Raw genomic sequence first — 125,783 nt, forward strand, 5'->3', positions numbered from 1 at the left:
TTCTCCTCAGAACTACTCTGAAGTCCTCCTCAGAATTACATTGAACTTCTCCTAAGAACTACTCTGAAGCTCTCTTCAAAATTAGTTACTTTGAGCTTCTCCTCAGAACTAAGTTCTCGTCAGAACTATTCTAGATCTTCGATGATGTTTTCAACATTTTCCTGAAATGTACGAAGTTGTCTGAATATTCTCTTGAAGATATTTTGACTATCCCAATAGTCGGGATTTACCTAAAGATATGATTACTCCCCAGAAGTTCTGAATATATTAGAGTTTTCTGAACTACCCTAGAATCCTGATCAGTGTTGGAAAAATATCAAAAAATCAAAACTCACCAAAGAACAACATCACGCTTGATTTTCTTAGACAAAAATCAACAAGCAAACAAGTGCCGTTGATTTTGCACGCCGTGATAATTGCAGCTCGGAAAAATCAATCTAGCAAAACTCAACAAACTGTGGTGCGACTGAGTTTCATGATTTTTGCTTTACACCCGAACGCAACCTAAACTTCCATAACGGCTGGCAGAAGGTGAAGAGTAAAAAGAGATAGCAAACTATACTTTCTCTTTCTAAGAAACCATGTGAAACGTAACGCGGTCGATTATGTTTTTTTTTTTAATTGCACCCCCAATATATTGCCGAAAGACGTTATCCTCCCGTATGCGTGATAATGTTTGCACCATCGTACAAATAAGGTTCCCGTTTCACCTGTGCATACAATGCCTTGGTTTTCTTTCCATGCACGTAACCTATAGCTCATACCGTAGTAGGCTGTGTATAAAAGAAAATGATTTACTTAGTTTGACAGTTGCACCATGACGATGTGGCAGCGTATTCGTGATTTGTCTCACGCGCAAATGTCGCAAAAAGTCATTTTAATCGCCGTGGGAGTGTCCCGGTGGACCGTCAAAAGGGTTTTAGACCGAGAAAAAAAAGAACAACTATCCGCGAAGGTGGCCACAGGTCGTCCGAGGGTTATCGCTGCTATCTAAACGAAGATTCAGGTGAATCCAGTGCGTCCAATAAGGAAAATGGCAAAGGAACACGGGAACAGTGACTTTACGACACGAAAGATCGTAAAGGAAGATTGCGGGGCGAAGTCGAGGGCACGGATTTTGACATTGCTCAATGGTGCAAACATTATCACTGATACGGTATATCTCGATATGTGACCACTTTTTCTATATGTCGATGTTTATTCTGGTCCCATCAAACGGTCTAGTAGCCTATTCATGTTCTATATCTTGATGTCTCCATTTCTCGATGTTCCCTTTAATATCGATAAATGAAGAGTTGACTGTATTACTAGCCGTTACTGACACTGCGTTATCATTTGGCTCGTTTATCGCATGCCATTTTGTTATTATGTGATATTATTGATTAAATGCTCAAAATTAATTAATACTACTTATTTTCCTATACACTGAAAATAAAATTTCGTTTATATAACGAAATCGCTCGTTTGTTCTACGAAGTTATTCGTTGTTATCTGCAACGAAATTGATTTGTACATTGTATGAAGCTAGTTTCGTTAGAACTGTCACACTCGCTATCGCTACACCCAACCAGCGGGCCACAAGTGTTGGTTGTGGAAACCGAAAAATGTGGTGTGTGTTAGTGAGGATGGGTAAAAATAACTTCATCATTGGAAGGAATAAACATGACAAAAAAAATAAAAATTGGCTTAAGACCGGACACGATTTATGAACATTGCGATCGTCAGATCTGTGCTTTATCCATCGCTCTATCTGTTCTACGAGAAATGGCGAAGCTAAAGGCAAATAAGAAGCACTTATAGAACGGTAATTCGATTTCACTTGCTTTTTCTGCTGCTTGCATGTATTTTTTTTTCTCTGACATAAAACCAGCGCGACCAGTAATTTCATTTATTGTGGTCAGTGCTGCAAAATTTCGACAATACACGGTGATACTCAAAATTCTGCTTTGGTCACTCGTTTGAACTAACAGTCATCGTCAAGGCAAACCATGTCGATTGTCAGTAGCATTTCGGTCAGTGACGAACATGTGCTGATTTGTTTATTAGCTAAATTTGAAATGAAATTAAATGGCTTGAGCAAAACAATTACATGGAGCCATTAAAGTGAATAAGCATCTACGTCCTGAACCGCTTGGATAACAATAATGTGTCTCAGAATGCATGAAATTACACTTTCTGTTACCAGGTGAATCTTTGTCATTGACGAAAAAATGAATGAGATTTTGACAAAGATTTTTATGAGGATCAAGTCTATCATTGACTATGTGAAAAACAATTTTGTCAATATCGCGCAAAAGTCTGTCAATGACAATGACAAATCTCAGCACTGATTGTGGTAGCTTACATGTATTGGTCAAACCGACAATATTTAAAAAAAAAAGTATACCATCTCCAACACACAATCAGCACTTTAGGAGACAATAAGCGCAGTTGTTGGTTTGATTGTACGAAGATTAATTTGTATATTATACGAATAAGGCATTGCGCCGGATGACAGGAAAAGCGAATGTTTCGTACCATTTATGAAAGATGTGTTGTATGTACGATATTCATTTTTACGAAAAGGTTTTCACAGAAATAACGAAAATACATTTTCAGTGTATTATTGCATAATATAACAACCAATAGAAGTGCTAGCGCAAGGTATGAGTAGATTATTTGGAAAATCGGCAGTAGAACCGTGATAGACGTCCGTGAAGTATTCGCAAAATAAAATGGGCTTACTGTGGCGAGAATCCTCACCTCTTGCAGGAGTGCCCGATGTACAAGCAGCACTCCGATAAAGTGTAGCGTTCAATCTCTGGACGCTCCAAGCAGTCATATGCACAAATGGTGAAGGCTGCATCAGCCGTCCAAGATGAAAATCAATTTTTGATTTTATCAACAGAAGAATCGGACTCTGACTCATCCGATGAGGGTGACGCTACGGTGGTACACGCACCTACGAAAACGAACAGATCCTCTAAACGAAAATGCTCCTCCCCGAAAGTGCGCCGTAAAAAAACTAAAGTCACTCCCAGAGGATTGCGGAATTCCTCCTACCGCTCCACTCCCTGGCTGCAGTAAGGATTTTCCGCCATTACCCAACAAAGATAATAAAAAAGCTGCTTCTCAAACTTCTCAAAAGAAATCCAAGTCCGAACGAGGTTTGCTATATTTTTCGGACAGTGTGGAATTCAGATTAAATATGTTCAACATATTAGACCCTCTAAGAAGCTTAGTTTCTGCCTTGCTTCCAACATTAGAATCATATCTTAAGCATTTGACTGACTGTGGCCCCTCCTTGCATCAATCATATATTTCGATGGAAAATTCATCGGACGAGGTTGAAGATATGATCACTGTGGTACAGTGAAACTGCACACTTATGCTATTTCACTAGCGCTAATGAGCTAGCTGCTAGCAGAAAAGCTCACAAGCATAATGTAAACATGGCATCAGCGTCTACCAGCATGAAATTTCAGGAGCAACTGAAATTCGTGCTAGTTGGCGAGTACACTAGCGCGAGTAAATCCCCACAGATGTAAACACCCCATAAACTAGACACGTTCAAATTTTTACTCCACAATTCTGATTGTGATTTATTTGCTCTCTGTGAAACATGGCTTTTTTCCAATAAGAACTCAAGTTCCACGATTTTAAAAATTATTCGCCTGGATAGAGACGATTCTTATGGAGGAGTGCTTTTAGGGTTCAAAAAGTGCTACCCTTTCTACAAAATTTCTCTTCCTGCTCTATCAGCCGTCGAGATCGTCGCTTGCCAAGTAAATGTGAAAAACACAAATCTTTGCATAGCTTCAGTTAATGTTCCACCAAGAACCTCCATAACCCGTAGTCAACTCTGGAATCTAGTTTAGATTCTTCCATCCCCAGTATTAATTCTGTTGAAACTGTTTGCTAGCGTTATCTTACAGCTATTTATCTGTGGCCTCAGGGGAAAGCATTCTAACATTCACTTCTTTATGCTATTTCGTTGGCATACAATACTAATTTACTTAGTTCTCAATTCACTAAAACTTCACTATTAAAAAAAAAAAACAAACGGATAACATCGACATGTTCACTATTTACTCACAATCCAATTATATCCCCCGGAAGTGACCCGATTTTTACGATAAAACAGTAAATTAGGCCCATAAACCAAGCGATATTAATTCGCATAACGAGAAAATAATCCCCGCCATGTGTACTTAATGATATACCATCAATAATTTACTCCTTCGCAGTATGAAGGTACATTGTCATTTATGTCATACCACTTGCTAACAAACACCATTAATCAACAGAACAATCGCTGCACAGCCGTTGAAAGCCACTCAAGTAATATTTATTTAACTCATTTCCGTCAAAACTCAATCCACTTTAAAACAAGTGCAAACTCTACGTTTGCTCAGCTTTGAGTACAATTTCCACTAACGAGAAAAATCCTTGAATTTTTTTTTCAAGTGTTTCCCAACGGCCGTGTAGGCAAGCTGTTTCGTCTCCCACATTTCCCACACACACCCCTTTTGGTTGCCAGCCAAACTACTAGCAGATAGAAGGCAGATGTTTCCTCGTTATCCCTCGAGTACGGATGGGTGTGCCATAATCAATTACATACCCCAAAAGTGTACGTGTAAATTTTGCTTTATCACACTTTTCTGTTCTGTTTGTTAAAGTTAAGCTTTGTGTACATTATCTTACAGGCTCGGAGTGTTTGAGTATGTAAGCGCAAACCGCATTCATTCAACATGTTGGTATATGAGCTTAAACATTTGTCGCTGATTATAAAGAGGCACTTCCATCCCGGTTTGTTTTGGGAAACGTATTACGTTCACAATTTTACGATTTTGGGCGTTCCACTAAATATGATGAAGGCCTTTGGAGCGCCGTTCGTACTGCCGGATGTGTTGACACCAAATTTTTGTCACTCTCGCTTGGACGGCTGCCAACATCATGAGGATAATTTTTATATCACTGTGGGTGTGTTGGTCGGCAAATTCAATTTTATGTAATTTAGCTTATCAGAAAGAAGTAGATCTGTAGCTGACAGTCAACACGAATGTCAATTGCCTCTATCTATTTAATAGCGCTAAACAAGATTAACTGTGTGCGAAATATTGGAAAAAAGGAACGATTAGATAATTGATGGGCCGACAGGGGGTTGTCAAGTCACACAGGGCGAATCGAATTAAATACTCAATGGTCTATTATGAACCCCCTAGCGGCTGTTTCAGCTATTTACGTTGAAGCCATGACCTTTTAATTAATGATTCAGCATTGTTTTTTAATAATACACACGTTTACCATTTGCTTTGTATGGCTGTTTGGGTCATACTCTACCCCTCACCCAGCGTTGGGGCGTTGGAACAATATAATTGCGAATAATTTGATCAAATCTAATGCTCTGTAATAGTGCCCTTTATGTTGTGAAGATCAGTGCTTTAAAAAGGATCAATTTTGAGGCAAGGGGTTGGCCACTCCACACAGTGTGCCAAAAACAAGCTTGGGCACACCTGAGAACACTCTTTGGCACTCATGATTACAATTTATCTGATTTTACTGAAGTTACTGGCAACACTGATCTATTATTGCACCTACGCAAGTTCCGTCCACATTTCCATCCGTTCATTAGATGAAAAGAACAACAGCTGATAGCGATGTTTGAGCTTTAGTCGGAAAGTCAACAGCCAACCCAAAACAATATCATCTGCCTGGAAGCGCTCAAAAAATACCAAGTATTTTTCGTCTGATTGCGTCCCTCCACGGTGGCTGCTGCATTTGCTTCTACTGCTAAACCACCCATATTTTGCTCAAGGCATTAGGCAAGATTGTTTATTTCGAACGGTTTGTAGAATGGTCCTATCGAATTAAATAAAAAATGAGGCAATATTGTCGATTTTATTTATATTAATATTATATTGTATTGACTCACACACCTTCTGAACATGTAAAATCAGGTTATGAAACAGCCTTCGAAGAAACAGGAAATAGTAAACTGCTTCTTCTTGGATTCGTCTATCAAAGCGAAAAGTCAAGGAGGCTACTCTCGATGTTCCCATCAAAGAATATTCCTGCATTCCAAATGCACAACGGTTTTCGTCTGAGCCTGTAGATTTTGCTGGTATTGCTTCAACAGTCGGTTGAGAATTATCTGCAAGAAGTTTTTATACATGATTCTTAAACCGTAAATAGCAATGTGCGAGGTAATATGTTGTTTACTTACAGTATCCGGCGCATTATTCAATTTGCTCACTGGTTCTTGAGAACGTTCCCGCATATTCATAGTAGTTCCTCGCGGTGTCCTTTTTTGGTTTCGAACAACGATCTCAAACTGAAGGCACGTCTGATCGACATCGAGGTCCCGGTTGAGAAGACAGGTGGCTAGAATCTAGTTGGAGATGGAGATTTGTGTGACATCAATTTGACCGTGGAGACGTGAGCCGAACGCTTCGTTGCCTACCTGGTACACACCTTTAGGCAATCCGATCGAATATACTATCCGGTGCACTCCCGGCCCGGGTCATCTCGAGTTTCAAATGATAAAACCAAAACAAGAGTCAATGTCAACATACCGGGTTGCCAAAAAAGCCAATATTCACAAGCAAACAAACGTCAGTTCAATGCCATGCTCCTCAGCACTGCAGGCACAGCTGAGGCACACTGAGAAAAATGTTGGCGCAAAATAAGTGTGTAGAGTGACCACCCCTTGTTTTGAGGCAACACAAGGCGTCATCAACAAGTTTAAGGAAAGGATGTACTAATGTCCGTTCGACTGCTATGCCTTGCCGGCTTCCAATCCAGCGCTTGCTTGCAGATTTTGTTTCCACCCCTTCGTAGTGTGTGTGACCGAATTTTCGTTGATATCGACATCTGATGACATCGAAGATAGAGCTCAAAAATCAAGATCCAGTTGTGGGGCCACCATGCATCGATTGATGAAGCCCTGCAGCTTTGTTGCTCTTGATCCCGCCGTCTGACGCTATCACAAGTTGTTCCTATTTAAATTTCAACTATAAAGCATTGCCACAATGCACCAAATACCTAAAGGTCCGGTAATCCATACATTTCAATGTTCATTAAATATTACGCATACATTATCTTATAATAAATATGTGAGATGATTCTATAGGACCATGATAAATTGTACGTACAATCTCATTAGCATTTTTGGCGAAAATGAGTAAGGCTTATGATGGTGGTTACTCATGGTTACTCAATAATTAACGTGCTCTACATAATGATTTTTTGGGCGCAGACAAGTGGATCTACATGCGCATCTCTAATCAAGGCTACACAAACGTCGTGAGTTCAATCTTAGATTCCACCCAGTTGAAATAATGTTAACGTTGGAAAATTACAAATAACGTTTATCAATCTCTATATGACCTATTCTTTCTACATACGAACAAACATCCAGCCTTCCCGTGACACTTTTTAGAAATCGTAGTGGTGAGCAGTTCCAATAACTTCAGGAATATTGCAGGAACTTTATAGAAGTTCATATGAATTCAGGGAAGACCTGAAATAATCAAGAGGCTCAGATATCTTTATGGAAGATTCTAAATCTTCAGTAAAGTTCAGGTTTTTCGGAGAAGTTTAAAGATCTTTAAGGGTGAATTCCGATTACTTAAGGGCAGTTCCATGAATTTCTGGAAAATTTTCGGCAACATACAGTACCGGACAAAAATATAGATGTGCTCCAACCCATTGTTTTTGCTAGCTGATCAACTATTCAAGGTGTTTTTTAATATTTATTTTATTTGTCGTCAAGCAGTGTAGACCTTTCTTAGCTCAGTCGGTAAAGGCGCAGCTACAAACCAAGATCACAAAGCTGGAGGTGGCTGGGTTCAAATCCTGGTCCGTTCTAGAAATTTTACGGATAGGACAATTTTTCGGCTTCCTTGGTTCCTAGAGTGTGATTGCACTTGCCACACAATTATACTAATGTTAAAATGGTACAGGCGTCTAAAGCTCTCAATTAATAACTGTGGAAGTGCATCTAGAACACTAAGCTAATATGCTATACAGAGTGAGTAATAAGCTTGAAATACGAATAAGAAGAAGAAGAATAAGAAGAAGAAGAAGAATATGAGGAGGAAGAAGAAGAAGAAATATGATTTTGAGGTTGTTTGGACTTTGTTTTGCCCACTACTGTAGATGAATAACTCCTGCTTCAGTGCCATTAGCTTTGACAAAATGGAATTAACATTTCAGGAACTACTGAATTTCAGAAAGTCCAGAAAACTTCAGGAACTAACCTAAAGATGTTTGAGGAAGATTATGAAGTTCCACGATCTTCTGGGCACATCTGAAAAACTGCAGGAACTTTAGGGAAGTTTTGAAAAATTGAGAATTTTAGGACTGTATCATTAACTTCTGAAACATAGCAGGAACATTACAAATATTCTAATAACAATGAAAAAGGACGTCCGGAAAGTCAACAATGTTTAGAAATATCTGGATTTAACGAGATTTTTGGAGCAGGTTTGAAAACTCCAGCGAAGTTTGGAGGTTTTAAGGGTGGTTTTTGTTAACTTATGAGAAGTTTCGAGTACTTTGGGGAAGATCTAATAGCTTATGAAAAGATGCATTAATTTCAAGATCTTGCAAAAAGTTTGGAGGAATTATGGAAAATTACGTTAATTTCAAAGATTTTCTGATAACTTCCAGAAACTTGCTTGATCTTTAGGAAAGTTTAATAACCGGAACATTCAGCAAGTTCTGAAACCTTCAGGGAAGTCCAGAGAAGTTCAAGTAAGTTAAGAGATTTTATCGACATTCAGAAATGAATATTTTCAGGGCAGTTACTTTAACTTCAGGGAAGTTCTACAGTTTTTGTAAATTTCATGCTTTCAGGGTAGTTTAAAAATCTCGATGATTTAGTTCAGATTAATTCAGGACAGTTCTATTAAGAGAAGTTTCGAGGGCTTCTAGTGAACGCTTGGAACTTCAGCCAAATCAATAGAAGTTCAAAAAAGTTTAAAGTTTTTGAGGGAAATCAGGGAAGCCCACAGAGTGTTCAGAGAATTTATCCAGAAAACTTACGGGAAAAATCCAAAGAAATTCACAAAAAGATTAGTGGGAAGTTCTAACAAGGAACATAATAGTACTTACATGTATTAAGAAAGGGAGCCCATGAATTTAAGGTGGTCGGGGCACACATCTGAAAATTCAACGAGCAACCATCTTTTAATCTATCATGACAGCACTGACATGAGTGCTACATTGTAATTGGTTGTCATGTAGCATTACTTTACAATGTACTTGAAACGTTTCCTGTTTTGTTCAGAAAATGTCGCGGATAATACCAAAACTAATCTTCAACGGCGTTTTTCTCAGCTTGCTGTTTCAAAGAAGCTGTTTATAATCTACGTAGTCAGTTTAAGGTAGTTTGTCAGTGTCTAGAGTGAAAAAAAAAATATGAACGATTGTCTGTCCTGGGTGGGAATGGGAGTCGGGCGGATTTGGGGGGAAGGAGAGATGTTCAACGAGATATAAAATATATCTAAAATTGTCTACGCAGTTTTACAAATGGAGTTCACCTCAGTGCTGTGATTGTGGTTGTTCTTGAGTAGTCCTTGACTACTAAGCACTAACTTAACGTAAATCAAAAGAAATTCAGAAATATGGAGAGAATTTGAGAAAAACTGTGGAAACTTTTAAGAAGTTCCAAATACCTCAGAAAAGCTAGTTCTAGAGATCTTTAGCAAATTTCAGAGATCTTAAGGGCAGTTCCCGTAACTTCAGAAAAGTCCAGACATGTGGAGGAGTTTAAAAAACTATAAGCATGAGAGTAGATGAATTCAAGACAGCTCCATGTTCTACAGGAAAAACAAACGCGAGAATCCTTAAGCTATGCAGAGTATAGAAACCACCAGAGAATTTATGAAAACCTCAGGGAAATTATGAAAACTTCAGAAATATGTTAGGACCGTCATAGAGGTCCAGAAAACTTCGCCCAAGATTTAAAGAGTTTAGAAGAATCCCATTTATTCCAGAACAGAACTAATATATTGTAGAGTTGTAAGGCTAGGAGGGCAGTTCAAATAATTTCAAGAAAATTGCAGAAAGCTTACAGAAGTTTCGTGAAATTCAGGAAAATTTCGGAATCTTCAACAAACCTCCGACAGAATTTCCAGATCGTAAGGAAAATGAGAGAGTATTTAAAAAAAATTAAATCATTATCATGAGAATTTCAGGATCTTAAACAATTGGCGAAAATTTAACAAAATTGATGAGGCAACTTCAAGGCAGCGCCATTAATTTAAAAAAAACTTCATGAAATTCCAGAGATCTAACACGAAATGTAGAAGCTACACAATAGTTTCATGATATTCTGCGAAGTCTTGAGTACATCAAGAACGATCAGATAGCTTTAGAACAATCTAATTAAATTGTGGAAATTTGCAGAAACTAACAAAAAAGTTCCGTGTAATTATGGAATATTCCATGATCTATAAATGATTTTAAAACTTCATAAGTGTCTTACTTACCTTACCAATCAGGCTAAAGCCTTGTTGTCCTCTGGTGTCGTCTCCACTCTACTCGATCCATGGCCACACTTCGCCAGCCTCGTAGTCTGCGAAGGGTCCGCAGGTCTTGATCGATCCACCTTGCCCGCTGCGCGCCTCTTCTTCTTGTTCCTGTTGGGTCGCTTTCTAGAACCATTTTCACTGGGTCGTCGTGCGGCATTCTTACGACGTACCCAGCCCACCGTAGTCGCCCAATTTTTGCAATGTGGACGATGGATGGTTCTCCCAGCAGCTGGTGCAATTCGTGGTTCATTCGCCTCCTCCACGTTCCGTAATCCATCTGCACTCCACCGTAGATGGTACGCAACACCTTCCGTTCGAAAACACCAAGGGCGCGTTGGTCCTCCACGAGCAAAGTCCAGGTCTCGTGGCCGTAGAGGACCACCGGTCTAATCAGCGTCTTGTAGACAGTCAACTTCGAGCGGCGGCGAATTTTATTCGACCAGAGCGTCCTCGGGAGTCCAAAGTAGGCACGATTCCCTGCCATAATGCGTCTTTGATTAATACATTTAATATTCAGGGACCTTGAGATATGCATAGAAAACTTCAGGGATGTTCCGTGCGCTTATGAAGTTCACAAAATTTTAAGAGAAATTTATTAAAATATAATGCAATTCAATATATTTCAGTAAAATTGTGGGTACTTATAAAAATGCTGAGAAATTCAGGGCAATCTAGAGAACTTTAAGGAAATTGAGAAATGATTTGGACAGTTTTAATAACATAAGGAAGGCCCAGACTACTGGAAAAGTTATGTCCAACTTCAGAATAATATCGAGAACTTCTGTGAAAATCTTTGAATTTTGTTTTATGTTCCAGACAGCATGAAGGCTAAGTCTCAAGAGCACAGGTTACACTCCAGAAGGCGAGTGGAGCTTTCTGGAGTGTAAACTGAAGCTTCGTTGAAAATCTCAAATCTATGTTAATTATTTTGTTTTGATTCCAGAAAAAATATAAGAAACTTTAAAAAGTTTCAGAAATTTCATCGAAGTAAAGACATTGCAGAAAAAAAAATTAAAAATCTTCAGAAAAACATCGAGAACTTTTCAGAAGTTCATGAAACTCCACGAATGTTTCATGAACATTAGGGAAATGTGTGAACATTGCAAAGAAGTTTCATAGCTTCAAAATTTCTTGAACTCGAGGAATGTTACATGAATTTCAGATAATAAGCGGAAAGTGTTGAGATGTTCCTAAGCTTTCAGGGTATAGTATTAGTTCGACGTTTAATAAACATTGTAAAATTTTGCTTTCCTAACAATAGTTTCCTTGAATCAACTAAAGCATAGTTGTATTTTGAAGATTGACGTTTGTTCATCTACTGAAAAATATAGTTGAGCCAACCGAGGAGCCAACTGTGGACTATAGTTGTAACCCTCTATATTAAGTCAAATCAACTATAGTTTCGGGTTATCTCTAAAACAATTGAACAATATAGTTATTTTGACCGGAAAAATAATTGCGTCTGCTATAATTTGTTCTCCGTGGTACGTTAATCGTTTGCTTGGGACCAATAGGCTAGTCAAGTAGTGAGCCAATTTCAAATCGTTAGTTTCGTATTGATTGTTGGTACAAGTGACTGTTGCTCTGAATTATTATCATTGACCATGCATGGGTGCTACTGGATGTGGATGCGTGGGTTCTCCTAAATCGAGATGGATTCCCCACGAAATTCCTCAACAGCACACCTCCTAAATGGTGTATTCGATAAAAATCGCACACATATATTTACTCACCAAAATTAAACCGCTTATCGGATTTTCTTGAAATGTTCAGGGAATGAAAAACTACGGAATGAGATATGATTTACAAAATTTGCTTTAAAAACTGTACTCGATAAAAAAAAATGCAACAATTTCGGATATTTTTGAAACTCTCAGGCAATAAATAAACACATGTTAGCTATGACCCAAGCTCCTGATCATATCCTTCAATAATGTACCCCTCTAACCTCGGGTAAGCCGCGAGTATTCGGCCCAACTCCTACTAGGCATAGATATAAGTGAATTTAGTCAAAAATAATGAACAATGAATTATTGGCTCCGTGAAGCTAACGCGATTCAACCATCCAAATAAACGAACTAGATAAAAAAAATACATGTTAGCTATGTTTTTTGCAAAGATGGTTTATTCAACCTCCTCTCCTAGGCTAAATGCCCGAACCTTGGACTCAACGCTACTCATCAAATCCTGTGCAACACTTGCGCCATCTTTCTTACACTTTCTTCGAATCCTTGTCTTTTTTGAAGACCTTCTCTATTTTCCGGAGCTTGCCCTTCATAATCGCCCAGAATTTTTCTATTGGGCGAAGTTCTAGCGAGTTTGGCGGATTTACCTCCAACATCGTTGGCTTCGTACCCCTCCAACACCGGTTTCGCGTAATGGCACGATACCAGATCCAGCCAAAACAGAGTGTCACCTTCATGGGACCGGAGGAATGACAGCAGGCGCTTCTGGAGCCCTTCTTCTTTATATATTTGGCCGTTGATGTTGCCGGTCGTTATGTACGGCTTGCTGAATTTGCCGCACCCACAGATCGCCTGCCACACTAAGTTCTTCTTGGTAAATTTTTCGACCGGAACATCGTTGCCGACGAAAAACTCCAGAGGGAGATCTGCTTGGCGTCCGCTTTAATGTACGTCTCGTCGTACATTACGATGCATTTCGCGTTATTTGACCACCGTATTCTGTATATCGGTTCGATTAGGCACCTTCCTTACCTTGAAGACATGAAGTCCGGCTAGATGAACCAGATGGAAGAATTTACCCTCTTGGCCACGTCCCGAATCGAAAGGTTCGGATTGCGCTTGAAGTAATCCCTCACCTTCCTTGCGTTCACGGGGTCGGTCAACTTCGCTTTTCTGCCTCTGCCCGCTCGCCGCTGGGTCGCCTGGGTCTTGATCAATTTTACCACACAGGACACGGTTGAATTGTCGATTCCAAACTGTTTCGTGATCCACCCGTGGCACTTGCCTGGATTTTCCACGACCGTCCCCATAATTTTTTGTCGAAGCACTTCTTGCTTGGAAGTCATCTCGATAAAAACTTGACAGATTGTGACGAGATATTGCACATGTAAACATTACACTTTAAACTAATTTTACTCAAAATTTTATCATTAAATATTCCGAATGCCCGCACTTTCCTTTTCACTTCACCCATGAGATGTTGTACAACCGATTTTCCCAGTGTTTTTGTTGTGTTTACCACATAACATATGTGGAACTGCATGCAAAATAACTTTCTAAAAGTTGACCCCTTTTTTGTGTTGCCTCAGTGGTATAACTGGTATAGTTGGCCATCGATCTGTCAAAACAAAATTGTCGTGATATCGACACTGTGCGTTCATAACGACCAATGTCGAAAACGTAAACAATGGCTTCTTTCGTATATTTCTTGTAGTTCGAAGTCATTCCATGTAAGCCACCAATTCCATCGGATAGGGGGAGTCTCCCTCTATACAGTTTACGTTTAGTTGACATGTGTGGTTTTTCATTCTCGGGAAATTCGCAGAAAAAGTTTACGTTTGCGACATTCGCTCTTATGAAAGAAAAGCAGATATATGGTTGCATGCTCAGTAAGCATTGACGTTGACGACGACCCTGCAACTCTTTACTCCTTGGTACAATCCCATAAGCATCTGAAATTATGTGCATGAAATCTAGCGGACTTTGTCTTTTCTCTTTACTCCACCATAGAACCAGCGAGCCACCATCTTTTCACACAAAACTTGATAGTATCTTATGCGATTTTCATAGGAGTGAAAAGGTAAGGAAATGTCCACGAGGTGTCACGCACAGACTGACGATTGCGGATGGGATTTTACCATAAGAGTAAAGAGATATAGAGTGAAGGCGAATTGTAAATTGTCAGGGTAATGCGCGATGTCAATCATACAAGGTCTGACCCAACTGACTTATTGGTCTTGCACAGTTGAATGTGGAAGGTGGTGTTTGTATTTCACCTAAGAGTTTATCTTTTTACACGAAACAGCTGTTGTCTGTGATGTCACGTCTGCTGTTCGTAGTATGGAATGTTGTGCTGACGTTACGTCGTCATTCTCTTGCGCAGCAATGTTTACAACATTTCTGCTTCTAACACCAGCAAGCTGCCTGCTGTTACAGATCTTGTATGATTGACATCGGATAATGCGGATTTTTCGACCAGCTCTACAGGGGGCTTATCAAAGGTTTTTTTTTTTAACTAGCATTTTCAAGCCGGTCAGAAGCCAATCATGAGCGTTATTAACCAGTAATATTGCATATTTACAGATGCAATATTTATTAGTCTCTTTGACCTGATTGAATTCCATTCGATTCATTGCGTAAATTGCGATAGTTGAATGTGATTGAATGCAAACAATTCGAAGATTTTATGTCTGCGTTGAATAGGTGTAATTAAACATTTTATATGAATAATATTGTTCACTGTGCCATTAGTAAGTCAACTTATGAGTGTAATGAAAGATTCTGTTGACATTTATAAAAAGTTGAAATTTTTCTACACTGAAAAAAGTTTTCACTTAGCTTCTATTAGGAACGCACATAACAAAAATAATGATTTTTAACTGAATATCACATAGCATAAGAAATTCTATATGAGAAATCATATAGATTTCATTGGACACATATAGTTCATGTGATTTAGTGGTGCAATTTCCAATTATGGGATCATATGAAAGTTATGTGAAATTCACATGGATATTTTCCACTGGTTATGTGATTTGCATATTTTATGAGTGTAAGAGATCTAGAAACATAACTAGGGTATGTGTACCAGTTTTAGACCCTAGTGGTAGTCAAATTGACCATATATTAAATTTCACATTTTAACATTATTTCTAAATTTGTTTCGATACAAGGTAAGAACATATGTTTTGGCAGAAATCTACGCAAATAAAGCCATTAAAATTTATTTCCAATATAGCCCTAGGGCCAAAAATTGGACCACTAGTTCCAATACTGGTACACTTATCCTTTGTAAAATAGATCCAAACGATTACTTTCATTTGTAAATAGTGCTTATTGTTGCTAGAAAATATAGCCGTTCCTTTTTTTTTTAATTTTTATTTTAGAAATTTTTAGCTGAAGGCTAGTTTATCTCTAATAGCCGTTCTTGTTAACTTTGAGATAGCTAGATTGGAGCCCTAGGTTGGGACCTTAACCATAGTGATCGAAATGTTTTTGCTAGGAACGCCCTTCCTTTGCCTTTTCGATCAATCTTTCCACGTTTTTAGTGCAAAATAATTGGAATTTCAATTGGCCGCAGCCTCGGCCACAGCTGGAAGCATATGGATAATAGAGTCCTTGGGTATTACAGGTATTGATAAGCACTCGATTTGATTTATCGTTCTGCTTGGGAAATTCTTGCGAATGGAACGATGGTCAGCTCAAAACACTGCATAATTTCCGCATAAACCGGGACACTTGCAAAATGATGCTGCTTCTCTTTGGACTTCAAAATGTATGCATTTAACTCCTAATTTGCGGGGTCGTATTTTTCCTCCTACGAATCCAAAATGAAATCAAAGGTTGATGCAATTGGCTCCAAACATTTAACAAAAAGTTTAACGAAAAAAAATGGTACATACATTTTTCTAAATGCAAAGAGATTTAAGATTAGAAGAAGTATTGGCGTGGAGTCGAGTGTGGAGTTTCCCCACTTTTTTGCCATAACTACAGAAAAACAATACGTATGGTTTACAATGACACTTCAGGATTAATCGTTGGGTGGCAGGTCATTGCATATACAATATCGGCGAAAAATTTATACTTTTTTGATTGCAAACGTTAATATATTTGTTTGCTGTGTGACGCGAGGTGAGGAGGTAGCTATATAGTTATAAATAGAGGACGTAAATAGTTAAGGAAAAACCAAGACATAAGTTCAAAAGTTCTAAGAAGACAGAGAATTATAAACCACGCTACAATTATTTGAATAGAATTGACTACCCCCTTGATCCCCTTTCTCATTTTACAGCTGGTATAATCAATGTGACAGATCGATGCCTTTCTATACCACTTGAAATCACTGAAATGGGGTCGATTTTGGATTGTCGAGTTCCACATAAGTTAAGTGTGTTTACCCAAATTTTCTTCAACTCCTGCTCTGTTTTAATAGTTTTGGGATGTCTGCGAAGTTCCGTCTTCATAATTGTCCAGAATTTTTCAATTGGGTGAAGTTCCGGTGAATTTGGTGGGTTCATATCTTTTGGCACAAAATTGACTCCGTTGGCTCAGTACCACTCCAACACGTTTCGAGCGTAGTGGCAGGATGCTAGATTAGACCAAAACAGAGTTGATCCTTCGTGCTTCCTTATGAATGGCAAAAGACGCTTCGTTAGGTACTCTTCCGTGTAAATAGCACCGTTGATATTCCACCACATCTGCAAATCGACTGCCAAATCAGGAACTTCTTTGCAAATTTCGATAATGGTTTCTTTGAAACATCCTCCGGAACATCGAACTTGTACTTGGAAATGAAATATTCTTGCCCAGGAAGTTGACGAAAGTCGGCCTTGACGTAAGTGTCGTCATCAATCACGATGCAACACGATCGGGTGAGCAGCTTCGTGTGAAGTTTCCGGGCGCGGGTTTTCGCTGTGGTGTTTTGCTTTTCATTCCGGTTGGGGGCTTTTTGCACTTTGTAAACTTGTAACCCAGCACGCTTCATGGTTTCCTGCACAAAACCGACTGACACCCAGTGATGCCACATATACAGATTTATCTGTAACCATACAGATTTTTTTCAATATTTTGATACAGATATCTGTATATACAGATTACAGATTTTTGAAAAATATACAGATTTTTAAGATTTTTCAAATAAAGGAAATATATTTTGTATTGTTTTTTTTTTATATTTATTAATTTCGATTATTCCGATTATTCACGTTTCTTCTTTTTGAGCAGCTTGAATTCAATCTGAGCATCAAACCCAAATCGTATTTTTTACTAAATAAATTATTATTGCTTTAGTTTCGAATGGACTTGGAATCATTCAAATGGACTTCTGATGTTCAGATGTTCTGCATTCTCGTTGGAAGGAATATTAGTTTCCCTTTCTATTTGTTTAATTCACCATGTCACATGGTGACAGATACGAAGGTTAATGACATATATTTTTGTCAACTCGGTAAACAAGCCATTTTAGAAAACCAACAAAGTGGTTGATTACAGTTTGTGAGTCGAAGAATCAACTGGATATTTTTATATTTAAAGACTGGACTCAGAAAAAATGAGGCACACAAAAATGATCACCAAAAATTCATTTTAAATCGGATACTTCTCAAATTTTCAGAGATTAAATAACTAGGGTAGAGCGCTACTTCGTCGTTATCGCCCATTTGAGTTCTAACGATCAGAAAAGATCAATAATATCAATGATTTCACCGTGCACAAACCAATAATAGGTTTGTTCCGATGTGTTAGTTCATTAGCTACAACATAAATCCTGTTAGAGCGCATTGTATGAATATTTACACTCATTGTTCTCAAAACAAAAGAAGTGTTCCTAGCAAATCCCCTTTTTCTACGTTTATCCGTAGGACGAAGAAAATCTAATGGCGTTTCAATGCGTTAGGACGGAATTGAAACTCGTAGAACGAATTTAGAATCAAGAAGCAGTGTTAGATTTTTAATAATATCTCAACATTGTTTGACTCTTTATCAAATCCAACGGTACGTATGGAAAGGTGAATAAATTTAGAAGTGATCTTTGACAGAAATATTCCATGTTTTGTTTAAACTCGTTCAGAAAAGAGAGGTAAAGCGCGGGTTGTGCTTAGTAGGACGGAAATTAGATCGAAAACCCTATATATTAGCTATGTTTTGGCATAATTTATTTATTGAATTTCCTCCCCCAAGCTGAATGCTCGTACATTTCTCTTAACATTGCTCATGAGATCTTGGGCGAGGCTTTGCCCATGTTCCTTACACAATTTCTCCCAGTTTTTCTTCAAAGCTTCATCGGATTTGAATGTTTTTCCGCTTTTCTTCAACTTCTTCTTCATTATCGCCCAAAACTTTTCGATCGGACGAAGGTCTGGTGTATTTCACGGGTTCGCCTCCTTCGGGACCACATTAACGCCCTTCGCTTCGTACCAATCCATTACAGGCTTGGCGTAATGGCACGAAGCGAGATCTGGCCAGAACAGCGTGGGACCACGGTGAGAGCGGAAGAAGGGCAGCAAGCGCTTCTGCAAGCATTCCTCTCGATAAATCTGCCCGTTTATGGTGCCGGTTGTAACGAACGGCTTGCTGTGCCGTCCGCACTCGCAGATCGCCTGCCACAACAGGTAATTCTTCGCGAATTTGTCCATCTTTCTCTTCCGGAACATTTCCGGAACATCCATGCGGGACGTACCGACAAAAAAACTCGAGGCCGGGGATTTGTTTGGTGTCCGCCTTGATGTATGTCTCGTCGTCCATGACGAGACAGCCTGGCTTGACCAGCCACTTACGGGACAGCTTCCGCGCACGCAATTTGGCCACCGTGTTTTGCTTGTCAGTCCGGTTTGGCGCCTTCCTGACCTTAAAAACACGTAGCCCAACCCGCTTCATGGTCTGCTGGACGAACCACTTCGACGAATTGACCTTTTTGGAAACGTGTCGGGTGGAAAGGTTCGGGTTATTCTTAAAGTACTGCCTTATCTTCCGCGCCTTCTCTGGGTATTCCGATTTCGGTTTTCGGCCGCTTCCAGCAAGCCGCTCGATGGTCTTCATCTCCTGGAACATCTTCACAATGCGGGACACGGTGGAATGGTGGATTCCAAGCCTTTTGCCGATCCATCTGTTCGACTGACCAGGATTATCGATCACCCCGCTCAAGATTTGCTGGTGTAGCTCTTCTTGTTTCGAATGCGTCTTGAAAACTACTTGACAGATCGCGATAAAATTTTGCACACATATACATAACACTCTAAACTAGTATTACCCAAAATTTCATTAATTTTTACCCACGCGATAAAAAGTTATACCCAAAACAAAGTGTCGCATTTTTTCCGAGTCAAGTCTTTAAAAAGCGTAATAATATAAATAAAGAATATTGTATGCAATTAGACTAAAATTCCTGTAAAAGTTCTGTGTTATGTCTAATGTAATTTGTATCTTACAACTTTTACTTAATGTTTGGAATTTTCAGACAGTAGAAGAGATACAAAACACTTAAAAAAATCAAGATTGCAGGATTTAAAGAATTTAAAAAAATAGACAAACTCTTTAGAAAGCAAACTTTTTAGAAACAAATTTTTCATGATTCTAATTATTAAACAAACTCCTTCTGACCTATGAATTTGCTCAGTGGAGATTTACGTAAATCCGCACTATCCGCAGAAATTATACAGATTTTTTTACAGATGTTTGTCAGCCAGATACAGATTAAAAAGATTTTTTGCGATGAAAATACAGATTGAACTTCGAAAAAATGTGGCATCACTGCTGACACCCTGGACTTTTTAGCTTGACATGTTTGGACGGCTTGAACTGTTGCACCACTTTCCTGGCCATTTTACTATCCATTGGACCACTCTTACGACCACTCCCTTCCTTCCTTCTCAGCACTCAGACACTCCTTGAAGGTTATTATCACACGCGACATAGTTGTATTTCCAAACTTTTTAGCGATCCATCGGTGGCACGCCTCTGGATTTTGATTTCTTGTTTCGACGACATGACTGGAACTACACACTTACTTCAGCTTACTCACCGGGTGAGTCGGTCGTACTCAATTTCGTCTGATGCATAAGGTTGTCAAAATCTGAGTAAACGAGAAATGTCAAACTGAGTAAAAGCCACTCAGTCAGCAGAATTCGGGACTTATGTTGTTAAAAATGCCAGCCGTGCCGGCTATCGCTCTAAGAAATGGCGAAATTATTGTATAATACCGGCCGAAATGCATTAAGGTAAGTAGGGATTGCTTGCGGAGACGGTTTTCAGTCGTCTTCAGTTCCAGTTAAATGAATCTGGAGCAGATATTTTCCATTTTTTTTTTTTATCAAAACAAATCAAAAAACAAACTTTCCGGCTGAAAATATTACAGAGTGGTTTTGACTCACTTTGCGCGAGAACGTCGTTTACTCAAAAGTGAGTAAAAGTGCACCTATTCACATTTGAGTAGCCATACTTCCCGCTGAAATGAGCATGTTCGACTCAATTTTGAGTTGTTGCGAGTTACAGTGTACAGTTTGAATAACTTTGAAACTTGACGGATGTAAAAAATTCACTATGAATAAAATTTACTAAAATTTTCAGGTTTTTTACCTATTTGAACCGTATGGTTACAGAAGATTTTCGGTGTGCCATTCTTATCGAATACACCCGAATCAATCAATCAATCCGTGCAAAGCAGATCAGGGCAACGAGGAGAAGCATATTTTTTTTCTTGAATAAACCCTTATTCAGCTTTGAATGCTTGCTGGGATTTTAATTACCCTATAATATTACATCCATACTATGTACTATGTTAAACGAATGAAATTTGAATCCAAGGAGTACGCTCCAATTAAAAAACGAACGAAGGCCATTCAAACTCCCACTCCCATAAGCATCTAACTCGCTTGGATAGAATGACCCATAGCTTCGACGTTAGCACTGTCAACGATACGATAAAAGCGTGTAACTTTCGCCAGATTGTTGTCAGACCACCAGTCCAGTCCCATAGGACAGCTTACACGGTAATACCTATGAAGGTTGTTCGTGGCGTTTCATGTGCTCCTCTTACACCGTTGATAAACCGCCCATCAAACTCAAACGTTGGACAACTCCATTTCCTAGCTATCATCAGCATCACACATTCGGTGGCATGACCAGAAAAAGTCAACCCTCGGAAAAGGAGAACTTTTTAATGAATATTTCTGCCCATTCACTTCACTCATGTTTTATTTCATTTCTCCATCGCCAGATCAAAAACCGTCACTTTGAGCATGCCTTCGAGGTGTCCAGCTTCCTGTTCTTCGTGGGCCCGATGACGGTCATTGCCGTGCTGTACGTGCTGATCGGGATCAAACTCCGCAAGAGCAAACTGCTGCAGGGCGTCAAACGGCAAGGGCCGGGCGTCGGGGCTAGCGCAGGAGATCACGGCCATCATGGCGGGATGGCCACTTCCGGAGGTGCGAGCTCCCGGGCCGTCAGCGGTCAGACACGAGTGATACGAATGCTCGGTAAGTTACTTGTTTGCAGGATGCTTTTTCCCGTTTACTAAATTGAATTCTCTCGATGGTTTTTCGTTTCGCAGTGGCCGTGGTGGCGACGTTTTTCTTCTGCTGGGCACCGTTCCATGCACAACGGTTGATGGCCGTGTACGGTTCGGTCACCAACACGGACAATGAATTTTTCTTCCAAGTCTACACCTATCTGACGTACATTTCCGGAATATTGTACTTTCTGTCGACGTGCATCAACCCTCTGCTGTACCATATCATGAGCCATAAGTTTCGGGATGCTTCCAGGGTAAGTGGAAATTGATTCTCTGGGATGGGAGATAGTGAACGATGATTGAATGTTATGATATCAGTAGGATTTTTGAACAAAAAATATGCCTTTAACTTGTAAAACTTCTTTCAAGACTGGTTGTCTATGTCTGATAGGGTAGATGTACTTCTGTGAATTACATAGGTCATAATAAATCATATCGTTAGGCCATTTTCTACAGAGATGGTGCTGTTCCGCTGGTAGGAAGGAATGGAAATCCCCATTTAGAAGTTGAGAGAAGTGGGAGTTCAGACACATGGATGGTGATCAGCTTTGATCAGAATTCACCCTCCAAGAAGCACAAATGTGTTTTTTACTATACGTCTTACAGCAAGGTACTGAGGGTAAATCAAAAACCTAAAATTTCAACCGTCACGAAAAGGTGTAAGGTTTTCAACGCTTATAACTTTGTCATTTATAGATGAAATTAAAATCCAAACACACCAATAGATAGGAAATAACTGTAATAATCTGCTACGATAAACGCTTTTTTAATTTTCCTTAAAAAAATGTTGAAAAATGTACAAATGAAAATTGACACTTTAATCACTGTTTTCACCCAGCCGTTATAATCGAGTACCTTTTGGTTGCACATCGTGCTGCTTGAATCTGAAAAGTTATAAAACAGCGCTGCTTTTGTGCCTCAATTCAACTTTGCTCGACTATTGAGATTTTCAGTCCGTATTTTCGATCGAGTTCTCCTTTCGATTTTGTTTCGTTTTGTGCTGTCGCGTTGCGTAGAGGAAGTGTCGCCACCTTCTCGCGTTCTGGCAACTTTACTTGAACTTGCAAACACGAAACAAATGGTGCGTTAACGTGCCAATGAGACAGCAGCGGGCCCTTCAAAGAAGATGCTAATCAAGCCAAGCGTTTCGCAGGATGACGCCGGAAAGCAGGTACTGCAAGCCAACCAGTATGCAATACTCCCGGAAGAAAATGGCGATGGTTACGCCGTTCCCATTGCTAGAAGAGAGCGGATTACCCCGCTTTTTACGCCGGTGAAGGATGTTGCCAAGCTGCGTGCCGAACTGGCTAAACACAAGATGCTGCCTCGCTTCAAGCTTTGCAGCATTGGTTCCAAAATCATGTGCTCCAGCCTGGAGGAGTACAAATAAATAGGATGTTTCCTGAAGGACAACAACAACGTGGACTTCTTCACGCATGATCTGCCATTTTGCATGGATTACCGTCGTTCAAGGCGGCTGCGGTGAAATCCGAGCTGGAGCGGCTTGGGCTCAAGCCTGAGGAAGTGTACCCGATGCACCGGCGTTCCAACCACAACATCAGCTTCCTGTGTACTTCACAAAGGGCTCTGAGATCCAAAATCCGTTTCTGTTTGTGGTCATCTTCAGTTGGGAGCATTACAAACCCCAACTTCGTGATGTAACGCAGTGTATGAACTGCCTCTCTTATGGCCATGACACCAAAAACTGCCATATGAAGACATACTGCGGCAAGTGTGCTGTAACCAGAGATGCCAAATTTACAGACATGTCTGGGAATTTACAGACTTTTATTTTTTTCAAAGACATTTTTTTCGTTACAGACATTTACAGACTTTTTAGTTTTTTTTACAGATATTTACAGACTTTTGTTATCAAGGAAACATTTTAAAATTTATTGTGTTACACCGTTTTACATCTTTAATCAAATTACACGTGCGATGCATTTTGCAACACGCGTTAGAAATTCACGCGTTTTCAAATCCACCACACGAACGAGCTGTCACTGTTGTGCCCTGAACCGTCTCACCTTCAATAGCAGTTGATTTTCAGGGGTCCAACACAGAAGCATGCAGCAGCAGGAACGATCATTTGTCCGTCAATCAGCCGAAAGGAAATTAACGGCGAGTGTGTGCACTTGTCCTTCCGAATCTCCCTTGATAGTTGGAATTCTTCACTTGATTCCAGAAAACTCACTCACGTAATCACAATATCAAAACGCATGATTTATTATAAACAGAAACTAACGGACACTACATTTATTAATCGACTTAACTAACTAGACTACACAAAGGAATATAAATATGCGGTTTACCGCGACCGTATGACCGTAGCCAGTGGTTTGTCCGATGACCTGTTCGCAACTGCTGATCGGTTTTGATTTAGAGCAATGCAACAGATCCAGAGAAGCTGATCTGTTGTGAGAGACGTGACGTCATGGATCCTGATGGACGATGGTCTGGCAAGCCAGGTCGACACTCTCGTCGGTCGTGATCGTCCGCTCTTCTACTCCGTTTAGATCACATTGGATCTTTCTACTACCTAACCCTAGCCTTACAGAAATACATGAGAACAATAAGTTTGCTTGTCGATCGATATCGTCTATCCTCATGGTGTGGTACATAAGGGTCCAGAACAATAGCCCAGACGTAAACAACTCCACCGGCGGTTGCACAGACAGACTATTGTGGTGGCTAGCTGCGGATAGTGATGACCAGGGTTGTAGCTGAGTGGGAATCTCGCTACCGAACACTCTCACCCACCCTGAAATTGCTGCAATTTCTGAAACGAAATAAAGAAACTTCCTCTTCGAAAGGGATAAGGATGGGATCAGGATTCGGTGGGGTTTGTTGGTTGAGCTTCGGGCCGTTCAGTGTCCTTCGTGTTATCCAGGCTAGGGAGCAGGCAGATCCTTTCCATCGGTCGCTTGAGGAATTCATGCTTCGTTTTCAGTGTTACAACTCGAACGGCTCCGTCTTCACCTGGATGGGTCTCCGTAATTCGTCCCATTTTCCACCGTATTGGGGGTAGATTCTTGTCGCAAACTACCACCAATCTGCCGACCACGATTTGCTTCGCTGGACCTAAGTGTTTCGTACGTCCTTGGAGTTGGCACGAATACTCCTTGCGCCATCTATTCCAAAATCCCTGGAACTTCTGCTGCAGCTGTTGATAGCGATTCAGTCGGTTTGTTGGAACATTCAACCAGTCAAGTGCGGGTAGCTCGTGGAGGGATGAACCGATAAGGAAGTGGCCTGGTGTCAATGGCTCTAGGTCGTTTGGGTCATCAGAGATGGGCGTAATCGGCCGGGAATTGAGGCACGCTTCGACTTGCACGAGCAGGGTTTGAAAATCTTCTGGCGAGATCGGTTCTTCTCCAACGACTCTAAGCAGATAATGTTTGGCTGATCGCCCGGCCGCCTCCCAAAGGCCACCAAAGTGAGGAGCATTTGGAGGATTGACGTGCCATTGGATGCCTTCGTTTGTGCAGTATTTGGTTACCGCTTCCTGGTGCTTACTGTCCCGCAACATCGTGAACAGTTCTTGGAGCCGATTTCTTGCTCCGACAAAGTTGGTCCCGTTATCGCTATACATGTCGGTACACCTGCCTCTCCGTCCTATGAAACGGGGAAGAGCTTGGAGGAATCGATCAGTGGATAAATCCGAGACGAGCTCCAGATGAACTGCCTTTGTCGCCATGCAGATGAATACTGCTACGTAGGCCTTGACGGCGACACGCCGTGGACCAGGACGTACGAAGACAGGTCCGAAGTAATCCACGCCAGCCTTAGCGAACGGACGCGACACGGTGACTCTGGCTGATGGCAGCTCTCCCATGAACTGCTGAAGCGGCGGCGGTTTTGCTCTGAAGCATTTCTAGCAACGATGGACAACCAGTCGAGCTCCATTCCTCCCTCCTAATGGCCAAAACTTCAATCGGATGGTGCTCAAAAGAAGCTGCGGTCCTGCGTGTAACAGGATGTGATGGTAGTGCTCCGTAATCATCCTGGTTAATCGATGGTAAGCCGGTAAGACTAGCGGGTGCTTGGTACCTTCAGACTCGTTGGAATGACGCAGTCTTCCTCCTACACGTAGAAGCTGATCCTCCGGGAGATATGGATTAAACCACCTAAGTGGTGATTTTCTGGGGACCAGCCTTCCCTGAGACAACGCCGTTCGCTCTTCGGAGAAGGTTTCCCGTTGAATCAAACGAATTATGGTGAATTCTGCTTGTCGTTATTCCGAAATGGTGAGAAACCCTACCGTATGGTCAGCCGATCGAGTTTTCAAGCGTCTTATTAACCGTTGCCATACCGCTGAGGCTGGTGTAGTTTGGAAACTTGCTGATGTACCAATCATTGAAGTTTGCCAACGTGGATGATGTCCCTGCTGCAACGGTTCGTCGTGTCTCGATCTGATGTTCGTCTTCTGTTGAGATTTCTGCCTCCTCGGCTAACCAACGTGGACCGTGCCACCAGAAATCGTTCTGGATTAGGTCTTCCGGTGAAAGTCCCCTAGATATCATGTCTGCAGGGTTTTCAAGACCTGGTACATGTCGCCACTGAAATCCTTCGGTAAGGGTTTGTATTTTCGCTACCCTGTTGCTCACGAAGGTGTTCCAGTTCGATGGAGATGATGCCAACCATCGAAGTACGCACGTTGAGTCCGTCCAGAAGTGTGCAGAAGCGTCGATCTTGATTGATTGTAGCACCTTCTCGAATAACTGCGCCGATAGCAATGCGCCGCAGAGCTCCAACCGAGGAATCGTTTGACATTTTAACGGTGCTACCTTGGATTTGGAGGTTAGAAGACGAACGATGACTCTTCCTTCCACATCTTGACTCCGCAAGTACACGTATCCGCTCGGAAGCGTCCGAAAAGCAATGTATCTGAACGCTCACTGGTCTGGGAGTGATTACGCAGCGACTAATACGGATTTGATTGAGTAGCGGGACTTGCTCATGGAATTTCTGCCAACGCTCACCCACCGTTGAAGGCATAGACTGATCCCAATCTAGTCCGATACCATCTTCGTTTCGCCATGCCCACAGTTGTTGAAGAAAGAGCAATGAGAAGGCGGATTCACTTGCGAAGGTGGGCGCTATGGAAGGCGACATTTATGATCGACAAATCGCTTATAGTGAATTTTTCTCTATTTATCGTCAGCAGTCACTCGTTAGCTGGCAACATCAATGGAGTGAAGGGAGCTTGGGACGATGGCTACATTCAATTATCCCTAAGGTGTCGAAGTTTGCATGGTTCAAAGGGTTGGACTTGAGTCGAGACTTCATACGCGTGATGTCTCGTCTCATGTCCAATCACTATTGTCTGAACGCTCACTTGTTCCGTGTGGGGTTGGGAGACAGCAATATCTGTGAATGTGGACAAGGTTACCAGGACGCTGATCACATCATTTGGTCTTGTGCGGAGTATCGCGGAGTCAGATCACATTTTTATGATTCCCTTCGGGCTCGAGGCAGACAACCTAATGTTCCAGTTCGGGATATTTTGGCTAGACGCGATCTGGAGTTTATGAAACTAATATATGTTTACTTTAAGGGTATCAACCTTAGATTGTAAGTTTGATTAACCTTGTGTTTAGTTTGTATTTTGTACGTGTGGGGGGTTTTTTTTTTAATGTTTGTTTTCAAGATGAATAGAAATAATTTCATGCTTTAGGATTAATTAAATAGTTGTATCGTAAACAACATTTCAAACCTCCCTTCTTCCCTTTTCCCTTCCAAAAAATTGTAAATCTCCACTAACCTCGAGACAACCGCGCGTACTCGGTCCAGTTCCTTTAACATTAAATTTAAGACAGTAATAATGTATAACGCAAAGGATAACTCGGCTCTGTATTCGATTGAGCCTGTACAAATAAAGTTATTATAAAAAAAAACTTACCTTAATTAATTATTTTTTGTTGGTCAGGGGTTAATCCATGCATGGTTTCCTCTAATTCATCGTCGTCGTCATCATTACAACTAAAGAGCCTGTATTTATAAAGAGGCGACATGTTATCCATTTGACAGGTCTTCTGCTCGATTGGAATGACTTTTCCTATGACTTTGACAGACAATCGATTGTTCCAATTTTGACATGTCGTCTCTTTATAAATTCAGGCTCTTTAATTACAACCATACAGATCGTTTTCAACATCAGATTCACGCGAAGTCTCTTCAAAATCGATAGCAGTACCGCATGGTGGAGCAGTGTACTCGACTCTAGACTCTCGAGGCCTGCTTGGACCAGGTTCATCCGAGATCGACCACATTCATTGGTCATGCACCCTCCATTGTGTTGCTAGATCCGAGTTATCCGCATCCCTAAGGGCCCGAGGAAAACAACCTATGTGTTAGAGATATCTTGGCGAGCCAAGATCTCAACTATTTAATTTATCTGTTTTTAAAACGGATAGATCGGAGGATTTAGTAGTTAGTGCCATCTTGTGTTTTCCCAAGTTGTTAACTTCCCATCGGTGTACCCCCATGTCTGTCTTTTTCATCAGCATGTCGTTTAGATTGAGATCAAGGGCACATTGCGCTCCAAACCATGTGTTCTCAATCCCTACCCTGCCATCCATTTGTTACAATTTGTTACCCCTAACCTCGACATAGCCGCGAGTAATCGGCCCCCGCTTTATCACGTTAGTTTTGAGTAATTTTGTAATCTAAACAATGAATATCGGTTCCGCAAAGCTACGGCAAATGAGCCTGGTAAAATAAATGCATTATAAAAAAAAATAAGAAACTGATCAATATCAGGTACCGTTGGATTTTTTACAACCATTTTGAGTGGTGCGGAGACATTCGAGTTAACACTAGATCTCGACATTTCATGCATTTTTAAGTCAAACGGCATCAAAAAAATTCAAGATTTGAGATCAGAACGAAAATGATAAAGTTACGTTTTCACTTCATCCTGCCGTTGATTCTTGCTTTCCGATGCTCGATTTCTGACCAACTAAACATTCAAGAAAAACATAGCTTCTCAAATCCAATTCTTCCAACATGACTGCTGCAAAATTTCCTACGTATAAAGAATCGTTTTCCCTAAAGCCCTCCTTCCCGGAAAAATTCATTAAAAACCCATCGCAAATCGTCTTTTCCGGAAATTACTCCCGAATAAGTATAATCCTTTTTGACACATCAGTAGCCCGTTTGTAATACTTTCGAAACGATATCTTTGCCATGGTTAGACCCATGCAGCGCAGCCATCCAGCGTATCCATATCATTTACTTTTTGGAAGGATCGAGACATTCCACCCCTGCCACATCATATCAGACTATCAGAACCACATCGAAAACATTAAACGAAAGATTCATTACATCCATGGGGGGGAGGTGGCTCGTTCGTTCACTGACTATCTTTTATTAATGGGTCAATTTGCCAGAAATTCTAATTCTTGGGAACGCACGTGCCTTGGAATCAGTGTTGCAAAAGCTTTCGTCACCCGCTCGAGCTAAAAGTAATATTCAAGGGAAATCATGTCAATTGTCAGTGATAAACATAAGCAATTTTTGTTATTGCCTGAATTTGAAAAGAAAAATAAATGAATTAAGCAGAATAAATTCATGGACTCGACAAAATGAACAAGTAGGGGAAATGGCTCTAATGTTGGCCTATGGATCTAAGATTGGGCCCATCGCTAAAATTCTGCTATTTATCAATTTTATCGTTTTTTTCATATGGATATTTTTGGTCGCTATTGTAAATTTAGTCGATTGTTGAATCTATGTATGAACCCAAATTAGGGACATTTAGGCCGACATTACATCCATTTCCCCTATCTACGTTCGTAACTGCCTGGATATTGTGAAAACAAGTGTACATTGTACAAACAAGAGGTTTTGACCGTCTTTTTTCAGTATGGGCCCGCTGTGGGCCGTGGCGATCCAAAGAGAAAGTCGATGAAGATAATGGATCAATGTAGATACGGCCTATTGAAAAGTGATGCGAGAACTCTTCCAGCGACAATGTCAAAAATAATTCTGTCAATATCGCGGGAAAATTTTCCATAACAATGACAATTCTCAGCACTGCCTGTAAACAAATGGATTGAATTTTACTGCTGTTTCAAACGACCAACTGGGGGACCATACCGGTTAATAAACATTGACAGACAGACAGAAGGGGGATGGTGCGGTTTTGCGGTTGTGCAGTTGTGCGGTTGATCGAAATTTGAAATGGCTTTTTTTTTTCACACGACCCATCAATTCGAATGGGGAGGCTGAGCAAACGCGAGATGAAACAAAAAAAAAACGGATTACATGTAGCACATTATTATACGACACTGAAGCTGTCAACGGAAGGGGTTAACATATTCAAGCGTCTGACGCTCCCATGCACGGTAAGAAAAAGTATCCAAAATTAAGCCATTTTCATTCAACTCGATACTCCAGAGCAGTCTTGTAAGCGGTCACCGTAGTCGACACATTTTCTGCGATAATCGGCTGTATTTGCTTCCGACACTTGCAAAACAAGCTATCAAATTCCAGTACCAAACTAAAATGTCATATGACAGGCTCTGTCATACGACACTGTCGCCGATTAAGCCAGCGCCGGTGGTGTAGTGGTAAGCGTGGCTGCTTTCTCACCTCCTATGATAATTCTCTTTTTGCTCGGGTGTTGTTCTACCGTTTGTGTTGGGTAAGAGAGACGACGGTAGAGCATTAAAGTACGAACACACACAGACTGTTGCGCACTAAAGAGGTTTCGGATGGATAACAACGAAATAAACTGTGTAAAACCGGAATTAGTTAGAACAAGTGAAAAACGCAGTTATTTATTCCACACTCGACATTTCTTTAAATACATGTAACATGACAGTTAAGTGCCTGTATGTTGAAACCTGTTGGTACAGAAGTGCGTATAAAATAGGTCAAGGGATTGATACTCCAACACCCTCCCTCAATCTCTGGAATCTGCCAACCCAATGCTGGCACTGTGTCGCCGGAAGGCCCGCTTGGAGAGGCCCTTTGTCATCAAATCTGCTGGCTGATCCTCCGACCGAAGATACTTCAAACAGATCCTGTTCTACATCACCAAATCGCGGAAAAAATTATGCTTCACATCAATGTGATTGAGACGGCCATGGTCCTTGGAATCCTCCGAAACACGTATTGTCGACTGATTGTCCTCGTGAAAAACTACCGGTTTCTCCGACTCCAATCCCAGATCCTTCAGAACTTTAGTTAGCCATATTGCGTGAAACGCCACATTGCACAAAGCCGTCAACTCCACTTCTGTCGAGGACAACGCCACTGTTTGCTGCTTGCGCGTCATCCATTCCACAGTGCAACCGAAGATCTTGAATATACAGCCGCTTACGGATCGTCGATCAGCCGGATCGTTAGGGAGCAGTCTACATCGCTGAACACTTCCAACAATGGTGCATCCTGATCCCTTCTGAACACTAAGCTCCAGTCGAGCGTTCCCTTAATATACCGCAAGATCCTCTTCAAATGAGTACAATGATCATCCATGGGGCAGATTTGGTATTGACTGAAGAAGTTGACAGCTGCAGCTAAATCCGGTCTAGTCGTCAGGGAGGCGTATGTTAGGCATCCCACCAGCTCGCGATAAAGCTTCACAGTTCGCTTTTCTTTTTCGCCCTTCGGCAACTTCAATCGTACTTCGATTGGAGTATTGACTTGTTTATAATTCTCCATTCGAAATCTCTTCAACAGTTCTTCCAGGTACTGGCGTTGACTAAACTTTGTCACACCAGCCGTCATATCGCGTTCGATCTCTATTCCTAGAAAACAGCTGATCCTACCCACATCTTTCATCTCGAATTCTTTGGAAAGACACTTATTCACGGCTTCAACTGTCTTCAACGAGCTACTCGCAATCACCACATCGTCGACGTACAGTACAAGAATCACCATCTCCTTACCGAACTTTCGTGTATACAAGCATTGATCACTATCACTTTGGGCTTCAACAAACGACCGGCTACAAAATTATGGAAACGGTTATTGCATGCTTGTGACGATTGCTTGAGTCCGTATATCGACTTCTCCAGACGGAAAACCAAATATTTTCCTTCTTCAAACCCTTCTGTCTGTACCACGAAGATCTCTGCATTTAAAGTTCCGTTCAGGAAAGCCGTGCATACGTCCATCTGGTGGACTTCCATATTATCCCGATTGGCCACAGCAAGAAAGCCCACAACGTGTCTAATTTGGCCACTGGAGAGTATGTCTCGTTATAATTGAAGCCACGCGTCTGGTTAAAGCCCCTCGCAACCAAGCGAGCCTTGTATCGATCGGGTTGTCCATTGCCTCCACGTTTCACTATGAAAACCCATTTATTAGTAATCGGTACACGTTTCGTCGGCAGTTTGGTCAACGTCCAGGTTTTGTTTTTCCGCAAACTCTCCATCTCCTCGTTAATCGCCGCCTGCCATTTGTCCCAATCACTTCGCGATCGAGCTTCCGCGATCGAATTCGGAAGATTTTCAACGTAACTCGTCGCGTTCAGAGCGTACGCTAAATAGTCCATTTCGTAATCACGCTGCCACCCGGCGGCATTTCGATCTCTACGTGGTCGTTCATTGTCATGCGAATCTTCTTCCAAAACTGTCGAACTCATCATCGCCATCAGATTCTTCGATTTCATCATCTTCGTCCGCTTCTTCATGGACAAGTTCATTTTCTTCGTCAACCACTTCGCGAAAGAATGTATCACTACTAGCCTTCTGCTGAACTTCCACTTTGAAGTACTCATTTTCATTGAAATCAACGTCACGAACGTGCACAATCTTTCAAGACCGCCGATCCCACACGCGATACCCATTGTGGGAGTAGCCAACGGACATTCCCTTCCACGATTTACCGTCCAGCTTCTTTGTCAGCTCTTTGGGAACATGAACGAACACGGTGCATCCAAACGCACGCAACTTCGAAACATCCGGCTTACTTCCCTTCCACAACTGAAATGGTGTCACGTCTGATTCCACCGCACTGGCCCCAAAATCGCCGATTCACTTTGAAGTCTTCCAACATTGACCGATCTTTTTCAACTAGAGTGCGGTTTAACCGCTCACTCACTCCGTTCTGTTCCGGGGTGTACGGAACCGTCCACTGCACTCGTATGACTTTCTCCTTACAGAATCTTTCGAACTCCCGGCTCTTGTACTCTCCGCCATTATCACAGCGAAGCCGGCATATCTTCTGATTGAACTTCGACGTCACAAGCGCTTCGTAAATCGTAAAATATTCGTACACTTCATCCTTCGTCTGGATTTAAAACACCATGGCAAAGTAACTCCAGTCGTCACCAAATGTAACAAAATATTTTTCACCGTTCAAACCGACCGGGGATAAGGGCCCACACACGTCAGAACGTATAAGCTCAAGAACTCGCGACGATCTTCTTACGTTGCGCATTGCAAACGGTTTCCTAGTTAGCTTCCCAATCACGTACGGTTCACAGACGATAATGCTTCTGTCCTGCTTACCACTGCGTTCATCCCCGTCACATGTTCTGTTTTGAAATAACTTCTGGAGGCCCCTCGGGTTCAAGTGACCGAACCGACGGTGCCAGAGTTCCAAATTCTTCGAAATACGCCCGCACGACAACACCGACGCATTCTTACCGTTCTCGCATCTGAACAGATCCAGCCGATATAGGTTTCCAGATCGTTCACCGGTTGCGACAAGTTTCGAATCACTGTATATCTTCACTTCACCAGCCTCGTAAACCACTAGCATGCCAGTTTGGTCGACCCTTATCACCGAAAACAGATTACATCGTAGTTCCGGTACGTACAAAACGTTCTTAACGGTACACTCGACATAATTTTCGCCAACACGAGCGAACACTTTTACAGTTCCGGCATGCTCAGCCAACACAGACTCGCCGACTTTCGCGATAGCAATCACAACCGGCCATTTCAAGCGTTTCAAGTCATCGAACAACGATCGATCATTCACGAGGTGGTCAGAACATCCCGAATCAATATACCACTCCAGCATCGATCCCTCCGCGCACTCAGTTTCAGTTACTCCAACAAAACCAAACTTCGTTCTGTTCAGCGACGTGTGCGGTCGGTTTCAGTTTCTATTTTTCATTCTTCTTCACGTTTCCCTTCTTCTTCGCAGGACAATCTGAAAGTTTACGTCCTTCTTGTTTGCAACCAAAACACTTGAACGATTTCATCTTCACATATTTCAATCAACTTGACAGATCGATGTCCGTGCACGGCGAATGAGAACGACTCGAATTTGAGTTTAGTTCACTCATAATCGCCAAAAGTGCAGGAACTCAGCGATGAGTTAATTTGCCTCATGTTTTCCCAGGTTTTTCCAGGATTTTCCAGGGAAAATTCCTGAATTTGAGAAAAGTAAAGATTGGATTCACTCAGTCTATTGGTACTACTCCGAGACTGAATAAAATTTTCGTCAATTTCCTCATTTTCCGGCAGATTTTTTAGGTTTTCCACAGGAAACCATGAGACAAATTTTACTCATCGCTAAGTTCCTGCACTTTTTGCGATTATGAGTGAACTAAACTCAAATTTGAGTCGTTCTCATTCGCCGTGTGTACACTTTGACTCAAAGTCTTTGAGATTAGTACCAGAGAAAAATAATAACCATCTTTACACGGCGATACACTTGTTAGTGTGCGTGCATTAAACGTCACCAACAGAGATGCCAGATTTTTTTTCTATGCAATTCCGTAGACTTATTCAAATCTACGGATTTCTACGGATTTTTTTTAGTCGAAGGTGATTTTTTTTTAGTTCTATGCTGATATTTTACGTTAAATTAAAAATCGATGAAAGAACTTTTGAAAAATTACTAGGGACAGTCCTCTGGGGTTGTACGCAATGGTGACGTCAGACTACGTGGTCTTATATAATAAATGTTATTTATGAACTGCAGCAGGACTTGTGTTTTGGGTAGGAATAGGAATTTGAGTGGGGTTCTCTCTGTTTATACTTTTTAGTATGACTATGATTGCCCTGAAAAGAAGCTTTTGATATGAATTTTAGTTGGGACATGTTCAGAAATTTAACTCTTTTGGAAAATCTTGGTGGCCCTGAAAAGGGCCGATGGTAGTACAGGGATGAATACCATGATACTGCTGCACCTGTAGTTTTTGGTATACTTTCACTGATTGCTTCCCGGGGATAAATGTTCAGCCATAACAAGATGTGTGCGTGAGGACTTCCACGGTGCTTAAAACTCAATCGTATGAAGCAGCTTGTTGAAGTACACACAGCACGTGACTGGATCATCATTGACCAGAGTTGCTCTTTGTAGTGCAGTCAATTCCTGGATAGGATCTGTTAAGTCATTACCATTGCGTCCTTCTGATAATGAAGGAGATTCAACAAATGGGACCACTTCATCTCATTTGCACTAAGTGTGAGGAACATCGTAGGCTTTCCCAATTGTCGCATCATGGTGAACAAATTTATCTTCCTTTGTTACCAATACTTTACTGAATTCGGTATTGATTTGACGAAGGATAGATTTCGCTCAATGTACTGCTTGTGCATTGCAAGCCTTCGGAAACTCTAAGGCGTAGAACTTTCACAACAAATGTTGTGGTTTGCCCACACGCCTGTCTTAACGACGAGTTTCACTGGATGCCATCATGAAATATGTCATCCGAATCCCTGGCTTGAATTTCCGTAGATGGTCAAAACATATGGCAGGAAAAGCTATCTCTTCGCCGTGCTCGTCATATATTAATGACAGATGAACCCTGTTTTGCGCGGCAGAGATCTCCAGGCATTTGTCCTTATTCCAAAGGATCGTTTGCTGTTGCCCAAGCAGCAATTCTGTCTCATTATCCACGGCAATGATTTGCAGCTCAATTTGAGGATCCACTGCAGGGGTTTCAAGACCATCTATGGCGATCTGATCAATTGTGATCCCGTAGTGGCGGTACAGTGGTGTCGTAATCTAATAAGAAAGCCAAGTTTTAACCGTAGTTTCCTTTATAAAGCCGGACAACTACGACGACTTATGGATTACGTGCTTTTTGATGAACACGTTGAAGGCCTGATCATCATTAAGCTGACGGAGAAGAGAGCGGCGTCTTTCTTACACAACGCAAACAGTAGAACAACATTCGAGCAAAAAGAAAATTATCAAATAACTATCATATGACATAGGTGATTTCGTTCTAATTCCTCAATTTGGTGTCAATTAAACCATTTCTGATCAGAAATGTTATTACTAGGACAATTCACACAAGCACACATCAGCAGCTCTTATTATGAGAAAAACTCAAATACATACATTCGTTACGGCCTTCGGTGACTGAGAGGTGAATCTAACTACCTATGGATACCCGAAACTGGTTCCGGTCTGGCCTCATGTACTAGTACCGTCCGATAGTTCAAAATTTATGATTTTTCATCCGGAAGTAAATAGACATCATGCCACGAACACACAGGTAGATATGGTCACATCCGGATACCCAGAAGCAATTTTGGAAGGGCCCCAAAAAGGACCCTTCCTAAACCTCACGTACTGGTACCGTCCGACGGCTCAAAATGTATGATTGTTCATCCAGAAGCGAATAGACATCATGCCATTAACCGACATGTTGATCTGGCCACATCAGGATACCCGGAACAAGTTCCGGCACGACCCGAAAAACAAACACTTCCAAATCCTCACGTACTGGTACCAACAATCAACACGAAACTAACGATTTTAAACTGGCTCACTACTTGACTAGCCTATTGGTCCCAAGCAAATCGACTAACGCACCCCATTCTAGTATAAATTCCAGTACTACACTATGTTTGTTTTGATTCACTATGAAAGTTTGACAGATAAAATGAGGGGTTAGTGGATTTTCCTATGTTTCGAGGGGTGCATCGATTAGCTTGGGACCGAAGAGAGTACCAGAGCTGAGCCAAAAAGTTGAGCACGTTTCTTCGGGACCATCTAGTCTTAGAGTTACCTCTATGCTGGTACCGTCCGACGGCTCAAAGTGTATTATTTTTCATCAAGAAAAAAATACACATCATGCCATGGACGAACAGGTGGATCTGGCCTCTTCTGGATACCCAAATCCGATTCCGGCCGGGCTCCAGCAACAATACTTCCAAAATCTTGTGTACTGCTACCGTCCGATGGTTCAAAATTTATTATTTTTCATACAAAAGTAAATAAACATCATACCACAAACAAACAGGTAGATCTGGCCACATCCGATACCCAGACCCGATTCCGGTAGGGCCCCAAATAGGACACATCCTAAACCTCGTGTGCTGGTACCGCCCGACGGCTCAAAATTTATGATTTTTCATTCAAAAGTAAATAGACATCATGTCATGAACCAAAAAATGTATCTGGCCACATCCGGATACTCGGAACGGGTTCCGGAAGAGCCCAAAAAGGAAACTTCCTAATCCTCCTGTTAATGAATTTAAGTTAACTTAAACAAGTTTCAGTTAAAAGCTACTTGTCTGTCATAGTTCTGAAACATAAAAATGTGTGATGTCAGCACCTGACGTCAGCACCACTTTGATTTCTAAAGTTGTTTTACCATGACTAACACTAGTGTGTTTCCGAAAGTTAAGTAAACATGTTTGGAACCTAATTATGAATAATAAAGGAGCTGATTCTCGACTTTCAAAGATGTAATCATAATTTTCCGATTTATTCAATAACCACCCTATTTTTTTAATGTGTATAATGAATTGTTAATGTTAACGCTAAATTTCTAAACATATTATTTTGATATTATTAGTGAATGGAAAACAAAACATAATCTCGTAGTCCTACATCAACAATGCGGTCGTGTTTTGGACACAACCCTTTACTTTTTTTCTTACCGTGTCCACCACACGGTCGAAAACCTTCAGGATACTGTGATACGGAAATCGTTGATGAAAATGTGATCCAATCTGCGTGAGGACAATTTTTGCTGCTGGAAAATGCCGTCGATATATTGATGAAGTATCTTTGTAAGCCGTTGGTTAACATTTAATCACCAAATTCATCGGTCAGCAGAGGTTGGATGGACCGCAATTTTAATCGTTTATTTCAACTCATCAACTACAATTATGTAAAGTTAGCCGATTAGCATGGACCCTTGTTATTTTTGTGCATATTAAAGGGGTTCATTATTAATTTGAACTTTTAGTAGAATAATAGCACCGGTTGGAAACTAACGATTTAAATTGGCTCACTACTTGACTAGCCTATTGGTCCCAAGCAAATCGATTAACGTACCCCATTCTAGTCGAAATTCTAGTAATACACTATGTATTTTTTTTTGATTCGCTATGAAAGTTTGACAGATGAAATGACGGGTTCATGGATTTTCCTATGTTTCGAGGGGTGCATCGATTAGCTTGGGACCGAAGAGAGTACCAGAGCTAAGCCAAAAAGTTGAGCACGTTTCATCGGGACCTTCTGGTCTTATAGTTACCTCTTTGTTTGTTTCTGCTTTCCGTTTCGCATCGTTCCATTTCGGTTTACTCTATTCCATTTACTAGATGACGTTTGAGCAATTTTTAGTTTGCACGGCGTGCAGATTAGCGAGGTTCAAACTAAAAAGAGTTCAGATTAAGAACGATCAGATTACTGGAGGTCCACGGTATGCGCTGTAAAGGACACATTATAAGAAAAAAAAAGGATTATCATCATCATAAGAACAGATTTTAATTGTGACCATATTGACATTTTTAAAATATCCGTCTGAACCTACCATATTATAACGACTAGCTTCATATTTATTGGTACCAGTGGTTGAGTGACTGTTTTCTCACCCCAAATGGGACGGGGTTCAATCCCAGTTAAGGTCGTTGTGATGTTCTAATTTTCCAAACCGTTGATACGTTGAAATAAAACTCACATATCCATTCATATTTCTAGAATAATTTACATTAAAACACAACCGCTAATCGATTCCTCTCCTACTTCATATCTACTTCCAGCGCACGCTTAAGCTAGGCTGCTGCCGCGTAGACTCCAAACGTTCGGAGGGGCAAACCCACACCTACAGTGCCCTGTCCCGGTACGGACTCACCGGCAACGGGGGCTCCTTTAAGCTGGCTTCCAACATCCACTACGGCACCCCCGTTTCCGCAATTCGTCCCAGTTCGGATTTGCAGTTCTGCCACCAACAGGAATCGGAACTATCATTGCTCCGCAGCGACCCCGGTCGTTGTCGGAAAGCCGAATCGCACTGCGTCTCCATAAGCAGTCAATCGACGACCCTCAGCACCAGCGGCATGGCCCGATCGTCCTCGGTCGAGCGGAAGCAACCGAACGGAAGGCCCAACTGTCGAAACTCCGGTAGCTTCGGTTCACGAGGCAGCATCCGTGTTTCATCCGGTGTGCCACAGGAGAACGGCGACCCGGGTGGGCGACTGTCTACCATAGCGGAGAAGCTACGTCGCGGCACCAAAAAGGTACTGCAGTTCAGCAAGTCACCGTCGACTTCGCCGACCAAGACCTCGTCGGCCGGAAACGGAGCACCGTCTGACCAGCAGGACGGTAAACGCCGCTGGCTGCGGAAGAAAGAAAGTGTCGATTCGGTCGATACCAACACGATAAGCAATTCCAGCCTGAAGGAGTATGACGAGGAAGAGTTTTCCAGTGCCGAGCTCGCGCGATTTATGGCTGAGATCAATAATGAGATTCGTTGAACGACAGAGCGACTGACAGAGAGCGGGATCAAGAATTGAGTAGTACAAATCTTAACCGGAAATGCAAAACAGTGATACAGTAGCGAAAAGCGCCTACTGAAACGGCTCAGGAACGTGTGACAGTGACGGACAGAGGTGTCAAGGTTACTTTGTAGGATAACAATATTGTTGTATGAATTGATTATTTATTTTAAACTTAGCATAACGGTGTGACAATGGAAAGCTGTGAAAACGATGAATTGCGATTAAAGGAAAACAGACGCAGAAAGCACCACTTTAACTTTTAGGATAGAAGAGATTTCGACAATATTGCAAGTTATTTTTTGCAAGTCGCGAAGTGATTTAAGATTTAATCAAATTGAATAAAAAATGTAATAGATTTTAAGGTACAATAAGCTTAATAAATCTTCATCCTATATTTATAAATAAGTGATGTTTCTCTCGTTAAGAAATCCAAATTTTTTGAATAATCAGATCCCAAAATCATTCAAAACCACATTAATTTATTATATTTTTTTTTAATTTAAATTCAAAAAAATTTTAAAGGTTTTGTTCCGATGGGGCGATTGTGGAACGATGTAGATCGGAATCAGAAAACGCGAAAGAAAAGTTTAGGTTTGATTGATAAAGAAAACAAAACCCCGCGCCAACTTGTGCCAACACGTTTTGTTGTTAGATGTTGGCAGTACTGACACTGATGTGCGCTGTCACTTCACTGTCGTTGATGAAGAGGGGCGCACTGATAATTTCAACACTCCTCCTCAGTGTGCACTGTCCACCGCATCCGTAGTAATCCGCATTACAATTATTTCTGCAAACCGGCGAATTTTCTACGCTCTCAAATGCTTCGTAAGTAGATCAGCAGTCATTGGATCCGTTGGACAATACTTGAGTTCGATCTTCCCTTCTTCACAGAGCTTCTTGGTTTCAATGTGTTTGGACCTTCTCGGATTTTACGAATGAAATACAGCTCTGATTATCCTCGTGGATCACCGTTGCATTTTTCTGTTCTTTTTTTTTTTTTTGTTTATTGTTGCCATACATCAACAGGCTGGCTGTAGCCCAAATGATGTTAATAATACTAATCATAAAAATAATAATAGTAAAATTACATGTCAAATAATCACAGAAAGAAAAACAAAGCAACATGGTCAGAATGTAAAAAAAAACATAAATGGAAATACACTAATTTTCTCTGTCAGTCACTGCGGCCGGCGAAAACAGATGAGAATCTCCGACGAAGCGCATCACGTGTGAGGTGAAAGTCGAATACAGATGCGACTCTATTGAACACACGCTGTAGTCCACAAATCGCACCATATGCCCCGTAGTTCGTGCGACGCAGTGGCAGTCTCAGCATGAGGTTGTTACGGAGTGGTCGGGGTTGCACGTTTAGGTCAATTTGCCTTAGGATAGCCTCACAATCTATTCGTCCCTGTAGAGTGTCGGCGATAATCAAAGCTCTGTTGGTGTCCCTTCTAATCCGGAGAGGTTCAAGGTTTATCAGTTGGCAGCGACTCTCGTAGCTGGGCAGCCGAAGCGGATCTCTCCAGGGCAGTCTACGAAGCGCAAAACGAAGAAAGCGACGTTGAACAGATTCGATTCTCTCGGCACCATTGTTGTAATTCGGATTCCAAACCGCAGAACAATACTCAAGCGTCGATCGTACGAGGGAGCAGTAAAGAGATTTTAAGCAGTAGACATCGGTGAAATTCTTAGCTATCCTGAAGATGAATCCTGAAGTCCTAGACGACTTATCGATGACATAAGAAATGTGTTGCCTGAATGTTAGCTGTGAATCCAACACCACACCCAGTTCTTTCACTTGATTCACGCGTTCGAGTGTCGTTCCAAGCAGGTCATAGCTGAATACAATCGGTTGCTTTTTTTCGTGAGAACGTTATGGCAGAGCACTTTGCTGGGTTCACTACCATTCGATTTAAAGTACACCAACTGGCAAAGACATTAAGCTGATGTTGAAGATTGTGGCAGTCAGCGATCGAGCAAATTCGTAAAAATATTTTGAGGTCGTCTGCATATGCTAATCGAGGTCCTTCGATAACCAGGTTCACGTCGTTGAAGTAGAGTAGAAAAATCAACGGTCCCAGATGGCTTTCCCTGCGGTATACCTGATGTGGCAAAGAAGCTAGCTGATTTGCAATCTCCTATAGCAACCATAAGTTGGCGACCAGTAAGATACGAACGGAACCAACTTAAAAGATTTCCGCTCACCCCAAGCCTGTCAAGTTTAGCAATCGCAATGTCATGATTCAACTTATCGAATGCCGCGGATAGATCGGTATATATAACGTCCGTCTGTACCCGTTCAGTCATACTATCGGTAATGTAGGATGTGAGGCATAGCAGATTGGTGGTTGTAGAGCGACCGCCAGTAAACCCGTGTTGATCAGCACTCAGATACTGCTTGCTGTGAGAGAGCAACGGTTCCATAATAACAAGCTCGAATAGTTTCGAAACAGCACTCAGCGATGTAATTCCACGATAGTTATCCACGGCTCGTTTGCTTCCCTTTTTGTGGACAGGAAACATGTGTGCACATTTCCAGAAGGATGGAAATATACCACTGGAGAGGGACATACGGAATAGACGGTGAAGTGGAGTTAACAAGCAAGCAATATGTTTCTTCAAAAACACGGACGGAACTCCATCGGGTCCAGGGTTGAAGGACGATTTGAGCTGCGTTGCAGCGTTAGAAATCATCTCAACGTTGACATCAATTGCACTCAGCGTTTGACCATTTAGTGGGATGTTCCTGGCTGCGAGGGAAACATGGTCGTCACTTAGTCTCTCATCAGTGAACACACTGGCAAAATTGACAGAAAAAAGGCGACAAATATCCTGCGGAGTGGAAGCGACTTCACTGTTCAATTCCATTGACGATGGGAGGCCAGATTCTCTGCGTTGCTCGTTCACGTAGTTCCAGAAGGATTTTGGGTGAAGTTTAAGGTTACGCTGAATACCTCGTTGAAATCGCAGAAAGCATCGACGACTGGCTCGCTGATACTCGTGATTAAGCCTCACGTAGTGATGTTTCAGAGGAAGCGTGCGATACTTCGTAAATCTTCTCAATGCTGCTCTCTTGATCGACTTCAACCTACGCAGCTCAATCGTCTGCCAGGGAGGGTGAGAGTCTTTGCGTTGAATTCTTTTCGGGACGTGTCTGTCACCCATATCCTTTAGTAAGGACCGCAGCCATACTAACTCCTGACAAGCTTCGCAAAGAGATACATACTCTGCTTCCATGGAAGAGAGTGTTACCGACGATTGCTTCCGGCTTATCCAGGAAATAGTCGTTCCTTCAAATATGAACGTAAATCCTAAAGTTGACTTTCTGCTCATCACGTCTCCTGCCCAATCCGCGTCCGTGAAACCAACCAGGTCTCCTCTATCTCTCCAGTGAATTGCAACTTCCAAGACTTCGTGCCAAGTAGGTAGCGCACCACCCAACTAACAATTTTAGCTGCAACTCAGCTTATACAGGCAAAAATTAGCTGCATAAGGCAAATTTTGGCACTATAAGCTAATCTGCAGCTAAAATTGTTTGTTGGGCACCCTCTTTGCGGCCGTCCAATCAGCTCGTGTGACTCGACGACCCAAAATCGATGTGTTCACTGAAATATCTGGCCGTGCATGTACCGATATATAGAGCAACGCCCCGACCAAGCTTCGGTACATTGATAGATCTTCTAACTTCTCTTTACATTCCAGCTTCAGAAACCCTTCATCAATCGGGGTTTATCGCACATTTTGCATCTGACATTCCAAATCGAGCCGCCAACTTGTCTATGTATCCACGCAAACTCAAGCTGTGTCTGCCTTTATCACGCTGTATTTCCATACCCAGAAAGTATTTTAGCTCCTCCTAGGAATGGGCGATGTCGATGCGATTTTTACAGAATCGATTTTGTTGCCTCGAAAAATCGATTTTTTTCATCCGATCTTTTTCTGTTCGATGTTTGACAGAATCGATTTTTCAAAATTGATATCGATTTTTTACTCATTTAAACTTTTTTATAACGCATTTAAAAAAAAAAACCGCCTAAATTACCAAAGGAGAAAATAAAATCGCCGAACTCTTTTTATGTTGTTGTTGGTTATGTTGAATCAAATGTTATCATTGAATTCTTGAAAAAAAAAAAAATGATAAACAAAATGGTATTTCACTATCCCAAAAATATGTTTTTATTTAAAATCAAGCGATTTTAATTCCATCATCCTCAAATTTTGCTAAACACCCTTTCAATCTTGGGCTTTATTTATTTGTTACTTTATATGTTGTGTGTACTTTGGACCCATTCTTTCTAATTCATCCAGCTGATTTTGTTTGCAAAAAAAAAAAACACGCACTCCTTGATGCAAAAAACATTGGAAAGGTGAGTTTTAATACCTACACACTAAGATTATTTAACAGATTTCTGTAAAATTTTACCGAAATCTCAACAGCTGAACGTTCGGTAAACAATTTTACAGTTTTCCTGTAATTATTTACAGATATCTGTGAAAAATTCACAGATAATTGTGAAACATTACAGCTGTTGAGATTTCGGTAAAATTTTACAGATTTCTTTAAAAAAATTTTAGTGTGTACAGAAGATTTTGAAAGCTCAGATATAGAGTTGAAGTTGAATAACACACTTAGAAAAAATCATGTATATTTAGGTGCTCTGAGCCTGACATATACACGCGTCAATTTTGACATAAAATTGTGTCACATAATAGACGTGAAATTCAACTCAATAAAACGTATTTTTCGTCGAGCAACGAACTTTTCTGTCTTGGAGCATTTAATTTTACATTACATGTTTGTTTACGTCTCATCTTTTATGTCAAAGATGGATTCCGTCACATGTAAAATAAGGTATTTCTAACTGTGAAGCTAAATATTCGCAATATTTCTTAATAATTCGGTTTCAATATTTAAATCGAGGGGGACGACTCTATCTACGATGTAGGAAATATTGTGATTTGCTGTGGCTAGCTGTGCGTACGCTGAGTAGATTGAAAGAAGATTTATCACGATTTGGGAGATTTCCTGCAAAAAGATGATGCGCGATGCACGTAGATGCGAGATATGAAAAAAGATTTTTAGAAGATTGATTAGCTAGTGTGAGATTTTTCGAGCATCTAGAATTGAGATTTAGATGTGTCGCCCCCTCGATTTAAATAGAGTGCAATTGCTTTTGTGAATTGGTTTTATACAAATAAATGCTCACACACATACACTAAAACAACAGGAAGAGGAATATTTCGTCTAATAGAAGATTATAAAGCATAATTCAAATATTTAAAAAAATCGATTTTACTCGAATCGATTTTTTTTCTTTCGATATTTTAGAGGATCGATTTTACAGTCAGTTTTAGAATCGATTCGACAACATCGATTTTTTGTTTCAAAACGCCCATTCCTAGCTCCTCCAGATTTGTAATATGCAAATGCTTCTTCAATTCCTTGAAAATCCGCGCAGTAACAGCTTCATCAGCGCTCGCCTGAAGCTCGCCGTGCAGATATGCAGTTTTGGCATCAAGATGCATCAAAGGTAGGGGAAAGAGCCCTATTGTTGCGGTACGTTAGCAGCGTTAGAAGCCTATTGTTGTGTATGGAGGTCTCCAAACACAACAATAGGCTTCTAACGCTGCTAACGTACCGCAACAATAGGGCTGTTCCCCTATGTTATTCCAGCTCGCAATGGCAAGTAGGGTCCAAAACGAAACTTGGATGGTAACAGGTGCTTCGAATACTTCCTCTAAGTCCACCCCATATTGCTGCGAAAAACCCTGTGCAACCAGGCGAGCCTTATACTTAATAATCTCTCCCGAAGCATCGTACTTAAATTTGTACACCCATTTGCTGCCGATAGCTTTTCTTCCAGTGGGCAAGTCTGTCAACTCCCATGTCCCGTATACACCATGGCTTGACATCTCCTCCTGGATGGCTTTCTCCCAATCAGTAGCTCTGTTTAACTTTCTTGCTTCTTGTACGCTTCGCGGTTCTTCCATTGCCCTGCAAACCGTATTAGCTCCCTCCGCAAACCGCCTTGGCGGTATACCCTTGTTGTTCCTCGCCGATCGCCGCAGTTCCGGAGACAATCCTTCAAACAGCTATTCACTTTACGCAGCACCAAAGAACTCATTTTCTGAAGCACTGTCGTAGCTCGTTTCCCCTTCATCTGGCCGCATCGTTTCATCCGGCTCTTATTCAGTTTCCACTTCCAAATCTTCTTCAGTTTCCGCTTCAGAGTCTTCATCCTGATCCGTTTCCGGCGGTGCATTGTTGCCAAGAGACACTTCAGTATTCCTCGGTTTACCCATTTCCCGCACCGACTCCTGCGAATCCATCTCCAGTTCGAGAAATTTAGCATCACTACATATGATTCTATCGGTGGTCGTGTTCAAAAATCGATAAGCTTTCCTGTTCTCCGCATAGCCCACGAGCTTCAGCTTCATAGCCTTCCTGTCCAGCTTGTTACGCTTCTCATCCGGTACATGTACCCAGGCATCCGATCCAAACACTCACATATGACTCTACATGGGCTGCTTGCCGAACCACAACTCGTACTCGTACTTGGCAGACAGTAGACGATTACAAATGTAACATGCTGTCATCACCGACTCACCCCAGTATTTTCTACTCCAGCAACAGACACCGTGTCATCTCCATCAGAGAACGGTTCGTCCTTTCCGCCTTGCCATTTTGTTGCGGACTATAAGGAGCCGCCTGTTGCAGCGTAATCCCATTTTCACTCAAGTAATTTTTCAACTTATTGCTTGAGTATTTGCCTCCACCATCAGTTCGAAGGATTTTGGGCTTCCTTCCGAACAAATTCTCAACCAGGCTCACGTAACTGCGTATCTTCTCATACGCATGCGATTTGTGCTTCAGTAGATAGACGATAGTGAACTTACGGAAATCATCAATCATCGTCATCACATATTCGTTGCTGCTAGGAGTTGGGACATCCATCGATCCACAAAGGTCGGAATGCACGAGATCCAGAACAGCTGTTGACCTCGAATTCGAAATCGGAAACGATGCTCTCGGCAGCTTTCCCTCCCAGCAAACTTCACATACCGATCTAACATCGCAGTCGCGAAACCTGCTCCCATCTTCTCACTGACGGTCCTCTTAACTGCGTCCGGGTGACGATGGCCCAAACGGTGACGCCAAAAATGCTGACACATGTTCGAATGTCCAACCGCAGACAAGATATACTGCTGGCTTGGGTGTTTTAAATAATACAAGCCCCCTTCCGTTCTTCAACAACAACTGCTTTACCGTTACGTAGTATTTGGCATCCTCCGAATTCAAAAATCACCTCGTATCCTTCTTCGGTGATACGGCTCACCAACAACAAATTACCAGCCAAGCCAGGCACGAACAATGCATTTATGATAGAAATGGTTTTGCACTCACCGTTTTCGCCGATCACATTCAGCTTACCCGTACCAATTCCTTTCGCTGGAATCTTCCTGCCATTCGCCAGACAAACAACCTCATTCGACTTCGAAAGCACTTCCAAGTTCTCCGCTTTTCCAGTCATGTGCTTGGTGCAGCCGGAATCCAGCGCAACCATTTGTCGTCCCCCGGTGGTAAAACAATCGTCTTCACCGGACACTACCGAGTAACACACTTCGAGGCGAGGGGGCTGTGCTTCCATTTATTAACGTCCTTTTAAACAAACCACCTTGAGAAGGTGGAAATAGTTCATTCAGGACGGCCAAGTCGTAACCAGACCGAGCCGGTTCGCATCCCCAGGTAGCGATAATCACAGGCTACTTCGAGTGTTGGCAATAACCTTATTGCTCTGTCATCGTCATCACGGGCACTACCGATAATTGACAGTAGTGCTTTGGTGACAACGATGATCCCCCGTTCTTGTTCGCATTACTGACGGCAAATATCACCGCCAGCAATCCCAGAAACACGATTGATTGTGATTTTGAAGATTTCCTGCAAAAAGGTGGAGAGCGATGCGAGTAGATGGGTTTAGATGCGAGAGATGAAAAAAGATTTTTCGTAGATTGATTCGGTAGTGTGAAATTTTTAGACCATTTAAAATCGAGCTTTAGATGTGTCGCACCCCTCGCTTCGAGGTTACCCTAGTAGCACGCTTGTCACAAATTGATTGTTGCAACTTCTATACAACTTATATCAGTCATAAACAAGTTGCTACAACTTATGTTGACGGAAATGTGCTACTCGGGTATCTTCTTCCTTCTGCTGCGTTACCGACACTTTTGTTTTCTGCTGAGATTTCGTCTTTGCATTTTCACTGCCACTGTTCATTTGCTTGCCTGCCTTCAGCTTCGGACAGCTCCGCCGAAAATGTACCTATTGTTTACAATAATGGCACAGCAACTTCTTCTTTTCATCACTTTCACTTCGACCAGACACTTTCATCGCTTTGTCCACCAGTTTGTTTTCACTACGCCGTCGCCATTCGTCCAGAAGTTTTCCCTTGACAAACTCGAGCTTCAATTCTTCAACCGGGCGACTTTCCAAGGTCGAAAGCAAAGCACTATAGTTCTCGGGTAGATTCGACAATATGATGGCAATAATCAGGTGATCATCCAACTTTTCACCGATCGCGTTCAACCTATGCACGAACTCGATCACTTGCATCAGGTGCTCCAACATGTCACCACCCGGCGTCAACCGCAACGAAAACAATCTTCGCAGAACGTGTATTTTATTGATGAGAGAGTTCCGTTCAAGGTAACTCTTCAATGCCACCCACATTTCATTCGCTGACGTGATGCTCATGACGTGGCACAATTGGTCGTTTTCCAACGCAAGACCAATAATCACACGAGCCTTTCCATCCTGAGTCTTCCACAAGAGAGTCGGTTCCTCCGGCTTCGGTTGCATAACAACATCGTGCAGCTCCTCTCTAACCAGCAGCAGTTCTAACCTGAACTTCCAACTTGCCCAGTTAAAGTTGCTGAGCAGTTCCATCACGATTCTTGCATCCGCCATTTTGTCACCTCAACTCGTCTGAGAAGCGCGTGATTGGTTGGTGGCCAATCGACGAAAGAATGTGCAGGTTGAGAATCAAGGGCCGATTCTTCAACTTTAGCATAATCAATGTGCACAGTCCTCACTCCGGAAGCACTGATGATGACAAGGACGCATTTTACGCGCAGCTCGACCGCGAGTACGATCGCTGCCCAAGCCACGACGTCAAGATCATCATAGGAGACCTAAACGCTCAGGTAGGCCAGGAGGAAGAATTCAGACCGACGATTGGAAAATTCAGCGCCCACCAGCTGACGAACAGGAATGGCCTACGACTCATCGATTTTGCCGCCTCCAAGAACATGGCCGTACGTAGCACTTTTTTCCAACACAGCCTCCCTAATCGTTACACCTGGAGATCACCACAGCAGACGGAATCGCAAATCGACCACGTTCTGATTGATGGACGGCACTTCTCCGACAGACATTATCGAGGTGAGGACCTATCGTGGGGCTAACATCGACTCTGACCACTACCTGGTGATGGTCAAACTACGCCCAAAACTCTCCGTCATCAACAATGTACAGTACCGACGCCCGCCACGGTACAACCTAGAGCGACTGAAGCAACCGGATTTCGCCTTTACCATACGCGAATCTCGAGGCAGCGTTGCCAGAGGAGGGCGAGCTCGATGTGCCCTCTCTAGAGAACTGCTGGAGTACAGTAAAAGCAGCCATCACCGACGCCGCCGAGAGCACAATCGGGTACGTGGAAAGAAGTCGACGGAATGAATGGTTCGACGAGGAGTGCAGAGCGATTTTGGAGGAGAAGAACGCAGCGCGGGCGGTAATGCTGCAGCATGGAACCCGACAGAACGTGGAACGGTATAAACAGAAGCGGAAACAACAGAACCGCATCTTTCGGGAGAAAATACGCCGCCTGGAAGAAGCGGAGTGCGAGGAAATGGAACTGCTGTGCCGTTTCCAAGAAACACGGAAGTTCTACCAGAAGCTCAACGCATCCCGCAACGGCTTCGTGCCGCGAGCCGAAATGTGCAAGGATAAGGACGGGAGCCTCTTGACGGACGGACGTGAGATGATTGAAAGGTGGAAACAGCACTTCGAGGCGCACCTGAATGGCGAGGAGAACGTATGCACGGGAGACCAGCACAATGGAGGAAACGACGACGTCAGTGCAGCAGAGGATGGAACTGACGCAACTCCCACGCTGAGGGAAGTTAAGGATGCCATTCAGCAGCTCAAAAACAACAAAGCAGCTGGTAAGGATGGTTTCGCAGCCAAACTCATCAAGATGGGCCCAGAAAAGTTGGCCACCTGCCTGCACCGGATGATAGTCAGGATCTGGGAAACAGAACAGCTACCGGAGGAGTGGAAGAAGGGGCAACGGACCAAATCTTCACCTTACGGCAAATCCTCCAGAAATTCCGTGAATACCAGGTCCCAACGCATCATTTGCTCATTGACTTTAAGGCGGCATACGACAGTATCGACCGCACAAAGCTATGGAAAATCATGGACGAGAACGGCTTTCCGGGGAAGCTGATCAGACTGATCAAAGCAACGATGGACGGTGTGCAAAACTGCGTAAGGGTTTCGGGTGAACTATCCAGTTCATTCGAATCTCGCCGGGGACTGCGACAAGGTGACGGACTCTCATGCCTACTCTTCAACATCGTTCTAAAAGGTGTAATGCGACGAGCCGGGCTCAACAGCCGGGGTACGAGTTTCACGAAATCCGGTCAATTTATGTGCTTTGCGGACGACATGGACATTATCACAAGAACATTCGGAACGGTGGCAGAACTATACACCCGCCTGAAACACGAAACAGCAAAGGTCGGACTGGTGGTGAGTGCGTCAAAAACAAAGTACATGCTAGTAGGCGGAACCGAACATGACCGGATTCGTCTATCAAGTAATGTCATGATAGACGGGGATACTTTCGAGGTAGTGGAGGAATTCGTTTACCTTGGATCCTTACTGACGGCTGACAACAATGTGAGTCGTGAAATACGAAGGCGCATCATCAGTGGAAGTCGTGCCTACTACGGGCTCCAGAAGAAACTACGGTCAAAAAAGATTCACCCCCGCACCAAATGTACCATGTACAGAACGCTAATAAGACCGGTGGTCCTCTATGGACACGAGACATGGACTATGCTCGAGGAGGACCTGCAAGCACTCGGAGTTTTCGAGCGACGTGTGCTAAGGACGATCTTCGGCGGTGTGCAGGAGAACGGTGAGTGGTGGCGAAGAATGAACCACGAGCTCGCTGCACTCTACCCAGCATCCAGCATCCAGAAGGTGGCCAAAGCCGGAAGGATGCGGTGGGCAGGGCATGTTGCAAGAATGCCGGACAACAACCCTGCAAAGTTGGTGTTCGCTACTGATCCGGTTGGCACAAGAAGGTGTGGAGCGCAGAGAGCACGATGGGCGGAATAGGTAGAGCGTGATCTAGTGAGCATTGGGCATGACCGAGGATGGAGAGCGGCATCCGCAAACCGAGTATTGTGGCGTACTATTGTTGATTATGTCTTATCTTAAATTTGATGTTGTACAAATAAATGTATGTACCCATCGTTCAAAACGGGCGCAAGGATGGTGGGTTAGCAATACGGCTTTCGAAGTCTTGTCGAACTCACTACCGCAGTTAACTGTATCACAATTTATTTCTTCAAACCACTAACAAGCATACAGATAACCACATCAATTAACCTCGTTCCGCAGCCACTCGGCTACGATCTTCTCATTGCGATCCAACCACTTGATATTATTAGAAATGTTTTCCAGAGCTTGGACTCTTGCTGATACGCCAGCACCCGCGTCCGGGTAGCGTCGGAAGAAGTCCTCCAGCTCCATCAGCCTCACAGACGACGAGAAGCGGCCCGTAATGGAAGGAATCATGCGACCGAGGTTCCTCTCCCCCAGTGAGTATCGATCGATCAGTCTTTCCCAGTTGAGCCGAACGTGATCCCATGCAACCTGTTCGCCGTGCTTGTTAGCAGCGACGTTCTGAATGCAGGTCAGATGGTCCTGTTCGCGAACCAGCTGATTATCCCACGCATCATCCAGTAGACGGCGCAGGACCTTCGCATCCGGGAAGGCAGCCAGAGCGCTCATCAGTTTCGCTTTCTCGTTGGCGTCAATTTCAGCGCGGAAACGATCCTTGACCTTTTCCCAATCAGTGATGTTGGCGGACCGCTGTATTCCGTAGTAGTAGACAACGGTACGAATGTCAGGGTGGATGTCAACGTCGTTGTCCAACCAATCACGGAAATGTGTGTAGGCTTTGCTGAGGCAATCTTCGTGACCAAAGGAGCAAGCCAAGTCCAGAACGGTCGTACGAAGACGACTGAAAAAAAAAACAAGTTGATCAATAGGTACACGTTTTCTGGCTAGCGATATGGACATACTTCTTCATGAGATCATCTCCGGTGACTTCCCAACCGACGGCAGTGTAAGCTTGTTCGACAAGCTTACGAACGTAGAGCTGAAAATATTGCGGAATTTAGCAAACATTCCAGCCACACAAGCACGATTCACTATACTCACAATGATATCATCGTAGGAAGGATAATCGTAGATCAGATTACGGATGGTCTTCATTTTGCTCGATGCAGCCGCCCACAGAACATATTCCGTATCGTGAACCAAGAACTTGGTCAGTCCCAGTGCCAAATCGTACCTCAAATGTGAAGCATCCGCCAACGCGAAAGCATCATTCAGTAATCCGGTACGGTCGCCGATGCTGAAGGAAGTCACATTTTCGACCAGTAGCTCTCCAAACGTCTGCCACAGATTATCCGGATAGTTGACTCTATAGTAGCCGACCTGATTGTGATTCAATTTGATCCAACTGATCGGCTCGGTAGGGGCATCGATGTAGACTATGGGTACCGTATTGGGGAACCATTTACGTTTGAATTCGGTCGGGTTAGTGGACAAAGCGTAGGTCAAAGGAACGTACCACTTGTAGCTGTCAAAGGAGAAGATTTCGATTAATCAAGAAGTATAAAATTGAATTGGAACTGAATACTAACTCGAACTCGGAAACCTCTGTTTCATTAGCTGCTGGATCTGCGAGGAATCTCGACTGTCTCAGTCGATACTGATTACCAACTCGTTCCACTGTGATAACTGGGAAACCTTTCTGCTTCGTAAAGGTATCCATTACCCGCGTGACAGTAGCCGTCGGTTCCATTGTATCGCTGAACAAATTATCCAACTCATCCATGAGATCCTTGGATTCGCCGTTTCCATACCGCAGTTTGTTAAGATATGCAGTTACTCCTTGTTTGAAAATCGGTTCACTGACAAAGTCCTCCAGCATTCGAATCACGGAAGCCCCCTTGGAGTACGTAATCGTATCGAAAATCTCCGTGATCTGGTTCGGACTTTCCACCTTTACTACAATGGGATGCGAGCCAAGCGTAGCATCCAGATTCAGCACTCCATGGAGGTTATCCAGAGCAAACTGCTCCATAATACCCCACTCCGGATAGGCATGGTCCACTCCCTTGTACTCGATATAGCTAGCGAAACCTTCGTTCAACCACAGCTCGTTCCACCACTTCATCGTTACCAGATTGCCGAACCACATGTGTGCCAGCTCGTGGGCAATAACCTCCGCAACCCGCTGCTTATTAGCCGTGGAGCTGGTCGTCTCATTGTACAGAATGCTTGTCTCCCGGTAGGTAACCAATCCCCAGGTTTCCATCGCTCCGGATACGAAGTCCGGAATGGCAGCCATGTCCAGCTTTGGCAGTGGGTACTCAATGTTGAAGTAATCGATGTAATGCTGAATCACCAGTTCGGCAGTATCGCGAGCGAAGCGGACATTCTGAACTTGGAACGGTGTGGCAAACACTCGTAGCATAAATGGTTTTCCCAGGTTAGGTGTAATTTGTACGACTTCCTCTAGGAAGTCACTCACGATGAACACCACCAGATAGGTACTCATCGGTACGCTGGGATTGAACACGGTGGTACTGAATCCTGCCAACGGGTTATTTGGAAGGACTTCAGCGACGTCCATATTGGACAGGGCATGGTAACCGTTGGTGTTGGGGTGTACCAAGCGGATGGCGTAGGTTGCCTTCAGCTGAGGTTCATCGAAACATGGGAACGCCTGCCGGGCGAATGTTGGCTCGAATTTCGAGGTGGCAATTTTTCTGTGAATAACAAAGGAAATTTAGAGCGTTAGAAGGCATGGATGGAAACATTGAATTTCGGATTTAGGAGTATTTTTGTTTTTGTGGAAAAACTGAAAAGAACAGACCAAGCGAAGAAGTCCGGTACGGTGGAAGAAGGCCCTGGCGAACCCAAATGTTAACGCAAACCCTACACCCAACCGAGGGATGTAAGATTCGCTTACAATTATGTGGGATTCATCATCAGAGGATGTTAGTGGAGACCACATGAACCGAGGATGCGATATACCTAGCTGCGGTCCAATGCAAGAAAATTGGAGACCGAAAAATGTGGAGTGTATTAGTGAGGTAAATTAGTTATGTCGAAAAAAATAGGAATCCGATTTCCGACTGGACTCGAACCAAGAACGCTTCGATTATAAGACCTGTGCTTTCTCCACTGCTCGCTCCATGCTCCTGAATATGGATAGCCTAAAAGCAAACATGAAGCGCTCATTTTCTCGCATACTCGACTTCGTATGCTTTTTCTGCTGGAGAGATTCGAGGCAAGTGTGTGCGTCGTTCTACAAGCTTACTGGTATAGTCGAAAGCGTAGATAGAACACGAAATGAAAAAGACAAAAAACCATTACATCGCCTGTGAGGTCAACTTCTAACATTCGCTGCGATGTTCATGAACAGAGGATGATAGGAAACGGAACTAACATTCTTTGTAATAGATTTTTGGTTTGCGTGTAGCAATGAATTCTTCTTACTACATAAGGCCTATATTGATCTCACTCGATCACTTGCGATCAATGCCAAGAATGTATCCTTCCTTATCATTAGCCTTCGGATAACGAAAGAAGAGAGTTTTGAATAGGCCTTTTGCTCTCTTATCAAGCCACTGAATTCCCATGTATTACTATACACGAACCAGAATTGTATCAGTCGAAAATAAACCTACCAAACGTACACGACGATCTAACTATCTTGTGATAATTAGAGGAGTGTAATAAATACAAGTGAAGTTAAATAAAGTGACCTTTTTTTACACGCTAATTCAGTCGCGATTTTTTATGCCTAATCCGAGCGTTTCGTAAGTGCCCGCGCAAACACCAAAGTTGGCGATTTTCAGTACATCCTGCTACATTTTGTTGAGTGGGTCGGAGTCAACTTTGGATTTTCACTGGAGAAACGGGGACGGGTCATAAGGCATAAGCATGGTTGGCATACGTATGGTATGCGGAATGACTTTAGGTATACAGGACGGTAGGCGGCCGTTTAAATGCCCGGTAGGCATACTGTGACATTTGTATTTCTATGGGCATGTGAAGTTGTACCGAAATGCATCAGAATATTAGCGGGGTAACGAGCGAGATGAATGACGCCAAGTATGACTAGGGTTACCATAGCAAAACATTGAAATGGACGTAATTTCACATGCAGTTAGGATTAAAAGGAGCACAATGTCTGTATTTTAAGCATTTAAGGAAAGCTATGAGTCGGCGAGGTAGTAAGGGTCGTCCTTGTCAAACCATGCTTATATCGTGATATCAATAGCAATATTTTTCACGCCGGCGATTTAAAATTTTTGTTTAGCTCGTGATATCCATGTTTGTCTATAATTGATTTCAGAATTGGAGTTCACTTTAGAATTGGAATCATCAAATTCCGGTTCCATTCGAATAGTTATCACAAATCGCTTGGAATGCCAGTCAGGATGCTTTCGATGTTTTGTAGTTATTTCCTTGGTATACTAAATCATGTCTGAATCTAAAGTATACCAAGGAGTCTCATTATGTCTAAATCATGGTCTACAGAACCCTCATAAAACCAAAATTGTTACTTGGGCTATTACCCCTTGTATTCTATTCAGGAGAACAAACATGATCCCCAAGTGTATAGTTGTAGTTGTCTTTGTACGTCGCATTGCATTTATGTATCTGTCTCGTCGTAGGAGATCACTTGATAAGAGATTAGAGATAAGGACTATTGAGAGTCTTCGTGTGGTACAATCATATTCTTATACCCAAGGAAGTTGAGAAATTTTCCAACCCGAAAAATTTCTAGACCGGACCGGGAATCGAACCCAGCCATCTCCAGCATGGTCTTGCTTTGTAGCTGCGCCTTTACCGACTGAGATAAGGAAGGCCCCAAGCCAGCTGGATGTAGGTAGAATAATAAAGATAGTTAACATCATCCCGCCGGGGAATAACCTCGTCATTGTATAAATCCGCAATAAATCAGTTTTTGGGAAGCTAAGTGTTTCATGTTTCTTGCAGTTCAAGAACATTTTTGTTAAGAGATTGCTCGTTTGTGCGCGAGAAGTGAAATCTGCGAAATTTTGCAACAACAGAACTATCGAACTGTGAAGTCAGTGAATTTGGCGAAAAACAGTGAATTACGCGAGAAGATCGAAGTGCTGCTGGATAACCACGATGAAGAAGCAAACGATGCTGAACAAGCTGGATCCAAGAAAAAGGCTGCTCGAGAACAGGAGAATTTTCTAAAAGTTCGAAAACCGTTTCTGTAAGCTGAAGTCGGCATACGTATCACCAGTGTGTCAAGTGCTTCCGGAACAAGCCGATCCAGCAGAGTGTAGCAGATCTTCCAAAATCTCGTGTGACTCCAGCACGCCCGTTCGCAATCAGCGGCGTCGATTACTGTGGACCAGTGTTTCTGAAGTCAACGGTACGTAATCGTGGGCCAACGAAAGCGTACATCGCCATTTTCGTATGCTTTTCAACGAAGGCAGTGCACATCGAGTTGGTCACGGACTTGTCCACACCAGCGTTCTTGGCTGCACTTCGCCGATTCGTCGCCCGCCGTGGCCTTGTTCGAGAACTCCATTCGGACAATGGCACTGCATTCAAGGGAGCAGCTAACGCACTCCATCGCATCTACGAGATGTTGAAGTCCAGTGAAACTGACCGAGCTCACATCCAGACCTGGTGTGCCGAAAATCAAATCCAGTGGAAGTTCATTCCACCACGCGCCCCACACTTCGGAGGATTGTGGGAAGCCGCAGTGAAGTCAGCCAAACATCATCTCCTGCGTGAAATCGGCCACATCAGCATCCGTCAAGAGGACATGATAACGCTGCTAACACAGATTGAAATGTGCCTCAATTCAAGACCACTGACCCCAATTCCGTGCGATCCTACTGACCTCGAGGTTCTAACGCTTGGTCATTTCTTGGTTGGTTCGAATCTACAATCCGTTCTGGAGCCAAGCTACGTCGACACGCCGGACAACCGTCTGGACCACTGGCAAATCACCCAGAAGCTATTCCAGCGCATTTGGGCCCGGTGGTATCCGGAGTACCTTACTCAACTCCAATCTCGAGCAGCAAAGGGTTGCAAAGCACTATTTCCTATCAAGGTGGGACAAATCGTGGTCATCAAGGATGAGAATCTTCCTCCTGCATAATGGCCGCTCGGAAGAATCACCCAGCTACACCCTGGCAAAGATGGGATCGTTCGCGTCGTCACCATGAAGACAGCAAATGCCAACAGCGTCGTGAGACCAGTTGCGAAGATCGCAATCCTGCCAGTTCCAACCAAAGACCACCAACCGAAGTAACAGCAGTTCCTGAAACTACAAAGACCGGTAGAGCAGTCCGAAACTAGCTCGATGCGCATATGGAGCGCAATCAGGTGATTAGCGTTCCATTAATTTAAACCAAACCGTTCGATCTACCGGGTCTTTTGTTGTTCACAGATCTCCGTTTCGTGCAACCTCGTGCCATCCTCCATTCAGTCGTCCTCAACGATTCGCCAACAACTGAATCAATGTCCGCCAATCACCATCGCAAAGGTGAATGGTTCAGTCATGATTTCGGAATCGTACTGCCGAAGACATCCGATCGTGAGGAGAGAGTGGAGAGTACAACTACGAGAGATGAGAGTTCAGAGGGTTGAAACAATGGGAATGTTTCAAGGTGGCCGGAATGACCAGTACCCACTGGTTATAATAAAAAATTAATTTTGTAAATATTGTAAATACGTAATCCTAATCATAAGTATAAAACTAAAGCTAAATCCTTAAACCATTGGAATTAAAACTAAATCGATCTAATGCGACTAACAACAACAAATATGACCCACCCTAATGAGGATCGTCAATTCTCACTCAAGAGAGATTACTCAATCCAGTGGTCACTCAATTGCACTTGACCACACAGCAGAAATGTGTAAAGGTACATTGTAGATCAGTTGCAAATATACCGCGGTAACGTTCGCAGCATCCCAAAGCCGGCTTTTTGTATGTCCGAAAAGATAGTCAACGGTCGTGTAAGTGCGTGAAGGTGGAACATCAGCAGTGTTTCAGCGTGCCAACTTCCTCAGTGATTTCTGTGCGCCGTTCGAAGGCCGAACGGAAAGAAACACCTCCGAATCCCGCCAAATACAGAGCCCACGGCTCGAACATTACTTCCTACCAAAGATTCAATACCGCATGATAATCACCATCCTCAACAACCAACAACCACATTTTCCAAAGTCATGATTTCTGAAATCATTTTGCCATCCTTTACTGGCAAATTGCGTGATACCTTTCGGAGTTCGATTCCTCAGAATGCGCAGTTGAACCCGATAGGCAAATTCACGTACCTGAAGTCATCACTTACGGGAGATGCTTAGAAGGAAATCAACACTATCGAACTTTCCGCTGCAAATTATGAGGTTGCATGGAAGGTACTTCAAGGTCGATCCGAGAATACAAAAAAAAAACCCATTGTGAAGCCGTACCTGGATGCACTCTTTTCGCTAGAGCCACTTAAGAAGGAGTCATACGATGGATTGAATCACCTCATCAGTGAGTTCGGAAAGAACCTGCAGATGATGGACAAGATCGAAGAACAAACTGCCGATTAGAGCACTATTATCAACAATCAATACGAAACTAACGATTTTAAATTGGCTCACCACTTTAGTAGCCTATTGGTCCCAAGCAAACGATTAACGTACCCTATTCTAGTTGAAATTCTATTACTACACTATGTTTGTTTTGATTCGCTATGAAAGTTTGACAGATAACATCAGGAGTGTGTGGATTCATGCAGAACATGCAGGGGTGAGTGAAATAGCTTGGGACTGCTGGTACTGAGTGAGCCAAAAATAATAATGATTTTCTTCGGGACCCAGTGGTCTTAGAGTTACCTCTATGGTAAGATCCTCCGTTCCACACGCATAGAACAGGAATTCAAATGATTCAAATCCACCACAACAATAGTTACAGCCACACCCACAGCAACCGAACCAACAAACGTACACACTCAGTCAAGCAATGCACCCACCAATACTGAAAATTTACAAAGCACAAACACACAGCCAACAGGTCAAGCATCCACACACAACATTCTCTTGTCATGCTTGCTCGAGCGTTGTTGGTTTCTTGCTCCCAACATTGCTTGATGACCAAGGAGTTCTCGAACAAACTCAAATTTCGAGTGTCACCCACCTATCTGTCTGTGCAAGGAATTAGCTCAGCACAGAGTGTATCAACGAAACGGGTCAGAAGAAGAAATCTAGATAGAGCTGGAATTAGGGCGTAACAGCTTTTGTAAACAATGACTTCTCTCGTTGATTTCTAGGAATTCAAGGCACGCCCATGCAAACTAACATAACCGTCGGCTTGGGGAAGTCTTCTTCTACCCGATGGTGATGTTGATTGCGTTGGCAAGCCTTGACTTTCTAGAAATCATCGAAAGAAGTCATTGTTTACAAAAGCTGTTACGCCCTAATTCCAGCTCTATCTAGAAATGCAGTTTTTCGTCCTGCCAAAGCTCACCATATCGTTGCCTACTGCTAACTTCAATCCGTCGGAGTGGAACCTTCCAAAGTCATCGTTCCAAGCAGATCCAAACTTCTACCAATCTGGTCCGGTAGACGTAATCATCGGGGCAGAATACTATTTGGATCTTTTGGCAGCGGACAAAGGACTCACATTGCAGAATACTGAATTTGGATGGAGCAACCCAATCAACGAGTCGCGTTCCGTTACTAAGGTCTGCTCTACTGCGGAGTTACATGACCAGCTAACCAAATTCTGGAAAGTCGAAACCTGTCGAACCATCATCAGCACACATTCCGCAGAAGAATCAGCTTGTGAGGAGTTATTTGCGAAGACAACTGTACGTGACGAAACCGGGAGATGCATTGTCACTCCGCCGAAAAAGGATTTACTTATCGAGAGACTTGGCGCATCAAGATCCACTGCGGTACGAAGACTGCTTAGTTTGGAGCGTAGATTTTCAGCAAACCCCGAGTTGAGGAATATGTACACGGAATTTATTCAGGAGTACCTGGACATGGGACACATGGTTGAAGTTTTCGACGAGAACGCTGATAACAGAGTTCGATATTATATGCCACATCATGCAATTCTGAAGCCCGAAAGCACTACAACGAAGCTGCGAGAAGTCTTTGACTCCTCCTGCAAAACTTCAACAGGTGTTCCGTTAAATGATGCTTTAATGGTCGGATGAATTGGTCAACATAAGCCATCGCTTTGCAGTCGTTGCTGATGTTGCCAAAATGTACCGCATGATTGGTGTATGAGACCCAGGTCGGAAACTCCAGAAGATTGTATGGTTGGGTCCTGACAATCAAATCATCCGATCGTTTTAATTGCCCACCATAACTTACGGGACCGCATCCGCTCCCTTTATGACTGCAAGGTGTATGTTGAATCTAGCAGAAGATGGAAAGCAGTCACATCCAGTAGCGACAGAAGTGCTGAAACACGACTTCTACGTTGATGATTGATATGCTATCAGGAGTTGACGACATAGAAAATGGCAAACAATTCGTCGATGAAATGGTAGATTTTATGCATTCTGGAGGTGTTACGCTGAGAAAGTGGAATTCAAATTGCTGCACGTTCTGGAGCAACTGCGAGGCGATCGGGATATTTTTACCCTAGAATCAGTTGACTCTGTGATTGCAGTGGGAATTACGGACGAATTGCTATCACATTTCAGCACACCGAAATGGACTGCATCAGGAACCGTAACCAGGCGAATTGTTCTCTCGGACGTCTCTAGATTATCCGATCCTCTGTTATTGATTGGTCCTGTTATTGTTCAAGCCAAACTGTCCGTCCATGAATTGTGGAAGCGTAGATGCAACTGGGATGATCCACTGAACAATGATCTACTAGAAACATGGCTGGAGTATCGGAGAAACATGATCGGATTGGATGGATTCTCGTTTCCACGCTGGGTTGGAGTTGAATTCTGTGATGCTTCGAAGAAAGCCTACGGGGCTTGCATCTTCATTAAAACCATTTCGGAAGATGACACAGTTGAAGTTCGTTTGTTCACAGCAAATCTCGAGTTGCTATTCGCAGGAATGTGGAATCGTTCATCATCAACAAATCTCGTATGGTTGATAGCGTACATTCAGCGTTTCAGCTTCAACGCCAAGGCTGCCAATCGATGATGTCGAAAACAAGGTTCTCTAACGCTCGTCGACCGCGAGGATAGACTTCGAATGCTGGTACGCCTGGCACAGAAGGAATGCTTCCCACAAGAATATGCAAACTTGTTGAAAGATCGCAAAGTTCAATGTTCTTCGAGAATTGCATCTCTGAATCCAGCGTTGGCGGCCGGCTAGGAAACGCTAAGATTCCAACAAGAAAAAGCATTCGTACATATTAGATAATCGTCATCCACTTACTTTGCTCATCATGACTTAGTATCACGAGACTCTCTTCCACACTGGTCAGCAATTCATCTGTACTGGCCAACAAGCATCCGAAATCTAGTAATCCACGACTGCGTACGCTGCTTTCATACCAAACCGAAGGTTCATGAGCGGCTACTGGCTGACCTTCGGTCGGAGAGAGTAACACCATGCACTCCTTCTCAACGTGTTGGCAACGACCTCTGTGGTCCATTTCTGGTCACTTATCCTCAGCACCACCCTGTGAAATGTTTCGTCGTCGTCTTTTCTAGTGGCTTTTCTAGCTTCCCTCAGACGATTTTTATCTCGGCAAGAACTTTGTCGGAGCCAAACGACAGCTAGAGCAACTTCGCTAACTCGTCATCAGCCATGAATTCCAGACAACGTGACCAGAAATGCAACGAACGACAATATAGAATTTCGTTTCATTCCCGCGCGCTTACGGGGCTGTTCAAAAACTGCGTAGACATTTTAGGGGGGGAGGGGGTTGTTGACAATTATTCACGACCCAAAAAAATTATAAAATTCCAAGAATCCCAAAAAAAAACTGTCTACGTAGCTTATGAACAACCCCTACCCAACTTCGGAGGTTTATCGGAGAGTGCTGTAAAATCGTTCAAAACTCTACTGCAGAGAACAATATAGGATCACGAAGCTTGCTGTACGACGAATTTCAAACTGTTCTCACACAGATCCAATCAGTTCTGAATTCTCGTCCGCTAACCCCACTCACTACGAAGCTCTCACACCAGGTCATTTCCTCATCATAAATAATAATCCTTCATGGAAGTGGAAATAGGACATGATTCCAAGTGTTAAATTACAACAGATGGCACTTAGTGCCGCTTAGTGATGGATCGGTGTTTTAATTCCTTTGCGCTACTAGCACCTCTTCAAAAAGATATCTTCAGTGAGTAGAGTTGTCGTCCTATTGGAGCGGAGTGCTACACACCAATGAGCAGTAGTGTTTTAAGTGCATAGATGTCACTGATGTTGGAAGAGTGACGATGGATTAATACAAATACTGAAAAAGTTTCGGATCAATGGTGATTCTCAGATCAAAGATTGGATGTTTCCGTTCCAGAGCTACTTTCTCCATATAGTATTGATGTAGGATATAATTTTGCACTTCTGACATATATCCGTTGTCACCACAACATATCAGCATTAATTCTATATCCACTTGCAATGCAACACAGTCCAAGGGGTCGTGGCTTTGTAATTATTAAATAATATTCGTTATTTACTAAGATTCATTACATAGTCATCAATTAAATGATCATATGTTGAACACAAACTTTCCCCAAATCCTTCTAATTAACCCTCTGAAAATGACTTCTCAGTTTACGAAACACTTCTTGGACTAGTTGTTCTGTGATTTAAGATCATCAAATAGAATGTCCTTATCCAGTGACAATAGCTAGGAAATTTAAATCGATAATCGTTTGTTGGTTTTCCAAATGCGATCCATCAAACTATTCTGTTTATTTTATAACAATGTTGACGGCCAGGGGTGATCAACTTTGCACACTGTGCCAAAACACAGAACGGCACACTGTTCGGTACGATAGGGCACACTTTCACTGGCAGGACACAAACGATATAATATAAAATGGCATAACTGTTGAGTGTTGGCGTGTTGCCCATCGTTGCTAAGGTTGACTATTCGGTTGAATGCTCTGAGAGAATTTGTTGTCATATAAAACTAGTAAAACAACGATTCAATCAAGAATTTGCGAACGATAAACCGGTTTCGAGGATCGCTCCGAAGAAAATCTGTACGTATTCTCTGAACTGTGAACCTCTTTAAATCTAGCAAAACTCAGTTCGTCTCATCCGATTCACAGCAAAAATCCCGGTGGCTCGTGATTTCATCCAGAACAGCTTCTATTCGGGATTGACTTCAATCTAGTTCATCCACACCATGGCCGGTCGAGAGGGTCTTGTCGATACGGCAGTCAAGACGGCTGAAACTGTTACCTCCAGCGACCGACGGTTGATCAATAGCTACCTATGGTGCAAACTGGTTGGATCCCGTGATCATGAAAATCAAAAACAAACCTGGAGACAATGAACGTCAGTTTAAAAACGTTCGCAGTCATTGGTCTCAATTGATATTGGCCACAGGACTTTATAGGGATGTCTATATAATTTTGAATGAAGTCCCAGTACTGCTGGGGGAAGTCAATATTTATTAACCCCACATATTCCATCAGACCTGGATCGGAGTACGATTGCCTTAGTGCAATAGTATAGGATTTATAGGAACGGATCATTGCAATTAAAAATGCATTCTATTCCACGAGTCCGTATCAAGGGACCCCAGAGCGATGGGTGCCCATTACTGAAAATTTGATTTGGTGCTTCATTATAAACTGGCCCGAGGATGTTGCTCCTAGGGTGGGATTGAATTCTCGCCCGTTCAAATTCTGAGTTACTTTAGTCGGGAATAATTTGACAGGGAGCAGGTGGCAATCTCATCCATCATCGATTGTGTTGCGCCTTCGTTTCTGTACATCTGCAAGAAATAAGCAGCCGGAATCTGGTGGACGAGTTGAACACCGTAGAGGTTTATTGGCTTCCACTTCCTATACCACCTCCCGATCCGCAAACGCACTAATGAGAATGAAGGGAAGCTGAATGCTTGCCTTGATCCATCTGATAAATTGAGAATGAAAACACAATACAAAAAATATAACTCTCGGGGTTGCCAAACTCATGGAATATTGGCACATTGATAGGCACACTTTGATTGAAACCACATTCGACATAGCGCTTGGCACAGCTTTCACAATCATTCGGCACGGATTAAGGTGTGCAGAGTGGAATACCCCTTGGTCGACGGTCTACTACCAACAATCAATACGAAACTAACGATTTTAAATTGGCTCACTACTTGACTAGCCTATTGGTCCCAAGCAAACGATTAACGTACCCCATTCTAGTCGAAATTCTAGTACAAAACAATGTTTGTTTTGATTCGCTATAAAAGTTTGACAGATAAAATGAGGGGTTAGTGGATTTTCCTGTGTTTCGAGGGGTGAATCGATTAGCTTGGGACAGAAGATAGTACCAGCACAGACAAACAGACATAACTAATTGAGTATTTCTCAATGTAAAACATCGTCGCTAAAACATTACCGCCATCTGTTGAGTACACTGAGGTGAGCATTACACTGAACAGATGGCGGTAGTGTGTAAACGTCAAACGCAAGGGAATTGACTATGCACGTCACAGGAGGCGGTACTACCAACTACGATACTTATAAATTGTCCGTTAAATGCTTGTTCGATGAACAACTTGCTTATGTCTGTTTGTCTGTGGTACCAGCAAAGTCCCCAAGCTAATGAATCCTCCGAATTGTCCGGAATTTCGACCAATCGGAAAATACTGGGCAATTTCAAAGCAGTGACTTCGACGAAGCGGCGGGTTAGTCAAGGACATCCAGCAAATGCGGGCAAAATGGAAGAAATGTGCTGATTCCGTGTCCGTTTCCACTGAGCGGGCGTTGATGGGCTCCATCAAGAGGAAAGTTCGAGATATCGTTCGAACTGGAGAAATGTAACCATATAATGTTGTAACTTTGAAGTTTGAATAAAAACACTGTAAAGCAACCATATTATTAGACATTATCAAATCCAATGGTACGTGCTTAGTTTAGGCTGACGCACAAAAAGACCTGTAATTAGTGATTCAATAAATTGAAAAAGTCCATTAATGGTTGCTTTACAGTGTTTTTATTCAAACTCGTTAAACGAGTCAAAAAAATTTAAAAAATATAATATTGCTTCTTCATTCCAAATTCGTTCTGCGAGTTTCAATCCTATCCTAATGCACTGAAACTCCATTGGATTTTATTCTTTCTACGGATGATGGAAGAAAAAATTGATTTACTAGAAGCGTTTCTTTTGTTTTGATAACAATGAGCGTAAATATTCAAACAACACGCTTTGTTTTGTAGTTTATGAGCTAACGCATCAAATTTTTTGTATTATTGATTTTTACACCATGAAATCATTGATATTATTGATGTTTTCTGCTCGATAGAACTGAAATGAGCGATTACGACAAAGGAACGCTCTACTCTGGCTCCTATTTGTTTTTTTTTTTTATCATATCTAACATATGTATGTCCTATATACATAGAAAAATAATTGAACAATCACATAGCTTCAACGATCATACCATGAAGAAAACAACAATCCAGTGCTTGAGAACCCTATGAAAACCCAACCAACTGTTGCATTCCCATCCCATTACACAAATACCAAGAAAGAACTCACTGCACTCACGGTTGCTCACCACCACCAGCTTTCGCCGGCAAAACAAACAACAACCCCCCCCCCCCCCCCCCTTCAACACCCTGTTCATACCCATACCTGGTCTTATTGCTGCCTTTGTCCTTGTACGTGCTGCTATAGAATCCAACGATCCGGTTCGCCAAACTGCCACTAAAGTTCATACTCAACCGGTACTCCCCGGACTCGATGCCCTCCGTTTCGATCACCCAATACTGGTGGGGCTCGTACTCAAAAGCCTGCTTCACCTTCACCGGCTCCTCCGTACGATCCGGCAACTTCTTCTTCAGCAGCGTATCGGTAATCGCTAGTTGCTTGCTATGCAGCACGATATAGTCCGTCGGTTCACTTACGCTGATATCGATTCCAACTTGCCCGGTAAAAATCTGCTGTTCCAGATCCGGAAACATCTTCAAGTCATAGTGACGAGGCTTTACGTGCCGCGGCAAGCGGAAGGTTAACTTTTCCAACACTTTCGAACCCATCTTAAGCACGTTCATTCCATCCGTCGTTCCCGAGTACACTGAATTTGGTAAAAATATGGCAGTCCTATTATCTCCACTAACCGGCTCTTCGTCGGCCCGGTCGAATGTCCCCTTATCTTCACCGAACAGATTCGGCCGATTAAAATGATCGATGCTTTTTCCCTGCTTGCGGTCACTACTAGTAGGTGACGTTTGATGGTGATTCGCGGTGAGATACGACGAGAACAATGGCGGCGAAGATTGTGCCGACAGACTCTTGCCGACCAGCACCAGCGCACTCAGCAGACAAAGGCAGAGCACGAAGAGAAACGCACATGCCGCGAGCAGCGAGAGAATGAGAATCGAGCGTCGTTTGCTCTCGCTCGCCGCCTCCAACGATGCACTGGACGACATCATGGAACTGCGCTGGTGGGAACTGCTGAGGGAGAAATGCGACGGCGGTCGAATGGTAGATGGTCCACTGCCAACACCTGCTCCGGGATGCTTAACCGTCATTGTTACGGAATTTTTTGGTTAAACCTAATTTTGTACTATCGCACTTTTTTTTTTGTTATGTCAGACTAAAAGTCACTCATTTTTTCACACAATAAAAATCGACGCAATTTTAGTTTCGTCGAAAGAGTTATTACCCAAGCCGGTTATGGTTGATTCGTTGCACTTTTGCTTGGAGTTGAAATTGTTCTTTTCTGCGATTAGAAACCGAAAGCACTGCGTTTGTTTTGTTTATTCGTTGGTTGTTGGTGGACGTTGAAAGCGAATGAGAGGGAGAGAGAGAGAGGAAGGAGGTGTTCAAGTAAAATGCAGCCCAAGGGCAGCCGGTTGGCGGACCTTAGAGTTGGAAAAGGTGCTGCATGTTAAACTCTCTTGGCGATGGAGCTAACTACTGTGAGAAAAGACGTTTGATTTGTTTGCGATTTGTATGGGAACTGGATGCGATGCGGGCACGTGGTTTTGATGCTTTGTGATCGAATGATGTGTAGGTTCACTAAAATTCCGGTTTGAAAAAGAGTCTCATGAACAGACCTTCTCCGCAACTCACGGAGGACCATGTGGTGGCCTCCAACGTCCAACTAATTAATTATTCATATATTGCTTGTACAAATCTAGATAAAATTTCAAAAGGTCTTATCTGCTTTGATCGAGAGCAGACAGAGATTGACTTTCTTTTTCGATAATAACTTGCAATAAGTTGCAAACAGATTTCGTGCTATTTTTGCCATATAGTTTGAAGAAGGAGATTCTTATCTGGCGTCCAAAATGGCAAACACAACAGGTAAAGTTTGAGCAGCTACGATATTAACAAATAAGAAAGTTGATGAAGAGAATCGACAGGACAGAACCTTTTGACATGTTCGTCTAGAAATGTTTTGAGAAAAAAAAACCACGGAGTATGGAAACAACAATTTTTAAACGGATGCTCGGATCTTTTGGAGTTCCGTCCAAGGGTCCAACCACGAATACATTGTTATACAGGATGTTCGGTTCCTTAGTGCAAAACATTTAATGGGCGATAGAAGATCATATTTGAAGTAAAAAAATGTTCTACGCATATGATCAAATCTCAAAGATTGCTGAGTTATTGAACTTTTTTTGTTTTGGTCTATACTTGCCATAAATTGTCCCTCACTCGAAAACTGTGTCATTTAGCACAAAACTCTTGCCTCCATTGAACAGTTTGGTAGATTTACCACTTAATAGTGTCATTTTTACTTTAAGTAAGCTGCATTTAGACACATTTTAGGGATAAACGAGTCTAATACTTGTGTTTTCCTAAGGGTTTTCCCTTATTATTTAAAAAAAATACGTATTAAAGCGTATTGTTCTGTCTAACCAAAAGATGCCTCTCAATTGTTTTTCTTGTCACACCGTCACTCCGCGTGGCGATCAAGTGTGACCAAGACCAAAATAGAAAACTCAGTAGTCTTTGAGATTTGATCATATGCGTAAAAAATTTTTTTACTTCAAATATGATCTTCTATCGCCCTTAAATTACTTGCACTAAGGAACCGTATAAGATATACAGCCAACTGGGAAATGTAAGATTCCATTGGAGAAATGCACGAAAAGTATGCAGAATTTGCATTATTTTGCGACATGAACAGATTTTGGAATGTGGTCGCTGGAAGAATATTTAAATAATTTTGAAATTTTTATGTAAGCTTAATTTTCAAACGAAGTTTGTTTCTTCAAGTGCATTGCGTCTAGAAAATCAACTCGTGACGGCAACCGAGATGAACTAGCCTCCTCAATAAGGCCGGAACAAATCACACTCGATGCTCGCAGCAGTCGAGGGAGGGGATAAAAAATTAACCAAAAAAAAAAAAATAAAACATTTAAAATTCGGTTTACATTTTATCAAAACCGTATATTTTTAACGCTAACATTTTTTCTTAGCCTTCGCTTTAGCCTTATACTTCTTTGAAGCCGTGATTTTTGACACTAATGCCACAAATGTTGACTTTATTATGTGTAAGATTCGAGTTATCAACAAGACATTTCGCGCATAAGTTTTATTATCCTTTCAAAGAAGAACATTGGTAATAATGTAGATGAATAGGATCAAAGCAATTGATTTTTGGGTATTAATAAATTCTGGATAAACCATCAAGCGGAATACCATAAACTTAACAGTTCTTATCAGAAAAAAAGTTCTGTTTTCGATACTTCCTCCCTATGACTCAGTTTTCTTAACAATTGTTTTTGCTTCCAAAAATCTAACTAGACGTATGGATTCAGGAAGGTCTATTCAACAAAATCCAAGCGTAATATTCAAAGGAAGGATCCAAAATCCATCTTGGTTGAACATAAAAACCAAATTTTAACAAAAATACGTAGTTTTGTCAATTTAAACCTGGCTTTGTGTGTGCTTAAAAAAATAATCATCACATGTGAATTCAGCAAGGTCAATTCTATAAAATCTAAGCATAACTTTCAAGGGACAGTATCAAAATCCAACTTAGCAGAAAAGGATAACAAAAAAAACCCTTTCGAATTACAAACCCGGTTCAACCTTCACGTATGGATTCAGCAAGGTCCATTCTAAAAAATACAATCCTATTTTTCAAAGATTTGAGCCAAAACGCAATTTGGCAGAACCAAAAAACTAAATTTCTATGAAAATACGGATGGATTCAGCAATTCGTTAAATCCACTCCTATTTTTCAAAGAAAGGAGCCGAAATTCAACTTGGCTGAACAAGAAACCCAAATTTCTATAAAAATACGTACTTTTGAGAATTCAAACCCAGTTTTCTGAAAAAAAAAATAGTGCATGCTTCAAAAACTTTACCATCACGAATGAATTCAGCAAAGTCCATTCTATAAAATTCAAGTCTATTTTCAATGATCGCAGCCGAAATTCAACTTAGCAGAACAGAAAATCAAAGTTTTTATGAAAAAACTCGGTATTCTCAAAAATTAAAGAAATTCAACCCTCACGTATGGATTCAGCAACTTCTATTAAAATACAAGCCTATTCAATGATAGAAGCCAAAATTAAGTTCGGAACAACAGAAAAATTAATTTTCTATGAAAATACCTTCTTTTGTGAATATTAACCAGGTTCGTCCTTCCGGTATTCAGCAAGTTCCATTCTATAAAATCCAAGCACAAATTTCAAAAGATTGAACCGAAATCCAACCTGGCTTCAAAAAAATCTACCATCACGTATGAACGCACAAAGGTCTATTCCATAACATCCAAGCCTGTTTTCCAAAGGACGGAGCCAAAATCCCACTTGGCTGATCAAGAAACTCAAATTTCTAAAAAAAATACGTACTTTTGTGGATGTAAGCCCAGTTTTCTCAACAATTGTGTTGCTATAAAAAAAATCTACCATTAGGTATGAACACACGAAGGTCCATTCTTTAAAATCTCAGATTAATTGGGTTCTCTAATTTTGAAAAATGTATCGTTTTTTATAGATCATCTGAAATTGCTTCGTTTTCTGAGTACCTACAGCGATATTTTTTTCGAACCCACACACTTTCATCTCGATTTTCCAATCAAGATTTAAAGCAAAATAATAACTTCACTGATTGACACTAACCTAACAAACTGACAGCTCGCTACCATACAAAGTGACACCGAGGGGCGCTAATAAGGTGATTTTAGCAAACGTAATCGTACTTATTTAAAATAGTTCCAGTGTACCAACATTTTTGAAATTTTGGGTTTAAGTTTCATTTTAATGCAGATTACGAAAATGCATTTACCTCAATACCCTTAAAGAACCCAATTTTCAAAGGATGTGAATGCCACAAGAACGAGGATGGGATCTAAGGGAGCGAAATCTACGTTAAAAGTTAGGTAAATCACTTCAGGAAAGCTCAGACTAACATTCAATATAATTCAATCACTCAACAGAAAAGTTTGGACTCCCTAAGGAAGGTTTTGAACCACTTCAGAAAAGGTTGGACACCATTTGGAAAATTTAAGCTCAAAAAATTGTCGGTTCACTTCGGAAAACTTTCTACACTTTCACTAAGCAAGATTGTGTCCTTACCAAATTCCAAAGCAGGTAATAAAAATCTGGAGCTCACTTAGGAAAATATCAAACCCGTTCTGACAAGTTTGGATTCAGTTCTGAAAAAGTTGAATCAACCTTGGAAACCTTGGATTCATTTAGGAAAAGGATTAATCAGCTAATGTTGCCTCACTTCAGAAAATGCGAAACCAATTCTTTAAATATTGGATTTGGAAATTTGTTGAATCACTTCAGGAAAGTTTTGACAACTTTAATAAGGATTGAATAACATAACAGAAAAGTTTAGACTCAGTTAGAAAAATATTGATGACTTATTCGAAAGTTTGAGCTCACTTTAAAAAAGTTCAGACTCTGCTTTGAAAAGTGTCACCTCAGTTAGGAACTTCCTGAATCGTTTCTGATTTAGTCTTACTTCTAAAAATTTTAAACCAATTTTGAAAAGATTGGATTTAGCTCGGTAATTGTTGAATCACTGTAGAAAAGAAGTGAATCATTAAGTACCGTGCCGATTCAAATTTCGGACACTTAAACTCGAATTTCGGACACTTTTAAAAGTTGATTATCTCGGTCGAATATGATCCACATGTCTTGTAAATTTTAAATTTTTTTTGACTAGTGCCCTCCACGATCATCTAACATTATTACTTTGTTTTTAACTGGATGTAATATTTAATTAAAAATGAAAGTGTTCGAAATTTGAATCGGAACGGTATCATTGCAGAAGGTTTGTAAGTTAAGAAATGTTTATCAAATGCAAAAATCTGGTGACTACGGTGGGCTGGGCACATTGTAATAATGTCGGATAACGACCCACTGAAAATGGTTCTTTGTAGTGACGACAAGACGAAGATGTGCGCAACGAACAAGAGGGATAGATCAGATTGAAGGTGGCTTACCTAGTGAGTTGCCAAACAACATTAGGAATGATGTTCGATAAAATCCCTTTTCAACAACTGAAACCGGCTGATCCGATTTCAAGGACCTGTCAAGTACCAATTTATGTGAAAATTCTTTAAAAGAACAAGGTGATACAACAACAACAACATAATAAAATCCTTCGGATGGTCCCCGGTTCATGAGTTGATGGGTCGATAGGTAGGGTCTCCAGGTGTGGGAGCTGCCTTCCTGGCACGTCGCACAGTGGTCCAAACGGCGAAAAACGTGATCGTGTGAGATTACGCAAAATCCCTTGACTTTAGATACATAGTGTCTTCAAAGAAGTTTCAAGACATAATTGGCGCCATCCCTTGACGGTAGCCATTTTGTGATCAATCCCCCTAAAAGTGGGATCCAACATTCATTCCCTTTTAAAGTTGAGATAGAAGGTTTGTGTATTGAGCAAAGTTGTAGATTATGTCAATACAAACAACCTCGCTGAAGACACAAACCTTCTATCCCCTTGCTCAATTGATCTATAAAGCGTTTTTTGTGGACGCGCCTCTTAAATCACACTTTTTTACCATAACCCCCTCTATGTAATTTTGACAGGTTTGCAATGTTCTAAGGACTTCTTTGTATTGTTAAAATACATGTTATTGTAGAACATTGTTTCTCGCTATTTCCTATATACTTGGAGATATGGGGGATATGGAGAAAGGGTGCAAGATTGAGAAATGCGCAATTATATCCTTCGTACCATAAGGTTTTAGCAACAATGTTACCCTGATCAGGAATATATTCATGTTAGCAAAACTTTAATTGAAGTACAACTCTTGGATCACACTTCTTTACGGATTTTGCAATCTTCTGCAGATATAGTGAGGGAGCTTTCCGCCGATGAGCTTTTAAAAGTGGAAATGATTGTGAAATGGGGGTTTGACGAAAGCAGCGATCACAGCCAATATAAACAACGGTTTACAACGGACGAAGATGCATCAGATTCGCACATGTTTGTAACGTCAATTGTCCCGATAACGATATCGACCATGTTGTTTGGTCGTGTACCTTACACCGTGTTGCCAGATCTGAGTTATCCACATCCCTCAGGGCCCGAGGAAAACAACCCGCGATACCCGTTAGAGATGTCTTGGCGAGCCGAGACCTTGACTATTTGAATTTAATTTATGTGTTTTTAAAGCGGATAGATTTGAGGATTTAGAAGTTAGTGTCATCTTGTGTTCTCCCAAGTTGTTAGCTACCCATCGGTGTACCCCCATGTTTGTCTTTTTCATCAGAGTGTCGCCTAGTTCGAGATCAAGAGCACATTGCTCTCCAAACCTTGTGTTCACAATCCCTACCCTGCCATCCATTTGTTACAATTTGTTACCCCTAACCTCGAGATAGCCGCGAGTAATCGGCCCCCGCTTTACTAACGTTAGTTTTAAGTAATTCTGTTATCTAAACAATGAATATCGGCTCCGCAAAGCTACAGCAAAAAAGCCTGGAAAAATAAACGAAGTATTAAAAAAAAAAAAAAAAAAAAAATTGTCCCGATAAACCCGGAAACTAACGGAAAAATTGTTTTTCAAAATCCCACCCCATGATCAACTCGGTTTTGTCGGTCATTAAGAATTTAGTTGATCAAAGAAACAACAGAAGTATCGGTAACCGAAAAACAAATTGTTGATCGTGAAATAGCAGATCTCGTTCCATTCAAAATGAGCATAAATGGGAAAACTGTGATTGTGGAATACAGCATGGTTTTAACAATGATTGACGGAAAAGTTTGTAATGCTATCACATCTACAGCATCCTCTCAAAGATGTTACGTTTGTGGTGCAACTCCGAAACAGATGAACCAAATTGAAGATGTTCAAAAACGCGTTGCTCATGAAACAACGTTCCAATTCGGACTATCGACTCGATAAAACAACATAAAAAGCGGGTTTTATTTTTTATTTGAATTCAAAAGAGAGAGTCATTAACGCAACATATCAATACAAGAATGTTCATAAAGCTTTGGAAAATGATCTAACGAAGAATTAAGATCTTTATAAACATACAAGACAGATAGTCACAGTATCTCGATTGTCGCCTTTTGAATGAGATCAAATATTTAATAGGAGACATTTGAATTTGATCCCTTCTTAAAACAGCTGTAACTTTTCCGGATGTAGTCCGATGTAGACAACTTTGGCATGATTTTGCAGCATTTTTGTTGTACTTTCAAATGTTAGTTGTTTGATCTGCCACTATTTGCCACCTTATGAAATATTTGAGTTCAAATATAGGCCAATTTTATTGAAAAATCCCAAATATCTCCAAATAGCGAAAAACAATGTTCTACAATAACATGTATTTTAACAATACAAAGAAGTCCTTAGAACATTGCAAACCTGTCAAAATTACATACAAAAAGTTATTGTAAAAAAATATGATTTAAGAGGTACGTCCAAAAAAACGCTTTATAGATCAATTGAGCAAAAAGATAGAAGGTTTATGTCTTGAGCAAAGTTGTTTGTATTGACATAATCTACAACATTGCTGAATACAAAAACCTTCCATCTCAACATAAAAAATAATAATGTTGGATCCCACTTTTAGGGGGATTGATCACAAAATGGCTGCCGTCAAAAGATGACGCCAATTATGCCCTAAAACTTCTCTCAAGACACTATGTACCCAAAGTCAAAGGATTCTGCGCAATCTAACACGATCACGTTTCTCGCCGTTTGGACCACTGTGCGTCGGTAGCATTGGTGCTCAGCCTCTTCCAAAATGTATATACATTTTCGAACCGGCAGTCACGATTCGAACCGGCAGTCACTGATTCACAGGCATCAGTCATACCTACTGGACCACTTAAGCATATGTGTGGAAAGAGGTATGATCATTAACTTGAAACACGTCAAATTTAAGTTGAATAACAGCAACCGGAAGAGTATTATACAGCAATGCAGAATTGTAAACACATAAATATAAATGTTAATGCTTCCAACGTCGTCACAGCCCACTTCTACCTGGGGCGATTCATAAAAAGCTCCTCTACCTTGTCTCTACTGCTGCCGTTGCTTGGGATTAGAAAGGTAGGCAGTGAATGTAGAAGAACTAAAATGCCGGAAATGCAACGAGTTACACTGACTACATTTAACAAATCAGGCTATCAAAATATTTGTAGTGCATTGCTGATTTGTGGAGTAGTGTTAAGCTTAAATAAGGCTTGTTCAATCCTTAGATCAGCTAACTTATTGAGGTTGAATTATGGGGATGCAATTAGCTTCATCAACTACTAATCAACTATATATTCAGCCTGCTTTTAATCAGCTTTGTACACCTTAAATCAACCAATAATCAGCTTCTGTTCTCACTGTTCAGCTTGAATTGTTACTTGGGACTGAACCAATATGACATATTCCTGTTATGTGGCAATCTAATAAATTTGCGCTATAAGATAATCCAATGAAAATGTTATGATTGAAAATGTGTCAGGTAAATTCTATATGAATATCTGAATTTGGTAACTTTTATATGATCGTCATATGATAAATGAAATGGATTTGAAACCCATAAGCATAAGCTTTACTTTTCACCACAATATAATATATGTGTCATAAATCAATCGAAATAAAGTTTATGTGAAAATCACATGAAATTTACTTCTTCTTTTGACACATATATTTAATCGAATTCTAAAAATAAATCTAAAAATAAACATCAGACTTTAACAGTTGTGTCTTTTTTTAATTGTAGCTGATTTGGGATTCGATCAAGAACTGTTGAGGTGTGATGCGTTCGGTGTCTGCGCTCGATTCCACTGGGCCATGGCTGACTTCAAGATTGAGCTCGTTCAATTAGCATGAAGTAAGAACAACTCTCCCGACATGGAATGTAGTGCAACGTTATGCGCGTTTTGCTAGAGTGAAGACAAATAGTACTGACAAATTTATGCTCCGTTTCGGTGGTGTCGTGTATTCAAATCTTTCTTAATACTCCTGTGTGCAATAAAACAACGACTACATTATATGAGTTCATGGAACTGGTTCATGAAGTTCGAGTACTATTGCTGGAATCTGAATTAGCCGTGCACACTAAGATTTTGTTTCCGTGTTCGGTAAATGTTACCGAAATCAGAACAACTGAACATTCGGTAAAACGTTGACCTTCATTTTAAAGGCAATTGAATTTGAAAATAGTTTCAAAACATGTTCAAAACTAGTCATTTTAGTAGAGATTAAGTTTCAAAGAAGCTTTTACCGAACAGTTCAGCTGTTTAGATTTCGGTAAAAACAACCAGTCGGCGATAATTTCTAAGTGTGTGTAGAAGGCTTACAATTAGAATCTTAGCAAAGAAAATCATTTTTTTCAATCTCAATACATTCTTTTCCGGAACCTCTTATCTTATGGAACAATAACAAACAAGGATTATTCAATACAGTATCATTCTTGTTAGCTACATTTAGTTCGACTAATCATTTTAATGAATATACGATAACATCGTTGAAATTGTTTCAATAATGTATGAAGCACAATCATGTAAGATGTATTTTCAGGCATGGAAAATCATTTGCATTCATTTACATTCATTTGCCTCTAACTTTTTTCTTCAACAGCATTCTGCAAAATGATGTACAGAGCTTTTGTAGGTTTTGTTATTAGCTACAGCTTTTGTTAACAAATCCGTATCTCTTATGCATGACGAAGCAGAGCGAGCAGAAGCCACCACTGTTTTTCAGTGAATGTATTTTACATTCACTGAAAAACAGTAACAAGTTCTGCCCGCTCTAGTTCGTGATGCACTGTAATTTATTTATTATGGTCTCAGTGTAGATTTACCTAAATCTTCAATGAGCTCATTCATAGTTCAGAAGGAGTTTGTTCAATGTTTAGAATCTTGAAAAATGACTAAAGTTTGCTTTCTAAAGAATTTGCATTTTTTTTTTTAAATCACGAAATCCTATAATCTTGATTTTTTATGTGATTTGTATCTTTCCTACCATTCAGAAAATCAAAACATTAAAATCCAGTAGTAGCTACTTCCAACGGAAAATTTCCTGGGTTTACTAAAATGACTAGTTTACCGATTTGACACATAAATATAGTTAATTATATTTTGTATCTGTCACCATGTGACATGGCTAATTAAACAAAAAGAAAGAGAAACTAATATCCCTTCCAACGAAAAATCAGAACATCTGAACATCAGAAGTCCATTCAAAAGATTCCAAGCCCATTCGAAGATAATAAATTCATATTATATTTAGTGAAACAAACGTTTTCGGTTTTATGCTCACAGATTGAATTCAAGCTGCTCAAAAGTATGAAACGATGATTTATCAGAATTAATGAATCTAAAAAATAATATAAAAAATATTATCCTTACTTAAAAAATCTGTATATTTTTAAAAAAATCTGTGATCTGTATATACAGTAGACTGATGCAAAATTTGAAGTGTTCAAACGGTTTCAAATCGGGTCCTGATTTTGCCTCCGAAAGTTTAAACCCATTTGATAAGAAACTGACTTGGCACAAACCATTTGAAGTTTATATGGAAATTACTATGGGAAAACAAAACTTTTTGTTCATTGTCTTATAGCCTTTTTACATATTGTACTGTTAACAAGTTCTATCGTTATTCTTATGGGAATTTTTATCAGCTACAACTTTGCAGAAAATCGTTTTTCAGTCAAACGTCAAATTAAATAGTTAATAATTGTTTAAAAGATTGATAATCTTATGGCAAGATTAAGCAACTGTATTGTGGGCAACACTGTATTCTGCAGTGTGACATAGTAGCCATGTTGCCTGCTGAACAGTTGATTGAGCATAATCATAAGACATTAGTGACTTGAATCATTGATAATTTTTGTTCCTTACAATTGATCGAAAAGTGGTCTTCAAAAAAGTTCAGCTGTCATTTTATAAATAAGAGTAAACTGGTGAATTTTGAGATAGATATGAATCTAAATGATGGTTTCTCCATAGTAATTCCCATATAAACTTCAAATGGTTTGTGCCAAGTCAGTTTCTTACTAAATGAGTTCACATTTTGGGAGGCTAATCAGGGCCCAATTTTAATCCGTTTGAGCACTATGGAGCGAAAATTTCAAATTTTGCATCAGTCTAATATACAGGTATCTGTAGCAACATATTGGAAAAAAATCTGTATGGTTACAGATAAATCTTCGCGTGTGATATAGGTTTAGCTCTCTCGGATGCTTTTTTTTTACTAATATGTTGTAGTCACATTTTCGATCATTTTGGTTTACGCGCGGGTTGTTCAGTAGTTGTGTTAGTGGCGTTTTCAATTTAATTACGCTCTGTTTGTTGATGGTCACCAAAACCACTTATTTAATTTCCAATTTTGAATTTGTGTCATAATTTGTTCAAAATAATCGGCTCCCCGCATCTGATCCGCTCAGCCAGACGAGCTGATTCACCCACCTCTACAGAGAGCACTATGTTGAGAGCTGGCATAAGCTCGTGTAAGAGAGTGAAAGTCAGGAAGAAGATGAAGCCACCCATAAGAAATGCATCAAGTAAACATCACTAAGTACGTTCTATAAAAACTGCGCAATAATTCTACCCGATCGTGGTCAGAATTAGGAATCGCATTTGAATCTTCCGTAGTTGATCAAGCTATTCATTATTCCATCAAAGTAAAGTAGTAGTTTATTAATGCGTGACCAAAATGTTAACTCGCCTAAAATAATTAACCCTCAATGATTCATAAACCCCATTTAGGAAATTTCACTCAGCACAATCACCCTGCCCATTAGCACGTTCCGCCAACCCGAAAAAAAAATCCTCCCAGACGTGCCTTTGAACAAGTGAACAAACCGCAATCAAGGCACCTTTCCCCTACTTCCTCTCGTCGAGCGCTGCGACACAAACACTGTCATTGAAGTTGTTCGCAACTTGCCGTGGCCTATCATTTGACCGACATTAGCCATATTTCATTGCCCGTCGATCGACGACGATGCCACCAACCGCTCCATTGGATGTGATAGCGTGATAGGAATCGAAAATTATTTAAGCTATGATGATCGACACCATACCGACGACGGCCGACCAGAGGAGACCTTGCGCCTACTTTGTGCTTTGCTCGGAGATGTTGTATACGGCGCGCGGTGGTTGCTGTGGTGACTGACGACTACCCCGTTAAACCTCGGAGCGCTCCAAAACAGTAGGTACCAGTCAGGGTTGCAATTTTGCGCTTCGATAGCGGCGCATTTGCTTATGCTTAACCTTCGGATGTTTGGCAAACAAACTCACGTGCTCTGAGGCTGAGGGCTTGAGTTGAGGTATTTTTCAGTTGACTCTGCGCTGAACAAACACAATGACCGGATTGCGTTCGGCATAGTATATTTTGGTGAAACTGGCGATAAAATCAATTGGGGCTGTGATTTGGGCGGAATTTAAATTTCGAGTATCGAGGGGATTTCGTTTCAAGGAATATTTGGCCGAATTTGAGGTGGTGAAGTCGGAACTGCTGTCAACACTCTCTTTCTCTCTTATTCTCAATAGTGTTTTGTTTTGATTGATAGGAAGGCAGGCTACTTTGGGTTAAAACAAATCTCAAATTTTTCTCCATAGCTCGATGATGGTTCCCATAATTTGGGTTAGGCTGCCTTTCAAACCATAGTTCCGTGATTTTTCGAATGCCAGCTTTGGGAGCTTTCAATGAAGACAAAATCGGAGATGTTCTGAAGGCGTGTTGTTTTTAACTTTCAGAGACATGTTCGGAGAAGTGAGAATCTTCGTGGCAATTTCAGGATGCTAGTTGCGGATCTTTAGATGTCCATTTCGAAAAAAACAAGTTTTGCAAACTTCCGGAGGCAAGTTAAATGGGGATCCGAGATTTTTCGAATGCATTTTCTGGGATCCACGAAAGTAAATTTAAAAGGTTTCAATCTAAATTGATTGACGAAACACAGGAACCACCGCACATTGGTTTTAAGGTGCAATGCCATGAACTTACGTAATTCAATAGAGGCTTAGTGCTTTACTATAAGGTCATAGTGTCCTGGGAAGAATTGTTCATATTCAAGTTCCCCACATTATTTAAATACAGTCAACTCCCCACTGCTTTAAAAGCAACTTTAAAAACAAGATAGCAATGAGTATCCAGGACCCATCGACCACATCAGAACATGTTCCTGGTGTTGGGGAAATGGTCCGACCTTTCATGCATACCAAGACCTATCATGAGATATATCAAAAAGGTTATATTGAATGTTCAGGGCGGATGCTGGGTTATTAGGGCGATGATCATGAGGCTGAATGGTCATTAGGCCGAATTCCGGAACATTATTTCTAAACACTTGTGAAGACATTTTGCTGGTTTAAAAACGAGAATAACCAGAAATTAATAGAATGATATACACACACAGCCATTCCATAGCAAAACGATATAGTGATTCTTAGAATTTCGTAACAATTGGTAGTTTTGTTCCTTATCGAAAAATATTAGACCCGTATTTTTTTAATTTTTCTCATTAGGGTGACCATTTCCATGTTATGGTGGTCCAAAAATCGTTTTTTTTCTATTTTTTCCAAAAATGACTTATTATTGAATGATCAAAATACCAAATGAAAGGTTGTTAAAAATTATTTTCAGAAAAAAATACAAAAAAAATTAATTGGAGTTTTGTTAAGAAGAACTTTGATTGTATTTTTTTTATGGTTTTCATGGTTTGTAGATAATGGGCGTAACACGTTTTTATATTTTTCTTTGAAAATTTATGCTTTTGTATGTAACATATAAAAACTCAGCTATGTATTTTTCTTCGTTTTGAGCTACGATTTTTTTTTTAATTATCATGTTTAGAAATTTCGCTCATTACTCCAATACGACTAGACTACTTTGCGTTTCCATTGGTACATAGATGACATAGTCACTAGACTGATGCAAAATTTGAAATTTTCATTTCAAGTCATTTGATAATAAACTGAGTTGGCACAAACCATTTGAAGTTTATATGGAAATTACTATGGGAAAACAAAACTTTTTGTTCATTGTCTTCTAACCTTTTTACATATTGTACTGTTAACAAATTCTATTGCTATACTTATGGGATTTTTTATCAGCTACAACTTTGCAGAAAATCGTTTTTCAGCCAAACGTCAAATGAAATAGTTATTAATTGTTTAAGAGATTGATAATCTTATGGCAAGATTAAGCAACTGTATTGTGAGCAACACTGTATTCTGCAGTGTGACATAGTAGCCATGATTTTTTCCTCTATTCCACGCGCCATAAACACCAATGTTGCCTGCTGAACAGTTGATTGAGCATAATCATAAGACAACAGTGACTTGAATCCTTAATAATTTTAGTTTTTTACATTTGATCGAAAAGTGGTCTTCAACAAAGTTGTAGCTGAGAAAATTTTAAACAAGCTCAGTTATCATTTTGTAAAGTAGAGTGAACTGGTAAATTTTGAGATAGATATGAACTAAAATTATGGTTTCTCCATAGTAATTCCCATGTAAACTTCAAATGGTTTGTGCCAAGTCAGGTTCTCAGTAAATGAGTTCAAATTTTGGGAGGCTAATCAGGGCCCAATTTGGAACCGTTTGAGCACTGTGGAGCCAAAATTTGAAATTTTGCATCAGTCTAATAGTCACATAATCCATATAAATTTTCTGCTTCTGCTGGTATAGGCTTGTTTATTCAAAGTGAATTCTTCAACAAGTAAATAGCTACCTATATAGAGCACATGCTAAAATCATACGGAAAACTTGGTAAGTAAGGTATTCATTCGTAGGTTAAATCGAGGGGGACGACACATCTAAATCTAATCGTAGATAGAGTCGCCCCCCTCGGGTAAAATGCATGGTGGTATATTTAAGGATGAACTTAGAAGTGAAATAATCAGTAAGGAAACCAAATCTCTGTTAATCCAAAGATATCATGTAGGTACAGCCAGTGTTTTACAAACGATGAATAATAAAAGTTCTTGTTGTTGCTTGTGGGTTTCAAATGCGTTAAAGAGGAATCTGAAGATGAAGATAAAAGTGAAATTTGATGGCAGTTCCTTCATATGCAGAAATTGCTACCTCAAACTGTATAACCCCGCACCCGGAGAGTCCTCCGCTGGACAATCCGAAGTTACAAATGTCAACAGCCAAGGTGAATATTGTATTTAAAAAATGTATTTACATTGGTAGCCATGAGTCAAACGAGCATAGCATTCTGGAAACTTTGTAACGTCAGGCTCGAATGGATCTAGATTTCAGTAGGCTTTTTTGAGTATCTTCGCCGAAATTAGTGTTTACAGTAATGTCAAATATGTTTTTTTAAAACTTCATTTTCAGAGTCACTAGAAGCACCCAGCAATCGCAATCGATCAGAAGTAGTAACAGTGTGTCTACTACAAACGATGATGAAATCATTCAGCAATTCAAGGAAAAGCTTCTAGAAACTCATGATAGTAATGAGAAGTATCGCATTCTCACGACTATACTTAGAAGCTGGTCAGCATATAAAATAACGAAGGAATTCGGTGTTTCTCAATATATGGCGGATCGAAGCAAAACACTACAGGAGGATAAGGGAATAATGACGACACCAGGAAGAAAGCTGAGCTGGGCGTCTTTAGCAGAGGAAACTTTATCACTCGTGCGTGATTTCTATACCAGTGACGAAATAAGCCAAGCCTGTCCAGGAAAACGTGACTATGTTATTACAACAAATGTTGATGGTAAGGTTTATATACAACGAAGATTAGTATTGTGTAATTTTCAAGTGGTTTATGCCATTTTTAAGGATCAAAATCCCGCAACTAAAATAGGGTTTTCAATGTTTGCAAGTAACCGCCCTAAGCATTGCATTCTGACAGGAACTAGTGGCACACATACTGTTTGTGTGTATGTTTACCACCAAAATGTTAAAATAATTTTTAAAACTCTTCAAGATAGAAAGTCACTTCCAGCTGATGTGGAATCATACCATGACTTGTTTTTTAACATTCTTTGCACCCACCTCACAGAACAGTGTTGGTTAAAAAAACGTGAACATTGCCCAGGTATACAAAATTTGACTTCAGAAATGGTTACTATCCTGACCTATGGAAATGTGGAATCCTTAAAATTTAAGCAATGCCGTCATGGATTTAGTGGAGTTGGAAACTCAAGAATTTGTAGAGATGTTTTTAGAAAAGTTATCCAATTTATACCCAAATAGTTTCATAGCTGAACAACAAGGTAAATACTTGAAATATGTCAAAAGTAACTTGAAAGCAACGAAATGTATAATAATATGTGATTTTTCTGATATTTTCATTTGTTTTACAAGACGCTGCACAAGGATTTCATTCGTAAAAAATTAGCAAAACGCCCGCAGTGTCCGACTTTTCCGCGAGAAGTAGATCACACAAAGACAACCAGCCTTAACCCGAAAAACATTGCAAAAAAAAACAAGTTCCCTTGTCTCTTCTTCACATCCATTGTCAAAACAGAACTCCAACTGCCGCACTCTCACTCGCTGCCATCGAATGTCGAACCATTTCTTCTTATCACATGGCTTTTATTTTTGGCGGTTTGTGCGGTTTTCTCCTCATAACAACACTGATCTTCCCTTCTCTTTCACTCGTTCACTTCCTGTTATCTTGCGCCAAATTGCCTCCAACTACCAAGTTAATACTTCAGGTCAGTGCTTCCCAATTTTTGGACTCTCATTATCCAGTTTTCCACAATTTGCACAATTTCACTCGATCCAGAGAACGACCAAAAAACCAGCTCACATTGGCCTTACTTTGTTACACACAGAATACCAAATCGCAAAACGACGACGAACGGGCGGCAAAGCTTTGATACGATCGCGCTCGAGTTCAATTCGATACTGGACGATCGTCGAATTTGAACTACGTTTAGAGCAGAGCTTGACTGCTGAGTGCATGAGGACGAACCAAATGCCAAGAGAGTGTGTATGACGCAGTGCTGCGGTTTGGATAATAAACCATCAAAACTTGAGAGTTTGTTTATTATTAATATGAGAACTGGTTGGAACGATCCAAGAGAGACCACATATTATGCGACCAGTACAGTGGCGGAGAGCGTTATTTGTAATTAGTGTAAACAGTAGCCAGTGTCCGGGGCAAAAACTGAAGAAGGGGTCACCCAGATCGAAGACTTTGTAAGGTCGCAGAAGGGATGATCAAAATGTTTGTGTCGCGAAAAAAAATCCAAAATTCTGGGATATTCCGACTGCGAAAATGGATTAATGGCCATACGGCCTAATTTTAACCTAAATTTCTTAGTGAAGTTGTGAGAGCTCATGAAAACATGTGTGGAAAACTTGTGATACAGTGCTGTGTTCCTAAAATTTGAGCTAAGTAGTCGCACCCAATATTGACCTGCGCCCTTAAAATATAAATCTGCCTAAAATAACAATGCGTCCGCCCCCGACGGTGATGACGTTGTTTCAACTAGTGTATTATCTATTTTATATGATACGTTGCAAAACATTTGAACTTTATCGAGCAGCACCGTACTCTACAGGTGGCAAACAACCGGAAAATCGCTTTAAAGTTCCTTGAATATGTACAAAGTCCTTTTATCCTTTCTTCTTGAAATTATGATTAGTTTCCGAAAGTTTTGTCAACATTTTCCAAGCACCATAATTTTTTGTTTTCCTTATATCATACTTGACTTTCTCCTAATTTTAGGAAAAACCTTGAGAGTTTTCCTAAACATTCATGGGCAAAATAAAGTTCCCAAAACTACCAGTATGTTATCAAATCAAAACCCCTTACTGCGCTAACCGAAGCAATGGCACAACGGACTTTTGTTTCTCTGAGGCCCTCTTCTTAAGTCACAAGTATTAGGCTAAATAAGGGGAAGATTATGGATATGATGATAGTTAAAATCGAAAACCAAAAATATATAGATACATATATATGGATTCACTTTATGCGTTTTACTCAGAGGGCATTTTATAAATCATTGTCAATTTGGTTTCTACGTTGCTGTTCAATTTATGCTGGAGGTGGTGGATTTGTGATGTCTGGAGTAGTTATAAATTATGACTGCTGTTAAGATAGCGTAAATCAATCGCCAGCATAAAAGAACAGCAACCATAAAAATATATGTAGAATAATGCAAAATGGCACATCCCATGTAGCTCTCGTACAAGAAACCTTACTTTCGTAAAGGAAATTTTTATCTAGGAATCCTCGTGAACCCAACCTATGCTACTTTTAGCACAAGTAGAGTGCCAAACTCCTCGAGCATGTGTGCGTGTTAGTAACGCAATTGTCGCTACGCAAATCTTTGAAATATGAACCAGAGATGTTTGTGCTGTTACAATTGATGAAACTTATATAGGCAATACGTTAACTGTTTCAGTGCCAGGTTTTTTTCATTTATATCAGGTTCCGGATTTAGATGTTCCCAAGAACTCGTGACATTACTGTCGAAAGTGTTAAATCAGTCCAGAAAATTTAACACTTTTGGAAGTGAGTCTATCTTTGAGTGATTCAAATTTTCCCTACTGAACTCAAGCTTTTCTGAAGTTATTAAATATGTTATGAGTTGAATACACGGATCCAGTGTTTCAAATTTTTCTGAAGTGATTGAAAACATTTGTAAAGTTCAGTACTGTTCGAAGTTATTCTGTACGTGCTATTTTTTTCTGAAATGGTCCAGTACTTTCCAAAGTGATCCTAAGCTTTTCTTAAGTTATTCAGTACTTTCTAAAGTGATTCTGCACTCAGTGCACTCTCTACAACTCGAGTAATAGAATTGTCGAGTTATAGAATAACAATCCCATACAAATCCGCTATCGCAGTAACCATGTCACTCATTTTTACTATGGTTATATAACTCGATATCGAGTTAGTGGACATCGAGTTGTGGAGAGTTGACTGTACTTCATCTATGTTGCAAAAATCGAGACCTTTTTCGATGTGTCACAATTGAGCGGTTTAGCGATAAGAATCAATACTTCTTTATGTGAATTGGGCTACAAAATGGTGAGTTGACAACCTGGAAGGAGCGGAATACCTAGCCCTGGTCCTCACAAGTTCTTACTTCACGCCTCCTCGAGTCATATGATAACAAAAGACTACCAGCTGAAACATGGACACAGCTGGGTGGCGTAGCCTGGGCAATGTTGCCAGTCCGGCAATAGCAAGGTGAAGAGGTGCGACGCGAACACTGGCGCGGTAACCATAGTACGGTGATAGAGGAAATGCTTCACCAAACCTAAGCGTCTGTTCATCATGGAGGTGCGGCTCAAAACGGCGTCTGTTCTCCATGTTAGGAGCGGCTGATCACCGTCCTAGTGCCAGCGTGGGACTCTAAACAGAGCTGTGCACGATGGTCCCCCGGCGAGGCAGGGGGTTGGCGACCAGCGCTATTATTGGCTATCGTAAAATGTGAAATCACCAGTTTTACTCATTGCAGATGCATGCTAGTCCAACGCATCGTTTGTTGCTTTTCTGTCAGGTAATCTGGTAATAAGAGAGTAGCAACCGCGAGCGGTTAATCATACTATTGCTCAATTATGTCTGTACTATCTGAAGTGGTTCTATACTTTCTGAAGTTTTTATGCAGTAATTCAGTACTTTTGAAACTGATTCCGAGATTTTCTAAAGTGTTTCAGTACTTTCTGAAGAGATTTTTTAACTTTGAAAATGATTCTGTGCTCTCCAAATTTATTCCGATTTTCCTGAAGTGATTGAATATTTTCTGAAAGGATTCCAAACTTTTCTGAAATGATTAAGTTGCTACAAAGTGATTCAACTCTTGAAGCAGTAATTGTAAACTTGAGAGATTGATACAGTACTTCCGAAGTTTTGTGAAGTTGTTCCATTCTTTCCGGAATTATTTTGTTTTTACGGAAGCGATTACAAACTTTCTGGAAAGATTAAGTATTATACAATTTATTTTTGATTGCGAGAGACGAACCAGCCCAAGGCTGAAAGTCTCTTTAATAAAGAAAAAAAATTGAAAAAATTGCGTTTTAGGATAAAACCAAATAAACCATGTAAGAAACCAACAGAATTGTTTCCTAGATTTCTTGTTAACGAATATACATGAATATTTCTGTGTAAGTAAATCCATTTCTCCTTTATGGAAGAATGAAGCATTTCACACAGCAATCGAGTATTCCATATTTGTTCATGACATTCAACACCCCAACGACAGTGAGTATGAAAATGTGTTCGACTACAAAAATGCTAATTATGATAATATTAAAAATAAATTCAATGGACTAAATTGGAAAACCATTTTGAAGGATCAGGTAAATGTTGAATGTGCAGTGGAGGTTTTTTATAAAAAATTGTTTGACGTAATTCACGACGAAATTTCATTAAAAAGGAGACGACGCAATTATTCCTCCAAATATCCGGTTTTTTTTTTTCAATAATCATATCATTAACTTGAAAAATTGTTAACAAAAAGCTCACAAAATATACAGAAAACATAAAAATCGTGATAATCTCGAAAAGTATTTAAGTATTTTTGATCAACTTAATAATGCAATTTCTTTGGCACTGTCTGAGTATAACATAAAAAACTGAGAATGAAATTAAATCACGTCCAAGAAGCTTCTTCAATTACATCAAAACTTAAATGAAATCGTGTAGTTTTCCATCAAAAATGACATTGGATGAAAAGGAAGGTAATAATTCTGATGATATATGTAATCTTTTCGCCACTTTTTTTCAAGAAATATACACGAAATTTTCAGATAATGATCTAATGGTTCAGGACCAGATGGAATCCCACCTATTTTTATGAAAAACTTAGCAACTGAACTCACAACCCCTTTATTCTGGCTGTTTAATATGTCGCTTGAATCCGGTATATTCCCGAAGGAATGGAAAAAATCTTACTTAATACCCATACATAAATCAGGTAAAAAATCCGATATTCGAAATTATCGTGGGTTTGCTATCATTTCGTGCATTCCAAAACTCTTCGAATCAATTATAAATAAAAACTTTTTTGGCCAAATAAAACAAATAATAACTAGTGCACAACACGGCTTTTTTTAAAGGCCGTTCATCCACCACATACCTTTTGGAATTTGTGGACATCGTATTAAATGCAATGGAAAGAGGTAGCGAAGTAGAAGCTATATATACGGACTTCAGCAAAGCGTTTGACAAAATTGATATCCCAATGCTGATTTTTAAATTATAAAGAATGGGAATTGAGATGGAGCTCCTCACCTGGATTAAATTGTATTTAGTTGATCGCCAGCAAATTGTAAGATTCAACGAGAAAACATCTAAGCCAATTCATGTCACGTCAGGGGTTCCCCAGGGCTCGCACCTAGGTTCCCTTCTTTTTATTTTGTACATTAATGACGTCTCTCTTATTTAAAAAAAAATATCAGGGTACACTTATATACGCTGATGACAAGAAGCTATTTTTAGAAATAGGAAGAGATAACAATATGAATGTGTTTCAGAATGAAATACATTTTTTTTTACAGATGGTGTAGTAAAAGTCTATCGAAACTAAATATTAAAAATGTAATCTTATAACGTACAGTAGAAAACTAAACAATCACAATCTTTGTATTACATTAGGTAATGAATATGTTCCAAAATGTGAAAATATAAGAGATTTAGGTGTTGTTCTAGATTCTAAATTGACATTTGTGGACCATTATAACAATAATACATAGAGCAGGCAATATGCTTAATTTTATAAAACGTTTCGGTATCCATAAAATCACTTAACGATGCTTATGTGAGGTCAATTTTAGAATATTGTAGCGTTGTTTGGTCACCCTATATAAAAAAAAGCATGAAGAACGAATAGAGTCAATCCAAAAGCAATTTTTATTATATGCACTACGTTAGTTAGGTTGGACGGCTTTTCCTCTCCCGTCATATGAAGCACGTTGCTTGCTGATCAGCATTCAAACATTGAGAGAACGTCGGGATTACTCAAAGATTTCTTTATTAATCAATATCATTTCGCAACGCATTGACTCAGCTGATCTATTGTCAAGCTTAAATTTGTATGCACCTTCCCGACAATTACGCAATCGACAGTTGTTCGCAGTAGATCCATAGAGGTAACTCTAAGACTAGTAGGTCCCGAAGGAACGTGCTCAACTTTTTGGCTCAGCTCTGGTACTATCTTCGGTCCCAAGCTAATCGATTCACCCCTCGAAACATAGGAAAATCCACTAACCCCTCATTTTATCTGTCAAACTTTCATAGCGAATCAAAACAAATATTGTGTAGTACTAGAATTTTGACTAGAATGGGGTACGTTAAACGATTTGCTTGAGACCAATAGGCTAGTCAAGTAGTGAGCCAATTTAAAATCGTTAGTTTCGTATTGATTGTTGGTAGATCGCCATCGGACCAATTACGCTAAATTTGGACCTGTAAATCAGATGATGACTGTTTATAATCACCATTGTGAAATGATTGACCTAAATATGCCCTCAACAGAATTAAAGATATATTTCAGAACCCTGCGAAGTCATAGAACATAAGTCCTAATGTTAATATGTAGTCTACGATTTGATTGATTGAGAATAAATAAATAAATAAATAAAAAGGGATTCAGAAATTTTCGTAAGTCATTCAAAACTATCCGAAGAATTTCAGAACTTTTATGAAGTGATTCATTACTTTCAGAATTGATTTCAAACTGTTCAAAAGTGTTTCAATTATTTCTGAAGTGATTCAGTAGTTTCGGAAGTGAATACAAACTATCTGGAATTATTCAGTACTTTTCGGATTCCAAACATTTATGAAGTGATTCAGTACTTTCAGGAGTGATTCCAAATTGTCTGAAGGGATTCAGTACTTTTTAAAATGATTCAGTGCTTTTCGGATTCCAAACATTTTGAAGCAATTCAATATTTTCAAAGTAATTGCGAACGTTCCTAAAGTGAATCAGTGCATTCCTAACTGATTCAATTATTTTCGAAGTGGTTCCGTTCTTACGAAAATGATTACAAGCTTTCTGGCATGATTCAGTACTTTCCAATATGAATCCGAAGAGATGCCGAGCTTAAAGTGATTCAATACTTTCCGAAGTGATTCAGTGCTTTCTGAAATAATTTAGTACTTTTCGAAGTGATCATGAACTTTTCCAAAGTGATTCCAAACATTCCTGAAGATATTCAATGCATTCCTAAATGATTAAATTATTTTTAAAATGAACTTTACGCAATGATTCAGTACTTTCCAAAGTGATTTAGAATATTTATTAAGTGTTTCCGGTCTGATTATGAAGTTATTCAGTACTTTGTGAAGTGACTCTTAATATTTCAGAAGTAATTCAGTACTTCCTGAAGTGATTCCAAACTGTTCTGAATCGATTCAGTGCGTTCAGAAGTGATTCCGAACATTTCTAAAGTGATACAATACATTCATAAGTGGTTCAGTAGTTTCTGAAGTGATTGAAAACATTTCTGAAGTGATTCAGCACTTCCGAAGTGAGACCAAACTTTTCTGAAGTGATTTCGAACTTTTCATAAGTTATTAAGTGCTCGCTGAAATGATTCAGTACTTTCCGAAGTGATTCCTAATTTTTATGAAGTGATTCAGAACTTTTCGAAGTGATTCCGAACTATTCTCAAGTGATTCAGTAGTTTTCGAAGTGATGTCGATATTTTTTATATGATTCCAAACTTCTCTCCCATACCTCACCGTGAAAAATTTTGAAAGCATCATCATGTCAAAATTTCTATCTTACACCACTAAGTTGCGCCAACTTTTGTCCGCCAATCAGGATTTGCACCGTTAGTGGTTAACCACAATCAGATGAACTTTTCAACAGTCATTTTTCCCAGATCAGGGGCACAGGCAACTTAAATTTTACCTTTTTTTATTGATTGTTTCCGTAACATGTTTATCAGGGGCGCAAGTCATTTCAAATTTAATCAATTTTCCCCCAAACATGTTTACCAGAGGTGGCAACTCTGCACATCCCAATCTGTGCCGATTACTTTATCAGTGCCGAAAACTTAGTCAAGCATTGTGCCGAACGTGCCGAAGATAAATTTCAATGTTCAACGAGCTCATTGTCGGCTTTAATGAAGTGACACTCGAAGTTCAGCCCTTCCGTGAGAACGAGAAAAGTGACTGATGCCAGAAGTTATCCATCCAGGAGAAGAAAGTTCTGTACCGTGCGTGATTCTAGCAGACGTTTGCCGGCACCAAGTACCCAACCGGCAAGTGGATGACGCATCTCGTCTGCATTATCATCATGCTACGCGGGAAAAGCTACAACCTACAAAACAGGAAGGACTCGACCTAAAATCCCCACCGAAGACCTGCAGTAGCTTCCCAGTGCACACTGGTCCAGAATGCAGATTTAGGTGGAATGATATGTTTTGAGCCTGAAATTGAAACTTTAGACTAAAAGTTTCTTCTACATGTTGTTCCTTATAGTTAAGCCCTCATTTTTATGGCAATGAATTCTAGGGTGGTTCTTATTGTAATTAAAATCAAAAATCTAACTTTTTTGTATGAATAAACAAAGATATAAATTCTTCGGCAAAGTTGTAGCTGAACTAATTTCAAGCAACTTTGTTTGAAAAAACTTATTTGTATCTCTTAAATTGACCGATTTTGAGCTATTTTTTTTTAAATTGAGTTAGGGTGTCTCTAAAAAACAATTGTTTTGCTCAACCCAATCACAAGGAAGTATCAGAAATAATACACACTGTGTTACTGAGATATAAAATTATTCGTAAAGGTGCCGCCACCCGGCGCATGATATTTATGTTCTCTATGACATAGCCGATTTAGATTTCCATATCATAGTTCTATGAGATTTGGGAAACCATTTTCAAAAAAATATGAGCTGTAACGTAATAGTAGCTATGTAGTAGAAAACTATGACGTAGTGCTATAAAATAGAATTTTCGAGTGTACACACGATTGAATTTTTTGTTTATGTTTTTTCGCTTAATGAACCGGTGTGCATCATAAAAAAATAATTGCAGGAAAGCAAAAATATATGGGATTAGAGCTAATTGGAGAAAAACTCTTATTGTTGGGTAATTTGAAGAGATAACTTCCTGGCAGTGCTGAGATTTGTTATTGTCGTTGACAGACTTTCGTGCGATATTGACAAAATTGATCCTCAATTGATTGATAGACATGATCGCCAAAAAACCCTTCGTTAAAATCTCATTTATTTTTCGTCAATGACAACGATTCACCTGGTAGCCAATAGTGAGGTAAAATGACAGTGAAAAGATGGTGAAGTGACAATTTTTACCTCGGATGAGGTGACTCTCCGTGCAAATCAAATGGAGAGTCATCTCACCCGAGCTGACAATTGTCACCTCACCGGTGACAGCGTATCACTCCACCGCACACGCCGAGCAGAATAGGCCTACTAGGATCAGTTTCATGAATTGACCACTTTTACGGATGTTCCGGATCTTCCAAACGACCAGTCTTGTGACTTACCGGAAACTGACTCTTCCCAAAAGGTGGCCAACTATCTGCTTAACAATTTCATCAAAGACATCAGAAAGTTATCTCTACAAATTGCCGAATAAATTCGAAGTTGTGACCGGAATTTATACCCTGGAGACTACGCGATGGTCCACTGGAACATTCGTGAAGTGGTCAATTTATGAAACTGAGAGCTTCGCGTTTTTTCAAAACCATTCATAGACGTCCCATCAGAATTAAGTCAAAGTTGTGACCAGAATATAGACACCGGTGACCACGGGATGGCCCACCGGAAAATTTGTAAGAACCATAAAAGTGGTCAATTCATGAAACTTATCCTAGAATTCTACGTGTTTTTCAAAGCCATTAATTGACATCGTATCAATATGAATTCGGAGTTGTGATCGGAAAATTGACTCTTGGGTTCACGAAACACAAAACCACTCATTGGAATCTTATCAGAATCAATTTGGAGTTATGACCAGAAATTTCACCCTGGTGACCAGGTCCCCAAGCCGTATTTAGGAAGATACAAATATTTGCGCCCAAACCATCACTTTTAGGTATATGGTGTCTTATAGAAAATTTATTCGTATTGTTTGGCCAATCTTTTTATGTAAGTGAAATTAGGGTGGTCCATAAAATTGGTGAATTGAAAATATAAACTTTTTTTTAATATTTGAGATAGACCAATGCAGTGTTCTAAAAAGTAGTAGAACAATCAATTGCTTAAGACAGACAGATGGGTCGATAGGTGTAGGGTCCAGGTGTGGGAGCTGCCTCCCTGGCGTCTATGAGTGGTTTCTAAGAAACCGTGGAGCAATTCGATCAGTTTCATGAATTGAGCACTTTTGGGTTGATGTATATATTATGTCACGCTCTAAGGGGGGGGGGGTCTAAGATTTTGTGACAAGCAATGCATTAGGTATAGAAAAAACGTCACGATAGGGGGGAGGGGGTAATTTTTTGCTCGATTTAGCGTGACATAATTAATGCATGGGCCCCCAGATGTTCCGGATCGTCCGGATCTCCAGAGTCCATATTTCGAACACAACTCCGAATTCATTTAACAAGTCTATGAAAGGTTTCTTAAACAAAAACAAAAACACCGCGCACAGACTGCTGTCAAAAAACTATGACCAATATACTATGAACTATTCCGGCTCGATGGAATAGTTTATAGCTTACAACTATGATATAGAAACTATCGGCTAGAGTGTTCCGTTCCACACGACAATGAATTCGGCTCTATATCATAGCTCTAACTATAACTTGCAAGTCATAACTATGAGCTATCACGCCATAGTTTAGGTGTTCCTATGGGCTATAATATTGTTTTCTATCACATAGCTTGCTATATACTACCATACCCACCCCAAAACAGCACCCCTCACTCTCTCTCTCTCTCTTTTTAGCCTGCTTTACAAACACAAAAAGCGTCTATATAGCTGCCACAGGGATTCAAACCCAGACGTTCAACAATCTTGGCTAGTGGAAAATCTGGTGCCTTTACCATCTATAGTGCCCATAGTCTAAATCTACTGTTGAAGAAGGAGTAGATGCAAGCTAACCTTTTGTGTATGCCAGGCAGAGCCTTCTTAGTTCGCTGGCGCCGGCAACTGAGTTAAAAATAAATCGTGTGTTCCCAACACCTCTCACTCTGTGCACTCTTGCTGCATTAACGTAAACGGAGCCTGGCTAAATATATTTGCAACCAAGTTTGTTATAATTATCAAATATTGCCGTTTACATTGCACTCGCTTATAAGATATTTTTTTTTTCTGATTATAAAGTAGCATAAGCATTTAACATAGCTATATGAAAGTAATTAATTTAAGTCTATATAACGAAACAAAAATAAGATGAAACCGATTCATTGATTGCATATGCACTATTTGAATTCTAATACAGTGTTAGTTGCACATTTTGTTTGGTAATGCGTTGAGATCTGTCTCCCACACCATTGCAAATTAAAGATATATTCGAGGTTAGTTTTGATTGCTTATGTTTGCCGATTAGTTTTGCAATTTTCCATTGATGATTTTAATTTGTAAATCATCAAAAGCATATTGATTTTCACAAATTTCAAAATATTTATTTGAAAAGGTGCACGCCAAAATTCAAAGAACGCAACTGAACTGTAGATTTATGTTTTTGGATTCCGTTCATGAGCGAATATATCATTGGTTCACACTATTATCATAGAGGTAACTCTAAGACTAGTAGGTCCCGAAGAAACGTGCTCAACTGTTTGGCGCAGCTCTGGTACTATCTTCGGTCCCAAGCTAATCGATTCACCCCTCGAAACATAGGAACATCCACGAACCACTCATTTTATCAAACTTTCATAGCGAATCAAAACAAACAATGTGTAGTACTAGAATTTCGACTAGAATAGGGTACGTTAATCGATTTGCTTGGGACCAATAGGTTAGTCAAGTAGTGAGCCAATTTAAAATCGTTAGTTTCCATCGGTTGCTATTATTGCGCAATCGTTCCTAGATAGTTAAAATCTAGTTAAACCTTTTGATCAGAAGCGTTTTGCAGTGAAAATTTCAATTTTATAATGCTAGTTGTGCATTCTTAATCACTAACGTAACATTTTCAGGTTTTACGGAATCAATTTATAGTAGCCTAGTCGCTTTGGGCTAGGTAGTTTGATTCGACTTGTGAAATGAGGCCCCTGGATTTCCATCGAGTTAGGGAGAATCGAGTTAAGGAGAGATCGAGTAAGGGAGAGTTGACTGTAATAATTTATTTAATTCTTAGCATCCCAATCAGAAGAGAATGCTGTAAAAAAAATAGTGGAAAAAGCACTAGCTTTGGCCTATGGATCTAATAAAAATCTCCCGTTCTTCAATTTTTCGTGGAACAATGCGTCATCTGGACAATACAAATGAATATGTTTGATTTTTTGTTTATCATTTTATCATTTTATCAAAATTAATTTATGGGCCCAATATTAGGGACATCTATGCTGACATTAGGGACATTAACCCTATTAGCCCAATTCTATGTGAAAAACTTTTTCGTAGCCCTTAAATAAATTTAAATATTACTACCAGCTCAAAACAAACAAAAATTAAAATAAAACAAACCGTTTCATTTTTCGTGCTACTAATGCTAACAAACTTAGTTAAATGTTGTTTTAAATTTTATTCTAACAAATTGTGTAACAATTTTATATCAAATACCATGATGCATTTTTATTCCTCATTTCACCACAGAGCTCTTAAAACAAGATTATATCAACGGTTGTTATGTATAACAGAAGTTGATATAATTATGATATAATGTTGTTATAACGTTCTGGTCGGGTAGTTTTCTTATTCCAAATTTCTCAGCAAAGGTGTCTTCAAATAACTTTTAGATCTTTAGAAGGCGCAAATTTTTGATACACAAAACTTGTCAATATCTTTCACCGATCAAGAGTCAGTGGCGTTTTTCTACTAAAAATATGTCCTTTTCAAATGTTAATACCTCTGGTTGGGGCAAACAAAAATAAAAAGGTTTTTTACAACATTTAAAAGAACGAAGAAGATATACAGACCACAACTTCTACTATGAAACGTGTATCTTGAAGAGCTTTAAAAGTCTCTAGAAGATGACTTTCATGAGAAATTTCAAATAAAAAAGTTTTGGGCGAAAGATGGATTTCATAGGACCACTCTAATGACAAATTAACATAAAATGTGCTAGTACATTTGTTTCAATATTTGGACATTTAGTGTCTTCGGAGAAGTTTTTGTGCTTAAAAATTCCCTTCTTTTGATGTTTTCAAACGTCAGGGTGGTCCTCAAATTAGGGGATTTTGAAAACTATTTTTTGTTTTGTTTTACAAAATAATAACATGTGTTGTTTGAAATAGTTGTAGCTTAGTTGATTTCAAGCAACTTTGTTCAATATAATTTTTTCTATCTCTTGACGTTCTCATTTTAGACTAATTTTTCGGAGTTGACTTAGGGTGTTCCTGGAAAAAAATATAGCTATAACTTTGCCCAAGAATGTAAACCTTAATTTATTCGAACAAAAAAGTTAGATTTTTGATTTTAATTTTAATAAGATCCACCCTAGCCTTCATTGTCATAAAAATGAGGGCCTAACTATAAGGAACAACTTTGTAGAAGAAACCACAGCACAGGTATACCTTGATATAACGTAACTGTCACTTTTCACTTCCATCGTCGATTTCTCACAAGCAACAATTCAATCACGCAAAGTAACAACACCATCGGACTAGTGAGATAAACCCCTATCTAATCGTAATTTTAATTTGTGTGATTAGTTCGTTGTTTGCGAGAAATCAATGAGGAAACTCAAAAGTGACAGTTATGTTCTATCGAGGTATACCTGTTCCCCAAAATCTATGTATAAATGCTCATCCAACTCGCAAATCGCAAAAACCTGAACATCCATCTTTCATTCGCTTATCTAACCCAGAGTGGCACTCGCGCAGTTCATTTAGTTACGCTACCACCGCGTACTTACAGTCACTTGCTTACCCACTCTGCCGGACTATCTGACAGCTAATTGGAAAAGCAAAACCAGAAGACATGGACATGGGGAAACGGGCAATAGAATTGAGATAACGACCGCCGAGCGACCGACAGACGGACTAACTGGCCATAGCCAGCAAACTGATTCTATCTGGCTAACGTAACTATCAGGTAGACTACAAGAGCAATTTGCACGTGATTGTTGTCAGAGCTGGCAAGTGGTAATACTTGCCTACTGGAAAGGTAATTGCTGACAAGTGGCAATTCATGCTCGGCGAAATCAAGTGGGACTAGAGTTTAACCAAGATGGATTAATGTTTTCTGCTTTTCCTAGATTCAATTATGCAAATTGAATGTGACGTTGTGTTTTCGAAAACATATTCTGATCTACAATGATAGGTTTTTTATCTTTAAAACCACAGTGTGGTTTCGACGTTGCGACCGATCTATAAATATCGAACCACAATTATTTTTATCCACCGCATATCTGGATATGCAACGGGTAATCAACACTACTGTCGACAGCAACCGGTTTCAAGCAAATAACCCTCATCCATTGCAACAGCTGAGATAGCTTCCGAACTCACTGCGCGAAGTCCAGCCGAGCCTCTCACCCGGTTACTGTGACGCCAACAACTAATATCTTCACCGGCCCGACCTCCCCCACCGAGCCTCTCCACCTCGGACCGAGTCGTCGATGAATGAAAGTGAAGTGTTCAATTGCTCCAACACCCGCCATCGTCGGCATACGTGCGATCGATCGAGTGTAATATACATAATCACGAACTACCGTTTCTTCGGAACACTGACTACAAGAAAAGAGCTTCATTCCAACCTGAAAGCATTCGAAACTGTTCGTTCGGTTGGGAAAAACTTCCCTGGTAGGTGCATTGCTCCCTTTCGCTTCTTCGGCGCGTAATACTTTCAGCCTCGGTTTCTTCACTACTAACCTATTACTTCACACGTTTGCTTGGAGGTACCTATGGCTATTTTTACAGACAACTTCCTCCCCGGCTTCTTCGACTCCTGGGCGCCAAAGCAGAGCAGAGAGAAGAGCTTTGTCACGGTATGATCCAAAGGCATCGCAATTATAGTCGCTGGATTGATAGTCTGGCGGATAGAATCTCGGGAACCAACTGAGCTGTCGAATAGCGGATCCAATCGAGTATATAACGACCTTCAACCGAAAAGAGCACATCAGTTATTACGAAAAAAAAACTCGGCTCGCCTACGCAAACTAACACCATCTTTGTGTTGGGGAAAGTTTCCCCTATACGATGATGCTGGTAATTTGCTTTCGATTGGTGAGGAAACAATAATCAACGTTTTGTTTATAAAAGTTGATAGGACCTTTTCAATTGTTGGTCTACAATATATTGAATTGGTTCCGCTTTTTGACAGATCGAAATTATATCCGCCAGACTATGAATATAGCGACTATAATCTCAATGTGCCACGCTCGATCAGCTGCTGGACCCGCAGGGGAGGTGGGGGTAAAATGAGCAGCTGGGGTGAAATGGGAAGGTACTTGTTTTGTCAAGATAATCTCCTAACAACGTTGCCAGGCTGGTTTCAAGTTTATCGGTATCAAATGTTCAAAATAATCGGCATTTATCGGTATTTACTTTTTTTTTATTTTTTTCTTCTGGAGAAAATCTAAAGAAACTTTTGGAAAAAATCGTACACATCCAGAGAAAGTCAGAAAAGTTTCGGAAATCGAAGCAAATTCCAGTGGTAGGTATTTCCAGGGGAAGCCAGAAGAAGCTCGGAAAACCCTTCCAATATAAGTCGAAAAAGAGCTTATGGAGAAACTTCCAGAGGAAGATGAAAAAAAACTTCTGGGAGAATCCTGGATATGATGGAAGAAATTTCCGAAAGTAGTTAGGAAGAAACTTCTGGAGGACGTCGGAAGCCAGAGAGCTTACGGAACAGTCGTAAGAAACTTATAGAAAACTATTCCGGAAAGAGATTTCTGGGGGATGTTAGCACAATCCCTGTAGTTCCTTACATGCTTTAATGATTCATTCAGAAATAACGTCGAATGGAACTCGAAAGAAGAAAAAATATTGTGCACAAACACCTGTATGAGATGGATAATAACTGGGTAGGTCATGACTTTTCTTACACATTTCCTGTCACTTGGTGAAAGGTCATTTTTGGATTCAGCTGCTGCACGGGTAAATTGAACAATAATTAGCTGCGCCGTGGGTGATTTGCCCATAACTAATATCGGCGGATTTTCACATTTCTGGCGATCCTGCCAGGAGACGAACCTGGAATCTTGGAGACCACCGATAGGTAATGAAGGGCAAATCACCCACTTGCAAGGAAAATTGGAAATTTGAACGCGACCGGGACGGCCGTTCTAAAAAAACGAGTGAGGACGAATTTGCGAAAAATCGTCTCCTCGTGGTGGCACGGCCACAGGATAAGAACGCGACCGGGACGGCCGTTCTGAATGCGAGTGAGGACGGATTTGCGAAAAATCGTCTCCTCGCCGTGGCAAATCCACAGGAGAGAACGCGACTGGGACGGCCGTTCTGAGAAGACGAGTTAGGAAGGATTTTCACAGGTGTGACGCCAGTCAAGCCCAGCAAAAAGAAGAATTCGGAAAAGAAACGGATTGCTCTGGTCAGGCACAGACGAGGATGCAAAAATGAAAACACTAGCTTCTCGGAAATTTGCATCCTCTATCCTCGCCTCTATCCCCAGATTCCGATCCAGTATCTGTGGTATTTGTTCGAGAACTGCAATGGGCTCGGTGATTAGACAGCAAATCTGTTGCTAGAAGAGCAAAAGACATACGAATTCGAGACAGCGGTAATTTGGAAGCCGGTGCGGTTGGTGGCCTACGCGCGTTTGAATGTGATTGCAATGAAACAATGGCATCGCAAGTGCCTTCCGGTGATCCCTCCGGTAGTGGTGGTGGTGGAGGGGGTTCACCCCGGAACACAACGAAAAGAAAAGACAAAGCGGAAGATTTGCAAAACGATGCCTAAGTGCTGGAAGTGACGTTGGGAATTAATCTCATAAGCCAGCTACACGCCACTTTCAAGGATAAGCATGGCTCGGGTGCCATGTCCTTAGACGAACTAACCAATGAACGAACAAAGGTTTTCATGGCACCGAAATGGCAGAACAGTTGTATTTGTCGTTCTTGGATTCCATGTACAGCTGCAGGGGGAAAACAAGATTTTATGAAAAAAGATGACCGATTGGCACAGCAAATGGAAGCGAAGGAAAAGTATCCTGTTTTGTTCAAAATGACCATCGAAGATTCCCCCAACCTGAACGACATTATGGAAATGGAGTACGCCTTAACGGCGTACCGAAGCGAAATCAACGGCTGGGGTAAGCAAGCTCCGCAAGATCTGGCCTCGCATATGACTCGTCAAAAGCTAGCCGAAATGTATCCTATCATTGACGAGAAAGTCCTGGCAGAAATCCTACATGCCCACAAATTCAGCGACACTAGAACCGTCCTAAACAATTCCATTCCGGAAGAGTTGAGAAACCAAATCGCCCGCGAACGGAAAGCCCTTATGAAGCGAGCAAAGCCGAAAAACAGAAACCACTTCCTTCGTCCTCAACGTCGTCGCCTCCAACGGTCGAGCAGGTACCGTCATCCAGCGAAGACAACATCAATCTTCACCAGAAAACGGCCGAAGAATGCCGTAATATGTCCCAGGACCACCAGGAACTGAAAAACGAATGCCACGAGAAGGCACGGCATGCCATTCAGCGGGGCATGGCCGGGGTGGCCGAGTACTATGTCCAGGTTGCCCGGCTTCATCGAACCAAAATCGATATGTACAGCAGTAAGGCCTCGAATGCCATCATGGAGGTGCACAAGCTGACGATGAACAATGTGGACGTGTTGGATTTGCGCTATCTACACTCGGAGGAAGCGCTGCAGTGTTTAGAGATTTTCCTAACAGAACGCACCAGAAAACTGACCCACCGGACGCAGCAGTTCAAAGAACTGTTCATCAGTACAGGACGCGAGTTGCACTCGGCGGATGGCATACCGATCATCAAGCACCGGGTGAAGGCTATGCTGCGGGACCTGGGATTGAGGTAACAGGAAGCGCTGCTACCAAAGGAGAGGGAAGATATGAGCTGGATAATAACTGGGTAGGTCATGACTTTTCTTACACATTTCCTGTCAGTTGGTGAAAGGTCATTTTTGGATTCAGCTGCTGCACGGGTAAGTTGAACAATAATTAGCTGCGCCGTGGGTGATTTGCCCATAACTAATATCGGCGGATTTTCAACCTGGAAAAGATGCCGAAACAACAGTTTGTCAAGTGCTCAAAACCTACAAGAAAACCGTGAGTGTGGAAAGGAATCAGCGGACCTACGAAAAAACTGGGACCAGGCATCGTCAGCTGCGCAGCAAGGTGTTGAGGTGCGTTAAAGCCAACCCCGGTCTTTCGATCCAAGATGTGGCCAAAAGGTACAACACCAACTTTCAAACGTAGCGGAACATCCTTGTCAAGGAAGGATACAAGTCATACAAAGCCAGTAAACATCCGAACCGGCACATGAAACAGAATTCCGTGGCCAACAAGCGTGCAAGGCTCTTGTACGACCGTGTTTTGATGAAACAAACGGGCTTCACTTTGATCGATGACGAAACATACGTCAAAATCGATTTTAAGCAGATCCCCGGTCAAAAGTTTTACATCGCGACTGGGGATGTACCGAGAAGATTCAAGTTCATGTTTGCCGACAAGTTCGCGAAGAAGGCCATGATTTGACAAGCGATTTGCAGTTGTGAACTGAAAACGGAACCATTCGTCACATCCTCGACGATGACATCCAATGTTTACATCGAAGAATGCCTGAAAAAGCGTGTATTGCCGTTCATCCGCAAGCATAGAGGCAATGTCACCTTTTGGCCCGATTTGGTCAGCTGCCACTGCTCGAAGGTGGTTCTGGAATGGAATGCTGCCAGCAAGATCGATTTTCCGGAATTTCGACCAATCGAAAAATACTGGCCAATTCAAAGCAGCGACTTCAACGAAGCGGCAGAGCAGTCAAGGACATCCAGCAAATGCGGGCAAAATGGAAGAAATGCGCTGATTCCGTGTTCGTTTCCACTGTGCGGGTATTGATGGTCTCCAGAGGAAGGTTCGAAATTTCGTTCGAACTGGAGAAAAGTAACCATCTAATGCTGTAACATTGAAGCACTGTAAAGCCAAAATTAACTGACTTTTGACGTAGGACTACGTCTTTGATTTCTATATGGGGGTACACTTTGTGAAAACCGAAAATGGAACATGTAACAAATTAAGAAAGATTTTTAACGTTAATAACTCAGCTGGCCCTGGACCAATTTCAATAATTTTATCGCCAATCGATCAGAAATATGGCTACGCATCGATAACAATGCATCCGAATGTTGATTTTCAACAAGAAACTATTGAAAAACTGGTAAATGTCCGGCATTGCCCAAAAGTGTCGAATTAACTAACAAATCCACCAATTACCTACATGCATATGCTGCTTCCCCAGCACAGTCGTCAGAGAGTAGTAAGTAGACGAAACAAGTCGAAGTGGCATTCGCCTCCAATCCTCGGGCGCGTGCGAATAGGGAGGAGGGAATTGCGTAATATTTTGCACACTCATCGCTATATTCAGAACCAAACGCAAATTCTTCAAGATAACCACCATGCGTCGTCTGGCTCGCCGTGGCGGTGTCTGACGTATCTCCGGTCTGATTTACGAGGTGTGCTGAAGGTGTTTCTGAAAAATGAGATCCGTGATGCTGTCACCTACACTAAACACGCCTAGCGTAAGCGGCCATGGATGTCATCTACGTTTTGAAGTGACAGGGACGCACTCTGTTTGGTTTCGGAGGTTAAATCATCACCAACTTTGGCAACAAAACGGCTCTTTTCAGGGCCACCAAGCTTATTACAATAAAGAGTAGGATGGAAGATGCAACAATCTAGCATCTAAATTGACGAAGACGGCAGGAAACATTTGTTTAACGTACTGAGCTCGAATGCTACTGACGCCAGGGAGGCAGCTCCCACGCCTGGACCCTACCAATCGACCCATCAACTCAACCGGGGACCAACGGCTTTACTTCCCGAAGGAAGGCGTGATCAGAGATGGTGGCGCCGGCTGAGATTGGACCCAGGCCTGCTGGGGTGAGAGGTAATCACGCTAATCACCGGCGCCGATATCTTTCAAGGTTATATCATGGCTCATTTGCCCAAATTTGAGGTTAGTTATCTCTGAAATAAGTAATAAAGTGCAGGAACTCAGCGATGAGTAAATTTGCCTCATGTTTTCCCAGGTTTTTCCAGCATTTTCCAGGGAAAAATTCCCGAATTTGAGAAAAGTAAAGATTGGATTCACTCAGTCTATTGGTACTACTCCGAGACTGAATAAAATTTTCGTCAATTTCCTCATTTTCTGGCAGATTGTTTAGGTTTTCCACAGGAAACCATGAGACAAATTTACTCATCGCTGAGTCTCTGCACTTTTGGCGATTATGAGTGAACTAAACTCTAATTTGGGTCGTTCTCATTTGCCGTGTACGCAAAAGGAAAAGAGCCAGTGTCGCTGCTACTAGCAAACTACTCATAATGGGAGGAGTCTTTGTAGCTTTTATACCACTTGGTTGCACATCATTCTGCTTTAACCTGAAAAGATATAAAGGAGCGCTGCTGTATGGCATTAGCTCATTTTCGCTTCGGACGGCGTGGTGAGCAGCAATAGCAGCAGTAGGAAGGTGGTGGCTAGTCCACACCTTCACACCCAACAAGCAACAATTGACTGGTCGTGGCAAAGGAGGAAAAGGTCTGGTAAAGGAGGTGCCAAGCGTCATCGCAGAGTTCTTCAAGATAACCACCATCCGTCGTCTGGCTCGCCGTGGCGGTGTCAAACGTATCTCCGGTCTGATCTACGAGGTGTGCTGAAGGTGTTCCTGGAAAATGAGGTCCGTGGTGCAAGTTGTAATCTTGTAACTAAACTTGGAAGCTGGGGTGCAAATGATTTTGATCAATTCTCTTCATCAACTTTCTCTTTGAAAAAAATTACTACAAATTTGGTACGCCTATAATTCAAAAACGGAAAGGGTTAAGATAATAGATGATTGATCAATTAAAAGAACTAAATGCTCTGCACATTTATTCCGTCCACTAGCGGTCCTATGTCAAGCTTTCGTTCGTGCCCCTAGGCACAGATCCTTTTACTTTTTAAACTTATTAAATAAAAAATTACAGGTCTTTTTGTGCGTACCCATTCTACATTTAAGACATTTTGGAAAATTTATTTAGCTGATTATTCATAAAATGTAAAAGTCAACTAATAAGCAGACGTCTTGCAAAAAAGTTAATGAAGATCATATGTCAAATGAAATGTATAAATGGTCACACATACCGTTTATTCATTCTTACAGGACCTATAGGGTTTGCCTTATGGAATGTATATAGCTGATGTTTTGTATGTACGCATCAAACATCTTTCTTATGAAAACAAATCTTTGACACAATTACACTTTTATTAGAGTTTCGAAAAATTTACGGTTGAACTTTGTTTAAAAAAAAAAACATATATCTGTATTTGGCATCATCAAGCTAACATTATGTCTAACTAGATACTCAAAATACACATATTTTCACCATAAACAATATCAATCTCCTACGGGTGCTCATTTTACCCCCACCACCCCTACACTTGAATCGCCACCGGTGGTGCTGTTTGTTGTCACTGCAAGCGTCACTCTTCGCCACCATAGTGATCGAGAGGTTTATGTTTACCTCTCTCACAACATCGACTTTACCATGGGCAAACCTAGGCAAGGGGGAACGGCCGATTGCATTCCTACTTTCTAATAGAATTCTAGCTGGAGGTTTGTTCTTCCCAGTACATTGAACCAAACAAAACCTGCTCGCACAATAGCCGCACCCCCCCCCCCCCCCCTCCATACACACACACCCCCCACGCCACCCCTGAATGAGTGATCTGCAAAGCTATTTGTGCGCCATCGAGCGAGATAACTCGCGCAAATGAACGTGAAAATTGGTCAGAGCAAAGCCACAGCAGCCTTCAAACACCGTACCGTACATGTAAGCACCCGGCAAACACGATCATTAGATGTTTACCCTACGTTTAGATTCATTTGGCGATTATGCTGTTTTGCGGAGTGTGTTTACCAACTGAACCAGCTAATGACACACTTCAAGCAGAAACAGCATGCTACGACGACGCTGCTGCCGGGTTATGCAATGTGCACGGATTCTTTTGCCGGCGGAAGGGTTTTCCACGGTGATATGCGGTTGGACTTTGTAGCATGGCTGGACGTAGATCGGACGTAGTGCCTTGACAAATAGGAAAGCTTGACACTGAGGTACTTACATGCTCGTGTTGTTTTCTCCTTTATAACTGCTGGAATACAGTCCAACAATTTTATCCTCCATCTGGCCGGTAAACTCGATTGTCACTTTTGTAATGAAGCCCGGTTGCAAATTCTGGGAGGCCCTCAGTGTGAGGAAGTCTTTGTCCTTATCTTCGGATGATCCCTATAACAAATGCTTGTTTAGTTCTAATTCACCCAGATATACCTTCATACGCTACTGACCAGATATCCCAAGGTTGTATTCAGGCTGTTGATCTGAACTCTGCCGATCGTCAGATCGGAGCTATGCAGCACAAAGGTACCGGTTGCCTTCATTGTCAGAATATCGATTACCACCGTGCCACTAAAGGTTCCGTTCTCAAGGTGTGGGTAGAGATACAAATCATAGTGCAACGGGATGTTATCCTCCGGTAGACGGTAGTTAACCTGAAAATGTCATCCGAAAGTAGTTCATACATTATGTATTTATTTAATATCGATCCAACTGACCGGTGGAGTTTCAGTTGTTGTGGCCATCGTCGTCGTAGTGGTCGTGACGGCCGGTGACGTTTCCATCGAGGCGGTAGTGGTGGCCGGCGCCAGTTCCGAGGTGGTTTCCATGGATTCCGTGGTAGATGTGGGGTCTTCCGATGGAACAGCGTCCAGCTGGGCACGGAGGTCATGGATTTCGGCAGCCTTGTCACTGTTTTCGACGGCCAGCACCGTGGTCGAGATAACGAAAGCAAGCAGGGCCACACTGAGGATCGTGATTACCTTGTTTGCCATTACGGCATCTGCAAAATATCATTTATCATTTATCAATCGGGCTTCGGAATAGACATGGCTAAGCCATCCGGAGGCAATGAAAGACGAATGGCCGTTTTCGGAGGAGACTTCACGTGATATCTCTGCTTTGTTTGCATTGTTTGTGAAGCTGATGATATCGTGCCGGAGAAGTACGCTTATCAATGAGTCAAACGATTCAAGAAATACGATCATGTGAATCCGTAGTAAATACTGTATGACTGATAGCGACTAGTATGCATGCTTATCGATTGGAAATGTTATTCCAAATTGGATTTTTGGAATCATCGAGTAATTTTCTTAACTATCTATACATCAATAGTCCAGGCTGACTTTTTTTTTAATTCTTTATTAAGGAGATTTTTAGCTTTTGGCTAGTTTATCTCCAGAGAAACGAGAGGCCTCAGTGTGAGTAACCTCGAAATACATGGTATATTAACATTTTGTAAATAACTTTGGTTGCTGGCTCTTCAACTTATAAGGAAAAATAACAATATATAAAATAATGAAACAGAGGAACAACAGAAAGCAAAAATGATTTAAAACAAGCTACAAACGAATAATCAAAACAAAACAGAGCTCAGCTGGCATGGGTCCAATAGGGGAAATCCATCCAGCTGAGATGTCCCGACGGCCGAAAGAAATTCCTGCTATACCAAGTGGTAGATTTTGGATTTGCTGCCGAGGCCGGAGTATCATTCCCGAGCAGATCGCTGATGCTGGAAGTTAGGCAGAGTGACTCCCGAAGTAACCAACCCAAGTAACTCGGCGAAAAATCACGGATGCATCCCCTGCTTTGAAGCGGTTCTTGATCCGATTGTCCAATTAGATTCGTGAAGAGTGCCAACTTTTATCTTCATGCCAATGGACTTTGGCCACTCGGGGGAGGTCGATGTCGGCGGCCATGTGGAGGACTCTGTTCCCTTAGTCGAGGAGAATGATCCTATTGTTTCCGGAGGTCTTGGTGGAAAAGGCGGTGGCTTTTGTGGCAATATTTGCGTTTAAGCAGAACCGGAAAGGAAGAAGACCCACTTCGATGCATGCGGCGTCTGCTGGAGTGGATGGCAGGATACCAGATATGATGCGGATGTAGCTGTTGTAGCTGTTCTAACCAGCTTCTCGGAAGCGATACAAGTAATTTCCGTCCCGTAAAGCAACCTACTGTCGATGATGGCTCGCGCCACCCCGAACCGAACATCGCGGTTGTTGGATCGGTGAAACCGAGAGATCGTTTTAACGAGGTTGAGTCTACTGTGGCAGTCCTTTTTGACCTGTTGGAAATGCTGGTCGAAGGAGAGCGTTCGGTCGATCAGTACACCGAGGACGCGAACTGTTTTCCTGTTTGGAATGGCTTTGCCGTGGATCGTAATTGGGGTGCTGTTGATTCGATGATGAGACGAACATACGTGGAATTGGATGCTCTTCCTGGCGGACAGCTGGAAACCCATCGAGTCGGTCCATTTGACGACGGCAGAGACTGCCGCTAGCGTTTGCAGTAGGGTTCGGATCTGTGTGGGAACTGTGGCCACAATCAGCACATCGTCAGCGTAAATATGTAAATGCACCCAGACAGCCGGTCAAATACCCCGGAATGAACGGTCGGTCAAGAAGTTTTGTATGAAATACATCATATGCCCCTTCAAGCCCCAGTTTGTAAGTTTTTTCAGCACGGCTGGCGTCCACGTACGGTTGAAAGCCTTGGAGATGTCCAAAGAGTTGATTTCAACGTTGTGTTCCTGGTCGTAAGCTTCCTTGAGGACGTCCCCTAGAGTGGCAAAGTACGTGGATATACCGAAACCTTGTCGATGGTCGAGCAAGCTATTGGTCTCAAGGAACATCTTGAGTCGATGGTTCACCATGCGTTCGAATACCTTGGCCATGCAGGATGTGAGAGCGATCGGCCGAAACTTAGATGTGGCCCTGTCTTTTTCGTTTGCCTTTGGTATGGGCACGACGAGACTCTCCTTCCACAGGGTCGGGTAGGTATCCGAGATCCAGAGTTGTTGAGCATCTCAAGCATGCAAGTCCAGGCTGTCGATCTGCTCTCGAATTTTGGTTGCATGTAATAATACATATAATTTAGGTGCTTTAGTATACCCAAGTAACACAAATTCAAAGACTTATGTTGTGTAAACTGCTATACAACCAAAACCAGTCATACAAAGGTTTGTATAAACTGTTGTAAAACATGTGTGTTGCTTGGATAGGCACATAACAGAAGGGGAAGTGTGAATAAATCAATATTTCGAAAAGTGCTGCATTCTTCTACTCAGGGTTTGCGCGGTTTTTTTGTTTTTTTTCAAAATAATATAATAAATAAAATAATATGAAAAATCAGGATACATCAGAATGCATCCCCATGGGGATCAGCGACCATAGGAAAGTCTTCAACTCGATCGAAAACTGTCGTCCCATTTCTCAAATTAGGAAAATGGAGGAGTTGCAGGCAAAAAGCGAAAACATACAAATTTTCAAATCGACCTTCTCCGATCAAATTCAGTCGTGTTGGGCATTGTTAAATTTTCAAAATGGTGACATTAAAATTTGCCATAACATTGTAGCAAGGAACTGGAATTTCTGATTGAAATGACGTCTGAGATAAAGCTATAAAGAAAAATAAACGAAAAATTCATTTGAAGTAGTTATTTAAAAAAATTGAACCCAAATATCTCAAAATTTTCATTTTTTGGCTAGTTCGTTTATTTGTAAGGCTCATTCACGTTAGCTTTACGGAGCCGATAATTTATTGTTCATCGTTTGAAACAAAATTCACTTAATTCTATGTCTAGTAGGACTTGGGCCGAATACTCGCGGCTTAGAGTTAGTTTCAAAAATAAGCTTACGAAAATTTTAAACTTTTGAAATATTCAAAGCTGTAGACACTTGAAAACTGACAAAAATCGTAGAACAAGAACATTTGGTCAAATTGAATCATTTTCATTTTTTTTTTAATTTCTGATAAGGCACCCTCCAGTTTGTATCATTGCTCCAAAATCCAAAATATAAACCAGTGCTAACAATAGTAAAGATTGATGAAGGTTTAGAGGTCACACAAATGTTTTGACATTTTCATGGGAATAACTATGGAAGAATTTCAAAAATCACTTCTATCACTATGAATTTCCTTCTACTTGTCCAAGTGTTTAAACAATTCAATATTGGTCATTCCAGCTCAAGAGGGTACACCACCTGTGGTTGATGTCACCGATTTGAGCCAAACTTTGATTTTAATCTAAAGTACCTAGATCCTTCTCGGATACAACCCTGGATTTTCAAGATTTTTAAAAATTTCAACTGTCAGAAAAGATTACTCCACAACCAAATAACGTCAATATGAAGGTTTCTTAATGTAGATTCACGTAGGTGTACTCACATTTTATTTTTGTTATAGTAACTACAGTGAACAGGCCTATTCAAGCAGCAGCTGTCATCCACAACTGAAATTTTACATATAGACCTGCAAATCGATCGGATTTCATCGTACTTCTTAAGCACAACGTTTTGGCTGTATCCCATAGGAACGTATTTTTCATTTTTAGGACCACAATTAAACTATGGACAGAAGCATTCGAAGTGTATATGTTTGTGCTGCGGTATCTCAAGATCCTGTCTATTTAGACGGATGATTTCTTCGGCAAAGTTGATCAGGAGGTCAAGGACTGTTGAATAATGGACATAACAATTCGGAATTCTTCCGCTAGGCGGCGCTTGTGAGCATTCGAAGTGAATATGTTTGCGCTGCTGTCGGTAGTTTTTGTTTAGGATTTTTATAAATTATTCATACAAATATCAAAGACAAATCTTCTTCTAATCGCGGTTGATGCTATTTATTATTTAGTAACATGAACAAAAACAGATTTCATCAGTAGTATGTCTTGCTTTACATTAACGCGTTTCCACGCTTTTACTAATTTTCATTCAAGTTCAATTTAAATTGGTTTGTAATCCGTTGTTTTTTTTGAAAATTTAGCACTTCGCTCAACAGGTACAATTTTTCCGAACTGTTAGTTTTTTTAATGTTCGACGGTCGTATTAAAAACGTTTCTTCGTTAATTTATGCTGTTTTCTAAAATCAAGCATGCCCAGGGATCCCTAGACACAAAGTCAAGTAAACGGTTTTTATCTCGACCAGACGCAAAATATTCCTCAACGATAATTTTATTTGACAGAATTTTGCTCAATGAAATTCAGTGGAACACACTTAACACCACGTAAGAACTGCACTACACTGAGCTACTGTCACGAAAGAAACAAGAGTAAACAAATAATTCTTTTGGATTGGGTTTCGATGACGACATTTCACATTTTCGCTTCAAAGTGGTCTTCGTGGTCGAGTGGTTAGCAGCGTCACCCGTCTAACAGCTATTTTGCGTGTGCCATGGAGTGGGAATTCGATTTCCGCTCCAGCCGGTGGATTTTTTTGAAAATATAATATATACAATAATGACCCGATTCTATCAGCCCTCTTGTTGAAAATATTTTCTAATATTCTACGAAACCCATGCGCTATTTCAATGGTTTTATTGCACCAAAGTTTACCCTAAACATCGATCAAGAAGATTAGTGGAAAAGATTTCGAATTATGGATATAGGAAATTACTGAACATTAAAAGAATAATGCGTGAAGAGACTGATAAAATCAGGTCATTACTGTAGTTTATATTTTAATGGATATTAAGAGACCAAACTTGCTTATATGTATAGGAAAAATCCCAATTTATTCACCTATGGTCTGACCCTATTTAAACTCAATATGACTACCAATGATCTTATTTAAAAATTCTCACGTCATTTGATGTGGCACATGATTGATTTTAAAAAAGTCAAATCTGGCCACTTCCTCGGTGCAACCCGGAACATATCCGGATTCAGCAAATCTGGTTCAGGGTACTAGATATCATTGTTATTGAACTTGTTTTCGATTTCTGATGTAATTTATTGTGTCGCATGATGGGTTTTGAACTTACTCATAAACTGGTTATTTTCCCTGAGACACTAAGAACTTGTTCCGGCCGTATCTACGGAATTGTATGACCAATTTTGAAACTATTCCGTAGCATTTTATGTAATCATAATCCCGAGCAAAAAAAAATCAAATTGATAACAAGTTCTATGACCCGGTCATCACTTTTTGATAATGTCCTGCAAAATACCTCAGCTGCGAAACCTGCCCAAACATGTTCAAGAAGTACTGCGCATCGTTCTTGATCTATTTGGATGTATATAAGAAGCTCAAGTGACGTTCTAGGTCATCCAAAGCATTCTGTAGTTTAGAAAATTTGACAACCAAGGCCTGCACAATGTCCTCAGCGTCGAAACTTGCTCAAACATGTTCAAAGAGGTTCTGTACATCGCTCAGGATCAGTATGATGTATATATGATGCTCAAGGTTACCAAATTGTCCTTGATCTCAGATCAAATAATGTACCAGGTCATTCATAACCGGTGCAAGGTCCTTACAGCCGTGAGATGACCAAGTGACGTAAACGCCACCATGGTCAATTTTCACTTTTCTTCATATTCATAATCTATACCCTAAGACCAGAAAACACTCTCTCCATGATAAACATGTGTTTTGGAAGCCTGGATACAAAGTGACGTAACCATACATTTTCGGAGAAAGAGTAATATGTTTTCACTGTTTCTACGGATAAGTAACGTCCACCATACAAGAATGTTGAAAATTCAAAAGAAGTTTTAAACAGTGAGGTTCATATTGTCCGCTTGATTTTGACATTTTTTAACAGAATGAAATTTTTTTTGGCAAATTTTTATAATTATTGCAAGTTTATGCAACCAGGTCCATGACTATAATGCACATCATTTTCGTTGTAATTGATGGTGTATGAGATGTTCTAGGTTTTCCATGTTGCTTTGGAGTTCAGATTATTTGATCTACTGGCTCAACCATGAACTGCACGATGTTCTCAGCGATAAAACCTACAAAGACATGTTCATAAAGTTTCTGCGGATCGTTTTTGATTTATTTTGATTTATAATCAAGGTTCTCCAAATTGTCTTGAGCTCATATCAAATGATTTACCTGATCAACCATAACTGATACAAGGTCCTTAGCAACTAAACATCTCCAAACAACATCTATTTAAGGTGTATTAGAAGTTCTAGGTTCTTCAAATTGTTCTAGAGGTTTTTTGATCTACTGGATCAACTAAAATCTGCACCATGATCTCACCGACAAAACTTTCCGAAACACGTTTATACAGTTTCTGCTGTACGCTTATAGTTGATTTTGAGGTGTAAAGGGTTATACGGTCAGAATTTGGTCAATATCAACTTGACGTATTTCTTTCAATTTTGCATTTAAAAAACCTGAACACCCCTCATTTTGAAGGTGTGTGTGTGTGTAGAATGTTGCTCCTATTTTGATTTTGGAATTTACTCTTCAGTTGTCAAAATGCCGTCCAAGCAAGAAGAGCAGCGTATCAAAATTTTGCTCGCGCATCGCGAAAATCCGAGCTACTCGCACGCAAAGTTGGCAAAATCGCTAAAAGTTGCCAAATCAACCGTTACAAATGTAATTAAAGTGTTTGGGGAACGTTTGTCGACAGCCAGGAAGTCTGGATCGGGGGGAAATCGAGACGACAAAGAGAGTTGCCGGTAGTTTCAAGTGAAACCCTAACCTCTCTCTCCGAGATGCCGCAAATAAGCTGGGTGTATCGTCTACAACCGTGCATCGAGCCAAAAAACGAGCCGGACTATCGACTTACAAGAAGGTAGTGACTCCAAATCGCGATGATAAACAAAATACGACGGCCAAAGCGCGATCCCGGAGGCTGTACACGACGATGCTGACGAAGTTTGACTGCGTGGTAATGGACGACGAAACCTACGTCAAAGCCGACTACAAGCAGCTTCCGGGACAGGAGTTTTATACGGCAAAAGGAAGGGGAAAGGTAGCAGATGTTTTCAAGCACATGAAACTGTCAAAGTTCGCAAAGAAATATCTGGTTTGGCAAGCCATCTGTACCTGTGGCTTGAAAAGCAGCATTTTCATAGCTTCCGGGACTGTCAACCAAGAAATTTACGTGAAAGAGTGTTTGAATAAACGTCTGCTGCCTTTCCTGAAGAAACACGGTTGTTCCGTACTGTTTTGGCCGGATTTGGCATCTTGCCATTACGGTAAAAAGGCCATGGAGTGGTACGCCGCCAACAACGTGCAGGTGGTTCCCAAGGACAAGAACCCTCCCAACACGCCAGAGCTCCGCCCAATTGAGAAATACTGGGCTATTGTCAAGCGGAACCTAAAGAAGACCAAAAAAACTGCTAAGGGCGAGCAGCAGTTCAAGGCAAACTGGCTTTCTGCGGCGAAGAAGGTGGACAAGGTGGCTGTACAAAATCTGATGGCAGGGGTCAAGCGTAAGGCCCGGCAATTCGGATTTGGAAAAGCGGAAGCCTAACTGAACATTTTTCCTGAATTTTATACTAATTGAACTTGAAAAAGAAATTTAATTTGATTTTTTAAATAAACGATTTCACCGATTTACACGCGTTTTCCCTTGACCAAATTTTGACCGTATCACCCTTTATAAAATGTGTGAAAAAAATAGTTTGAAAAAAAAAGCAAATGGCGTTCTGCGAGAGAGAAAAAAACTATGTGGAAAAAAGTGGTTGGAAAAGATGGCGTCGAATACAGAGTGAATAGAACAACAAAAAAAATTTAGCTGAAAAACAATGCAGGACCATGAAAATGCAAGAAATGTCAACGTATTTTTATGTTCTTTTTTTTTGGAAACAAATTTAGTGAAAAAAATGCATACGGCAGAAAAATTACACAGCAAAAAAAAAAGAAAAAAAAAACCATCGAGTTTAGAATGTTATGGTAGCAGTTGAATGTGTGAGAGCTTCAGCGTGGAATTTTTTTTTAAAGTGTTGCTTCGTGCAATGCTTGATAGAATGCTTGTTTCGTACAGAGTTATGCTTCATGCAGAGTTATGCTTCGTGCAGAATTTTGCTTTGTGCAGACTAGAGATTTGCTTCGTGCAAGGTTATGTTTTGAGCAAAGTTGTGCTTCACACAGAGTTATGCTACGTGCAAGGTTGGGCTTGCTTCGTGCAGAGTTATGCTTCGTGCATTGTTATGCTTCGTGCGAGTTATGCTTCGTGTAAGGTTATGCTTCGTGCGAGATCTGCTTCGTTAAAGGCAATGATTGAAGCGGAGTTGTGCTATATAAAAAAATATAAATAAATAAATGTGAATTTTAAATGTTTACAAATTTAATAGGTATCGAAGTTGTCGAAAATTGATCTTGAGGCAGCGTATTACCATTTTGAGCTAGAAGGTGACAGTCGAAATATTACCACGTTTGTCGCTCGTAGTGGAGTATACCGATTTTGTAGACTCATGTTCGGTATCAAATCAGCACCTGAACTATTTCAAAGGGAAATGGAGAATCTCTTCAGAGGGATTCAGGGATTGATAGTATACATGGATGATTTGCTAGTTCATGGGTCAACAGATGCGGAACATGATCAAATTTTGAGGGAGGTTTTGGATCGTATTCATAAGAGAAACATGAGAATTAACGAACAAAAGTCTCAGTTTGGCGTAAGAGAAGTTATTTTCCTGGGTCATTGCGTTACAACCGAAGGGATTAGACCTACTGACGACAAAATCAGAGCTATTTTGGATTTACAACCTCCCAGTTCAACAACGGAATTAAGATCTCTTCTTGGATTGATAAACTTTGTCGGAAAATTCAATCCCAATCTTGCTGCTATGACACGTCACATGCGATCATTGCTAGTGAAGAAGAGTTCATTTACTTGGAGTGAAGAGCATTCACTGGAACTAAGAGCTATCAAAGCAATACTGGGAAAGGTTGAATCTCTAGGATATTTCGATCCTAATGACGAAACACTATTGACAACAGATGCTAGTCCGTTTGGATTAGGTGCCATTTTAGTTCAAATTAAAGATGGTATTCCAAGAACAATATCTTGCATTTCGAAGAGTTTGGCAGACCATGAAAAAAAGTACTGTCAAACGGAAAAAGAGTGCCTCGCTATAATATGGGCAATGGAAAAGCTTTACATTTATCTCTACGGAATTCATTTCACGTTGGTGACGGATTGTAAACCACTGGAATATTTGTTTAACAAATCGCAGTCTAAACCATCAGCTCGAATTGAACGTTGGTTTTTGCGGTTATTGAGTTTCGATTTAACCGTTAACCATGTATTCAGGAAACTGGGATGATGTTCCAGTGGGTTATAAAACTGCCACTATTAAAGATGATTTATCAGTGTATGGGGAATTGATCCTTCGGGGTGACAGAATTGTTGTACCTAAGGGTTTAAGAGAACATGTCATAAATCTTGCACACCGTGGACATCAGGGAGGCACTTCCATGAAAGCGCAACAAAGGGCTAAAGTTTGGTTCCCAGCAATGGACAAGATGATAGATTTCTTTCTACAAAATTGCAAACCCTGCAAAATGACATCCCTTCCCGATAAACCTAATCCTATGTCCCGGAGAATTCCTACACAGCCATGGCAAGACCTTGCTATAGATTTTAAAGAATTAAGGCCTTCCCGGAGATATATCTCTGCTTGTTGTAGTTTGTTATACTTCTCGGTTCATCCAAATCGAAGCAATGAAGCCAGCGACTACTCAACGAGTTATAGGAGCACTTTTGAAAATGTTAAGCTCGTTTGGAATTCCTAGATCGATTACATCCGATAACGGTCCCCAATTCAAGGCACTTGAATTCAAGAACTTCTGTCTCAGTTATGGGATACATCTTAACCTTTCTACTCCATATTGGCCTGAGCAAAATGGTGCCGTAGAAAGGCAGATGCGCAACATAGGGAAACGGGTAAAGATCAGTTCGATTCAGAACACTGACTGGAAAACTGACTTGTACGAATACTTGATCCTGTATCACTCAACTTCTCAAGAGACTACTGGAATTTCACCCAGTAGAATGATGCTCGGAAGAGAAATTTACAACGGAACACCATCAATTCATCAGCCTCCGGCATTATTTTTGGAACCTATCAAAGACAAGGATATGGCGTTGAAGGAGTATCACAAGCAGAAGGCAGATGAGCAGCGCCAGGCTAAACATCATAAGTTGGAAAGGGGAGATACAGTATTGCAACGGAACCTAAAGAAAAGAGCATTACAGCCAAATTTCTCAGAAAAAGAGTTTGAAGTCGTGGACATCGAAGGAAGTGCTGTTCAGATAAAATCCAACGAGACAGGTAAAAGTTACATCCGAAATAGCACACATCTTAAGAAGATGGATAAGCGATCAGAGTTGCCGGAAAAGCCAGACAACGCGACACCACGATCAACACATACGGGGACAATGACAAATGAAGAAGATGGAGAGTTGTTGACCGACAACAGAGACGCTTCGACAACAAACAGTCGTATGATGTTGCAAAGACAGCGAACGGCTCCAGCTAAATATGAAGATTATGTACTGTAAACTGGTAAGTGAAGTTATACAAGACTCATAAAATATTCAGTCAACAGAAAATTTTGTATGTTAATTGAATTATAAAAAAAGGAGGAATGTAACGGTTTGTATCGACACAGGTAGCAACACGCATTGATTATGGAGACGGATTCCCCAATGTTTTCAGTAACGGGTTTGAGATGAAGAAGATGATAACGAAAGAGACAAAACGAGTCGGTAGGTAGAAAGACCGAGCACGACGAGTCGGTCGGGGAGTTGTATTTGAAACGCGGAATTGATCGGACGGAAAACGGGAAGAGTCAAATATAAAACGTTACAACTATGTTTGTTTTGATTCGCTATGAAACTTTGACAGATACAATGAGGGGTTAGTGGATTTTCCTAGGTTTCGAGGGGTGAATCGATTAGCTTGGGACCGAAGATAGTACCAGAGCTGAGCCAAAAAGTTGAGTTCGTTTCTTCGGGACCTTCTGGTCTTAGAGTTACCTCTATGCTAATACCATAGAGGTAACTCTAAGACTAGTAGGTCCCGAAGAAACGTGCTCAACTTTTTTACTCAGCTCTGGTACTATCTTCGGTCCCAAGCTAATCGATGCACCCCTCGAAACAAACGAAAATCCACTAACCCCGCATTTTATCCGTCAAACTTTCATAGCGAATCAAAACAAACATAGTGTAGTACTGGAATAAATACTAGAATGGGATACGTTAATCGTTTGCTTGGGAGCAATAGGCTAGTCAAGTAGTGAGCCAATTTAAAATCGTTAGTTTCGTATTGATTGTTGATAATACCATAGAGGTAACTCTAAGACTAGAATGTCCCGAAATAACGTACTCAACTTTTTGGCTCAGCTCTGGTACTCGCTTCGGTCCCAAGCTAATCGATTCACCCCTCGAAACATAGGGAAAAGCAATAACCCCTCATTTTATCTGTCAAACTTTCATAGCACATCAAAACAAACATTGTGTAGTACTAGAATTTCGACTAAAATGGGATACGTTAATCGATTTGCTTGGGACCAATAGGCTAGTCATTGCTAATACTAACGGTGGTAGAGAACTCTATTGTCTAACTGTCAAATTTGCGTCAACGCAACGCAAACGAATCTAATGGCGGATAGATTTTCTATCCATCAAAACAATTGAAAAGGTACTATCAACTTTAATAAACAAAACGTTGATTATTCTTCCCTCACCAATCGAATGCAATTTACATGCATCATCGGATATGGGAAACTTTCCTCAACCCAAAAATGGTGTTAGTTTGCGTATGCGAGCCTTGAGTCCCGAGAAAAGGGTTTCAGCAGTTTTGTTCGAAATAGCTGATGTGCTCTTTTCTGTTGTTGGTCGTGATTTGCTCGATTGGTTCCGCTATTTGACAGCTCAATTTGTTCCCGAGATTCTATCCACCAGACTATGAATATAGCGACTATAATCTATTGTGTGTGGTCCTTTAGAGTGTTTATGTGTCAAATACTTGCCTTTCAATCTCTTCTTGTATCTAACAAGTACAAAATATCATTATAACATCTAGTAATTCCAAAATTACAAATTAATTTACAATGTTTCCATAGATGTTCATTAATTTAAAAATACATTTAAAAAATCCTTTTATATTAGTTTAAGTTTAAGTTAAGTAAAAAATTTCAATACTTAAATAAAGCACTCAGAAAATGAAGAATCATTCTAGAAGACATACATTTTTTTTCCTCTGTTCGGGACCTAACACCACTGCGAGCAGTAAATTGATCTATTGTAGTATATCCCGTGTCCTTAGTTTAGTACATGTCGTATTGATCCATAACTGTTGAGAAATGATGAAGTATTCGTTTTTTTTTAGGTTGTCATTCTTGCACTTATCGCATGGATCCGACTCTAATGGAAAGGTCCCGCTATTTATACCATTTGGAGTGTTGAAACACCCGCCCCTTTGTCAGTTAAAATTAAGAAATGACACCGATAATAACCATGCATCAGAACCCTAATCTTAACCACTTCAAACTAGGGAACAACGAATAGAAGATTAGGAATCACATAGATGAAGACTGACTCATTTTTTCCTTGTTTCTAGATCATCTTCGGTGGACAAAGCCGAGTCTTATCGCTATCAACAAGGCATAAAAAGTAACAAGGACTAAGAGGTGTTCATGTGATTACTGAAAAAATCATGTTCTCCTAGTTTGAAGTAGTCAGGACTAGGAATCGGTGGTAGATCTTAAATCCCGTAACGTACCACGAAAAGGTGATCTAATCACGTTACGGGCAGACATCAAAATACTACAAACAATAATTTCGTCGCAAATAGTCATGTACCACTATTATTGATTTCGTCCCACTGTGAGCCGGACTGAAATCCGTAGAATAGCAGAAACCATGCATATGTGAAAGCGTGTCTTCTGAAATCCCATGGTGGTCCTAATTCGGTTTTGCTCTCTGATCTAGCATCAAAAGTCGTCCTAGACGATGTGTAGTTTATTAGTTGAAGTAAATTCTAAATAAACTGGAGAGATGAGTCAAGCTGAAATTGAAAGAATTTTGGAACTTCTCCACTTCAAATTCCTCTGCGCACTTCATGTGCACTTCAAAAGTATTATCGACCGATAACCAAAACGTGGGTAAGTAGGTCTATTTATCACTAACTCGCCTATTTTTTAATCTACTGAATAATCGAAAAATGCGATTACTATACACAATCTCCCCAGTTATAAACTGGCTCTACAATTCAATCGTCAAACAACTGAATTGTGTAGGATTATATCAATTGCTTCGATTAAGTGTTAAAATTTTATGATTTAAGAATTGAAAAACCCTTCAACACCTGAGATTTCTTTCTGTCGCAAGGAGATACTTAGCCTATTTCGGCTCAAGAACTAGGGGTTTCTAAATATAAGTCGCGTGCTTGGAACAAGGGAAAAAGTGAACCACGAACAGGAGCTAATTCCAACAATGACCCAAGTGCAGCAAGATTAAAGTAGGTTTAGGATAAACTCAAACTTCCATCAGTCGACGTACCAAGAATGCCCTTCAAAATGCCCATCACCATCCTGATGGTCTCTGCGTTGCACCTCCAATATCACTTGAATCACTATCTGTCACCCAATTGTCCGATTCTTCCCGAATTAAACGATCCGTTCGATTCGCTACGCACAACTAGACTGGCGATTCCTGCACAAAATCCCCCAAATCAGCCTTCGCAGTCGACGCCGTTATCCGAGGGACTGTAATATAATTCATTATCAAACAACCTTAAAATACGAACAATCACGACGGGGACGTCACTCTGGATAGAGACAGTCTGCACGGGAGAAGATAATGTACACACAGCTTTACTACTGTTATTGCCCGTTATCGTCCCTGCTAGCGGCGAGAGACCTGAGAAGGTGCTGAAATGAGCGATATTGATTAGTTTGAAAACAACTGCCTCCAAGAGCTGGAAGAATCTGCCGGTCATTCAATCTTCGATTCCGTCGTCGAGATAGATAGCAATCGAAAAAGCTTTGGTGCTGTTGAATTGAATGATTTTGGGAAATAGCTACGGACTTACTTACCCTGTTCGGTTTTGTGATTACTGAGTTTTTAAAGAGCTCCAATCTTATGATGTTTAGAGAGCTACTCTTTCGATCATATTTTTTTGTCAAGCAAATCAATAGCTTCACATACATTTTCCCATACAAACATTTTGTTTTTCCTTTGATTTGTTTTCCGTCGATCTTGTTTTCCGTGCTAAGCACCAATGCTACCGACGCCAGAGAGGCAGCTCCCACACCTGGAGTCTACCTATCAACCCATCAATTCTTGAACCGGGAACCAACGGCTTTACTTCCGATGTGATCAGAGATGTTATGCCTCAGAACATCCCGGCGGCGCCGACTGGGATTGAATCCTGGCCATATGGAGAGAGAGAGGTAATCCCGCTTACCACTACACCACCGGCGCCGCTACCCATACAAACTTTAAAGTTCGACCGCAAACCTAGACCGTAACCAAATTCTTTCAAATTTGGGACAGTTGTAGAAGACCTCGATACGGATCGAAAGTGTAGATGGGAGCAGGGGGTTGTGATCCTCCATACAAACTTAACCCACCCTAATGTTGATATTGTTCGTTTCATAGCGTGTGACATTTTTAGCTGTTTTCAAATTCCAGTGAAGAATTACTAACATCAGTAAAATAATATAAGCGTGTTTATAACAAAATTTCCAGGTAATTCCATCTTTAGACCCAACATCAACACAAAGATTTTGGAAGCCTAATTTCGGAGTCCCAATGAAACACGCTGTGACAACAATTGAATAATTGGCTATCATATCACGTGTGTGTATAAACGGTAGTCTACCCAAAGGCGTTAATGCATTTTATTTACGTAGCAATGTTTTAGGCTGGTAAAATTGACACGATTTTGGAAGAAATTTGCGAAAAATAAGCGAATGGCCGAGAATAGCCAATTAGCATAAGGTGGTGTAAAAGCTCGACCCAAGTTGAAAAAAAAATCTCAAAACTCCCTCATTCAAGGTTAACAATTTTCTTTTGCAGAACTTTGATGAATTTTCAGTCCATTTGTAGCTATAACAATTTTTTCAGAGAAGTGTTCGCAAACTTGATGGCAGTTTTGAAATCTTTTTGCCACTACAAATCTTCCACGATAGTGTGAAGGACATAAAGAAACCACATGTTTGTGCCCAGAGATTGTCAGAACTTGGCAAACAACGTAATCCACTCAAAAACAGGCATGGAAAATCATTTGCATTCATTTCGTGCATTCATTTACATTCATTTGCCTCTAACTTTTTTTTTGAACAGCATTCCGCAAATTGATGTATAGAGATTTTGTAGGTTTTATTATTAGCTACAACTTTTGTTCACAAGTGAAATTCGTATTTCTTATGCACGACGAACCACAGCGAACAGAAGCCACTACTGTTTTTCAGTGAATGTATTTTACATTCACTGAAAAACAGTAACAAGTTCTGCCCACTCTAGTTCGTGATGATATAGATTTTAATTACAAGCAAAAGTTGTAGCTTATAACAAAACCTACAAAAGCTGTATACATCATTTTGCGGAATGCTGCTGATGAAAAAAGTTAGAGGCAAATGATTGTAAATGAATGTATGAAATGAATGCAAATGATTTTCCATGCCTGCTCAAAAATAGTATTTTTCTGCATTTTTGCCGTTGAAAACAAACAAATTAATCGAACAGCATCATAAATGCAATAACTTCGGGTTTTCAGTATGTTATGAAGCAACATTTCACCTTTATTTTCAAAAAAATTCTGTTCAAAATATTTTTTTTTCTGCAGTTAAAAGATACAGGGATCTTGAAGACTATTCGATCCCAATTCAGAAAAGCCGGTTCCATCAAACACTACATTGACACTACACAAGCCACACAGCACGCAGCGTAAACTACAACAACTTTTACAAGACTGGCTCAACTGAATCATGTACAAGGAGAAGCAATCAAGTCAGAGCCTCGCTCGTTCAAGCAAGCATCTTTTTTTATAGCAAGGTTTAGGAAAGCTTCAAAAAGCTTGGCCTGTAGTGAAGTTGTCACAGTGTGGTATCCACTAGTTGCCTAGTGCAGCTCCACTAAAACCCATTCCTTAATCTCTCCTCTGCCCTCCCCCCGGGACCACTGTGAAGTGACTACTTCGGAGGGTGGCTCATGCACTTGTCGTACTCTCAGCGCTAGCTGGCGTTGCTAGATCACCGCTCTTCTCTCCATTTTTCGCTGCAGCTCCGACATAATCTGCATGACTGCCCTGTTGACGGCATTCAAAGTGCCCTCCTCTCGACACATTTCATCGACGACATTCTCCACGTTAAGGACGGGCATCTCCCTTCGCACTGCCTCGAACCACTCTCACAACTTTCCGTACTCTTCCGGCTTCTCTCCGCCTGTAGCACTCGCTGTCCTCCATTACGGTGATGTCGATGGGATCCTACCGGCGATAACGCATACTGCTTCCGACGAGATGGTTATGTACGAACTAATGACTCGCATGGTCATGAGCCGGAACGTGCTACTCAATTTTCTTTGGTTCTGCTTCGTTTCCAGCGCTGGAATCCAGATGGGACCTCCATATCTCAGTATCGATAATGACACACTGGCCAGAAAACGCCTCTTGCTACTGCTGGGACCAGTGTTGTTTGGCATGATTCTAGCTATCGCGTTGATGGCCTTCGAAGCCTTCTCACAGGCATATTCGACATGGCTGTTGAAGTTTAGCTGGTCATCGATCATCACTCACTGTGTGTGTGTGTGTGTTTTTTTTTTTGCAAGGAGGAAACCCTCAAAAGACCATCATGCCACCGCTTGACAACCGGGCGCATGGTCACGGTGACAAGGTGTGTAGGATTCTTACCGCACTAAAACCTCCTTGGATGCATTGCCCTTTTCCCCCCGGAACCACTTGTCGCATTACTTTGGAGGGGGCTGTGCATTACGCACCTAATTTTACCTCAGCTAACTGGCGCTTCCACTTCGCTGATCGTCTCCCCAATTTGTGAGCCCCCGGTGGTGGATTCAGCCTACTCTGACGGAGAGTTCTCCCGGCTTCGGCTTTCACTTTGCACTTGTGTGAGCACATTACTATTTGCTAGCTGATCTTCTCGCCATTTTCGCTGCAGCGTTGACATGATCTGCGTTACTGCTCTGCTGACGGCGTTAAAGGTGCCCTCCTCTCGATACAATTCTTCGACAACATTCTCCGCGCTAAGGGCGAGCATATTCTCTCGCACATCATCAAATCTAGGACATTCAAAGACCACGTGCCCTGGTGATTCTTCCACATTCCCACACTCCGGACAGAAGCGTGACGTTGTGTGTCCGAACCGACGCAGGTAATCCTGAAGCAGCCATGACCAGATAAGAACTGCGTCAAGTGGAAGTTGACTTCTCCATGCTTCCTGTTCACCCAGGTCGAAATAATCGGTATTAGCCTGTGTGTCCATCTACCGTTATCTGCTGCATCCGACTCCTGCTGCCACTCAGGTATCGGCACTGTTCTCACCATTTTTCGTACTCCTCTGGTTTCTCTCACCATATAGCACTCGTAGTCCTCCGCCAAGGTGATGCCGATTGGGATCATACCGGCGATAACGTATACTGCCTCCATCGAAATGGTTCTGTACGCACTCACGACAAGCATGGCCATGAACCGGAACGTACTGCTCAATTTCCTTTAGTTCTGCTTCGTTTTTAGCGCTTCCATCCAGGCTGGACCTCCGTACCTTAGTATCGATGAGGACACACTAGCCAGAAGACGCCTCTTGCTGCTGCTTGGACCACATCGCGTCCGATCCGGATTTAATGTGCGTGGGCCTTAAGCGATTTCTGCCCTGTGTTTGTCGCGTAGACCAGGAACCGGTTCTGGAAGTAACTACTTAGAATCCTGCAGAGGTAGTCTGGAACCCTCATTCAATGGAGCGCCTTGGCGATGGCCTCCCAGCTGGCGCTATTAAATGCATTCTTCACATCAATCGTAATCACGGTGCAGTATCGATTTCCTCTCCACTTCTGTTTGAAAGCTTTCTCGGCTCTGTCAATCACTGTCCGAATTTTATCCACCGTCGATCTTTCTTTACGGAATCCGAACTGCCTCTCCGACAATCCGTGTTCACTCTCCGTGCATTTCGTCAGCCTGTTCACGATGATCCTCTCCAAGAGCTTTCCGACAGTATCCAGCAAGCAGATTGGCCTGTACGATGCAGGATCCCCTGGCGGTTTTCCAGGCTTTGGCAACAGCACAAGCTTTTGTACCTTCCACCTATCAGGGAACTGACCCTCGTCGAGACATTTCTGCAGCACAATCCTGAACATGTACGGGAACGTCTGGGTCGCCGCCTTCAGCGCCACGTTGGGAATTCCATCCGGGCCAGGAGCTTTCTTCGCCTTCAACCCTTTCGCTGCTGCTAGGAGTTCCTCGTTGGAGACTTGTTCAACGTTGTCTCCATCTTTCTCGCCATATGGTGTAGGTGGCCAGGGTCATGCTGTGGGAAAAGTCCATCCACGATCACTTTCAGCTTGTTCGGGGAACATTTCAACCGGCATCGTTGGACCTCTGATCTTCGCCATCGTGACTCGGTATGCGTTGCCCTAGGGGTTGGCATCGACATCGCGGCACAGCTCCTTGAAACTATTTGACTTGTTCAGCTTTATCTTTCGTTTCGTTGCAGCCCTGGCCTCTCAGAATACCACCCTGCGCTCCTCTCTGTCTGCTTCTGTTTTTGCTCTCTGAGCTCGCCTTCTGGCTAGAAGACAAATAGCACGGAGGGTACTTATATCCTCGTTCCACCAGTAAGCTGGACGCCGCCTGTTCGTTGGATCCAGTTTTCTCGGCATAGCTGTATCACATGCCCTTGCCCTTGAGCTTCGATGAAGAGATCCTTATTGAATGCCTTCGTCTTCCACTTCCGCTCGCTTACTTTCGTCCTTCGCATTTCCACCGGTGTCCGTTCACCGATACTGTACCGGATCGCTTGATGGTCACTATGGGTGTACTCTTCGCACACTCTCCAGTTCATATTTGTCATTAGTGACGTACTGCAGAAAGTGACGTCGATAATGGATTCCCTACCATCTTTGCGGTTTCTCGCCTGGTGACCGAAGCCCATGCATTTGTAGCATCTCTCCATTTTCTTAGATACCCGAGGAATAGCTTTCAACGGGCACACTGACCATCCAACCTTGATTGGGCTAGTCTTCCGAAGAAAGTCGTATCGACACCGTCTGCGTACCACCATACGCCTTCCTCAACCGAATTGCCATCGGTACGTCTCCAAGGTTGCATTGTACCTTCAGCGCACTTTTCAACTCGTTTTCTGTTGTGATCTCGTCCAGATCCCTGCACTCGACCACTGACTCCTGGGATAAGGCTCTTACGTTAGCCGACTCGCCAAGAGATTTTTCGACGAGCTCCTTAAAAGCTGCGCTCTTAACCGTAGGATCCCTTTTCAGCTCAAATAGCATCTCGCCTTTCTGGGTTCGCCTGGTTTTCACCACGTTCTCGCCTAGTTGTTTCAACTCCGGATCCTCTCTCATTTTCTGGAGAAGTGCTGCGTGAACGTTTTGTCCTTCGCCCCAACAACCAGAGCGTCACCCTTGCTTCTCTCCCTACGAGGCCTAGGCTTCTCCTTGTTCTTCCTGTCTTCCTTCTTCTTCTCTTCCTTCTTCCTCGCTTCCTCTTCCTTCTTCCTCACTTCATCCTCCTTCTGTTTTTTTTCTTCCTCTCCTTCTGGTTCTCGACTTAACGCCACCCACCATTTTCTCCCATCTCCTTGATGCCTTCCTCGTCGTCCCTGCGTTTTTTGGGCTCCTCCTCATCTCCTGGCGTGTCCCTATCTGTCTTTTCAGGACGTTGATTTATGGGTCCCTTCGGCGTCTCATGTGCTTGAGCCAGTATTATGCTCTCCTTGGCCTCCAGCAGAGCCTTTTCGGCATTTTCGGCTCTTTTTCTCCACTCTTGAAATTCCCGATCTGCCACTGTTATGCCGGATTTGATACCGGTCACAAGTTGCTTGATCTCTTTGTGTACGTTGTTTTTATCCTTTACGAACACATAGAGATCATCGATCTTCCTCCTGACCTCCGTCATTTTGGTTCTCTCGAGCTGCAGTTCTTGAGATTTGCTACTGCTGGATATTGGTGTGAATATCTGGCTTAGCCCAACGCCTGGCTGCTCTTCTTGAGACTTACTGCTGCTGTTGGAACTCGCAGTGGCCCCCAGGTTCGACACTGGTGATCTCTGCAATATTCCACTCCTTGCGAACACGTTCGCTCCTCCGTTTTCACTGTCTGGCGTCTTACCGTCGTCCTTCATATTAGTTTTTTGGTTTTTTTCTTATAATTCATTTTTGTTTTTTTTTTCTCCGATTTTCTCCATTCTGATGGTCCCCCCTCCGAGCCGCTATCTCCACTCGTTGTATGTAGTCTCCTATCGTGATCCCATGGTTATCTATGCAAGCAGGGAGGCCATGCTAGGGTTGACACGGTCC

At 41.1% G+C, this 125,783-nt stretch overlaps 2 protein-coding genes and 1 pseudogene across 3 annotated transcripts in view; 2 read left to right on the plus strand and 1 right to left on the minus strand.

The window, feature by feature from the left end:
* The window catches only part of LOC135699225 (pyrokinin-1 receptor-like), a 322,643-nt gene extending 283,034 nt beyond the window's left edge, over positions 1 to 39,609 (plus strand). The window contains exons 6-8 of the mRNA XM_065219427.1: positions 21,414 to 21,672; positions 21,747 to 21,961; positions 38,621 to 39,609. Coding sequence (XP_065075499.1) covers positions 21,414 to 21,672; positions 21,747 to 21,961; positions 38,621 to 39,334 — 1,188 coding nt within the window. The 3' untranslated portion in view covers positions 39,335 to 39,609. The remainder of the gene's footprint in view (positions 1 to 21,413; positions 21,673 to 21,746; positions 21,962 to 38,620) is intronic.
* Positions 39,610 to 51,017: 11,408 nt separating this feature from the next.
* On the minus strand, positions 51,018 to 118,907 carry LOC135699219 (aminopeptidase A-like). 2 transcript variants are annotated; one of them, XM_065219421.1, is made up of 8 exons: positions 118,798 to 118,907; positions 105,047 to 105,330; positions 104,780 to 104,983; positions 104,557 to 104,720; positions 52,370 to 53,500; positions 51,882 to 52,305; positions 51,743 to 51,819; positions 51,018 to 51,681 (listed from the first exon to the last, which is right to left on the minus strand). In XM_065219421.1, exons 1-8 carry the CDS (start codon positions 118,826 to 118,828, stop codon positions 51,036 to 51,038), a joined length of 2,961 nt encoding a protein of 986 aa, XP_065075493.1. In that variant the 5' UTR covers positions 118,829 to 118,907; the 3' UTR covers positions 51,018 to 51,035. The 2 variants fall into 2 exon arrangements, with proteins under 2 accessions (XP_065075493.1, XP_065075492.1); XM_065219420.1 differs by lacking the exons at positions 104,557 to 104,720; positions 104,780 to 104,983; positions 105,047 to 105,330; positions 118,798 to 118,907 and adding an exon at positions 65,526 to 66,609.
* Positions 98,485 to 100,264, plus strand: LOC135699218 (uncharacterized; annotated as a pseudogene).
* Positions 118,908 to 125,783: the final 6,876 nt, after the last annotated feature.

The sequence above is a fragment of the Ochlerotatus camptorhynchus genome, unplaced genomic scaffold (genome assembly GCF_037179485.1).
Source record: "Ochlerotatus camptorhynchus isolate MF236.1 unplaced genomic scaffold, CSIRO-AGI_Acam_v1.1 ptg000104l, whole genome shotgun sequence".
Taxonomy (NCBI): Eukaryota; Metazoa; Arthropoda; class Insecta; order Diptera; family Culicidae; genus Ochlerotatus; species Ochlerotatus camptorhynchus.

Bases quoted from the DNA above. Each gene is read 5' to 3' on its own strand.
- LOC135699219 (XM_065219420.1), bottom strand. From the start codon at position 66,424: ATGACGGTTAAGCATCCCGGAGCAGGTGTTGGCAGTGGACCATCTACC. The intron at 53,501-65,525 runs GTATGGGTATGA...TGTTATTCACAG, and splicing joins AAAGGCAGCAATAAGACCAG to AAAAATTGCCACCTCGAAAT. The intron at 51,682-51,742 runs GTATGTCCATAT...TTTTTTTTTCAG, and splicing joins GGAGATGATCTCATGAAGAA to TCGTCTTCGTACGACCGTTC.